At 43.9% G+C, this 127,916-nt stretch overlaps 1 protein-coding gene across 3 annotated transcripts; it reads left to right on the top strand.

Moving 5' to 3' along the window:
* The first annotated feature begins 17,443 nt into the window (after positions 1-17,443).
* LOC118775240 (fibroblast growth factor 13) lies at positions 17,444-119,342 on the top strand. 3 transcript variants are annotated; one of them, XM_036525057.1, is made up of 7 exons: positions 17,444-17,697; positions 18,088-18,265; positions 66,960-67,127; positions 96,633-96,743; positions 103,747-103,850; positions 114,043-114,241; positions 117,661-119,342. In XM_036525057.1, exons 2-7 carry the CDS (start codon positions 18,217-18,219, stop codon positions 117,795-117,797), a joined length of 768 nt encoding a protein of 255 aa, XP_036380950.1. In that variant the 5' UTR covers positions 17,444-17,697; positions 18,088-18,216; the 3' UTR covers positions 117,798-119,342. The 3 variants fall into 3 exon arrangements, with proteins under 3 accessions (XP_036380950.1, XP_036380949.1, XP_036380951.1); XM_036525056.1 differs by lacking the exon at positions 17,444-17,697 and adding an exon at positions 17,926-17,984; XM_036525058.1 differs by lacking the exons at positions 17,444-17,697; positions 18,088-18,265; positions 66,960-67,127 and adding an exon at positions 92,847-93,534.
* The last annotated feature ends 8,574 nt before the right edge of the window (positions 119,343-127,916 follow it).

Genomic DNA, 127,916 nt, shown 5'->3' with positions numbered 1-127,916 from the left:
AATTCTACTTATTCCTTGTATGCCTCCGGCAGTGAGCATTTCATAAGATAACTTTGCTCAAAGCAGACATACTTTTGCAGATCTGTAAAGTGTGGTAATCTGAAGCTGGCACCCACCTCAAGGGTTCAATAGGATAGGATACAGTATCAAATAGGATAACATGAATAAAGAGAGGAATATTATCAAAACCACACGTCAGAAGAATTATCCAGTGAGTACACAGAAACCTGTTTATGCTGTGTATGCAGTGAATGTAGAGAGGTCCACAGCTCTGTTAGTGACACTTGAACCCAACCTGTTGCACAAACTGACTCTTATGACCAAGGTTGTTACCAGTTAAGCTAAAAGCAATTTGCCCTTGTCATCAAATGCAACAATGCTAGCTGACCAGAGTCTCAGGGAGTGACATCACCACTGAAAACACTCTGCTACCTGCTAACACAATGTTTTACACATAATCTACTGACCCTATTACTCATAGTTCTGCTACATCTACACTACAGGAGATTATGGGAACCCATCCCCAGTGCTGTTCATAGTGCAGTGACCAGTACCTGCAGTGATTACAGAGCTCCATCACATCTAGTTAGCATTTAGTTAACATTTTTTAAAAAAAATAATAATAATTTAGCCATGTTTTTCTCTTTAGGCAAACAATGACCAAACAGGATAGCTTAGTTTGAAAAAGGAACAAAAATTTGGGTTCAAAAATTCAAATACAAATTCTTAATTCATTGCTTGCGTGCTTAGAGACTTGGATCCAAAGGGCCCTTTGTTCAAAGGGTTACCCTAAAAAATGTACCTCACTGAATGCTCCAGTTTTGATGAGGATGTTGTCTGTCCACTCTCTGTTTCTCCTCTGTAGCTGTACCTAACATGTGCGGTGTCTGTAACTCTGACCATGACAGTTCGCCTGGACTGGCAGTCCTACACAGCAGAGGCTGGATAGGACAGAAGCCAGACAGAAGCATGCTGATTCACATGGAGTTATTGATTTCCTTCATGCACATCCCGCCACCCCCCCCCCCCCCCCCCCCCCCCCCCACCCCTGAGCATGGCAGGGAGTTTGTGCCATCTCCAATTAGATTAGCAATTGCATCAGGAGATCTGTCTGGGCCTGAAAGATAATAAAAATGTGGTGCCTGTCAATGCCATTGATCACAGCCTTTTTTAGCTTGGAGGCCAAGAGCAGCTCTGGGTTTAAACTGTGTAATCCAGACACATCGCATGTAGATTTTATTGTGATTCCTGTGAAAAGGTTACAGTATCTGTAGTTTCCTTTGCTTACAGTGTCTTTTAAACTGGGACTTTTGTTTGTCTGAACATGAATGTGGTACAGTGTACCTTCTCACTAGAATGTTTTCATTCAGAGAAGGTCAGAAAGGGTTAGAACCTTGTAAGAACTGGAGTCTAGTCTGGGCGTGCCAATATCAAGATCAAAATCAAAACAAGACCTCTCTGGTCCACGGTTAAACAAAGGTTGTCATTATTACCATGAGTTCTGGGACCAGGATTTGTGGCTTCAAAACGGTCTATGCTTGTTGCAAATACTCACTGTAGGCAGGGCTGGGGGAAGACAATCCAGAGCTCTGGGCAAAATAGGAATATGCCACCCCCTACGTTCATATGTTTAAGAGAAAAAAAATGCCAATTTATCACATATTGACCCCTATTTTTGACTTAAGACAGATGTAATGAATTAATACCGTTGACTCACCATTTAAAAGAGGACCTTTCTTGCTTTGGCTGCTGCGAACTCTTCAATTATCTCGGAGTAATCCAATTTGGGACAAGTGGTTCTCAATCGAAATTTTGGCCAATCCATCCAAACCATCTTCTGACATTGTCGATTGCAGTTCTTTACAAGTTTGAGACACAAAAAACTCCTCTGTCCTGATGCCATGGTTACCGGCATAGTTAACAATAAGCGCAGGGCAATGCTAAGATTTGGGTACACATCCAAAACATTTTCCCGTTAAATGTTCCTAAACATGTCAATGTGTGAATCGCACACATCGCTGGGATAGCTCTTGCCAGCTGTTTTTATCTCAAAGCTCAGATCATCTGCATCAATGTCCCCAATTTCCTGTTGCAGATAAATACCCTCCTTGTCGTCAGCCTTTCGTCTTTCAGGAAAAGGTTTGCTAATTTTGGACAGCTTTCCAAGCTTTTCCACTTTGCCTGTGCATGCCTTCCATATTCAGCACCATTAGGCTTTGAATGTCTCATTGTGATGACCGTTACCACTGATCAGAGTATGAAAATGTTCATAAAATTCCCTGCTCTTGGCAAAGCCATTGATTATTCAAAGATCGTGCTCTTAATTTCTACAAAGCTCGTCATGGTGCGGTGCCCCCTAGTGGTCTGGCACCCTGAGCAATTGCCCAGTTTGCCCAGCGCTCCCGCCTGCCCTGACTGTAGGATATCTTTATTCATGTCTTTTTGTTTGTAGTGGTGCAGCTTCAACCTAGTATTCTTGTGAGGTTTGTTTAGCTACTTGTTCTGCAAGCACAGAAAGATCTTACATTTATCCACTCTATTTGATGAAAGAAACTGGACGCTTTAATAAGAATAAGAATAAGAAATACTTTATTAATCCAGAAGGAAATTTAGATACTATTTCACATTTTTTTCCTAGAGGTGATATATTAAGTGTGGCCAACAGGTGGCAGTGATGAACACAGAGTTTTTCCCATGAGGAGGTGCCCCAACTGCAGTCTCACTCATTACTCCGGCGCAATACAGGGGTCTAACCATCCATTTCACAAAAGCAAACTACTACCCCAATCCCTGATAACATTACCATACTGTTAAATCCCTGTCCATGACAGAAGAGCTGTCAAGACCTCCATCTGCGTCTGCAGTTTCTGATGAGCATTTCAGCTCTGTGGAGTCTCATCAACAAAGCGCCATGTAATCACCCACTCTCACTGTGTGAATGAAAGTCACAGTTCTGCAAGCCTGTGATGGTCCTCTGCGAGTGCTTCTTGTTATCATTTATTTGCTGTAAGCAATGCCTGCAAAGCTGTGGTTTATGTCTCCCCACACTCTCCGCGTTCATATAATTTATGTTTTCATTGGGTCGCAGCTGTGTGTGTGTGTGTGTGCGTGTGTGTGTGCATGTGTGTTAGAGCGTGTGTGTTTACGTGTGTGTGTGTGTGTGTGTGCGTGTGTGTGTGTGTTAGAATCCTCCTCAGCCTTATGATTTTGCTTAAGAAGGATGTGTGTTGTCCCCCCTCATGGTCCATTAATCCTTCTATCTGCACCCATAGTTAAAACTATCAATCACATTTGGTGCAGGGTACTGCATATTTAATGTCATAACAAAGATCATTTTGCCTCAATTCAAACAGCGTATAGCTTACAGCTTATGTCTCAGTCAGATCTGTAAACCTTACTGTAACAGTTTACTATGAGCAGAGGCATTTTGCGAGGTATATAAAATAAAAGGTTTTATGACTACTGACTTCAGAAAGCCCTGAGATCACGAGGTAGTTGTATATTGCCTTTACACTCTTCAGACCAACTCTGGCAGGAGAGAGGGCAAAGCCTGTGTACAAGTGCACAGCTCTGGTGCATTACCACTTCTACACTGCTGTAAAATATGCCTGCCCTGCTTTTTGCTGTTGGTGTGGATGGCTTATGCTTTGCCACACCACCCGGGACAGTAGAGTAGATTGTCTTCCTGAAAAGGTAAGGGTTAAAGGTCAAATCAGACCCCCTCTGCCTCTGTCAATATCTCCATGAATGAGTCTAGAGTCTAGCAGCCCTTAGAGAAAGAGTTCCTTCTTTTGACCACTCTGCTCAATATTCTATCTTTTGATGGTCATTAAGAAGCCTTAAAAATCATATCAGACATCTTGGATCAGAAGGGTAATTAAAGTTTTTCTCTCGTCCTCCAGCTTCAAAGCCAAAGTACGGTGCTAGTGACTGGATAAGAGCTCCCTGTAATGATTCAACAGACAGAGGGAGCGTATACAGGAGGAAAGGATCATTTCCTCTGAATGGGCTCTAATAAGCCTGCGTCAGCAGAGGGGATATCTGGACGTCAGCAGAGGCCAGGTGGGCGGAGCAGCCGGAAGGAGGGCAAGGGATTGTCATTTCTGATGCGTAAAGATAATGCCTTGGATGCCACTCAGCCCTCACCATCAGGAACAAAGTGAGGGGGTGGGGGAGGGGTCTGAATGCTCTCTTGTTTCGGAGTTATGTCAGCCTCCATAAGCTAACTGCTGCCCTCCAAGTGCAAGACGGTTCTCACACCTCTTCATTCTGTGATATCAATTACCAATTTAATCTGAACATTTTTTGTCGAGCAACAGCACCAAGCCAACCTTGCCTTGAATGCAGCTGAAGTGGTTCAGATGAAGTTAATAAAAAGTATAGGAGTGAGGAGCTGTGGTTTTTGAGGGCCAAATGGCTTTTTACCGTAATGGTACTGTCTATTTCTTTAATGACACTGTTAACCAGATAAGGGTTCTTGCTAATGGAAAAGGCAAATTAATGACTTTCCCACAGGATAGTGGTTCCTCCTTTTCCAAAGGCCCTGTCAGTGGCCCTGATTTCATCCATTTGTCCCCATGAGAACTTACTGCTGGAGGATTGGTGACAAAGCAGGTTCTCCTTTGGGCAGATGGTTCAGCCGGCTGGTCCATATCAGCCGAAGACCGCGATGTGACCCCGCTGGTGTTATGCTCTGCTGCTGGGCCTTCGTGGCCTTGCCTGACATTGGCAAGCCTATATTTTATTTATACAGGATTAAGACCACAATGACTACTGTAGTCCTAAACCATTAGCGCCTTACGTAATGACTGTGAACCCCAGAACGCTAAACGCAGCCGGATTTGTCTTTGCTGTGTTGGCTGACATCAGACACATTAATGAGCAGAGGGAAAGAAATTGCATAGGTCTGTGCTGTGAATGCGTTACGATGCCAAAGCGTTTTAAGCTACTGTTGATGCTTCTGAATCTGAGCCTCAGCTTGCAGGCTGATTCTCACACTCCTCAGGTAGAACACTAATTGCTCTCAGGAGATGCAGGAACACAATCCACAAGGTCAGACAATGAACAGACGGAACACACTCAAAGTTTTAGCCATTAAGAAGTACACATTTTAATGAAGCTTCTGGAAAACGCTATATTTATGGGCGCTTAAAAAAGAGGCATATTTTTAGAGAAAGGGAGCTGGGTGCAAAATGTGTGTGCTTAAAAGATAAGAATAGCACAAAATGAGAGAGCAACCTTGACACTCTGTAGATGTTTGTCTCATTTTTGGCTGCTTTGATGTCCTCCCTCCTTAGTCTGGCAAAGTGAAATGATGGTGCCGAAAAAGAGCTGATTTGTCTCACTGCAAAACCGAGGCAATTGTGTCAGTGAGGTGGCCCACGATTCGTGGATCACATGCTCTCATATGCTGCGCTGCCACTGTTCTGTGTGATCGTTGAGGTGGAGATGAGACAGGGCACAATGAGTGATCCCTTCTGTCACTGATAGAGAGATAGATGTGAGATGTCAGATGACCATCTGCATGGTTGTTAATGGAGAGTAGGAGGTGAGGTGGGGTAACAATACCATATCCACTGTCACTGACGGAGAAGTGGAGCTTCTTCAAGGCATAATGACTGTCTCCATAGTTACAAATGGAGAAGTGGAGGTGTGAAAGGGTACAATGACCATTTCCATGGTAACTAATGGAGAAATGGATGAGGGCCAGGACACGATGACCATCCGCAGCAGTTGCACCTTGCAGAGTGGAGGATGTGTTGGGGGTTATGGGATATGTACTCCGCCGATGGCAGGGCTATGACCAGACAGGCTGGAGCCGCTTCCCTTGAGATGGCAGCATGTGGCACTCTTTGTTTAACCTGGTAACACAGTACATCTGATCTCAGATCGGGATGTTCCACCTGAGCATTAAACACACTTCACCGCGTATGCTACAGTCAGATTCAGGCCACATAGTGAGACCACCTGCCGTCTGTAGCGACAGCTAAGCGGAGAGAGCGGTGTAGCACGTGAAGTTGCCATGACAGCATGTTTCTACTGGCACAGACAAAGTGAAAATGAGATGACACGCTTGTACCATGCCGTCGTCTGCATGGTCTTATGTAACAGGCGCCCTTTTCCCATTTGTTGCTAAATAGAGTAAAGGGATACCGAACCATTACAGGTTTCTCTACAAACAGTTCTTTGTGGCAAAGAATGCAGGTCTCTGTTGCCAGATGGTTCTGTGCAATGAAAATAACGGGTGGGTGAGAAATGAATGTCATTCAGAGGCGTCTGACCAGTTTCCATCAGCAGCTCCGGCCAGCTTTGTTGTCTTTGTGAGCACAGCCCAGTGTCGTTGCATCCTTTTGGCTGCTACACAAGGAACAAGGCATGCTCACAAATAGAAAAGCATATGTTTTCTCTCACATTTTAAACAAGCACTGCATATGTTTTCAGTTAATTGAAATAGACACATAGCCTTGTTCTTGCAGAGCTGTTACAGTTTTGGTCTTGCAAATGCTCAAGTTGGAGGAGGCGAATGATCCTCTTTGCGCAGAGACCCATTAATTGCTTGTTTTTATTTTTACGAGAAAGTCTTAGGCGGTTTGTTCAGTTTGCACCTCTCTCACCCTTGTTCAGGATTGGGAACGAGCTTCCTCTGCCTTGGCCAGCTTATGTGAGCTCACTCTCCCTACAGGCGCTAATGATCTGCAGCAGAGGGTTGGCACTCAGCTGCTGCTGTAAATGCTTTCATAAGCGTTCCTAATAGGAACTGGAATTATGTGTGTCCATTCCGGGCCATGTGTCCTTCTGTTGACACGTTTATGTCTGATCATTTCAACATGTGTCATGTTTCACATTTCTGAAAGTCCTTGACCTGTTATCACAGCCTTTTAATGATGTCAGCTGGGTGAAAAAAACAACAACAGCAGATAATCTACTCAACTAGTTGACTGTGAGGCAGAAGCAATGCCCAAAATTAACATTTGATGGAGGCTATGTGGATGCCGTTAAGTTAGAGCTTTAAAGGGCAGGTTAAGGCAGGAGAACAGGCACTACACACCAATGAACAACTGAGGTGTTATTGAAGCACCCAGTGTGTAAACAACTGACTTGTGAAGTTTGCTATTTTAAGAGGGTAAATGAGACAAAGCAAGTGTCTTTTCTCACTTTCTCTATCCCAGTCTCTCACTCTCCCTTCTCCTTTTTAGCCCAACTCCACTCATACTTTATTGCAGGGGTGCTGCACTGTATAGGGTTTTCTTCTGCCCCCTGCTGTGCATGAGTAAGACACTGACACATTCACCCCCACAGCTCCTCCGGGGGAGGCAGGTGAAGCTCCAGTCCTCCACAGTCCCAGCATCCACTTGGAGTCATTTTGTTCTGAGGACCACATTAAGCTTATGCACTTCAGCATGATGTTCGAGGTCTGGGGTTAAAGTACAATCCGCCATGCCGGACTCTGAGGGATTACTCTCCTAAATCCCTCATCTAGTACATTTTGTGACCCTCTTGCCTTGGACATCCCTCACAGCTGGAAATTAGCACAGGTGCCCCATGTTGTTGCCTCCTTGGTTCTATGAGTCCATTACAAAGAATTAAACTGCAGGCATCAAAGGCCCAGCCTCCCTGCTTCAGCCCCCTGGACACACTCATTGACATTAATGTGGTATTTGAAAACGAGACCTCCGTTAATTAGCGCAATCATTTTGATTATTTGAAAGGGTAATGTTTCACACCCCCACCCACTCTGCACCCACTTCCCAAACAAAACGGAGCTTTTGACATTTAAACAGACTGCTTGATATTTACTAAGCGGATAAAAACCCCAACTGTTATTTCTGTGCAGTAATGATCGCATTCAGTATGGCCCTGTTGGAACAAGCACAAACAATGTCCTGCGTGATACATTTTTGCAGATTGTGTGTCATCTTCACTTTAGGTTGAGTGTCCAAAGAGTGGACAGAATTTTTCCTCCTAAACACTGCACTCTAGCTGTTACTCCGCAGTCTGGCAGCAAGCCCTGAAGTGGTGTTCTACTCCTGGATTGTGTCTACGAGACAAAAACTGGAACTGGAGATTTCCTCTGGCGATGGAGAGAGCAGGAGGGGAGAAAGTCGATGGGAATGGATCCCGCTTTCTTTTTTTGCAGGAGTCTTGCTTCAGCGTTACCTGATAGTCTCCTGGGGTGGCTCAAGTGATCAGAGTTAATTCCATCGGGCACTTAGAGCTGTCACAACAGTGCCAGTGTGACTATAGGCTGAGGGGTGTAGGGGAAAGTGTGGGAAATCTTACACTGTGGAATGAACAGGGAATCACAGAAAGAAAAAGTGCATGTGACTATGTGACTGTGTGACTGTGTGTGTCTGACTTTGTGACTGTGTGTGTATGTGTGTGAGTGAGTGAGTTTGTGTGTATGTGTGTTACATATGGCTAGTATGTTGGTAATGTGGCATGGTAACATACGGTTTAAGATACGGGCAAAATAGCTTTAAACTAGCTTGTACCGGTGTGATTTTGAAAATTCAAATATGCTAGGTGATAACACGCACAAATCTAGGAAAAGTCATGAAAGGAGGGTCCTGGAATTTCATCGAGTGCAGAGAATTATTTTTTTTTTTGGTCGCTGCGGTCAGATGACCACTGCTCGGCGCCTCTAGGTATAAGTGGGTCAGACCAGCACGGCGCTTCTAGTGTTAAATAGCAGCCTTCCAGCACTGTCACACAGCTGTGGACATAGGGACACCCTTCCTGTTGTACCCCTTGCTCCGGCCCCCTCTCTCAGTGGCAGAAGGCCTGCTATCCACCCTCAGCCTCCACCCCTCTCATCAGTGTGTTCTGCCAGGCATGGACTCCATCGATATTCCATTCCCCGGCCATCACAACTAATGGACCCCGGCCTAAGTGTCTGTAGCTCTCCGTCTCCCACTCTTTCAGCCTGGTTACCTCCAGGTGGAGTAAATTATTGTGATTACTGTCCAATGATAATTTTCAATTATATGTCCATCTCCAAGACTGTGGAGGGCTGCTTTCCTCTCTGAGAGAATCCACTCCCCGTGATCCATTTTACTCTGAGTGACCCAGTTAGCAAAGAATCCACACTGCACTTTGTCCACCGAGCTCCAAGGGTGCCGACCCCCCGTGCTGCTCGAAAACAGCTCTCTCCCAAGTGCCAATGGCCTCGATGCAGCTGGACTCATAGGCGCTGTCAGGGCAGGAATGTGCAGCCACCATTAAGCAATATTGGAGCTTGTGTACCTCCTGGGTAGAGCAACCTGCAAAGCCTAATATTTGCCCACTGAATGTCAAATATAAGTCGGCTAAAAGCTAAAGTCGACAGAGGGGAGGAAGAGAGAGAGTGAGAGAGAGAGAGGGGCTAGGCTTCGGGATATTTCTCTCTCTGCGCTGAGCTTGGATGAACTCTTTGGCCAGAAATAGATCTGTGCCCCAGCCCAATCTCCTCCATGTGTCGTTATTGGCACCTGCCTCCTTGCTCCCACCTTCTGGTCACACAAGCGCAGTGCGCTGAGTTGTCCAAACCACTGAAGCTGCCCATACTGACAGACTGAATCATCTGACAGAGATAGATCCAGGGATCACTTCTTTCAGACACACCCTACCCATAACACCCTTTCTGGCTGTGTACTCACATTCTGGCAGAGGTGGTCCAAAGCGTTATGTTGAGGTTATGTGGCTACATAACCAAATATCTCTATAGGGCAGAGTGGTGTTCTCAGTGTGTTGTCCTTGGCTTATTCCATTCTGCTTAAGGTATTGTTTACATATAGGAAGTAATAATGACAGGACGATTATGTGTCCCTTATCAGTGCTTCCCAGAGCTCCCCCCTGTGCATTGGACATGCAGGAAAGTGTCCCTTTTCACCTCCATCCCTCTATCCTCTTAAACACCTGCGTGTGCCGGCATAACAAAAAGCCCACCCCCTCCGGCCAGGATGTCAGCCGGCCCTTTGCCTTCATTTGCTATTGTCTGCCTCAAACAATAGGACCCACGCTAAAGCCTCTGCGCTAAAACAAATAAATCACTCCTGACGTTTTTATTAAGAACGCTTTTCGCGCTGCCCCAGAAAATTATTTTGGGACTGATCTCTCACAATTTTAATATTGCCTCACGCATCACCACCCCGGTCACCATGGACAGCCACAGGAGATGCTGCGAGGCTTTCGCCATCTGTTCCGGTTTATATATTGATTTATCTATTCAGGTATGTTCATTGCAATTGATGAGTATGCTCTAGAGGCATGGCCAGAAGGACAAAACTGGCACTGTACTATAGCTGATTGGGACTGAAGACAAGAGTGAATGAATAGTTGGATATAAGATGGCCGGTGCTATGGCTGCTGGTCTGCCACGAACAAGAATGTGGGAAAAGAACTGCTGGGAAAACAGGGGGCAACCTTGAGCTTCCCAGCTCCTTTCATGTTTTAGTCTCTGATGTAACAATGGATGACATGGAGTGTCAGCTGACCTCAAAACCATGGGAAGCCAGCTGTCACCTGCTACTCCACATGAGCACTCGATAGTTGGTGTCACCCACGGGTCACTCTGCAGGAACCGCACCTCTCAAGCACTTCAATGAACAGCCACCAGCACACTTCAAAGCACCAAATTTTTTTTTCCTCTACTTGTCTGCAGTGTGGTGATATTATTCTAGCAGATTTTGAAGATGAGGTGGAGCTGGAAATGCAGAAGTGGAAAATTCTGCATCTTTTTGCAATGGCTGTACAAGGATAGGCTCACAAAGGAGTTGGATGTGAGTGGTGTAAAATGGACCCTGATCTCCTTGGCCTGAATGCTGTGAGTTTTCCTCTGGATATCACGTGTGGGGAGGCAAAAACACTGACTTTGGATCAGTGGTCAGTGATTGCTCACAACACTCTGCTCGCGAGTGCATTACTTCTCCAGTGCGAAGCATCATCACCGGTGTTTCCCCCTCTCCTTACGCAGCACCTCAGTCTGTCACATGCACTCAGTGGGTGCAGCCTCTTACACAGACAGGGCCTGACACCTCTGATTTGGGGAGGTGAAAGAGGGAATGAAGCAGCCTTGCTCTGCTCAGGGGAGAAGGACTAACAGGAAAAGAGGCTGCTCTGGCTCTGTTTGAGGAAGAGCATTGCAACCACCTGTGGAAAGCAACACTCCCACAACAAGGGTGGAGATTTAACTACAGCAAGGAATTTCATAGCAACAAAACCAAACTTACTCTACTCAAACTTAGGCTTTTATGTACATATGAGAAGGAGGGTGGGTTAAGTGCTGCCAAAAGCATTTCATGCATCCATTGTACTAACCTTTGCTAGTCCAAAAGGCAGAGTAATTATTCATTAATCTCTCACTTCTCATGGTTTCTTAACTGAGGGGACTTATTTAGAGTCACTGCCTGAATATGTTAGGTCTGCACCCACAAACATTGTCCAACTAGTAACCACCATACACACATACAGACACATAAGGTCTTTGCCCCTTATCAAAAGGGGTGTGAATGCCAACAATTAGTTACATTATTACATGCCTGGTGCTGGCTCGGTTTTTCACTGAGCAGCATAAACAATGTACAGCTCAACACAGAGTTCAGAGACACTCAGAGGCCTTCTGTAGGACAAAGACAGATTAAAAAAAACTTTACTGGCGCTTTTAAACATTCATTTAAAGATTTCATCCTACAAAGGCCCCCTGGGTACTAACAAACTCTATGGGGAGCTGCAGAGCGTAGATTTGTCAAATTAACATGTGATGCTTTGACATGTTTGCATAGGCAGATCGTGGCGTGCAGCTACGGCATCATGTGGCACGGCTCCCCGCAGACCTGTTGTTGTCACGTCCCCTTGTCCAGCTCTGTGGATGGCCCCAGGGGAGGGGCCTGAACGCAGCTGTAAACATGTCCTCGCTTGGGAGGTAAATGCCACATGGGCCCTGGCATGGTTCCTTTGCAGAATGGCATCATAGGCCACAAAGCTCTGACAACAGCTCCTCAACTAAAGACAGAGGCTAAACCACAAGTCGGGCTGCACTTTGTGCTTGTTTATTTGCACAAGCATTTCTATTCCTTTTTTGATAACTTTATTCATTTCCCCGACAGACTTTTATCACGCAGTCATGCACAGAGAATGCGTCATTGAATAGTGTAACAATTACATAAGTAAACAGTGTTAATTATTCACGGGCTGAACACAGCCTCCTATCAGAGAGGCTTTCTTTAAAATCGGAACTGCGCAGCTGCTGGTTCCCCCTCTGCCAGGTGCCTTGTGGATCAGAGGAAACAGGTCCGGCTCTTTCCTTCTCTGTCTGCTAAATGTTGTATGACTTCCTGTTAAGTGCACTGAAATGAGATATTCTCTGTCCTCCAGGCTGCTATAAATGATTCTTTATTGCTTTTTCCTTCTCTAGCCCCTCCTACCATTGAGGCCCCTGGAGGTTGATGCTGGAGTTCACTCCACCTTTTGAAGGCCAACTCTCTGTGACGGTGTGAGTTTGGAAGGAGAACAGAAAGAGCTCAGAGCTGAATGGAGCTCATAAACCTGAAACACTGTAAAGGGCCCTGGCAACTTGATGACACACCAAATGCAGGCACTGGCTTGACTACCTGCTGAGAGAATGGAACACGTGTTCCAACTTCTGGCTTTCTCATCGGTCTACCATCTAATGCTGCTATTGAGACAGGGTCTACAATAGGACATGGCATGGAGCACTGGACTCAGCCTGTGCTTGGACTGATCTCAGTGTAGAGATCTCAGGCAAGCTGATCAATCAGTGGGTTGCAATGGCACCAAACAGCCAGCAACACAAACACATAGGTGTTACACTTTAAAGGATGGGTCTCTTATAGAATGCAATTGGTCAATCAGTCGATTTTTGCAGGTAATTTTTTATGTGGAAATTGTCACAAAGCAACACATGATAATTTTTTTTTTCTGTGCATTTTGATCATTCATTAAAAATTATGTCACAGCTGTCCTACCAATACTGATGAAGCCATACAGAATCATAGGCCATTTGCAAACATCAGGAACTTGATTTGGAGTGTACTGGTATGTGGAATGCAGGTCAGGTGGAAAATTTTAATTAGTTTCAGGCTGTATGAATTGCTCAAAAAAGTAAAAATGTTCACTCTCCTATTCTGCGCTGAATCTGAAACTTCTTATGAGTTCCGTTTTTAGGTAAAAGAAGAAAGACGAGTCTTTTTGATTTAGTCTGAGCCTAAATGTACTTGTTCTCTCACAGTGGTTAAAAAAAATCTTATTTTGCCGTCTGTCAGCTTTAGAAGTTGAGTTAAACACATGAACAGAAAATCTGTCGATGGGGAGCAGAGAGAAGAAATATGGGTCATTTCCATCTAATTATATTCCAAGGCCAGGAAGGCAGTTAATGTCACATGCACTTGTGATGAATTTACTACCCTACCACATACACGCACACACAGCAACAGTAACAACAACAAAACACAGCACAAACACAATTTAAATTCTAAAACACCATGTCAGATAATAATGGTGATTTCATTTATTTTTGAAACTGTCATGTTGATTGAAATAAATGACACATGTGACTGACCCAGATTCGCAAAGCCATTTAAGGACAGTCAGTGTTGCTGGCAGTTTTTGAACCACTCAGAAAAGTCCCACTGTCTAAAAACTATCAATTTGTTGAATGTTAATCCAGTGAAATTTTACTCTTACTTTATTTTTACTATTTTGCTGTTTATCAACACACATTCACCCCTATGAATTGTATGACCTTTAGTTTCTTGTGAATACTTCTTAATAGCTGTTTATCAAGCCATTTTAAACATAAAATGTTGCAGAGCAGTTGGCCTACATAGAGAATGAATTTTATAGCAGTGGTCTTCAACCCTGCTCCTGGAGATCTACTTCTCAGTTTGTTTTTCATATCACCCTACATCACCTGTTTCTTGGAGGAATGGGGCTTGTCAGTCGCTGACTTATTTAAGAGAACTAGGGTGATTGACACCTCAGTGGTTCACAGGTTTTATGAGTAATATACTGTAGCTAGAGGGCGATGTAATGAAATAAAAAAATGCTGTGGCCTTCCATGTCAGTGACAATTCAAAGGCAATAAAATTCTTATCGTAAAGTAAAATAAAATTTTCATACATTTTAGTTGTTCCAAACAGGAATAATGTTGATAAGCATGTACTGCGTGCAAACAGATAACACACATTTTCACTCAGAGTGCATTTTAATTAATCACAAGACATGAATGCCATTGAGGCGTCAATCACCCTACAGTACTTCTCTTTAAAGAAGGGATTGGTTGGTTAGCAATGGGTAACAGGTGGTCCTATGCCTCCAGAAACAAGTGGTTTAGAAGGAAATGGAAAGAAAATTGTAAGGTAGGTCTCTGGGACCAGGATTGGAGGCCATTGATCTATTGAAATACAGCATCAGGTTTTTTCCATCATGGAATACATTCATTTTCAGTCAGGAACTCTTGATGCTGTTTTTAAAGCTGGGTGATTGTTAGTACATGTAATGAGCTGCCAACACTGTAGTGATAAGTGTACTAGCCGCAGTTAGGAATATTAGAAAATTTGCACAGCGCTGATTTGTCAGTTACGTAGAAGGACGAAAGAAGGTCAAAACGATGAAAACCCATTATGAATATTGTATGCCCTATGGTAAACGGTAAAACGAAGTGAATTTTGGTTTATTTATCACGTACCGGTTGTTGCGAGTCGAAGTAGGTAAGGCGATATACTTGCAGCTGTCTCTGGCACTTAAGAGAACGACTTGGAAAAGTATTGGACGAGCAAAGAAACTTTGAAAGGAGTCCAATATCACCTAAAATAGCAACCGTACATCCTGTGACTAACAACAGCAACACCCCACCCCCATCCCCGTAGGTCGGCTTTGCCGAAGCGAGCTTTTTAATTGTTTAATATTTCGTGAGGCTGTATTTTTATTGTTTTTGTTTACTAACGTATAGGCTAGTACTTTTTTTTACTGCTGTCCAATGTGCTGATTTAAACGTCATCGGTTGCTACAAAAGGAGCATTACAAACAGATCAATACGACTTCTATAAGACGTCGATAAGTCAGCTCATCGTCTGGTTTGAAGTTTGTTACCCACAGATTACCTTTTACCTTTAATTTTTTTTCCACAACTTCTGTTAGTCTTGCATTCACATAGTTTAAGGTAAGAAACATTGACATGGAATCTTGACACCAACTGTCACGAGCGTTTTGCTATTTTTTTTTTTTTACTCTGTGGTTGCTGTGGCAGTGTGCAATGTTTATCCAGCAGTTCTTTCACCCTTTCCCCCACCCTCATCTGCGTTTATTAACGGCATAAGATGCTGTTCTGGCGCAAACTCACCCGGCTATTTTGGTCAATAGCCTAATAAAATAACGCGCGGTTACCACAATGTATACTTAATCCAAACTACGTCCAGGCAAGTTTTACAGAAATGACTAACGTCATTACGTATTATTACGTTGGAATCTTCCTCGAGAGAAGGAGAAAACGGTGTGAAAATAATATTAACATAATAAACTAAAGCCAAAAATCTTAATTTCTTTGGAATAAATTCTTATTTATTTTTGGACACAACGCAGATGCACATCCCTACCGCTGCAAAGCTAACAAAAATACGAAGGAAAAATAACACATCTGGAAAAAAAACATTTCACATAGATTATGCTAACACGATGAGAAGAAACGGGCAATCTGTTACAAGTCCAACTGTTAATATATATGTGAACGATATTTCCTCTCGGCAGGTTGAAAATGTAATTTCATTTGCTTGGTATGAATGAACAGAAAGACAGACACCATTTCTCAGTTACATGAAAGCAGTGACGTGCACTGCCATGAAACACATCCGTACACATACAAATATTGATAAAGCTGTGCGTATCATTCCCTTTGCGTCTAAAACATGACGTATAGACTAACCTATTCCACGACCTGTTTATGTTAACATGTGCAAACAATGCTGCTAGCTTAGAAAATAAATCGGTCTCTTATGAAAGTTTAAAGAATGAAGAGAGCGTCGATTTTAACTGCCGAGGTGGTATCGACATGCTAACGATTATTGAATGGAATTAGTTGGGGCTATGGATATATCAAACTGCTGTCGCCCATCTGTGTGCAGAAAGGGGATTGTAAAAGCCAAGCGATAGCTTGACGGCTACTATGTCCAACTGGTTTATACAGTATCGAGGTTCTGTCGGGGACCTATAGAGTTAAATGTCGTTTGCATTTCACAGCACCTCCGCTATACAAGAATCTTGAGGGAATTCGGAGACAAGATGAAAAACGACAGCGCAGTGAAACTTTAGAAAGGTGCGTTCAGCCTTTTTTTAAACACTGCCGTGGTGTTGCAGTTTTGGTGAATCATAATGACGTATTAATACTTTGCATTCGGAGATCGGACACAGACTCGTCTGGTGAATTTCTTATGCGTCTACCAGATTTTTACAAAATTCATGCAGGACTTTGGTATTGTTGACGGGACGAACAGAAAGACTCCGCCTCAGTGAGACTGCATTTTGCTTTTCCTCCTATAGAGCATCCAGGTGAGAGAATGGTGCAATTGTCAAGTGTTCTCGTGAAAATGAGATATTAGGCTACTTATTTACTTATAGTTATCCGACTGTTAGTGTTTTCGAAATTTATGAGTAAAGTGTCTTTATGTAGCTATGCGAGTGTAATAATCAGTTTCGTTCATAGGCAGTTTACTTTCATGCAACTTCAAAACAGCTGTTATTTGCCAGTGAAGTTGAAAGTGTTGCAGGCCCGCGTATCACATAGTTTTATACAGAGAACAACAACAGCGTAAGTATTCAACAATTTTACAGATTAATTTGCTCGTTATTGGTTTATTTGTTTTTCTTTTGTGATCAAAAGAACTTTAAAGCTATATGGCAACATTTATTTGGCTAAACTGTATGCTAATTTCTTCATTAAGTCGTATATGTGGACAGTTATGTTGAGGCCAGTTTCATTTACTGTGAGTTAAAACAAAATCTTACCATGTACCCTACGTGTTACAAGAGCGGGAAATAAATGACCACAAACAAATCTTTTAGACACCTATTCTCGCGGGCAATCCTTTGCGTTTTTAAATCAATGTGTCACAGAACGCTACGGGTGCACTTTTTACAAGCCCTCTGAGAACTTGCTTGCTATTATGATTACAACCTCACGTGAGCTGTTTTATAACTGGTGGATGGAAATGAACTGGTTAATAATTGATTGCATGTTCTTAAATGTATTACAAGTCCTGCTACCTGCATCACCAAGTATGTAAATTAAGTCCCCCCTTGTTGATACTGGTCTTATTTCTTCATATGCAATGAGTGCGTGAAAGGCAAATGCGAATATTTTAAGATTTGGAATTGACGTTTCGCGTCTGGAGAGCCTAGTAGAGCATGCTCCGGTGTGTCAGGCACTTGCCAATAACCCTCCGTAGTTCGAGAAGGAGGTTCCCCTGGGCCAGGGTTATTTTAGTTTAATTTCCATACCGTCTGTCTCATCTGACGTCGACTGATAGACATTGAGAGTGTTTGTCTTTTTTTCTTTTTTGTTTTCTGTCCTTTTTTTTCTTTCTGAAAATTTACAAGCGCGAAAACCGAAATCGTAGTGGTTTTGTAACAGAACGCAACGGAATCTCCGTGGATGAGTGTATTTTTATCAATGTGCATTGATGTAGCAGAAAGCGTGGTGGAGATAAGGTAAGAATGGTAATATAACGCAGAAAGGGAAAATTGTATCAATATTAACAATGACGTTGCTAACAGCGATCTCTTTTAAGAGTTTTCTAGTGCAGACATTCCAAACGACATCAGTCTTCATAGTCCTGCAACGAATGTCTCTGAAAGAGTAGCTCAGTGGAAACAGCAGGTTTTGAAATGAAAGAACTGGTTTTAGTATGTATTTCGTTCAGCTCAGTGTGTTAATATAATGCATATGCACTAGCTGGGTACGCATTGATGTCTTGTTTGATTTAAAAGACTGAATGGTAAGGGTTAGCTAAGCTTGTATCATTGAGTGTCTTTCCTTTGTTGCATTTAAATTGAAACATGTATCGCTAATTTTGTTCTTTCCTTTATTTCGTCTCACAGTGCCCTTATCTCAAAATCCGATACATTAGGGGGGATTTTCCAAGGATTTCGCAGAAGACGCAGTTTGTAAACAATTTAAGGATTTTGTTTCTAGTCTTAATCGGGAATTACACATCCAAACTGGGATCTATGAGCGGAAAAGTGGCGAAGCCTAAAGAAGAAAAGGATGCTTCAAAGGGTAAGAGACGAATCTTGCAACAAAGATTGCTGCGCTTAAAGCGACCGTGCGCCCTATTCATCGCCAACACGTTTCATTTTTCTCCACTGGGATTAAAAAAGGCAACTGTAAACAATCATTGGTTATAATAGCGGGCATTTTTAAACATGGTGTATCAGCCTCTACAGGGTTCTGCAAGAGACCGGGTTGCAGAGGAGACTCGCGTTTCTTTGTTCATCATCCATTAACGACTAATGTATAATCCCCTCATCAGTCTAAACTGTGACGCTTTCTGTAGTCATGGTGGTTATCAGAGGTTAGCGGTAATTAAAGTTCATTAAAACAAAATAATCACCAAGACACTGATTAATGCACGAAGAGAATCGGAGCTTCGATTAATACTGTATACTTGTATAAAAGATGAAATGGGAGTACTGTCGCTTTAACGTAATGGCAATAACGCATGGATGTCACTTGCATACTGTTGAAATGGTCTTTTTCGTGCACTCGAGTATCCCGAAGGTAGGTCTGTACAGTGTCATTGATTTATATATTCCGGTTGCACAAAGGTGTTTTTAAACTAGACGGTGGCGTGGACGCACATGGTATAGCATTTATTTTTGGCAGCTACTGCGCAATTTGCATACAATTTGCTCCTGCGTGTCTCTGGCACCAGCGCGCTGCGTGTCGGGATGTAAACGGGGTAACCATTGCCATGGAGACAAAGGGGAGACGGGGTTGCCAAAGAAACATTGGCAAGTTGCGTTTAATTCACACACAGTTTGGGGTAGGGGCTAGTAGGGTAGCTTGCATACAAGAACTTATACAAAGCTGATTGTAGTTGATTTGTCAAATAAGTGCAATGATGTAACTACTGTTACTGTGATAAGTACATAGCGTCTCAGATTAGATCATACATTAGTGTAGTGTAGTGTGCTTTTCTCGGCGGTACTGAGTTGTATATTTTGCATTTCAGTTGGAGCATTTGTGCTAAAACTGCATCCATACACTTGTTGAAAAACCCTGTTATTAACAGACCACTGAATTCCACCAGATAACGCTACAAATCAGAGACAACTTGCCACATATGAAGCCAACAGAACTGTATGGTTTATGAGTGCACTTTTTAAGTCTGTGGCCAGAGAGGTGCATAAGACTGGTTATAGACCAGATCTTTATTTGAGTTTTTCTGTAGTAACTGTAAAGCTGCAGATCTCATGTCCAGAGCTATAGCGAGCGAGAGAGAGATGGATTTAGGTCTTACAAGTCGTTCTCAGTTTCCCACCTCAGGCACAGGCAGCTCACAGCAGTGTATTTGGGCCAAACAACCAGGTCTGTGTGTGCGGGAGGAGGAAGGGGAAGAGCAGGACAAAGTGTGCCAACAGAGGCATAAAACAGAGCAGAGACAAGCCCCTGTTGAACCCGACCTCACAAAACCGAAGAACACATGTGAAGCCAAACTGTGAATTCTTCTGCTTTTTGAAATATTGTGAACTCCAGGCTTTTATTTTGAACACTGTGGGGAATGTGGGTTTGAAACAGATTTTCCTTGTTGAGGGACTACACTGTTTGCTGGATGTTGTGTACAGTGTACATACAATATGAAATATGACCAGATTAAATGTGCTTTTCATTGGTTCACTATCAGGGCAAGGACTTAATCTTATTGCTGAATATCAATATGGAAATTAAAGGTCACTGAGAGCTGTGCATTGAAGGTGTTACGTAAGGACATCACCAAAGTCCCCGCCCCCTGATAAAAGAAGTAGTTATCACTGTATGGCCTTGTTGTTTACCATGCACTGTTATACAGACTGTGAGGTGTAAGGATTTGACTGCTATGGCAGATGCAAGTCTCTCTCCATTATCAGTCAGCCCGGTCATTTTTCCCCAGAGAGGATGTCCCTGGTGTTTGAAAATTAGGAAAGGGACCGCACTATCACCCTGTTATTGGGAAGACAGGGAGGAGATCTGAGATTAGACAGTCCTGGTACTGCTGATTCTCATGGAGAAGTTACAATATGTGGTCAGGCACAGAATACAGGGGAACACATGGCCATTAAGAGTATTAAGCAGTGAATAGCTGAGTATCCCAGCTATACATACTGGAGTAATTTGCTTGCTTATTGGTTGTTTGGAATAGAAATTACACAGAGAGTAATGTGAATGACCACATTGTTCTCTTTTGTTGTTTTACTTTTTGTTTTTAAGACGGGTACTATAGCGTTCACTGTCTCCATGTTGCTTAAGGAAGCTCAGGGGCAAGTACTGTTAGCTTTGTGTCTGATTGTTCTTTGTTGGGGGCAGTGGCATTCATGTTTCAGTTTGTTAGACTGAGTAGTCAAGTAACAGGGCTGGCAGGATAGCTTTGTTTTCTTTTCCCCAAAGACAAATCAACTGAGTATTCTGCTAGTTCATAAGCAGAAAGATATATTTTGAATTTTCCCCAGCTATTTGTTTTGAAGGCGTTACTGCAGATGGCAGTTTTTAAATTTTTTTTTACATTAAAATAATTTTTTCATGTTTTTTGGGTGACTGGCAATCCTGTTAGGCAGACAAACATATTGGATTCCAAAGGGCTGTAGTGGTTTGGGCTGGATGTGTTCTTTTTCCACTTCATTTTTGTGTCTTAGTTCTGAAGCACACTTCTCACGGAAGCTCGCGTCCCTCCACACTGTTCTCTGTGAGGACAGGTCTGTCTCTTAAACATACTAACTTATTTGTCACCATGTTAAGGTTTGTTTTCACTTAAAGTACCCTAGTTATCACTTGCCTTGGTTGTCATTCTTACCCAAGAGGGTTGCGTCTTAAGCAGTCATATTTCTCTGTGCTGTTGTGTTGGAGTCAGCAGAGCCAGTGCTCCGCTAAGTTATCACATCTCTGATCAATTTGATGTCATAGTTTAGCATGTGGTATAGATGTTTTGTAATATATTCTGGATTTTGAAATCTTCTGACAGTAGGCAATGTGCCCATTTCGTACAGTTGATTGGAACATAACTGAAAATGCCCTGAAGTGAATTATCCAGACAAAAGTGTGCTTTTGTACTGTAGCATTACAAGTTGCAAATGTCAGAGGCTGTTGTTGAGATTGAGGTTGAGTTAACATTTCTTTTCTATGTACTTTCTGCATGAAGAGTTTGTCCACGATCAGTCCTTGTATATCCGTGTCCTAAAGGTCACAGGGTACTTAAATGTGAATGTTGAGATGTCTGAATATGAATTTTATAACTTGCAATAAACCTAAGGGTATGTTTTACCATTGAGCAAAAGATGTAGAGTTTCACTGTCCATTTGTATTCCTTTTTACTTGCAGATAAACTCAGATGAAAAACAAACTTGTGCAGTCTTGGTGAATCTCTGATTCTGCTGAGCTGATGGTACTTAGGCTTTGGATTCATACATACTCTTAAATAGTGGAGCACACAGCATTCCTCTTGAATCTACTGTATGTTGGCAGACAAAGCCCGGCCCAAGGCCTACCTCACTACAGGAATCGATGGGAATCCAGAGTGCAGTTATGAGATGCTTCATTAATTAATCAGTCTACAGTGGTGGAATGCTGTGATGCCTACTCTGTTCCTGGTGCAACAGCATACATTGTTAGTACAGTTTTTATCATTCTGTTGATTGGGTGGATTGTTCACTTCTCCCTGTAGTGTGGCTTGTTGCTAATTTTGATTGATGGTTTTTAATCTGTAACTTTTTTTCCATCAAGCATATATTTCTTTTGTCAATTTCAGGGACCACTGAACTCCTACAAATGAAACATTGAATGTCCCTGTTTCAGTTAATTACTCATCTAACACTGGATTAGTTGGCTATTTGGTGTTTATTTTAATGGACAGAGTTTTGGGGAAGCACTGAATTTGGAAATCAGTTTGATTTTCTGAATAGTACTTTTCAGATCTGAAATATCATTCAACATAGCAGCAGGTAGTGATAATTAGTTACTGTGTTTTATAGCCTGGAATTCAGTCCTCCACCAGCAAGACACTGGTACAGTCTCCTCATAGAGCCACCTGTTGTAAATTCATTAACAATCTTCCCATTGTGCCACCTGAATCATGTCACTGAAAGATTACTAACTATGCACAAATGAATGCTAGTTCACAGAGACATGCTCCTGGCAGTCAACACATTTACATTTTTTCTGTAATATTCATGATTATATTTCAATACAACATTTTAAAATTATGAGAATATTATTTTTGAACTGATGATTTTGAGCTTCAAAAGGAAAGAAATACTTAATCAGAAATACCAAATGACACTATAATGAAGTATAAAAGATAATCTCTTATGGATTAAATGTAGAATAACAATATTTTTGAGTAAATATTGTAAATATTCTAAATTCATTATAAAAGCAACAGACCTACAGTATTGTAGCAGTTTGTCATTGTAACTCTCCCTTTGGTATAAAAAAGTAATGAGAAGTCGAGGGTCGTCTACGTGTTCTCTGATAATAAGTGCCTTTGTTTAATTTCCCCTTTCAGAGGGCTAAATGGCTTGTTCACCGCTTGACATGATCTAATAGAAAGCCTTTACCTCTGTTAGAAATGGGGGTGGGGGGAGAAAGAGAGGAAGGTGCATAAGCAATCCAGTTAAATAAAGGCTTCACACATTGAGCAGAGAGTGGAGAGAAAGTACTGACTCTCTGCGTAATTGAGCTGGAGCACCCAGCACAGAAGGAACACCCTTTAAGTAGATTCCATTTATAGCTAGACCATCAGTCTATTGGCAAGTAATTTATTTTGTTTCACGTGTGACTTGTGGCTGGGAACCAGACCTCCAGCTGTGATGATTTTGGTTGAAGATCAGGAGCATAAACCACCAGGCAGGCAACTTGCAGCTAGTCTGAACATTTGCATGCAAGAGAACACGTTAGCGAATGGTGTCTTTCCCCTCCATCTGTCTGGAGACCGCTTGTTCCTGAAGGTTGAGGGCACTTGTAGGGAAAGCTCTGTTTGATGTAAGGCCGCAGCCGTGGCTCTGTGGGGCTTGTTGTGGTGGAGTGATGACTCCAGCCTGCCGGGTCCTGCACCGCTCTGCAGATTGGCCGGCGCAGCCCGGAGGGGGGACTCGCCGCGCATCAGAGCGCTGCCACTCTGAATGGAGGGGGCCGTGTACTGAATGTACTGAAATGCTCAGGTTTGTTGTGGCCCCGTCTCTTCATCTCTGCTCCCGGTGCCATTGCAGTCACTGTGCTTTCCGGAAGATTCCCGCTTTTCTATAGGCTGAGCCTGTCTTTTTCCTCCACCCAGCCGGTGCGGTCGCATGAGCTGCTATGCATCAAGACTGTCACATTAATGATTTAAGGTACTCCATAGAACCTGTATAGCACCTTTAAACAATTTCCACTCTTTAAAATGACTATCACACATAAAAGCTGCTGTAACCATTGAAGTAAGCACTGCATGTTGAAGTACTCTCTGGTAAAATGTTGATGATTATTTTTTCAAATTTGACTTTAGGTTTGATCTTGGTGATCATGGAACAGTATGATATAAAGGCTAATGTCAAAGGAGTGCTTTGTCTCCTTTTGAGAAGCTGAGAAGCTGAATTAACAAGAACAAGTTGACACCTTACAGGTGTCTCATTTTGTTCAATTCCAACCTTCATAAGCCTTTACAAAAAATGATCACACAAAAAAGGTGACAGGTGTTCTAGTGGGACCACACTTACCTCATTTCATTTGACTGAAAGACTGACTCACTGTCCTTAAATACTAAAATTACTGGTTCTAAAGTAATCTCTGGAGGCCGTGTATGGTTGGGTGAGAGTGATGGGAGTGTATACTGGTGTATACTGTTCTCAGTACATTAGGGTCTGATGAGTGCTGCAACTCTCTGCAGGTTGCTTTGGATTATTCTGTCTGTCTGTCTTATTATTCTGTCTGATCCTTACTCTCCTGCTCCCCGCCCACTGTTATCATCCCAATTTCATTAAAAGGAATCAGCATCGATCGCTCCTTGTGAAAGGGCTTGGGAATGGGGTCGAGAGTGAAAAACGGCTGCTGACCCTGGAGCACTTCACAAAAAATGTTTCCTTTATTCGCTTAATCACTTAACCAATGTATGTCTGTGGTGCTGTTTGATATCACACGTTCCGTAAAGACACTCTTACTTTGCCCCCATTCAGTCACTCTGGGCTGTCTGTTGCCAGGTGATATATGAGGGACTGGAGAGAGGAGAGGTCGTGCCCCTTCAAAAGGAAAATTACCCTGGTCTTAAATGGGCCTGGTGCATCATTTAAGATCCAGAGGTCTATAAACCCACTTTGATACGACATACAAGATCAGGCATTTCATTTGTGGCATCAATATGGATGGGGGATCCTTCAGTTTTTTGTTTTTTTATTGTTTTTGGTTGTTTGGTCTCATCCCCTGACATGGTTACTTGTATCCCTGAATTGCTTCATTAAATGAGTAGCTTTGATCAGAGAAGCTCCTTTCAGTCTTATGTAGGTGTAGGATTATGTGCTCTTTTGGGTTTTTGGGATTACCGTTGGGATGAAATTGTTTTAGTATTAGAAATGCGTTCCATGGTATTTGTTCATAGAAAGATAATCTCTTTTTTATATTTGTGGTTGTGTATTTCTGTGGACTCCTCACTGTAGTGCCCTACGGTGGAACCACGCTGCAGAGATCCATAGTCTGGGGCCCTTCTAAGGCCCCTGTGTCCTGGTGTGTGTCATTGCTTCTTTACCACGTGCTGGGAGGGCAGTTAGGTAATTTTCCCCTGGTCTGTAGCTCCCTGTCCCCATGATGCTGAGAACAGAGCTGACATGAACTCTTTACCAGCCTGGAATCACTTCTGTCATGTTGAGCGAGTGTGACTAAAGTGACAGGAAACCTAGTGAATCCAGCAAGCGATGACTGTAACAGGAGTATGTCTGCTGCCAGCGTCACCAGCGTCGGTTGTCTCCACTTCACGAGAGATCTGATTAGTTCACTAAGATAAAGACCAAGGTTTCCAGCTATGGGAACTAATCATGCTGTTGTTGCGGCTCTGGGGGGGGGTGAAGCTGCCCTTCTGAAGAAGGTGCTCATATTCTCATTCACACCTCTCACCTCCACTACATCAGCACATGCATAATGCATCCATCTTTGTCAGGTTAGGCAATTTAAATGACTGCATCCTCTTAGAAAAAAAGCAGGTAATTAAAAACCCTGTTTAACCTGCTCTGCAGGTGTAAGACGGGATGCTCTGGAGGGACGTTGTCCTTTCTGATCTGGAGGTCGCATTAAAAGTGGCATCAAGTGGCACGCGAGCCCATCGTGAGCTGGCGAAGAACTTCGCTTTGATGATGACGTGCCCTGTGGGGTCGATCGTTATGGCGTGTGACGGGATTCATTTTGGACGCTGGAGGGACCAGGAAGGGGATGAGTTTTTTAGAGACAGGTTGCCAGGCAGCGACACTGACAGCTCTCCCGTGCTCGACATCCAAGGATGCCCAGGAGTCTAAACAAAGATTGTGCTGAGTTTCAGGGTCTCAGCCCCCTTAACCGGGCCACTGTTTTCCACTACATCAGGGAAATTGCTCCTTCTGCCCTGTGACACTCAGCCCTATTGGAGAAATAGGGGAGTGGGGGGGGATAGCAACATGCTGGAGTATATGGATTTGGCAAACTACCATGCAGTCATTGGACCATGGATATATTTTCAAGATGAGCTCACTATCTTCATAATCTCTGTAAAAGCCTGTGTTGAACAAGTCTAACACTGAACAATACACAAATGTAAGCTTTTGCCTAAAAACATAACCCCAATGCAACTAAACAGCCAGCATCTGTCAGAACTGCTGTCTTGCCGTAAAATAATTTTGAGCAGTATTTGATGAGCTACATTATTGCAGCTGTTCTCTTGTTACAGTTGCATCTCAGTCGACAGTACGTCTCCCCTGTTTACTGAGGCCCAGGCTTAAAAATGTGTAGCTTCTTATCCAGTGTGCCTCGAGATTGCATTTCAGCAAAGCTTTAGCTTCTTTTCATAGGCTCCCACAGCCCTTCAGAAGTCAAGAGCACAGCAGTCAAGTTGTGCCTTGCACTATAGAAACACAGATTCAGTTTGAGTGTTTTGTTCGGCTAGCTCCAAACTTCCTCATTTACCGCTGACATGTCACAGAATAAGTTTATGTAGAGAAATCTGAGATCCATTGTGTCCCTTCAGAAATAAAACAGTATGAATATAATATATTCTGTGTAATCTGAATATATGATAATACTGTATGTAAACCTTTGAATGGTCCTGGCTATTGCTACATGAATCAGAACCGTGTATGTGCAGGTCTGACTGTACAGGCCATAACCTGTCATAGCAAAGAGAACATCAGGGAGAAGGATAAAAAATGGTTTCTCTCTGTTAAGGGAACTGCTATCCTTGAAAACAAAGTACAAAGAGTTGAAGAGCTACACTTCATATGTAGTAAAGATGAAAATCTGTAATAAGAGATGGCCTGGGTCTCTAGCTGTCTTGGAAATTGCTTTTTTCACTGTATAAGCCTACCAAGTTTAACATGTGTTGCTTAAGTCTTATGGAGCCCTCATTGCATCTGCATCTATGCAAGTGCTGTTTGAGGGTTGCTGGTTGAAAATGTAGAAGTCATCTGTACTTTCCAGTAAGGTGTGCGAGTGCGTGTGCCTGTGCGTATTAATATATGAGTGCAAAAGGGTCAGAGGTCATGGGGCATGTTTCCCAAGCCCCCACCTATGCTCCCTCTTAAAGTATGAGGAGGATTAATAGTTATTCTGGACACAAACTAATTAAAGTTTGTAAAATTATAAAGGGGATTAGAGTGGGCTAAAAAGGACCAGATAAGGCCAGAGCGGTGGTAATAAACAAGAGGATTTATGAGTCATGATGTAAGAACTTTTAATTGCGCTGACTGCTGGGGGGGCCGGACTAGGTGAGCCGAGCCCATTGTAGGAGCAACGGGCCGCTTGCCACCTCTCATTGTCAAGCTTGCATTAAGCTCAGCTGACAGGAGGCCCCTCCGCTGCGCTCACCGGTGATGGTGACGTTAACAGGATTATCATCCTCTGGGCTCTCTCTCCCACAACTTATTTAACCAGCGCAAAACGGATCGGACTTCCATCGGCTCATGTCAGCGTGTTCGCCGACGCTCCCCAGCGAAAGAATGCACAACTTATATCTGTAGCGTTAGCGGCTGGCATGGATTCAGACAAGTTCTTTTTTTTAGACAAGGTTAATTAAGCAGAGGCATTTATTTGCTACAGCAGCGTGCATCTGCTGCCGTTTATGCATTAAGTCTGGCTTATTTCTCAATTTTAAACAGGTGTCTTTTTTGGAGATTCAAAGCGGTGTTGGCAGCAGTGGTGGCGGGTAGCTGCTCTGCTGCTGTGTTGCCCTTAGTTGGCAGTTTTATTTCTGCCATTAATTAAACCCCAAAATTCCCCGTGCACATTAAATACAGCACACAGCCAGTGCAGTGCACATGTGCACCCAGGAGCCTGCTTTTGACCGTCTTTTTCTGTTCTGCAGGTCCGTAGGGACATTATCTGATTTTCTTATGTGATGCCTGTATCCAGGGCAACTCATAACTTGTACAAGTTTCACAAGTGGACAGTTTTAGATCTAACTAAAGTAACTTGCTCAGTGGTTCAACAGCCAGCTTTGGACTCATTAACCTGATGTCCTGAGTGCATTTCCCTTGTGTGTCCACAGGAAAATCCTGCCCTCAAAATAGTAGGTTCATTAACATTTAGACCCACAGTCTGTTCAGAGTAAATTTACATTTAGGGGTAGATTCATCAAATGTTTGGGGGGGGGGGATTAAAAAGTCACTGTAGTTCACTGCATTTCAAATAGCAATGGTCTTTGTATATGCTAAGTGCATGAGGAGTGGGCATTTCAGCAAATAGTGGGTTAGCTTTCAGTCCTAGTCATTCTCATGTGATGCATGTGCAATCTGGACATTGTGTATTGCCTTTGCTGGCCCACCAGACTGCTGTAAATGACCCTGGCCTCAAGCAGCAAGACAGGGAGGATGGGGCTTTGTGTACATGACAGGGATGGCCTTGTCCAGTGCCGTCAATGTAGCATGATTGGATCCATGTCGCCTGTGGGCAATGACACTAACACTGTTGCTCAAGCCTGCCACAGCCCCCCCACCCATTGTCTTATGTCCCCTGTGAGTCTTTTTCAGTCACGTTTTATTTTGCTTGCTTAGGAAGACAAATGCCTGAGTTCTGTGACAGGAAATGGCAGCCTTCATTTTCTGCAGCAGTTTGTCACCTCCTCAAGCAGGAGCGACCTGACATTGTCTGCACATGCTCAGTGACAGCCTCGGTGGGAGAAACCATGGCTAACTGTTTCAGCCGCCCTCGCTCTGGCGTTATTCTCAAGCTCTCTGAGGATACATTTTAGCATATTGTTTTGCTTCAGTGGGAAGTCATTTCCACTGTAGCTTAACCTTGAGCAGTAGCAAGAGTTTCTCCCGTTTCAAAAATGGCAGTGTCAGTGGCTTCGGCCCCTGTCACCTGGCCCCCTAGGGACCGGTGAATCTGCCTCCTGTTTTGACTGAGGACAAGCTCCTCATCAGGAACCAGCTGGTTCTGATTACAGAAACTTTATCAAAAGTAATTTGTAGTAAAAAGTACTTTCATGCATACCCTTTTACATCTCAACTAGTTTTTTAAGTTTTTATGCAATTTTTATATTTCAGACCCTTGTTTGTCCCAGGGTGCATTTTTTTTTTGTTTGAATTGAATGCTGTCCACTTATTTGCAGTGCTCCATTACCCAGTGTCATTGACCTCATATCAAGGCATGGAATCAAGCATTTTACTGCTGGGAGGTGTTTGAGTTGAGAGGAATATCTAAATCGTCTGTTGCTGACATAACTAACGTAATACTTATTAATAAATGTGCCACAGTCATGAAAATGGCTGTAGGTGCAGTACCTCAGTTCTGTCATAACGACAAATATGCTTTCTGATAAATCTTTGCCTTAGGGCTTTAAAACCACTGATGTGCTGAAAAGATGTGCTCCTGCGTGCAAAACTCAAGTGTCCTCGTATTAACCTTTCCTGTTTCCCACATCTGTAGCCTGTTGAAGACATAGATAAGACCAATTTGAAGTATTTTTGATGAAAAAAGTGATTCTTCTGTTCATGATTTCAATAGCTTCAGCTAAGTTATACTAGGATGGGAGGTTTGGTTATATACAAATAAATGGAAGAGGTTATGGGTCACTATTGGAAACAGAACAAATGTCAAAGTGTTTCTAGATCTTGATTTGTATTTGCAATTTGTTAATTGTTATTTATTTATCCAGTAAATAACTTATGGTGTTTAGAAGCGTTAACTATGGGTACATTTAACAACAAAGATGTTTTTCACTTGTAGGCTTAAATATCACTTTCAATCATCCCTTGAAGTTGTATTTGATGCCCTTCTATTACTTTACCCTACTACTACCCTCTTACCCTACCTTACTATTACTTGAGCTACAATATTCAAATGAAAAACTAACATGAATTCATTAGTATAATATAAAGTGAAAGAACATGCAGGGAAAAGTGCTGTCACTTAAACTGGCATTTGAGTGTTAGTGGATAAAAGCAGTGTGTGTGTATATGTATGTGTGTGAGTGTGTGAATTTGTGTGTATCTGTGTGTTTGTAAGTGTGTGTGTGTGTGTGTGTGTGTGTGTGTACGATTTTGTGTCTCTGCGTGTATGCAAAAGCAAGTGTGTGCATGTCTGTGTTTGTGCGTATATGTGTGAGTTAGTGTGTGCGGGGTTGTGTGTCTGCATGTGTGTATGTGTGTATATGAAAGAGAGCATGTGCGTGTGTCTGTGTCTGTGTCTGTGTCTTTGCACCTGTGTCTGTGTCTTTGTTCATGCGTGTGCTCTGCAGTGTCTTCACAGTGGGAAGACGGCAGATTTAGGAAAGAGAAAAGGCGTAGTGAAGAAGAAATCTAAATATAGCAAGTATCCCTCTCAGGTCCCTGGAGCTAAATTCACACAGTCTGGAGCAATGAGCATCACTGGCATGTGTTGCTGTTCTGAGACTCAAGGAGGAATCATTTACATAATGAGACGAAGCCATGTCAAAGAACCAGAAATAAACACTCCAAAAGCTTGTGAGGTACATCTGAGCTCCTGTTTAGCTGCAGAGCCCCCTCTGTTTAGTTGCAGAAGCCCCCAGAAGTACCATGGTGGAACCCAGGCTTCATTCCCTAATGACTGCAGACAGGAAAAGCAGTTCAAGTTAACCCCACAACAGAATAAGGCATTTCCCAATGTTGTGTAACTGAAGAGATATGGGAATGCTCTGCTTGACTGCAAAAGAACAGAACTTGTCTTGCGAGTAGTTCTGGTCCTGCCCTGGTGCACTGCAGTGTGGTGAGCCAATGACTCCAACTCTTCCAGCACCTGGACTGCTGGCTTCAGTCTCTCCACTCTGAAAACCTGCCACCTTAATTGCTCACACTAGGAATAACTATATGGTAGCCATGGATTGAGAACATGTATAGTGTGACTTTTTTCTCAGATGTTGCATGTCATTTTGTCTGTCATATGCAGTGGAGCAATGCTAAAATGACTCCTCATATCCTCAATTCTGTGTTTACCGTGGGGAAAGGTAATAGAATCCAGGATGAAGACGTCTCCAAGTGTACAGTCATGTAGCTGTATTTGCTCAGGAAACTACATCTTACAAGTAAAACTAAAGACAGCAGCTGGTTCAATGGGGTCGATGTTAAGGATATGTATTTCTCTCAGTGACAAGACAAACACCTGTTTCCTGCATTTGTGCTTTAGAGGAAACGTTCTGAGTTACCTGGCCTTACCACCAGCTGACTCTGCTGCCGTGTCATGTGGCGAACACCAGTCTGTCACACTTTGTGGCAGAAGATGCGGCTGTAGCTGGTGCCTTTTTTTCTACATTACAATTTTTGGTTTAGCTCTGATACACCCCAGGTTCTCTGCAGATTTCACAGTTGGGGGTAACCTCTATTTATACTGGAGAGTTGAGACATCCAGCTCTTTTCTCAGCTGTGACGTTTCTCTGCCGAGTGTGTGTGTGTGTGTCACATGCAGCCAGCTGAAATAAGGAGGGCAGCTCACAGACCAGAGTGAGTCTGGTATGAGATGAAGAGAGAGAATCGGTGTCGGCAAACATGGTCGCCTTCCTCTCACTTTGGTTGCTTATATTTAATACATTCCAAGTTGTCAGAGCATAGCTACAACAAACAGTTTATTGTCCAATTGACTGTCATGGAACCTGGGAGGGAAATTAATTATCAGGAATACTGCATAATTCATGCTCTGTGAGTCTGTGTAAATGTTCGTCATCTGTTGAGTATATTTGCCTGGAATCAGGTAGACATTCTGCCATCATAGATCACTTCCATGACAATCCATGGAAGGAAAATCAAGATTCAGTGTTAAACCTGTTCTCTAGTACTGCAAGCAGGGTCGGAGCAGATTGAGCTTTGATCACATCAGATGACTATGACCAGATCCAGTGTCTCTGATCTCCTGAATGACATCATGCACGAGTGCAAGGTCTTCAGCCTTTTCTAAATGATGTGCAGCATTAATTGGTTGGTCTGTGACCTGACACGGCTTAAAGTAGCATACAGTTATTAATGTCCTCCCTTTTTATCCAATGTTCAAGCTCCATGTTTGCCAGCATGGAAGATTTTTATTGAGGAGGCTCACTGGTGTCTTAATTTACTTAACGCCTCTCTGAGATACCATAAAGAAGCCAGAAAAACTGAAAAAGATCATGGGTGCTAATTAAAAAGATTAGGGAGGGCGCAGAGACACGTAGAGGAAATGACAACAGGTTTGTGATGGGAAAAAATAAACTGCCTTGGGGGAAAACAGAATCTTCAGGCTGGAAGCTTCCTTTATGGAAAGACTTTGATTCCCTGACAAGCCAAAATAAAACAAAAACAGACATTAAAGACAGTGAAAGGTTTGCATTCAGTCACATTACCTCAGTGTCTAGAGCTGGCCTAACAGTGTCAGTTCCAGTCTTCATGGCAACTGTTTTGTGGATTGTTGTGGTTGGAGGAGGATTAAGGGGGGCTGCTCTATCATTTAGAGGGTTCCAGACAATGACACTTGAAGTATATACTAAGTCACTCATGCTGTCAAAATTTTCTTTGTCTCAAGGACATTCAGATGCTGGTACAGCAAAGGGTAAACATGAAAACATAATACATTTTAATGAGCTGGAACCCACATGTTACACTTGACTGTGTCTGGTGTGCTCATAGGATCCGATGTTGATATAGTGCAGGTAAAATCTCTCTCAAACCTGGCAGTAATCCTAAACAGACCTGAATGAAATCTAAGCAGACAGTATTAACTCACACACATTAATATTAATTACAATTATTAGATTATTTTATAGCCTTCATAGTCAGTCATAGTTATACCCTTTGGACAGTAAACAGAGAACACTATCACACTACCAAACAAGATCATTTATTTCCCAATTTCTGGAACATGTCAATATGTCTTAATAGAGGATTTGTATTCAGTGATATATTCAGTATACATGATTTCAAATTCTTATCGCTGTTAAAGACAAAGGATTCTCAATCAGGAGATGTCATAAGTAGAGGTTTCAGGTGAAACAGGCTTAGGATAGTCCTTGAATCAGTCACACATTATCCAATGTTTTGAGGTTTAAATTGATTTCTGCATGTAATCCTTTTTTATGTGTTACTTTATTATGCCTTACTTCCGTATATTAAGCTCTTGAAATAAGTGATATTTCAGGATAAATTATATAACGCCGCGGCACTGATGTATGTTCACAGGGAGCTACACCACTTCTAAAATCCTCATACACTGTAACCCCTGCCTGCAACCCACTGTGGTGGTTCTGTCTGGGACCCCCGTGTGTCTGTGGGGAGGAGCTGGATGTCTAAATCAAGGGCTGTAGTAACCACTGCTTCTATTGTAGAAAATAACTACAGATAAGACTTTCCTCCCTGAACCCCAGTTTTGGGCTGGACCCATTCCCTGATACCCCAGGCTGACTACCAGTGCGCCACTGTGACAGAGGCACGCAGCTTGTAACCCTTGCAGAAGTAACACCTTCGCATCAGAGCTTCTGTCCTGCTAGGTTCTTTTACAAAGATCATTCAAAAAGGAAGACATCTAACTGTACTATTTGTGTCATGTTAAGAATCCAGTTACAACACAAATTCTGTATGGAACTATTAGAAATAATGCGCATTGTAGATTTGGGTGTTGTTTTCCAACACTATATAAAATTAGTGTGGTAAGGTTTAGATATGCAAAAGACTGGCAGGCAGAACAGTTGGATTTTTGTGTACATACTGTATGTATTGTAATGCTGAATACCTGTACCATTCCAACATCATTTTGAAATAATGTATAGTTGTATTTTAATATTTAATTCCATCCAATTTTCACTTTAATGCATCTAATCTAATTCTGTTTTAGGTCTGTACTAACAAAATTTACAATCTGTAAAATAGCATACTATACTGCTGGTTAGCAAGCAATGGAAGATTGTATTACACGGTTTACATATTGTGTTTCTTTTTTTGTGTTATATTTACCTAAAATTGGGAAAAGCTGGTTTGCCAGTTAGGTGATGTTGTTTACCTGAGCGACTTATTGGATTTTTCCTTTGAAGCAGTAGTCCTGAAAGTTAAATGACAAAGACCTGGGCATAATCCAGCTCCTCCTTTGGTTGTTCCTAGGAACGCATCCAAATCCATGCTCACAGAAAGCAAGGGCTTGCGTTACACGTCCTGAAGTGGAAATACTCAGTTCTTTCCTCTGCTGCAGTTTAGGCACGTATAAAAGAGTGTTCTGACAGCCATCAGTATTGATTCAGAGCATTGCCTGGGTGGTTCTCTATTTTATGACGTTGTTTGGCCTTGTGCTTCACGTCAGGCCTGTTTTCACCAAAAGAGCTTAATATTTATACCATTTCATACCTGCGTCAGCCTGCCGCAGTGTCTGTGTTCTCATAGTATAGTTCTTACAGTATCATGCAGTGGCTGGCTGTTTGACCACCAGTTTAGCTTTTCTGTTCTCTGCTGATCTGGGCTCAGGGTGTGGGCTTGTGGGAGAAGAGTGGACACACCACAGGGAAAGAGGGAGAGAGAGGTATTTGGAAAAAGTGAATGGTAGAGAGGGTTAAGAGAGTAATGGGAAGAAAAGAATTAAGAGAGACAGAGAGAGATAGGAGTGGGAGACAGATCTGGAGAGAGATGGGGAGAGAGAGAGAGATATTGGGAGTCTTTCTGATACATGTTTTTTTCAGAGGAAAACTAGCCATGTTCAGACGAAAAGTAACAATGCTGCATAAACAGAATCAGATACATTTGTGCTTGACTGATATATGTATGGTACATGTAAGAAGTACATTTCTTCAAAGCTGTACAGTTTAGTGAAGAGGAGTAGTGTGAATATGATGGAGCCCCCCTCTCATTCTCTCTGTCCTAGCGAAGATGGGTACAGTATAAATAATTCAGGTCCAGTGGGCGTGAGTGAGAAAGCTTCTGTGAATGGAGGCCTTTAAGCGCACAAACGGGGAGAGGAGGGTGTGCGGCGCGGCTCCAGACTCGGTCCGAGGGCCAGCACAGCAGGGTCAAGTGGAACGGCGGAGTTTGTTTGACGAGGACACACAGCCACACCACATCGTGTTTGAACCTTGGTCTGCCTGAGTGCCTTGGGGGAGGGGGAGCTTCAGCTGCACCATGAACCCTGACTCATTTCCTTTCACAAGGCCTGGGACCCCTGCCTCTCCTCTCCTTTCCCCTCTTCTGATGTGGTCAGACAGATTTACAAAAATGGAGGGTGGCACAGAGAGGGGCAACCTGCCTTTCCTCATCTACATCCAAAAAGTTGGGTTTACACAGCTGAGAAGGGGAGAAGGGGAAAAACATCTGTATCTCTGGGTCCTGTGTTTTCTCACAAGTTGATTAGTGAGTTGGTTGAGCAGTCCCTCTTTGTGCCTTTAAAATGTCACCAGAATCACACACTACAACTACATTATTCCTGTATATATCTCATCGGTTACATGTGAACAGAAGTAGTACTCAAGGTCTAAGGACGATATCATTGTACGCTGTAGCATACTGCCACTGTAGACACTTGACGGTGCAACGCTAACCAGTTGTTCCATCTGTTGATTGTCTGATGGTGCTTGTTGGGAAACATGTACCTTCTCCAGACTGTAGGGCTTTAGCACCTGGTGACTGAGGAGCTGCTCTGTTAATTAGCACCTTCTGTAAACAAGGAAGGGTCTCTACTGCATCAGCAGTCAGGCAGATGACCCATTCACGTGTGCTGATACCAGCGGCTCGTGTAGGTCACAGGGGATTATTGCGTGTGAAAGAGGAAATGACAGAGTTACATCCATGCTGAGTATGACCAAAATGCAGTGTCTGCTTCTATCGCTTAGGCATCAGCATACATCAGCATATGCGTGGACGCATCAGGGTTCCTGACCACACGACCAGACACACTTTTATAAGAACAGACAGCTGGTGTAGCCAATTGTCTGTAAACACTGTAGTCACACCATCAATTTGACCCAACATTGAGGTTTTAAGACACCTGTGTTTGTGTGACACATTTTTATTTCACAATTTGTTGAATTTATGAAAACTTAAAACTTAAAAAATTAAAATGATTGTCTCTCATGTTTATAATTGTATGGATATGTGCAGAACTTATTTAAAAGTTACTTGTATTGTACAATATGTTCTACAACGTGTATGATTGCAATTGATATTTTGTAGTATATGCCAAATATTTTGACATATTAAAATATATCTATATCAGTTACCATGTGGTTTACCATGACAGAAATTCCTGTTTGATAAGGCCATACTCTCTGCCTAAGATCAGTCTTTTCCCCTTTTCTCCTCTGTTGCCTGTATTGTATGAGAGAAATCACAAATAGCAAAAAGGAGAGAAGATGAATGACCTCTCTGCGTGTAGTGAGGAAAAGGTCAGGTCGTTAGCATCTAGAATGTTCTATTTATGCTCTGATTTAATCTCCCCCTTTTGATGAGACTCCAGGCTGCAGCTGCTGTTAATGACCAGTGGCTCTGTGGCTGGGGGGCTCACTCGCTGGTCCAAGCGACATGCTCTCCCATGGTGCTGGCCTCACCTTTCCCGGCTGGTGCTCATCATTTGCGGTCAGCATCCTCGGTCAGCGTTTCCCGGCACCGACTGTGGCGAGTGACCAATTGGTCCTCAGTAAACCGCCATATATATGGAAAAGCAGGGCTTTTCATCATTGGCGATTCATTTGGGGCATGGTGTCTGGGTAATGCTGGAGAGCTGAGCTGCTCACTGGAAGGCTGCAGCAAGAATGCAGGACTGCAGCATTGTTGCTGTACCCTTGAGCACATTTTTGACTGGCTTTCATAAGTATCCATCTGCATAAATGGATAATAATATAGGCAATTTTATCTAATTTACCCTGGTTAAGGGTATTTGCTAAGCAAGAAAATGTCCACACCTGTTACCGGCTTCTGCTTTTTTTTGTTTGTTTTCAGGAGTAGCAGGGTAGAAACATTTTGCAGAAGAGGGATTTTCTGTAGAGGAATACTGCAAGCAGATTTCAGTTTTATGTGTAGGACGTGTGTTGTCACATGTCTGTCTATGTGATACAGGGCTTGGCTGGTGCGGTCTCATGGTCCTGTGAATAGAAGTGAAAGCTGGCTTCACTGTGGAATCTCTGGTCTCTGGGGCAGATGGGTTGTTCTGGCTTTGCTCTGTTTCCTGCTGTTCAAATGAGTGTCTTGGGTGAAGGTTTTCATCCCTTCCTGGCAGAAAGATTAAAAAATAATTTAACCCATGAGCAGCTATGTTACCCAGTCAGCAGCAGCACCATTCTGAATCACCTGGCCCGAATAGTTCAGTGTGGCTCTCCCAGTAGCTTCTATGTGAAGCCCGTTCCTCCCTGGACTTTACCTTTGGGTTGTGACTTGTTGGAATGCAAGGGAAATGAAAGGCGTGTGCAGAACAGCTCATGAGTTAGCCAGAAGGAGCCGGGGTAGCATCAGAGAGAGAGAGAGCGAGCGAGAGAGTTACATTCTTCTGCTTCTTGTGGAATTGATGATTGCTGCTCAGGCTCTGTGCACACAGCGGTGAATTAAACCAGAGGCCTTTGTGAGGGAAGGAGGGGGCGTAGGCACGCCGGCTTTTCTCCTCGTGTTTGCAGTCTTTTGTAGCAGACTTGGAAACAGATCAAACCACCGAGTCACGAAGGCGGGTGCCAGTGAGCCATCAGGGGTTCACGGGGAGCTGTTTGCTCTTTGCGTTGCTCTTTAGAGGGGCATCTCTAAACATCAAGGCGCAGGGCTGGGTCTCCGGTCTCAGGACCCGCGCGTGTAAACACGGAAAATCGATCCGTTGTCATTAGCACGCCGTGTGCGGCCGGCAAGGCTGAAGCTAACTAGCACCCTTTCAGCCTTCTAGCACCCTGTGAGCCAGACTGAGTGTCCCTCCCACCGCCCTGGGATCTCCCCTGTATTTGTGCTGATCCAGTGGCGATGAGCACACCTGAGTCAGCTCATCCCTCACCATGCTCAACTCACACGGCAGACTCAGGGCGGAATTGCCTCTACACAGCCGGTGTCTTCCTGCCACCTGCAATTTGTAGTAATTCTCAACATCTGCCTGGCTGTGGGTAATAGCAATCGGGGAACAGTGAGGACCACTTTCTTACCCATGCAGTATGCAGGAAATTGTAGGATATTTCGCTCTTCAGCCTCTTACAGGAAGGGCGGGGAGAGACTTTGCCTCTTTTGTTCAAGGTTACCTGATTTCACCATAATTAACTGGAACTCCGGTTCCATTCTAAGAGAAAGGGCTTGAAATAACTACCTAACATAACGTCACCCACTGTGAATGGTCAGGACCCCCCCCCCCCCCCCCCCCCCCCCAGCTGTGTAATGTGACCACGCTTCATGAAAGTGCGCCAGATCGCGTGGCTTGTTGGTTTTATAACTGTAATTGAACGCAGTCTGACTCCTAGGGGAGCTTCTAAGACGTCCTTTAATTATGCACCAAGAAAATGGAGAAAATCAAACCGGGGCGTAATTACATGATTCACACTGTTATGTTCAGAGCAGTATTTCTAAACTTTTTCAAGCTGTTCTTATTAAAGCTGTGCCAGAGCTAATTGCGTTGTTTATCTGTGGAAGTGTTATCTCCGCCCGGCTCTTTGTGTTAATGAGTTGTTACGGCCTCTCGGAGCCCCGAGAGTCAGGCTCGGGAGATGAAAGGAGACGGCTAATGGGCTTCTGCCATGGGTCACTTTCCAGGTAGGCAGCCAGTTGGCCACCTCTTGCGTGCCTCTTGGAAAGTGGAAGTTATTGCATATGACTTTCAATTTTAATTGGGCAGCAAAGAGACTTTTCACTTAAGTTTGACAGTGATTAGTTAAGCACTAACTGTGGCACACACACAGAAAAATATGTATTCTGTACTGTATAATGGAGGTTTGTAGGTGCAGCTTCAAAACTGAAAAAATACATTTGAAATCAGTTACAACAAAGATAATGTATATCGGTCCTGCATGTCCTGTTGGTATAACTGAAGTGCATACCAAAGATGATGTTATGTTTGATGTAGTTCACCTGATGTGGAACACTGAGGCTTTTGAGATATTTGAGATGGCCTTATGGCATTGTTTGAAATTGCATAAGTGTCCCCACTTTGCTAACTTTTCCCTCCGGGTGTATCTAGTATCAATTATGAGCAATGGGGATGCTTGATCTGCCTCATGGCCCTGGCTGCTGTATAATATTGTGCTGCTTGCTCAAAGCTGTTTTGTCATTCCACATGATGATATAATGAGCCCCTCTGGCTGGTTCTCTGGCTGTGTCTCTTGTGTGCGGGCCCTCTGTGTCAGACAGCCCCAGAGTGTGATGTCACACCGAATAAATGCTTACATCATCCCGCCTGCAGTTAGTCCCCTCCCCCGCTGTTCCCCTCCAGCCCCCCCCTGCTGCTTTGGGACCTTTCGTGAGAACAGTCAGTTTAATTAAAACAGATTACGCCGGTGTCAGGAAGGCCAGGATTACAGATTAACCCATCAATACTGCACACCCGTGGCATCAGAATCTCACAGATCTTTGTCCTTTGCATCCAAGGAGCTGTGGAAATCTCAGGCAGCCCTTCCTCCGTCCCTCTTCTGAGCCAAGAATGAGTCATTTGCTGGAGTTTGACAGGCAGTGGTGACAATAGGCATCAAGGGTGGTCTCTGTATCAGCTTGTTGTGATATATGACGTGTTATATGCCTGCAATGTCCAAATACATGAATGTGTGCATTTGCGTTCCAACAGTCATTTCAACAGGTAAAGAGTGTAAATGTGACACTATGTAGATGAAAGGGTTTTGTCTGACTGTTTGAGCAGACTGCAGCTGTACCCTGACCTTACCCTCTGTGTGCGGAGGCACTGGTAAGTGCCATTAAATGCTGCTCCTCTTCACACAATTTCACTGTTTGTGAGCTACTAATCTATTTTTGAACAAACACAGTCTGCAGTCTTGACCTGGGATTTTTACGATGAGGGCCAATCTTTGCATCGGTGAAGCTAAGCGTAACAGATAGAGATGAGTTGTGATAATGGTCCATTGCATAGGCAGGAGACATAAAACTTTATCAGAGGATGGACTGGAACCGTGTAATAGTTCCAAAATGCATTAGAAGGCCTTCATTGACTCCTAGATACCCCCCAATTGGACCTCTTAGCTGTGCATAGTCCGTGGAGCTGAAGTGGTGTCATTAGCCTGCTTACCACAGAGAGTCGTACCATGACACATGAGGCTAGAGTGTGCCATGTCCGTCCATATCAGGACTCTGATTTGTGGCCTTCAGGATGTTCAAATTATTGGAGCAAATCAAATCTGTGGCGTAATGACTGAAGAGGCTAAAAGCAATGGCCAAGTCCTCATCTAACAAAACTTTGCTTGTTAAAAGAGACCTGGTTGTCTCCCTCATTTCGGCTCAATCTGTGGATCTCTGGCGGTGCCCTGAGACCCTGCTTGTGACCTTATAGGCCCTCTGCCTAAGCACTTGGAGTGCAGCCATGTCACATTGCATTTATCTTTTTCATCTGTACCGCAGCTGTCTCTTACCTGTCCTGGCCCCACTTTCACTGCCTCTCACTGCAATTCTCCTCTTTCCCCTTGCTCCAGTTGTCCTGCATTCAGCGGTCCCTGCATTGTAAACTGACACTGCAACAGTACTCTCGATGGGGATGTAAATGACAGTTAAAAATACATTCAGTTACCCCATTTTAAATGTTACTTATTAGCCAGTTAAATTTTAATGTTAGCCATGGCATTAGACTCATAAACGTCAACATATTGAGGCCTGTGCACCTGTTTTGTTAAGGATAGTAATTTATATAATGTTCTTAATCACCTGCAGTTGACATATTGAGAAGTATGCAGTGCTCCTGTTTGCCTACCTCAGTCCTATTCTGAACAGCCACTGCAGCGGTGTTCTGATCAAAGGTAGATGAGGCTGTGTAGGGTCTCCTACACCTGCTAAAGCACACGCTGTTGTGCAGGGGCTCTGGAATGGAAGGGGCAGAGGTGGAGCGCTGTACACACTTGTGGAATAGATGCAGATGCAGCAGTGCTGTCTTGGCGCCGTTCAGCGAGGCTCCCAAAATATCGGCCCTCCCCTGGGCGGCCTCAGAACGGCAAATTTGATATTTTCAGCATTCTGCCGCGGCCTGGTCTCCTTATGGCTGGGAGACTGGGAAATACCAATTAGGTCGAGTGGTTTACCGAACGGCTGTCTCTAGCGCCTCGAAAACGAGCTTAATGAGCGTGATCACTGCGCTCTTGGTGGCTCGTGGGCAGGTCAGGGGACGAGGACAGGGACAGGGGGTGGGGGAGGTGTAAATATTAGTGCCATCAGAGTGAGGGTGCATAAACACGCTCTGTAAAGCATGTCACAGAGAAAGAGCCCAACCCCTCCCCAGAGACAGCAGGCTGTGAGGAAGGTCGACTCCAGATTTCAGGCATCAGTGGCACCCAGGTCACAACAGTTGAAGCAGTGGCACCACGCCTTTGTCACATAATATTAATCTCTCCATGTAGGATGCATGTGTTAAGATGGCTTTATTGGTTTTTAAAGAATCTGTTGCCTTGCAGCGGACCCTGGAGATTATGTATCTTACATGTTGTTCATTTTCAATCAGTTCATTCAAGTCTAATCTAAATCTAAATCTGAAAAAGTTATGAAGAACCTGTTTCAGGAAAATCTCAGTCGATGAATGTAGCTATGACATACATTTGATATGCAACAGCATGTATCAGCAATGTTCCTGAAAACTTGTGTAATTGCAGATTTCTCCTCTTTTGGTTTTAAGGCAATGAACATTTTCTGATTGGCAGAGGTGACCTATGAAAACACTAGTATGCTGTGTGCATGGGTAATCAAAACACCAGATGTTTGCATACATTACCAATTTGTTACTTGGTGCATTTAATGCAATCAAAATCCTTTCTGACAACCTTTATCAGCAAACTGTTGTCCTGAACGAATCTTGCTTTGGTGCAGTATGTTGTGGTCAAGAGTGCTTCTGTAGACCTTAAGAAATCTAAAAGTTTTACTTCTGCAGTGAAGTTGCTCATGGGTTGAGGGCATTTGTGCATAACTACTTGAGTGCACACTTGTAAATCCATGTTAAAGCCGGACTAAATCTGTCTGACAAATGTTATGACAGGGTGTCATCCTCCCTGATGTGCACTGAGTGAAGCTTCGTACTATTCAGCCAGAGACTGTCCAAACTACTTTGACATGTCTGTCAAAAGGCTGTGCTGGCCAGTACGACTGCATCACCCCACCTGACCTGCTCTTGCTTGCACGATCAATGGAAATTCACGCTGGGGTTACACGTTAATCATTCAGTGAATGATGGTGCTGTAAAATGTCTGTTTCTATCTGATGTCTTATTGCTGTTCTCTCCTGACAACCCCAGGACAGGAAGATTAGGGGACGATGTGATTTAGAATGGCCTGTCCTTTAAAGTTTTGGCAGCAAACTTTCCCTCAGCCTTCAGAGTCTGGATCTACTTGTGGTACGCTGCCTGCACCCTCATGCTCTCTCTGTTTGGGTGAGGTTAGGTTAGGGGCCAGTGTTTGTGCAGCTGAGTGTTGGAAGGGGAAGGACAGGAGGTGAAAGGTTGGTTGTGTTTAAAAAAGGCCGCTGACTGGTTTTTTTCTTTTTTTTTTTTTTTTGGCGGAGGTCTTGTCGCCTTCGCGCTTCCAGGCCCTTGATCCCTGACAGCTGAGAAACGATAAGACAAAGTGGGCTGCCGGGAGACTGGCACCCGAGTGACATGCTCACTGGAGCCGTTCCACCTCGACACTCTCGCACACAGCCTGCCGTTAAACCCACTCAGCCAGGCTGGTGCGGCAAAGAGTGGAGGACTCGGGGACAGAGACAGCTGCGCTGTGAGAGGCCCGCACCAGAGCCTGTTTCCTGGGCGTGATCAGCACATGTTTTGGCCATGAGGGGTGGAGACAGATTAGGGGCGCCATTTAGAATGTTTTCACCGCTTGCCTATTTAATGAACACCTTAACTTAGACTGCTAACAGGCCATCTCTCCTTGTGTTTCTCTTCAGATCACATGTCCATATCACGTATGATAAAACATGAAATCCAAAATTTAAGGAGCATGTTTTGAAAACTCAAAAATATATAACATTCATCAGTAAAATCTAGGAATTATTGGCTCCTCTGATATTCTCTATTCAGTTGTATGCATGTACTCTAAAATATATTGCACGTAATGTTATGTAATACATGTGAACATTTACGTATATAAAGTAGTGTTCAGTTTATATTACTGTGTATAAACAATATTGTCCTGTTTTATATTCCGTTTTTATCACATCACTTAAAGTGTAGGTTGTTTGTCATACTCTATTTTCATCAGACTGTCAGTGGCAGGTCATTTTTAACTGCTGTCTTAAATTACAGGGATTTAGTGGTTGTACCAGATTTAGATTTTTGAAGTTAGGTAGCAAGAAACATGGAACAGGGAGTGACAAAGCACTCCTTTAATGATTTAACTATTTTCCTCTGTTACAGGCAAATGCAATTTGTGGCACATCCTGTCTCTGCATCTTTAAAGCAGATGTTTTTGCTCTGTGCTCAAAATCCTGTTTAATTTGATGTGCTTTACCCACTGCTGCTGGCCTTTCTGTGCTCTTCCCAAATTCCCTCACAAGTCCATTATTGTATCCACTGCCTTGAGATTTGGGTGAATGAGTCTTAATTAGCAAAACTTGCTGCAGTCATTGTGAAATCAGTCTTGCTTACTGTGTTTTGAAGTAGGGCATTCTGAGGCAAGGCATTTTTGGTCGGCCTCAGTTTCCCCTGGCTTTTGTATGTATTTAGATTGCTGTTACTCTCGGCTGGAAACAGGATGTGAGTATTAGATGGGCTTGTGAGTTCCGCACTGTTTCATAATGACATCTGTCACATGCCGGTGAGGTGCTTTACTCTCCAGTTGACGGCTCCCTCAGTTTTGAGTCCCTGCTATTCAAGGTGGCATGGCTACATTTGCATGCAGATTATGCTGCTGCAGCCCCGCGCACAGGAGCGAGGATGGAAATCCCGTGGTCACTGTGAATTTGCTTACTTTCCAAATGTGTAAGTTACACCTCCAAGGGGACGCTGCAGTGGCATCTGACAGCAAGCTACGCTTCTCCTCAGCTCTCCTCACGCTCTGCCTGTCAGCAGCATGCATGGGAAAAAAACTGCATAGTGTTTTATTAAGATTAGTTTGGTGCATCACTCCATCAAAGGAGAGCTATTGTTGCTTCTTTGTCAGTAAGAGAGCATTCCAGGTTAACCGTGCCACTGCGATTTTTCAATATATTGAGTCTCGGTGACATTTGCATACTGCCTCAAGGGCTTATGTAATTTGTTTTGTCTTGTTTCCTCAAGACTCTCTTGCAACATTCACGATGCTGTACTAGGATAGCCCTTTTGATCTGGAGACATGTTGCAGGAAAATCACAGTTCCTTTATTGTTGCAGATGCCTCACCACATTAGCATGTTAGCTTTAATTCTGACAACAGCTTTGGTGAATGGGCATTTTGAGCCCGTGTGCAGAGCTTTAACATTGCTGGAAACTCAATAGTGGATCTGAGCAGCTGGTGAGAGGGTACAGGGGAATAGGGCTTTTAGTTTTTATATCTCGCTGTGACTCGTCTTCCCAAAATATACCCTTGGCCTTAAATTTGGCAATGTTTATCCACCCACCGTGTCAACACTAAACAAATGTAGAAGAAAAACACAATCTTCCCATTCCAGCTGTGTTTATCTCTGCTGTGCTTTCAGTAGAGACTTTGCCACTATATTTAGACTAATTACGGCACTGCCACATGTCATGAAGGGATTGTTTTTTTGCGTCTTTTTACTACTGCAGAAAATTGCTCAATATGGGAAATAATGTAGAATTCTATTTTTCAAGCTTGTCATTTTTTCCTAAACGTAAGCACTGATTTCTCAGTTCTAAATGAATGCAAATTCACCCTTGTTGAGCGTAACCACAACAAACACTGTTGCTGACTGTAAAGCTATCTGCAGTAAATTGTCATCTAAAAGTCTGTCAATATTGCGGCTATAGGTGCAGTGCCGATGCCCAGTTGTTTATACCAAGTACAGTACACTAATGAAGATAATGTAAAATCTTGACGCTTTCTGCGCAGAAAGAGTTTAGTCTCTCTTCCTCTTTGCTGCACAATGAAGAGCCTTGTAAGGACTGTGTTTGACTTTGATTTATTCTATGTCTCATGCTGTAGTTAAACTGTCCAAGGTTTCAGTTTCCTGTGTGTTCCAAAATTAAGCAACACCTGAACATAAATATTAATCTTGCTTGTGCAGAAACAGATTGTGGATTATTTTTTCTAGTTTAATTAGATTATTGTGAAAGATATAAAATTATTACTATTTAACTAGTGTATTCTGTTAAAGAATTCAGAAGATGCTTAATTTAACACTTACCATTGTAGAACCTATGTCTACTGGAAAATAAGGGGGTGAATAGTCATGAGCTCCAGCACATCCCAGGGCATTTGGGCCAAAAACCTGAGCCCCCTGCCAAGAAGCTCAAGCTTGGCTGGAAAAATGGACTTTCCAAGATGACAGCAATCCAAGATATTCATCCAAATCTGCTTGGTTATCTGAGAACAAAATCAATGTTTGCAACTGGCCATCTCAATTTTCAGACATCTGTCCAATCCAACATTTGTGCTTTGAGCTCAAAAAAGCTGTTCACAAAGGAAAACCAAAAGATCTGAAGACTGAAGGGTGATTCTGCCAGAAGGAATAGCTAGAAATCCTTGTCAGAAGTGCCAGAACCTCATAAAACTCTACAGGAACTTGTAAATGTCTAATCAATAACAATAATTGATTTCAGAGAAGGATTTACAAAATAGTAACTGTGTGTTGGGGGAATAAATGTGACCGTATGAATTTATTACACCAATTTATTAAAACAATGTATTAATTGGGAACAGTACTTTGGGACTTTGTACAACATTTAACTTTCAATACCGGATAATTATCAAATATGTAATCTTTTCTGTTATATTTTTTCTTACAGTTTGATCAGGGGTATGAATAAATATGTGGGGCACCATATTGACAGGTAAATGTGCCCTATCTAAAATCACTTTGGTGGCAACTTATCCCAAGGGGCACTGTTCTATGTCAGGAACTGGAACATTTACAGTACGTGTTTTCCATTTTCTTATTTTGATGTAGAAGAACAAATATGTGATGGAAACAGCTGAAAACAAATGCTGAACTTTGGGACTTTGGAATCATACCATCTCCTAGCAAGCTGTGAGTGGTAGTAGTTAGTCAGTGGATGTTAGACTCATGGGTAGTGGATTCAGTTAACAGGTGGACACTGCTGTTGCGGGTGATCCGGTAAAAATATCTGCTGTAGGTTATCCAACTGTTTAAACGTACTCTCTATGCTAAGCATATTGTGTGCATTTCTTAATGTCTGTCATAAATAATGAGCCCCCCATGCACTGCTGTTGGTGACTAGCAGAGCAGGTCAGGCCTCGAGGATGACTTAGCCAGTAGGTAAGTATGCACATGCTGAAACCATTTCCTAATAGTCAGTGCTAGGGTATTCAGTTTGTAGGTACAGTGAAGCAATTCATTCTCAGCTGATGTAATAGTTCCCAGTAGAACTGGTGTTGACCCTGCAGGGGATCTGTTGGGTATTTTGGATAGGGCCCCTCTGAATGAGGCGAGGACATCTTGCATGGTGATGATGACGACATCACACTCGTCGGCCTCACCCCCTGCAGCTGTTGTCATGGAGATTATCTGCATGAGCCCACAGCTGCGCGCCGTGCTCTCCCGCCGGCATGCTCACACGCGCTGGCGCTGCTGCGCAGCAACAGATCCGCCAGTACTGTACACAGCGAGAGAAACGGGCAAGGGCCAGAGCCATCTGCGAGACTTGAGACTGAGAAAAGAGCGGGCGGGGTTGGCTCTCTGTAGTAGCGTCTCTGCAAGTATGCCCCCTGGGCGGGTACATGTGCTGTCACGGTTACCACTTTCACACAGTGGATCAGAAACGCTGCGGCCAATCCAGTGATCCTGACAGGCAAGTTGGTCCTGGCCGCTCTCTCAGGTGTCCTGGACTTAAGAAAGAAACACGCATGCACCTTTTGGCAGGCCTTGGTTTTTTTTTTAGGTGAAACTGAGTAAGCCTGCTATTAAGTCAAGCTCGTGCCAGGTCCTGGCTCAACATCAAACACTGTACCAACAGCTAGTGTTCTATGTAACAAAGAAAGGGGAATAAGGAGCACTTCAGGGCTTTGGAAAAAAGTATAATGTATTTTAAAATATCTAAAAGGTGCTGTTTGGACTAAAGGGAGATGAATCATGGTAAAAATTTGGCTATGGCTTGTAATATAAAATAGTAAAAAAAAAACAGTACAAAATCAGAAGGTTGTTTAACTCATCTTGTGCTGCTTAGTTTGATAAAGAAAACTCTCTGCAGTGTCGCAAAAATAAGAGGAATTGAGTACCTAACCTGTTAATATTGCAATAGGATAATTAAAGACTTCTCTTTAATCAGAAACATCATCTTCATCCATCAGTCATCCCCTGTCCTCCACTTATATCCCTCTGTGAGTTTGATTTTGTGTGATAACCATGAACACCCATTTCTATACACATTCAAACAGATGGTGGCTTGAGGCCCTCATAGCTTCATAGCCTTCAAGCCGCTCTCGACATGGATTATGGTCACTGACAGCAACAGCTACATGCAAGAATCGCCCAGTGTCATGGAACTCCTGAGCAAGAACAGGCCTACACCTTACCACCCCAGACCTCCGCACCCGTGTTTCCGCTTTATTGTGTAAATACTTGTCAGAACTGCGCTCAGCCTGGATTTATCCGGGTTTTATATGTACAGCCTGTACCGACTGCCGAGATTCTTGCTCTCTGACATTTATAGACAGCGCTTTTCTGTAATAGCCCTTGCACTGCATTCATAAAAGATACACAGCTACACGTCTGGATGGTGGGAGTGAATAATTCATGTGCCGGAGGAGCGCTAAATCCAGCCCTGCTTTAGCGGGGCTTGGATTCTCCGCCCAAGTCCACTCTGCACTGCCCGCTCAGTTAACGGCCTCACCGCATTCCACCTAGGGCCCGGCGGGGTTAGCCGGAACTGGAGGAGAAGCATGCAGTGCTGCTCACAGGGAAACGAGAAACTCCAGACAGCCGAGCCCTGACTTACACAACCTTGTTATGCAAGGTTTGCAGCAACATGTGTGTGTTCGTTGTTAATTGTCGGAGGCACACATGCTCACAAGGATATGGATGAAAACTGTTATTAAATTATATCTATTTTAAGATGGGTACTGCATCGGCAGGTCTGTTTTCTTTTTGGCAAAATCTTAATTTATCCTAGCTGGATGTTCTCCAGATATACACCTTGATCCAGTACTGTTACCTCTCAGAGCACTTTCACACTGCTACTTGGCTTACAGTCCTTGCTTTACCCTTATGGAAAAGCTATCTATGTGCTACACTGTGGACCCACAGTGTAAGGTACAGTAATAACACATGCAAGGTTATTCTCCAGCACCCCTCAGGACCAAACAATTTAGAATTGGGCATCCACTTTTTATTTGTGCTGTCGCATCTTATACCCTAATTTATCAATGTGAGAAGTTTCCCCAAAGGGCCATTTCTGAAATGCGTAACTAGCGCTTTTCAATCCCTTATTTGCACACATAGTATATGGAGTATACTGTTCTTTTGTGCTGGAAGTCGCTCTGGATAAGAGCTTCTGCATGTGGCCCCTGTGCATTTCTTCATACGGAGCAGGTAGCACCGCAAGCATAATTCACAATACTTTTTTTTTTAACAATTATTTATACATTTTGACCTCCCTGTCCTCCTCACCGCGGGTTGTTAATTACGTTCTGTCAACACACAAGTAATCAGAGTGGCACTCAACGGTGTGCATAGCTCTGCCGGCTTCGTGCCTTACAGGGAGCATCTTTAAAATCTGTTTGTTTCCTCCCTGTCTCATAAGCAATCATTTCACCAATGACAGTCAAACAGATAGACCCACAGGAGGCGGTCATGTAACTTCCACTCCACCTACCTCACCGCGGCAGAGGTAATAAATAGACCAGAGCAGGACATTTTATGCTCATTTTCACCTGAGCGTAAGGTATGGATTTAAAGTTTGCTTTTCTTAAATAGTGGGGTCGGACAGCGCACAGATCTGCAGAGACGTCATTGTTGTTTGCTTTGCGGCGGGGACATTTTCTCCCATCTCCGCGAAAGCAAAGGATCATTTTTATGTGTCACTTAGATGAGAGCTCTCTCAGATTGCCCTTGTTTGTTTCCACACAGCCTGGGGCCATGCAGTAGAGTTCTGCAGTCAGGCCCAATGCGCACGCTTCAGTTGAGGACTGAAAACATCGCTCTGCTCCCTATTAAATTCATAAATTATGTGACAGATTGGGGTTATTTTGAAAAGTAGGTATATTAACTTTTTTTTTAGTTTTAACTTTTTTATTATTTAGACCCAGATTCAATCATCCTGGTTTGCACTTTGTCCTTAAGTTCAGTTGATGACTTAAGCGTTGCATAAAAGTCTTGATTAGATTCATTTCTCCGTTATCAAAGCACATTGTGTTGAAATTAGCACTATTGTCACCACAATTTAAAATAAATGGTACTGAAAAATAGTAATACCTGAAGATAATTAACAATAATCTCAACAGTTCATGATTTTTGATTGGTACTGCACTGGTGCCTTTATCTCTATCTTTTTAACTTCCTCAGCCTTTTGGCAGCATAGGGTAATGCCACTCATTCTTCCGTTCCCATTCAGATATTTCCAGAATGTACTCATGCAGTCTGAACAAATGTAAATACTACTTTTATTTGTTTCACAGTCATTAAAGAATATGCAATCAGTGACCTGTCATTGACCATCAAAGCTTTTATCCTCCCACTCAGAATCCCTCACAATCCCCCTTCATGCTCTTCTGCTGTTGTGTAATTGTGCATATTGTTTTGGAGCAGTTTGATGACACTATTCAAGTGTGCTGTGCTCCTTATTTATGAACTGTTGGGTAAAAGGTTCCAGTGACATTGCCAGAGGTTAAGGAAATTTAGTTGCCCGCCAGTGTAGAGATGGCCATGCTTTGCCCTGCAGAGCCCCTTGCCTGCTGGTGTGTTTAAAATAACTGCCTGCACACTGCCTCAAGGCAGCCAGAGAACATTCAACTGGCTACAACCGGCCAGGTGGAACAAATGCTCTAATGTAACCATCAAGTGTACATCATGTCCTGGTGGAATACAAAGTAATTTACCTCGGTATGCCTTTGTGTGCCTCTGGCTCTAGTCCTGCAGGTTGCTGTGGTCACTGGGCATTGTCAGTTGCACTTCCAATGTGCTTGCTTTTTCCTACAGAAGCAACACCCTATTGTGTGAGAGGTCTGGATGAAGATAGAACTTGTTCTCGCGACAGGAGGATAGTAGGTGAGCGCCTTTGAATCAATGCAGGTTTTTGTTAACACTGCTTTCATCGCGGTGGAGTCAAAGTAGGAGCTTTGCGCAACTGCGAGCAGTGGCACCCGGGACCTCAGTTCTAAGTGGTTTCAGGGAGGTGCAGTACGCATCTCTTACTACCACCTTCACTGAAATGAGTAGGCCTACTTTTTTCTTTCTTTGAAATTCACGATCAGAGCGCTGCCTAAAAGCATTACATAAACGGCGGGATGAGGTCTTGTCTGAGTGTTATCATAGCCTCTGAAAAGGAGCAGCCTTGAATAGATGTGGACACTGCTACCCCTCCCCGGGTGCCGCAACCCGACGGGCCCTTTCTCTGCGGAGCCCCGCTCTGGAGCCTCTGCACAAAAGGGACATTAGCGTCGGTCGGGGGGCCTGTTGACGGTTAGCCGAGCGGGCAGCGAGCGTTTGCGTTGCGCGCAGAACTCCAGATGCCGTGGTGGCCCGCGGGCAGATGACGGGCCCGGGCTGCCACAGCCCCTGCCTGCTACACTGTTATGTAAGCGCGTTAGGCATGGCGTGCGCGGGCACACGCGTGGCACCGCCTGCGCTTTGCCTGTGGAAGTGGGAGCGGGGGAGAGCAACGGTTGGAGGCGTGGAGCGAGCGCGGCTTGTGTCTCCTCCACCAGAGCGATCTGAGCATCCTCTTAGAGGTGCACCTTTGTGTCTTTTCTACTTCCCTCTGTCTGTGGTAAAACATAGGAAGATAGGATTTGGAACCCATTGTTTATAAATCTAGTTACGAACCCATTATGCCAATTATTTCACCTCTTGTTATCACAGAAATATGTGTCACAGCCAGAGTTGTTATCTGTGATGGAGATGCTTACAGGGATTGGAAGAACTAGCAAAATGTTATTCATAAATGAGCGATGCTTAATACATGTAAACAATTGGTCTCACTGAAATTAAAATGGCATTATAACTTCTTCCATGGTTTATATATGACAAGGGCAGCAATGCCTGCTCTAACTGCATGTGTCTGACCGTGACCTCAGTACAGCCAGACTCAGTTAGTAGGCTCGTCTATGAGGCACACACACCATCGCAGACAATGCTAAGGAGTCTTATCAGCTTCCATCATGCCTCACAGCAGTGAGCTCTGAAAGGCAGTACAGTGGAGGGCCCAGCCGAACCCACACCTGTGTGCCCCTCTGATGTACTTAACTGGGATTATTGTGGAAATCCTCCTCTGTCCTGGGGAGTGATCCCAAGAGAACGGAGCCGATGCGATGATTCCTCTCAACCATGCGAGCTGCCTCTCTGGTGCCCCCTACTGGGCCATTGCACTACTGTTTTCCAGAGGTGCCAGTACTGAGAGGGCCACAGCTGGCCCAGGCCAGGCCTCCGTCCTTCAGTGTGAACACACAGGAGAGACAGGCAGGCAGCTGGGGAGGGGGACTGACAGGCGGGCACAGCTGGGGAAGCCAGAAAGGAGGGGTCCGTCCACATGGGTCACAGAGCAACTGACCACTGCGTTTGTGCTTGTCTGTGTGCATGTGTGTGTTTGTGCGTGGATGTATGTGTGTGTGTGTGTTTGTGCTTGTGCGTGTAAGTGCGTGTGTGTGTGCGCGCAATTGGGCGCGCAATTGGATGCCAGTGTATTAGTTTTGCTTAAACGTGTCTTCTTTCCCTACAGATTCCACAGAGGAGAATTAGTTTGGGGGGGAGTGCACAAAGATGTCGGTACGTTCCAAATGAACTTGCCAGCACGGCGGTCCCATTTGCAAGCTTGTTTGTTTAGCTGCAGAAGCTTGGCCAAGGGTGAAATCACAGTTATTGTGGGCGCACTGAATCCGTGTGTGTTGGCAGGCCCGCCGAAAGGGGAGATGTGACAGATCGGTTTTCTTTGGGAAGTTTGGTCCCTGTGACTTTGGGAGCAGAGTGTCCGTGCCACAAGAAATCAATTTACCTTCAGAGCAGAGACTGCTGTATGTGTGCCAGCCCTCGAGTTTGACTTATTTATTTGTTTATTTATTTTAGATTTGTTACAGATAAATTGAAAAATGGGACATCAGTTGCTTCTCGTGGGTTCTCTTCCTTCTGTCAGGCAGGGGGAAGAGAGTAGTGATGTCATACAGGTTTCCTTGATATGACATTGCCACATGGTGGTTTTTGGTGTAGCAGGAGCTTAGTACAGTTTTAATTTATGATTATCACTATGGATGCTCAAATCTATGGGAGTTGTGTACTACTAGTAGAAGGTGTAGTACTGAGGATAATAACAAAATCAAAATGGAAAGTATCCATATTATTGGTGAACAATTCTTGCACAGACAGGATTCTAGTGAATCTATTGGTCAATCCATATAGTAATATGTAGTGGAAAAGTTTCTCTGAGTTGGGCATTCCAGTAGTTCCTCAGTGGAATGCCAATGTTCCAGTGCATTTAGCATTTGCCAGTATTTACTTGCTTAAGTTGCTTAATGGTCACGTTTGGTGGGTGTTGCATGGTAACTGAGGTATCCAGATGTCCATTGCCCCCTCCTGACCTCCTGCAAGCCCAGAGGTAAACACTCGCATTCCTTTGGGGGGTTTTGCAGGAGATGTGGTCCTGTAAATTGCCCTACAGTGCCTTATGCAGTCAGTGAGAGAAGAGTGGCAGCAATGGAACAGAGTAAGAAATGTGTGTTGTAGGACCTTATCATAAAATTCAACTATAGTTGTTGTATTGAAAGTAATGCTGTTAACAAAGTAAATAATGAAGTACAGATGAAGAACAAAAAACAAACCTGGGTGTTCTTTTTTGACCTTTAAGTTTCTGGTGCGTTTTTCCATATTCAGATGTAAGCTACAATTCATCTCTTAATCTTCCTGCTTGTTTTTGTGTTATTTTAAGCATTCCACTTTCCTCTCTTTCTTTATCTGTTTTCCTTCTCTGTTGTAGCTTGTTCTGGACTGTAAGGTGCTGAGTCTCGCCTCACAGTCATCCATTCTTTTTATCTGTATGATTGCTTAATGTATTGTATTCAAGTGTAAGCAGATTAGAGATCTCAGCAATACTGTAGAGGGTTTATGTTTATTATTTACCCACAGAAGCTTCTGAGGGGCCGCAGGCTAAATGATGATGGCCTTTCAAGGTCACTGGATGTGCCAGCTTCTGGTCGCTAACGCCTCCTTGTCTTCCAGAAATCGTCCTGTTCTATCACACCCATTCCCTGTCTTCGCAGACTCTGCCGGCCGAACCTAATGAGGTATTGAACTGGAAACTGTATTAAAAAGCCGGAGTTCAACACTTGGCTGTCCACCTGGGAATGAGTGCTTTGGCACTGGCCTTCCAACAAGAGCGATTTTTAGTCATTTTGAAAAGTGCATCAAAGGGCTGTTAACAGGAAAGTCCATTAAAATGAGCTGGTGATTACAGGGAAGGGGTGTCCAGTGTGCACTGAGGCAAACAGATGCCGGCGTCACTGGTAGACCCAGTTGTTTTTTGGACAGAATGTGGCACACAGTCACTCAACACGGCACACAACAGCAATGGTGATGATGAAAATTACAGATTTAGTGATGTTTACCAGAGCAAAAGTAATGTATGAATTACAATGTAAGCATGATTAACAGTGACAGCTGCCTTGACAAACCATTTTGACAGTGGCACTGACGTGTATTTGTGAATGCACGGTGACTCAGGGCAGTGCAAGTGCTTTCTGACTGACAGTCGCTGCCATAGCAGGAACCTCAGTGCCCGGCTGTCTCAACGTGTCACCCCATACAGAGCATGAGCTCATGGTGGCCACAGTTTCAGCTGACAAACCCAGTACATTTAGGGACAGAGTAGGGAACCAGCCCAGGACAGTATCACTGCTAATCCTACATGTGCATGGCGATGATGTGTGCTAATATGAATTACAGGTAGATGAAAATGATGACTGGGATTCTCCCGTACAATTGCACTCATTTGTCTGCATCTATATGAAAATTCTTTTAGTGCAACAGAAATAAAATATTATTCAGTCAGGAAGCTCTCGAGAAATGTGGAGAGGAGCAGCTACTTGCTGCTGTGTGGTTTAGTGTCTGAGAAAGAGCACAGCTGTTACAGCTGTGCATTATTCAATGAAAAATCTGTGGTTGAGCACATACCTTAATATCAACAAAGCATGCAGCTTGCCATTGTGCAGAGAAAATTATATCAGTGTATTTGTCAGTTAAACCATAAAAAATAAAGTGGCAGCTGTGTACTTTCCCTCGCTATAAGGGGAAATAATATTGAACACAGATACTGTAAGTCTACAGTAAATATACAATACCAGCTCTTGGAAATGTTTTCATAAGCGCATATCACTACTTCTGCCTTCACCTTGATATTTTGCAATATATTTGTAAAATTATAATATTTTCTTCAGAATCTCTTCCCCATTAGCCCTCATAGCTCTCATTGTTTAACTTACTTCCACAAAGGCAGACAGGTTTATTGTGGCCTCCTTAATCATTAGCGATTCTAAATCCCTCATTATCCACAGTTTTAAGTCATAAAACTCACAAAAACTTTGAAGTGACAAATCCTGTCAAAACATAAACTGTTTATAAATGAGAAATGGTAGAATAGATGAGATTTATCTCCTGCCCTTGTTTGTGTGACACACACACTCTCTTTCACACACACACACACACATATATTATAATATCAATATATTAAAATATTAGCCCTCTTAACTCTCATTGTTTAGCTTATATCCATAAAGAGAGACAGGTTTATTGGAGCTGCCTTGATCATAAGTGATTATGAAGCCCTCATTATCAACAGTTTTATTAACTTATAAAACTCAATAAAAACTTTGAAGTGACAAATCTTGTCTGAAATACAAATTGCTTATAATTGAGGAATGGTAGAAGGGTTTGTGCACACACACACACACACACTCACATGCACACACACACACACACACACACACACACACACACACTCTCACATGCACACGCTCCAAGCATAGAGCCCCACATACACACATCAGCATGAGTGCCATTGCTCTTTGCTTTCATTGCAACAGCAGGCACTTTAAGGCAAGCTTTGTGTCCAGAGCAGAGGGAACCGAGTAATATAGACTCATGGGACAGATATCCCAGTCAGGGATGCTCCCTGGAGGGGGTGTTTTGGACTGAATAGGGTGTATCCCTGGTAGGATATTTTTGTTGCACGCTTCTGCAACATTCTTTGCAGCAGTTTCTCCAGTCAAAATGCTCTACTGCTGGGTTCCTGCATCAAGATTTCAGGTCACAAGCACTTCACATCATCATAGATCAGGGCATCTTGTAAGCAAATAAATATTTGTGCTGTAAATGTAGGAATGTCACGTCCTTTGTAGAGACGACTGGTCCCCCCGTCCGTGGGGCAAAGTGGATTTACACCCTATCGCTTTCTACAGACAAGTGACTTCATTAGGAAATGTCATCCTCAGGGTCTCATCCAAGGAGGAAATTGAATGGCTTGATTAAAGACCCATTGCTAGCAGACGTAATGGTTTGCCCTTGTGCTGACTGCCAAAGGGACCGGTACATTTTCCGCCTAGCTGATGAGGGATAAAGTGATAAAGGGACTGGGGCTCAAACAGTTAATTGGTGCGTGTTAATGAAGCTGTGTGCTTCCCTGGTTTGTCTTCTGAGATGTGGGCAGAAATGGGATCAGGGTGGCGGGTACGGGGAGGGGGTGACTAAACAGGAGCACCTCTGGATTTGAACAGTACTGAGCTGACGTGTTGCTGACATGCTAACTGAATAGTGACAGATCTGATTAAGGGCCCTCTACATGCAACAGCACACAGGCGCAGAGGAGTTTGACATCTAAGAAGGCCATATCTCATAATCCCTAAATTGTTATGATCAATACAGCAGGAAGAAATCACCTGGAAAGAGCAAAACTGAATGGTCACTCACAGTTACCCACAGTATAAAAGATATTAGCCAGTTTTATTCAGATACCAAATTACAATCAATAGCTCTGCACTGTGCTTGCACTGTGGTACAGGAAACAAGTCAAACTCGAAGTAACAAGGCACACAAAGGTGGTAATGACCCATGCCATTTGTTCTGTTGTTTCAATAAAGACACTTTAAGGTGAGCATTTAGCACAGTAATTGTAGCCTCACTGACAAGGATATTTCAGATGCCATGCCTTCCTAAAACGTTGGTTTGTCACAGCTTGCTTTTCAAGTGCTGTACCCTATCCAGTAAGTTGATTAAAAAGGTGCCGAATAGGATGCTTTTGTGCTGATCCTTCTTGGTCCCATCAGTTGTCGATGGCAATAACTGCCGTCAATGCAATGTAATCCCACAGTACTTGACACGCTCATCTGTTTGCGCCCTGCCTCTTTTCAAGTAGCAGGTGCTTTTAATCTTCTGCTTTGGCAGGATATTGTGTGTAGATTTCCCTGTGCACCGTGCTCCTGTGTTTCTTGTAGATGAGTAATAAAGCACAACTTAATTAGTGTGGATGTTATCAGTCAATAATGTAAAAGAATGATTGGGTTTTGCGCTGGGAGTGATGCCAGTGTGTGGGTACTCTGGCATAATCATTATTCAACAGGCTCTTGTCTCTCTACTCTCAACAATCTCCCTGGGGCCTGATCAAATTCAGTGTGTATTCAGAAAGGAGTACCAATATCAGTGGTACATCCAGATGATTTTGAGTGACTTAATTGGTTGGAACTATTTGGGAAGTGTGTCAGTTGACTGAAAACTATGTTACCGAATTCAATTTCCAACAACATAAAAATGCAAAATAAACATTTCCTGTCATTACTGTACATATTATTTGGTCTTTGGTATTATCTTGTGTTTTGTCTACTGATAATATAGTGAAATATATTAAAATATATGAATTAAATAAATGTCTTCAATCATACTTAAAGCATTTTAATTGTTTGCAGCCACATAATGTCAATGCAGCATTTATGTATAAGTATAACATGAAGTGCCTGCTTCATGAAATGGCACGCCTACAACATGGTCCTCTGCTGACCTGTGATTGCGGGCCAGTGATGCATGTTGACACAAATGGTAACAGCTGCAGTTAATGTGATCAGTTAATGTGATATTTAAGTACTGTGTTGCTATCTATGTCCTCACATGAATGCTAAATACCGGGGGCTTTTAAGAAATCGAAGGCAAGATATGCTATGAAATGGGTGGACAGGGGCCTTCTGAGTGGCTCAGTAAATGAAATGGCTTGCTCTGAGCACAGGGTGAGCCTCACAGCCTGGGTCCAAGGCCAGTCATGTCATCTACCATCAGTGACTGGGATTCACATCAGCATAACAAAACTGGGGTCTTTGGGGCACGGGTGAGGATCAGCCAGGGTGCCTATAAGTTGCTGAGATGATGTCAGGGAGATCTTCTTATCCTCCATTCAGCATCTACCTCCTGGTGCACTGTGGGACTTGTAGTATGGAAAAACAGCCTCTGTTAGCAAATAGTAATACACTATGGTTTACTGTTAACTTGGTTATCATTTTACAAAGGGATGTTAAATTGGTTATCATGATCCAAAGGAATGTTAACAGTATGATGATTGTTTCGAACACCGTGGCATACTGTCAAAGCGGTGCACCATTAAACCCCTACTGAGGGTGGTCTCTGGCTGCCTACACTCAGTGGTCCACCTTGGGCTTTAATCTTGTGAGGATTGCTGATACAGAGCACGAGAGAACCCCTATTAGTGTGCGAGGTCTACTGTGTGCTGTTAAAGGGAAGACACCTCTTCCTCAAGACATGATATAACAAAAGTAGTTTGGCATTCTTTAGCCGTCTTTTTCTATCTCCTGTTTTTTTACTTCATCCCTCTACTTTTTTCACTTTTTATTCTTTTTGCAGATGCTCTTGCATTGCTCTGGGGCATGCAGGATATCTACTAACGCTTACAATTTTGCTCCACATACCAGAGCATTTATATAGTTGGATTTTTTTTTCCTTAGCAATTGAGGTAAACTACCTTGCCTAAAGACACTTATAATGCACTGTCTAGGATTAAAAAGACCCTCAGGCCCAGATTGCAGCCTCCTAATCACTTTGGCTCATGCTGCAAATGGTACGTCTTCTTCCTCAATCCCACCAAGATCTTGTCTTTTCTTTAACACTCCGTCTATGCGTCTGGGGGTGTCTTTTGAAAAGGGACACTGTCAACTTGATGAAAAACACCACAGACCTGTCTGGATCATACGATTGAGGTCTCTGTGCTTTTCTCACAAAGCCTCATCTCTTGGTCTTTTGTGTTGTTCTTTCTCAGACCAATTTTAATCTTTGTAGCACAGTAGTTATTGCAGGGTCTGTGCTTGTGACAGAGTAAGACTTTTCTGTCCTTGATACAGAACACATTTTCAGAATATCTGAAGGCACCTTCCACACAGCTTGTGTGTATGTAGACCAGTGTGTACGTGCATGCACCATCCGATGAATCATATTTTGGAGGGAGAATCTCTTGAGTTTCCCTCTGCACCACTGTCTGTCAAAGATTCATGGACTTGTAGCTGCAGTGCATTTCATATTAATTATGCTGTGTTTATGCTTTGAAGAGTGGATTACATTTTCCTTGATGATTTAAGTATCAAATGTTCTTGCCTCAAAACTAAAGGGCCCCTGGCTGCTGCTAGCAGTTTTTCCTCAGATCAGAGGTATTGCCATTTTTGCCAACTTCCCCTGTACAGATTCCATTTGGCTTTGTTTATTTTGTAGTGGGTGTGTTTGTGTTTATGTGCACGTAAGGCAGCAGGTGCAGACACTGCAAACAAGTTGTCTGTAAGTAAACAGGTTACCTGCAAGCAAGCTGCAGCTGTGCATGATTAGAGCACCTGTGTCACTGATGCATTAGGATCAATTACCTTGCACTGATTGCACTCAGCATCGACCATCTGCAGAAGAGGGAATGCGTATAGAGTAAACAATCGGTGTCTCCAGTTACACTGATTGGAATCTCACATTATGAAATATCCAGATGTCTTTGGAAGGCAGTAACTTGTAATACTTTTAATATGTAGAGTTCAAACATTGATTTTTATTGAGTGGCTAATGTATTTGGAGTCCAGTACACGCATGCAGGTGGAAGACATAATGAATCCGTGATGGACACTGCAGTAGTGATGTGACTTTGATTTTGAGTCCTGGTTCCCAGTGTGACCTTGCCCCTGGTCTTTGACACTCCTGAAACAGGTGACATCACCTGCGTGGCATGCTAGGTTACCCTGACAGCTTCATTGTGCTGCCTGTGCCATCTACGGCAAACATTGGAAGAGCTGGGACACAGATGAAAGCATGGCATCCTGGGACCCGGTGTGAGAGTTGACCTTCTCTTTACGGACATCCCTGCTGCCCACCCCCTCACTCGGGGAGTGATGGGAAAGTTGTAACACAAAATTCAACAGGGTGGCCTGCACCCGACACAAAACGGCCCAGAGATGTTTGTATCAAGATGGAATGGATTTCCTCCTGGGTCTCTGCAGTGGAGTGGTTTTGAAGTCAGCACAACCAAAAAGGAACAAATTTTGTGAGAGGTGAATAAGGCAAGCTCTCTGTGGTGGGTGGCGTGGGCACGGAGAAGCTATCACATAGGAAAGAGCCGGACAGTGCCTCCTCCCAAACACACACTCACATGCACACACACACACACACAGAGCACTAACCCCTCTGCATCCCTCCTGCTCATCCTACTGTATCAGAGGACATGTGTAGCGTGGTGACAAGCAAATCATTCTAAAAGCAAAATGGCTTCACATTTGAATCCTGAACTGGGACACTGGTGTTGCACTGTTGCTCTTTTCATACCAGCTATGTAAAATGGAGGCTGCTGTGTATCAGCATTTCTGCTGTTTCTTTCTTATCCATCTTGTGGATTAGGGCTAGACGCACACCTGGTTGAGATATCCTATTTCCTACACCACGGCTTACATTGTCTAGGGGAATCTCTACATGGTGGAGGTCAACATTGGTCTTCCATCAGGACCACAGTGCATGTAGGCCTAAAGAATAATTGCCTTTTCCACATGAGTGATCATCAATATACATCATCTGGGTTGGAGTGGAAATAGGGGATTAGCTTTTTTACTGCATCCCCAGCAACACATCCATAAATCCGCTGGAGAGCTGGAAAATAAATAGATGGACTCTGTACCTGGAGCTCATAAGCAGAAGGTCTCCTCGTTCGTTCGTCCTTGGGATTTCATTCAGTTTGTGCCTTTTTTCCCTTCTCATTCATCAGCCTTTATTGTGTAACCTCCCTCCCACATTTGCTCTACCATCTCTGTTCAGTTTCTTTCAAACCTGTAGAATTCATTTCATGCCTGTGCCTTGTGGAATTTCAGATCTGTGAGATGGAGCTGGATTGGTGTACTCTGTTCACATGGTACACCCAGTGCTCCGCATCATCATTCCCAGTCCTACTGGTGTCTTCACACGGCATTGCTTATGACTTGCAGTGAAGCCTGTGCTAACCGGTTTAGCATGGCCTTCGACCTTCTGTGCCTCTGGTGCTCTGTGTGTGTTTGACCTTGTCTGAAATGGTGAGAGGGAGGGGTGGGCTCCATTCCTGATACAACATTTGTGATGCAGAATCAATGGATTGAAAAAAAACCCCTTGAGGATTCCCTCTGAGCCCTTTGACTCATAACCAGGGGGTGCTCGTGAGTACACAGGAAAGAGTTGGCACCTAATCAGCTCTGCCTTTCGGCGTGGTCCACGCGACCTGGTGAGCCGTTGCAGAGCCCGCGCTGAAAGGGAGGGACAGATGTAGTGCTTGGCAACACAGAATGGCTCGTAAAATTTCTCATTTTGGTTTGTGAGACCTGTTGTCTCCGCTGCTCTGCTAATCGTACCCAGTAGAGTGCTGCTTTGGCGCAGTAGCGGAGGGCTGTTTGGATGAGAAAAGGCGTAGGCTGATGACTCTTTCATCTCAGATCTCAGTGTTGATTGCAAACAGCATTTGATCTTCAGCTTACAGTAAAGAGGTCTTTAATAGAGAGCTCTGAATTGCCACAGAAAAATTGAGAGGGTGTGCTTATGCTGCTTATTGCACCGTAAGTCAATTGTCCTTCTCCCTGAAGAGGGAATTGAGGGACTGACTACCGCAGCTAGAAGGAGTCTTTCCTTTTTGTCTGCAGTACAGCTGTCTTTGCTTTATTTCAAATGTAAAGGGTAAATTTGTGTTGAGATTGGCTTTGCTTTGCTTAGGAGACACCCTCAACAATAGTGATTTAAAAGATTATTTTTTACATGTAGTAGTACTAATTCACGCAGCTTGATATTTACTCAGGTTGAATACTTTTGTGTAAATCAAACCCTCATCAAACCTTGTGGTTGCAAGACCATTTCAAAAATACATTTGCATCCGAAGTGATGCACTAAAATAAGCCACAGCATGTATTTAAATTGCGCTGTGGTTCTGCAGTTATCTTATTCCCTGGAGGTTGGCTACATTCCACTGTTGGACTGAAAGTCACTGAGGAGGTGCTTGTAGCGCATGGATTGGCTGTGTGCAGTAAGTGTTCCAAAAATCTGCTTGCTCACTTTCTGCTGCACAAAGAAACCACAAGTTCACCCTGCATCACTGTCATGGGTATATACCTGCAAGGTGACACAGCCAAAATAAAACTTCTAAAACTCCTGAGAAACAGCTGTATGCAGTGTAGGATCGCAAGCAACTATGGTGCACTTTAAGTCATGTTACAGTATATTGTGGGAAACACATATATATATTAAGGTTAGTATACACTTTTATTTTATATATATTTATATTATATATTATATTATATTTATTTTAATTTATTTAATAATAGTAATTTTCTGAAGCCCTTCATCTTATCATAGAAAGTAAATCACTTGCATTTAGATAGATGTTAGAATATCAACCTTTGTTCACTTTTTTCTAGAATAAATTTGCCATTGTGTACAGGTTACTTATGGGCTCATGGGCTGTCAATCTGTACACAGTACACCTGCATGTATGAACTGCCCTACCAGGGAGTCCCCTTGTGCTGTCAGCAGACTTCTGCTTCAGTGCTCCACACAATGACAATTTCTGCCGTTTGGATCCCAGGTACCACCTATATAGTGTGTGAGCAGGTATATTTCAGCTGGTAGAAAAAGTGCTGCCATATGCAAATACATGTGTCTGTAAATGTAAGACGCTTTGCACCGAGTCAGGGCAGGGGTCTGCTTACCTCTGCTTTTAGGTATCAGAGAACTGGTGTCTTGTGACACTCTCACCCAGGCTTTGAGACACTTAATATTGATACCTGGAGGAGAGTGAGAGGGGACATCATGTATTAATTTTAACATGCATCCCCCCTCTGCGTCCTGCTCAGCTTTCAGGACCATGGACAAGGGTGTCCATCCCAGCATGTTCCAGCAAGTCCTGGGCTGATAAGTCTGGGCCCATCAGCAGGCTCTGTGACAGCTCACTCTCAGTTCTGATTGGTTGCTGAGACAGGGGACAGAGCTCAACAAGGTCCTCTCTTTCGCAGGCTGTATGCGGCCCGAATGAGGAGGAGGGGTGGCAGGTCGTAAAGCACAGTCACTCCAGATTCTAGCAGCCTCACATTCGTCTTCTTCAATGCCACTTGCGTAAGGGCTCTTAGCACCATCATTAATAACCAAGGAAGCCGTTAGCCATTGAACTTTCCCGTCTCCTCTCCAGGAACACAGGTGCTCTGCTGGGATGAACAGCTGAGGCTCTGAGTGGGCCGGGTTAAATGGAGTGAGGGGAAGAAGCCCTCCAAAGAGTCAAATGCAGACCCTCTCTGGTAGTGCAACCCCGGTTGTTGCAAGTGGGTCTGCGCTGACCTGTGAGGCCACATAAAGTGGTTGGAGCATGCTGAAAAGGCAGCTTCTCGCCCCCCCACCCCCGGCCTTCACAGATGCTACTGTATGAGGATTTGTGGTTCAGAACAGGGACTGATGCACCGTGCACTTGAAAGGCAGAAAGCAGCAGAGAGGCAGGGTCTTTGTCCACCTGAGCTGCACTGGTAGAGCAGTTACATAAGAGCCACTGATCAATGCCACAGTGAGCAGGGACACATACAGTGACATGTTCTTATTTGAGGTAGCTAATGAGTTGTGTCCTTGAGGGACAGTTGTGCCTGCCTCTCCATGTCTCAGTGTGCAGCTGACAGGGTACACGTAATCTTTTGGCAATGATAGCTTTGTTGTTTTTTTTTCCTCAGGAAGTAGGTTGAGTGCACTGTGAATCACTTCCTAAGTAATTCAATATCCAGTAAAGAGATAGGATGTGAGGGGTGAGAAAAGCAAACACTCCCATCAGGAATCCCAAAATGCTTACCTCGTCAAGCTGGTGTGTAATGGGCATACTGTGTAAGGAAAGGAAAGAAACTTGTGAGCTCTACCGCATGTGCCGAACCCCATTAAAATTTCAGCACTGCGGCTTCCTTCAGTGTGCTCTTTGTGCCGAGTCAGATCAAAAGGAAAGCGGTTCCAAGAATGTTAGCTTCCGTGTGGGCCGGCAGTGTCCCTCAGGGGAGGGGTTGGTGTCGTAAGTTTAGATGGGGAAGTGCGGTCGGCATGGCGGGAGAGGTGCAAGCTGAGTGATTGGCCCATCCTAGTTGGTTCTCATGGGGAGAGTGTGAAATATGGCTCCTCTCCTGGGGTCCCGGGAGTGGGTCAGAACCGCAGCGGTGCTGGCTCATCACATCTGTCCGTCCGCTGCCTGAGACCCGATCTGGCCCTACGAGATTACCTCTCATCAGCACACAGCGGTTCCTCCCCTTGCTATAGGTACATTCCCGGGCGCTCTTGAAGACATAGCTATCATCATTTATGCTTTCCAGCCACTCTCACAAAGGACTTTGTGGGTATGAGCTAGGTCACCATTTGGGGTCAGTGATCGGGGACATGTTTCAGACTCTACGGGTCATAATTACACTTTCCTTTTGTTTCGTTCTCCCGGATGTCTAACATTTGTATGGGAAAGCACAGCTGACCCTGAGGCACTGAAATATTCAGAGCTCAGTTAATGACATGGATTTAATCCTTTATCCAATTTACCTGCAATATGTTCCTGGAAAATGTTCTCGTCAGTCTTCTTTCTATTTAAATATTTTATCATATGACACATATAGCTGTCAATTTGACATTTTTATTCTTTTGCAATGAAATAAATTGGTCCAGGGTGAGCAGGCAGGTGCAGAGAGTAGAAGCAGGGGGATCATGTTAGTGCACTGTGCAGGAGGAGTCTGTTAATGTGCAGTATAGAAGGAGGAGGAGCATGGTAGTGAACAGTATTGACACAGAAGTGTGTTAGCAACTTAGCACACAGTATAGAAACAGGTATGTTGATGCACAGCATAGAGACAGGAGGAACATGTTAATGCACAATGTAGAGGCAGCTGGAGTTTATTAATGTACAGTGTAGAAGCAGGAGGAATAAGGTTGGGCATCGTTTGGGTTTTTTCCGATACCGGTGCTAAAGTGATACTTTTAAAACGGCCTAAACAGTGCCTGAACCAATATTTAAAAAAAAACACAAAATGATGGTCGACAACATTAAAGAACGGCTTTTTTATTGCTAAGGCAAATTTGAACTTGAAATTGAACGATATATCAACTGTTAACAGTTTAAAGTGTACTTAAATATATAAATATAAATAACTACAAAACACTTAACAAATGTTCGCATCGTTAGCATATGTTTTCGCTCTTTATCTTGTGTGTTTCTGTCTACCACATGGAAGCAGCATAGTGCTGTTGCTGTGATATCAGCATGGAATAGATACGAGTGGCGTTTTTTTCCCCCGGAAGCATTTCACATGACCTCGAAAAACTGGAGGTGTGCTCCCGCATCAGATATGACTAAAGGGAAAAAGTACGGGAAGAAACCTAGCGCCTTAACAGCCCTTTTGCACGTAACTTATTTTTTATGCTATGTTGCGCGTGTGTTATGTTACATGGTTCGTTGTGTTTTCATTAGCGTTTTTAAGCTTCTCACAGTTTTAAGTTAGCATTTACTATATTTTTTAGAGTTAAATTGCTGTTTCCTCAAAGATAAAATTAGCTAGAATTTCTCCAATCTAGTGTTCTAATCGCACCGGTTTTAGCATACACTCTAAATGGCTAATCACACCGCTGTGACTGTACGTGCGAAAGGGTTAAGTGGCACCGAAATGAGGGACCGAAATCTGCATTGCGATTTGGTCTGGTACATACCAGACGTATCGAGTTTCGGTACTCAACCCTAAGCAGGAATGTGTTAATGTGTAGCATAGAAGCAGGAGGAGTGTGTTAGTGCATAGTATTGAAACAGAAGCGTGTTAACACACACCGTAGAAACAGGTGTGTTAATGCACAGTGTAGAAGCATGAGGAACGTGTTAATGCACAATGCATAGGGAGCTGGAGTGTGTTAATACACAGTGTAGAAGGAGGAGTGTGTTGGTGCATTTCGCAGTCTGGAAGTGTGAGCGTGGTGTAGAAATGTGAGCACATGCACGTGCTGAAGCACAATGCTGTCATATGGGGAGGACAGGTGGGAGGGAGCTGCCTGTATTAATGGAGTAATGAACAGGGCACAGGTTGACAGATCTATTTTTTACCACTATTCTCTTTTTACTTAATCTTAGCCTTTAAAAAAAGCTGCCTGGGTTTGAGTAAATGCCTCAAAGCCTACAGTAAAAGGGCTATTATTAAAGAAGACTTGACAGCTCCATCTATAAATATCATCTGGGATAAGTCATTTGATTGCTTCTTGGAATGCGCTGGCTGCCTCTGTAGACAAGAGGGCCCCAGCTGCCATTTGAGAATGAATTTAGAGAGGAAAGGCACTGAACTGTGGGTGTGGTCACGACAATCAAATCAGAGAGGCATGTTGACCTCAAATGACACCCCCTGCTCCTCACTTGCTCCACACCTAATGTGTTTGTTGCCTGTAACTGTACACGTAGTAAAACATGTCTTGTAGATGTTTAACGATGTGATTAATTTGAGCATTTTCTGTTTAGCAGTAAGACAATACAACAACCGAGTGGTGTGGCTCAAACTAGGCTGAGACTTGCATCGTTAGAATTGTCATTTGTCTTCTAATTTAGATACTTACTGCTTTTTGCTTGTGCATGCTACTATTTGTTTAGTGTCTTTACCCTAGTTAAACAAAACATGAGTGCCAGTCCTTCACCATTGTTAATTCCTGGTGTTTGTCTCAGAGAAGGCACATTCCACCATATCCTACACACTCACAGATCCCCTCAGTGTCTCCCCCTCACCTGTGATAGAGATAGAGAGGAACATCTGGAATTACACGTCTCCGACTGCAAATAATCTGTTAAATATTATCTTAATTACAGCTGACAGAATTGCTGTTTTTATCACTCTCCTTCTCTCTGTCTCTTCTGTCTTTCTGTTCCTCTTTCTTGCTGTCACTTTTCAGCCATGTTTTACTTCAGAAAGCTGTTCTCTTTTTTTATACCGCTGATTTTATATTCAGTGAGTTTGATGAGGTTTTTGTTGTTTTTTTTCTACAGTAGGTAGCTGTGTTCTGTTTTTGCTATTGCTGCTATTAATGATAATGTTCTTTTCTGCTTGTTGTTCTGCTTTTCTTCTAATTTTTCTTGTTTTGTATTGTTTGTTTCTTATTGTGTTTTTTTGATTGTGGAGCACTTTTCTAACCTCAGTTCATTCTGTTATGATATGACCACAGTCCAGGATGATGATGCCCCAGGTACCCAGGAGTACATTATGTTGCGGCAGGATTCCATCCATTCTGCGGATATAAGGAAAAAAGAGTCCCCCTTTCGCGCAAAGTGTCACGAAATCTTCTGCTGCCCTCTGAAGCAAGTCGTCCTCAAAGAGAGCGCGGAACCCGAAGGTTTGTCCGCAACAGATCCATGCTTTTCCATTTGAGTTTTTTTTTGTTTCTTCCTGAATGAATTGAGCTATTTCAATTCAGTTTTTTGTTCATTCTTGTCCGGTTTGGAAAGCGTCTCAGCTTGTGCGTGCCCCTGTTTGACACTGAACTGAAGGTGTGTGCTTGTGTGTTTTGCCTGGGGAATGCCGGAGGCAGGGGCAGAAGCCCCTCACTGTCCTGTGGTTGCGTTATGCCACGCTTGCCTGTTCAGTGAGGTCTCAGTGGAGGCCTTAATGCTTTGTGCACTGGTGCTCTTAGACGCATGCAGCCTTTTCACCATGCAAAAACTAAGGGGTCGTAGGGTGATATGCTTCTGTCGTCAGTGTAAAACAGACCAATACTTTGAGTGTCTGAATTCTGTGGTATGTTTTTTTTAATGCTTTATTTGCAACTGAGATTATTATATTGACCCTTTGGCCAAAAGTAAGAAGCTTGCAACTCCCGCTGCAACCCCAGCCCTCTGCTTTCCATCTCACTCTGCCTGCTTTACTGCAGCCATGATGATGATGATGATGATTATGATGATGCACCCATCTGGCTGACAGGGAATTGGCTAAGTTGTCTCCCCTCACTGAACACTCCCCACGTGTGCTTTTTATTGACCCAGGTGCGTCGCATTCAGTGTTCATTGGGGAAGCAGTTGGCCCATTCTAGCATGCCCCCTTGGCAGCCCTGGATTCCGCTCATCCCCCCTGCTACCCTCTCTCCTCCCTTTCCCCCTTGACCCCCCCGACCCCTCCCTGGCTTTTTGCACACAGCGCTTGTCTGAGTCATCTCCGCAGCCTGACACATCCTCCCTCCCTCTGTTTCCCACCTTTGCTTATGCACGAGAGTCTGGCCGGGATGGTGTTCCCTTTGCAGCAGATGCGGCGAACGTGGTCTGTTTAAAGCCCTGCATGTCGAGCTGAGCGGCGATGTCTTGTTTAATGTATTTCCCCTGCTTGCTTTGGATACTCATAGAGTGCTAAGGTTTGAAATGTGAAGGTCTTTTCCCTTTCAGACTGCATGACAGGTTGGTAAAATAAATGATGGTGCGCCTCTCTCTGGATTTCTCATCTGCCTTCACCACCCAAGGTCATAAAACATTTAAGGAGGCCCGTTCCCCTTAGCGTTAGATTAGTGTCGCCGCTGGCGTGTCAAAGGGCAGCCCAAGCTATCTCGCCTGTAAAATTGCACATCCATTTTATTAAGTCAGGTCTTTTTGGTCTCCAAAGGTGCCACTGCTGCTCTAATTCGTTCAGACGCTCAAAGACACCAAGATCGTTTATCCCATCTTATGAGCTACACATTACGCGTGTCACATCTTGCCACGCTGGGAATTCTCATGGAGCTCTTGGTCTTAAGCCTCAGTCCCATCCCAGGCTAAGTCAGGCCAGTGGAGTGTACCTAATGCTGCTCCCTTGCCTCTGATTAGAGAAAGTAGAGTCACCCAGGGCGCACAAATTTCCACTGTGTTTATGAAAAAGCTGGGCATTATGTATCCTGGAGCAGAATAAAAATGTTAGAAGGTGCCTGGGGAAGTGTTCAGCTGAGGTGTGCATTTCTCTCTCAAGGATGGAAGAAAGTCAAAGATCCCTTTGAAAAGTAAGCCTGCCTCTCGGCCACCTCCACCTCGGCCTTTGCTGTCATCTCGAACACCCTTTTGTTAAAACAACTCAGTGAATAGTCACACTATTAAGGGGATGTTGGCAGCAATGGTTTGGCACAGGTAACATCTAATTTCACTTTCAGAAATAACGTGGCTGTTCTTAATGTGATGCTGATGCAGCTATCCAGACATGTCACGGTTGCCAGCACTTGGATGCAGAGAACCACACAATAGAGACAGTCCCTCAGAGTGCCTACAGGGGGTGCCCTTCTTCTATGGCACCATTGTTCCATGCAGTGAATAAGCATGTCCATTGTGCTGGCACATTAGAGGAGAGGGAGCCGTGTGCAAAGCTTAATTGTTGAGTAATTAGAGCACGACTTTCTACTACAGTTCTGGATTCAATCTTTTTGTGCTGTCAGTATGTGCAGACGGTATTTTTAGATTGCTGTTATATTGTGAGGTCACTATTTATAGTAACACTATTATGGCAGTAATAATGAAAACACAATGAAATTCTGGAATTGTCCAATAAGTGATTTGAAAAATATAATGCTTATAAATGAAAATGAGTCATTTTGAAAATTGAAAATCCTCTCTCAGCTGTAAACATGTTTGTCATTCCTGCCTCTCACATCTTACAAGGAATATAAATCTTCAAATTAATGATTCAAGGCAGTTTATCATTATGCGGTGTGCTGCATGGACCTTGGATGTTATAAGTGTGTGGTATTCATGTGTCTGTCTTCTTTTATTTCAGTCTTTAATGAATATGATTTTCTTCACACAATTTAAAGATAAAAATCAAAAAATTATTTACTGTGTCCTATGATTTCCACTTTTTACATACTGCTAGACCGTCCTTAATCAGTTGTTACAGTGTCACTGCAGCTGAAATGACATACATAATCTGTGTGCTTGGTCTTTACGGTAGTAAAATCAATGAATCTGAGTGAGGTCAGGTAGGTTATGCTGAAACATTAGAGGTAGGAGGGAGTGGTTCGTGAAACTAGAGACCATGGACACCTAGGAGTCTAGCCTTCACATTGTCTGCCTTGCCCTGTCCTCACTGGAGGATCACGTTTTAGGATTTTTGCCAGCAGGCAGCAACCACTCTGCTTAGTTCTTAACTCTCAGGGAGTGAGGAGAGTCGGAGACGAAAGGGTAGAGGCAAGGAGAGGGCAGTGGGGACTACAGATCTATTATTCTGTTTCACTGCCACTCTACTTCGACGTGACTGAGTTTACAAAGGAAGGCAAGAATTCATTATGTAGCGTGTTTATTAACATTTTAGAGGCTTGTGTCGTGGCGGCTGCCCCGCTGCAGCACAGATAGCCCTTCCAGGCACCTTCCTCCCACATCTGTGTCTGTCACATCTCTCTCAAGAACACTGTGTTCACTTCAGACGAGCACGGCTCAGGCGGCACGGGGACTTCTCCCGAATTAAATAACGCCCAAGAGCGGGATGATTCGGCACCCCCCAACCCCCCCCCACACACACACACACACACACACACACCCATCCAGTTCAGAAACTTTTATTCTTTTATTCAACGCTGTCACATTTTGAGAGATGGGTCAGCTGCTGAATGTATGCTAAACTCGTGCCCATGTTAGTCGGTCCCCACGGTGACCTCAGACTCAGATTCTGGTTCAGCTGAGCACTGAGAAGGTCGCAGACATTACTGAAGGCCTGAGGGCACACAGCTCAGGGATTGGCTACCCCAACCCCCCAAAATACAAATGCACACACCGTTTCTGTAGGTTCTGAGTCAAATCTTCCTTGCCAATGGGTGGTGCTGATTTCAAACATTACTTCCACAGACACAGTTAATGACATATTGCACCTACAGTAAGTCACCTCATCTGCACACATTTTATCTTTAATTCACTTGTCAGAGAGCTTTGTCTTTTGCCCTGATCTGCAAAGGCTCCAAAAGTCAAAGAAATGTATAAGCCACAAACCAAAGGTCTCCATGGAATTATGTATCATTAGTGTAATATTTAAAGCTGTCAGTAAATGCTCCCACCTCTCCATAGGAAAATGTCTCCCCTGTTTCCCAGCTACCCCCAGCTCCCTCCTCATCCCGTACTTCTCAAGGAATATTTCCGCTAAGAGCCTCTGATGTTGCCATACATTCCTCTACACAATTTTTAATTACCGCCCTCTGCACTGGGAATACAGGCCTATACCGTGGTGTCCCAGAGGCCACAATCCACAGTGGTTGCTTGTCTGCTGTCACTCTTATAGAACACACAGATGTGCTTTTGTTTATATCTAACATCTGTTCATTGTGTATAAAGGCACTTAATGTGGTTCTCAGGAAAAATGTTTGATTGGACATACCAAGCATTATAAATGTAATTAGCTCAATGTGAGCTTAGTGTCCTTTACTTGGGGAGTTAATGTTCGAACACCAGCAGACATTCATTTCAGTCTCTAACTACTGTAGATATAAGTGCTAAGTGGTAATTATAAAATAATCAATCCATTTCATGAGAACATACATGGGTGCTCTTGAAGCACGGGCTGTACTAGGCTGCACAGCACTATTTTCCATATTGCCTGACTATGGAATGAATCTGATACTCGGCTCTCAGTCCTCATTTTAACACTGACCTCTTAAATTCCCTGCCCCCACCTGCCTAGCAGACACAGTCACATGTTCAGACAGAAAGGATGAAATATCTCCTGCTGTCACATCGTAAATCTGCGCTCAATAATGTGATAAGCAAAGATGCGCTCAGGTCGACCTTGATGTAAAGGATGCACTCTAAGTGTGTGACATCTCTGCTGCTTAGTTTTATAGGGTCAGGGGTCAGGCCTATACATCAGAATTGTTTTCTCTCAATAAGAAAATGCTGGATGCACCACAGTAATGAAATGTAATTCTCAACAAGGTGTACATTCAGTGAGCTAAACCCAACAGAGGTCAGCATTTCAGGGTTTCAAGGTTATAACCCTGTTTGGTCTCAGCCATTTTTATGACTCGATGTATAATTTTCAAACATAAATGACATCAATGAAGTCATTAAGTGTGGATTGCTGAAAATTTTGAGTCTCCAGCTAAACAACAGACGTAAGAATATGCTGAGGTGCATCCCTGTGCTCTGTGTCCAGCTTGTGCTTGAGTGAAATAGCGTTGACTGCTTGAGACTTACCAAGCTAAGCTAAGTTAGCTGGCCTAACACGGGAGCGCTGTGGTGGCGAGAGCTCGCTCACTGCACCTGCTTCTGCTCCAGCCACAAACACAAAATGAATTACCCATCACTGGTCTGAGGACACTGTGTAATTACATTTCAGAGAGATTCTTCGCTTTCCGTGGCTGCACATTGCCCAGCGCGCTGGCTTCACAGAGCCGAATATGCAAGCTCATTTCAAGGCTGGCAGAAGTCAAATAATTCACTTCCAGATGCAGGGCAGGGTTTGATTATAGTCTGTGTTATTTATTCTTCTCAGTGCGGTTGAATTTACATTCGCGGCTACAGCCTTTCCCCGTCCACAGATGTGTGACTGGGAACAGTTGTATGGCGAATGAGTAAATATAGAAATGGCAATACATAAATATCATTATGATGGACTGTTTCAGCCCAGGAGAGTGCAGTGCCAGGGGAGGATGGTTCTAAGACAAGCTCAATGCAATTTAGCGAGGAGACCGATGCAGTACAAATGTGCTGGTCTGGCTTTAGTGACAGGAAAAAGGGCCTGTGGCACAATGAGCAGAAAAATAGCATGGGACTTGGAATTAACTCTCACAACTTTCTGTGGAATTGTAGAAACGTAAACCCATAAAAACAAAATATGTATTGAACACTACTTAGCTATAGGCATTACTACTTGCTTAGTCAGAAATATTGAGTAACTCCTATTGAAATCTCTATATCCGGGCATAAAAGGTTGATGGGTGCAGCTTTAACAGGAGAAATATGACATTAGCCAACCCCCTTCGATATAAGCGGTAATTCCAGTGCCCAGATGTAAAGAAAAGTGAAAAGTGGTACACTGGTAAGAATGTTGTGCAAGCAGACAAGATACTTCTAGATCTCACTCCATACGAAAAAGACACACACACACAGCATGTGGCCTGCTTATTCCCATCATTGCAGATGGACCCTGTTCTCAGAAGATGAATAAAATGGGAAAATGTTCTGAGAATTATCGCAGCACCCTAGGAAGCAAATGAATTCTGATGTCTGGCCCATTAGCTTCCATCGTTTGGGATTTAATTACCACTTCACCACCTCCTCCCCCACCAACTATCGTCGTTACCATTACAGTCAGATGTATATCGACAGCCCAGTTTTTCTTGCTGACAGAGGAAGTATATATATGAATATAGTTCACGCACAGCTCCAACTCCCATTCACATTTCCTGTAAAGTAAGTATTGTCTGAGATCACCAGAAGTGTCTGCTCCGCAGCCCAACACCAACAGCAGGGGAAGTTCGATCTCGTCACGTTTTTAACTTTACGCCATGCCCTATAGGCAGTGGTCTGAGAGTGTATTAGATCTGTCAGATAGCATGGCCCCATAATCACATGGCTCACACCTAGTTCCCAAAATTCCCTCAGGTAGGTGCTCCTTTTTCACTGATGCAGAGCTGCTCCTTTCTGCCCCATTTCTTTTGCGGCCTACATTACACTTCCGATTTAAACATCTTAAATGTTCCATGAACATTTACCGCTTAAGTTTTACCAGCTTAGGTAACTTATCCTTCTCATAGTTTTCTCTGTACCACTTGGATCTCACTGATGTCTCAAACTCTGAATCCATTGGACTAAATAACTGACACTCTTCACAGCTGTTCACAACCACTAGCTAGCTAGAATTACCAGGAACCAAGCTGCTTTCAAAATCTTGAAATTATTGTTGCAAAAGTGCCCTATAAAAACATTTATAATTGGGTGACCAGTGTGGGAGCAGCAGTTTCTTCAACTCTGTGTGCCGTGTATTGCTGTTGCTAGATGCATGGTGCAAGAATCTGTTCATATGTAAACTGATGGTAGCATAATGCCTCTTGGAACATTAAAAAAAGGAAAATATTGAAGAAGTTCTGTTTTAAGGACTGGAAGAAGCAAGGAGCCGGGCTGGTGCCAGAAAGTTGGAACTGTTAAGTACACTCTACAGAAATTGCTCTCCATGGAAGACACACCAGAGAAAAAAGTTTGTATAATGGCTAAAAAGTTTTCTTAAATGTGCTCACCAACAGTATTTTAAGATTTTGTCACTACTAACAAGGAAGAGATTGCAATAATGTCGCTGGTGGTTAGTTGTGCCATTGGTAGGAAAAAAAGGGAAACTAAGACACAAAGGGCCAAAATGTCCTCTTCCCATATCTTAGGCAGGAAGGCCAAGTTCACTATAATGTAGGCCTTACATTCCCCAAACCTCAACATGCTCACAGTTGCTTCTCCTTGACATCACAGGTAGTGGCAATGTGCTGAAATGACCTCCAGTTAACTCCCCAAACTGTCGTTTAAACAAAGATAATGTTTCAGGGGGAGAAACCACAGGCTGTAATACCAAACGGCAGCATTTAGGAGTGTGTGGCAGACAGCATTTGGCACCCTTCCAGGCTGCCCACCTCTCTGAGCATGCAGCATTATTAATGAGTGTAAGCTACACTGGGGTGCACTGAGAGCTCCATTTGTTTGCCAATCTATTGTTTTGTTAAATACAGTGCGGTGTTGGCCACCACACTAAACCAAGACATTTTTTCTTTTACTTTTTTGTGAGTAGGAAAAATGTGATCAAAATCAATGTCGCATAGATCACTCATTTAGTTCTATCAGCCAGTATACTGATTGTGAATATATACATTTTGTTTAATATTAATATGCGTGATAATAGGTACCCTAGAAGAGAAAGTGGTCATGAGTGGTTCCTAATGAAACAAGAGAGAAGAGCTATCTCTCTCTCTCTCTCTCCCTGTGTCTGAGCGCCTCTGTGAAAAAGCAAGAGAGAGGGTAACATCACACCATTTTGTTGAAGCGATATAGAAAAACAACAAGCACAAACTGTTGTGGCAGAGTGTGAGAGTAATTTTAGAAGCTTGGCAAAGACTGAGGCAACATACTGTTGAATGGGAAAAAAAAGATCAGTCGCCAAGCTTTCTGTAGATCACTTTCAGAGCGATTCACTTTTTCCTTCCCTTTTGTCAAACTTACCGCTTACATTAATATGCATGAGGAAGTAAGTGGGTTGGAAGTTCGGACAGATTTAACCGATTTAACAATTGCGTTTTGGATTCCTTGCTTTAAACACTCGGAACTAAAATGCAGCACAGCCTAGTTGCTGCATCTAACTCATGTCTTCCAGCCTAAAAAAAAACAGAGAACCTGTTCTTTTGATGTTGTTAGGAGTGTTGCTTCTGGTGGCTCAGAGAACGCGGGCTGTGGAGTGACAGCGACGGTTTAACGAGCAGTGACAGTTGTGGGACAGGCTGGATTTACGTAAGGTTCCCGCGCTATGTCCTCGGGGATTGGCCCGCCCGCCCAGCCTGTCGACGGCTGTGATTCACGCCGACGCCCAATTTCTTCCATCATGCCGTTTGCCAGTTTGTGTGATGGCAGCGATGAGATGGGGGGGGGGGGGGGGGGGGGGTGAAGGAGATAGAATTATTAAAGCTTCCCACCTCCTGATGTGAATGCAGGATTTCTCGTTGCCAATCAATGCTACGCTGCTGGTTCGCACGCATCTCACTCCTTTGATTAGCGCATACTCAGTGAACTCTCCATCCCCTGTCAGAAATCAATGGTAGTCCTTTTCATCATGCACATTCATCAATCATTAGTGGACACACGGGAGCTGCTCTTTCAGTGGATATACCTGGATGTAGGTACCTGAGACTCATATGCTGGAGGTCATGCTTTTGTCTGCAGTCTGTGGTAGTCATTTGTTTTTCCAGCCCCAGGGTAGAAATTCTGTGTGATCCTCCATGTAAGTCATGCGATTGTTGTTTCTTTTTTTACAGTAGCTGACCCTGACGGGCCAGCTCAGCTCCCCGGATGATGAGCCCTGAGGCAGGAGCTGTGATGTGCCATTGAGCAGTTGGGGAGGGGGGCGGAGGGGGGTAGGGCATTTTCAGGCCCTGGCCCAGGGTTCACACCCAACAACAGGGTGGACAGATTGTGACATGATGCACCACCCGGGCACCATCAGTTGCCTTCCACACCACTGTCTGCGGTCCGCTTGTGGGATGCAGGGGCTTTGGATGCCAGAAACAGTAATTCTCTGGCACGAAAACTTCCTGCAATATCCTCTCCTCATCACTCACCCTTCCAATCTGGCAATCAAAGCCCCCCACCCCATCTCACCTCCTGGACCGTTTCAGCAGGGACTGTGCACCTATTTCCACACACGTAGCTTATCAGTATTCCACGGAAGGTTTGAGAAAAGCACACGTCAGTGTGTTTTTAATGTGCATGATGTACAGGAAGAGCGCACTCTAGCAGTCAGTCTGCCCCCCCCTCCCCAATCCATTTGTGATGCAGATTCATACAATTGTACCAGTAATCTACAATACAGGCACTCGCCAGCCACGCAGTAGCAGAACATTGCAGGTGAAGACAGCAGCTACACATGTTGGTTGCGATCATGTAACTCCTTACCCCCTTACTCTATCCTGTTTGTCTTAGAATCTTAGAAGTGTGCTCTGTATCCTCCCTGAAAGCACCCTCCCCCTGCCCAATGCCAAGTACATGCAGTCATAGTTATTTACTGTCTTCCTGCTTGGGCAGTGTCTAATCATCTCCTCGCCCTGGCCGTGTCGATTAGATCATAGCCAGGGCCGTTCCTGCTCTTTTCCTATGGCAGAACACTTTCAAACTTCATCGATTCCCCAAAGTTTCGCCTCTCCTGCAGACAAGGTCGTTCTCGGCTCATCAGCGCGGTCGCTACCCTCCAGACGGTTCAGTTTGTCGGTCTCAAGCAGCTGTCAGGGAGCTAACCCCCCCCCCCCCAAAAAAAAATCTGCCCTCGTTAATAACCCACAAGCAGGCCCTGCTCTTGGAGATGGCATCATGTGATTTTGTATTTGCGTAGAAAACGAGGTGGGGAATCGATACCCATCACACCTTGCTTCTCCTCGGAAACTCCTGCATTTTTAATTTTCTCGCCAGCCAGTTTCGATCAGCGCTGTCTGGAGCTGCCAGCTTTAAGATTAAAGGCTCTTGAACCCTGCTTCACATTTTAGCATGCACAAGTGCTGGATGCCAAATAAGGAGCACTGCCTGCTCCCCCCCCCTCTGCTGCACACAGGAGTCCGTAAATGCTTAACAATGTTGTTTGCAGTATTTTCCAATTGATGTGATTTGGTGTTGTGATGATGGATGAAGTAACAAGCCATGCACAGGGGTCGTCAAGTTGACAAGTGTGAGTGGTGCGGCAGCCAGTTTCTGTGGCTCGCCTTTACATGTGCCGGCTGACTCTCTGTAACGCAGGTGAACTAAAAATGACCCAGTCGGGCCAAGCGTGGCCCCTCCCCATCACAGACTCGCCCCTCAAGGCCAAAATGCAACACGGTGATTCGCCGGCCTCCTCCCCCACCACACACACGCACACACACACACCCCCACGTCAGAATACCAGTGCTCAGGAGGGTCGTAGAGTCATTACTGCCTACCCAAAGGTGATTTGCTGGGAGCGTGTTTAGATGAAGGAGCGTTGCGGGGGCGGGAGGATCAGGATGGAGCAGCGGAGCACCTGACAGGTTTAAGTGAGGGATTGCAGCGCTCGCGGGCTGGAAGGCAAAGAGTTTTCCCCGGGCAGCGAGTGAGCGCATCGAACAGGATGACATACGGTAATGCGCTTCCTTCCACCGGCCGCCTGGAAACGGAACGAAAGGAGACGGAGTCTTTGCGCTCTCCCGTCGCCTCTCCATATCCGGATTTTCACATCACTGAAATGGAAATGTTGCTTTGGGGGGGGTGGCTTTAGTCCAGGATGGGCTGCTAGTTTATGCTTTATGCAGCCTCTTGCCAGGTCTCAGTCATTGCCTATCTACATGTCAGTTAGCTAGAAAAAAGGTCAGCCCTCTATTATAAGTGAGGCCCTCACTTTCACATTATCTGGCTTTTAAAGAAGACAGGAGGCTAATAGCAATATGTAAATATCCAACAGATTTTCAACTTAGTGCTCCTACAGCAGGGAACCCAGTGAATCTGCTGTGTGCCCTTTACCAAGACCAGGTGTAAAAGCCATTGTGAGCTTTTCCTCTTGTGTGGGTTCTGTTGTGCCAGGCTAACTGCAGTTAACATTTGCTTAACAAATGCATGGAGCTGTAACGCCATGTCACAGCAAATCATTACCAGATCCGTTTGTTGTGTACTTGCGTACACTCTTTCTTCCCTGCTTTTCTCCCTGCTGTTGTTTGTTGTGGCTGACATTGTTGAAAGGGATCATATATCCCCTGACAGTATAGACGAATAGTCAGTACTAACATGATCAAGAAACTCAGTCATTCTTAGTCATTCAAAATGGATCTGAAAATGATCTATATCTAATTGATAGACTGCAGACATCACCCCCTAGTGTTATTGTCACGGAATGATGTGAAGTGAGCCTGTTCGGATCAGTGCTTTCACAGTTAGGAGGAAACTGAGAGAGTTTGTGGTCCCAGTTAATTTCCGAGCATGTTGTAAAACTTCACCATGGCTGGACCCGGGCAGATTCACAGATGATCGGCCATCTGTGTTAAAGGAAGTGTCCCTTTATCCTCTTCTGCCCGACTTCACTGTCAAACCCTCCGCCTCTGAGAAGAGAGAATGTTCTCGCCATGCCCTTCGATCACGCTGCCTGCAATAAATAGACTGCTGAATTATTGAATGAGGCAAAATAAAATGAGGAGAATGAAAGCAATTTCAATCTGGCTGCTCTACCTGTGACCCTGCAGCGCAGCCAGCCTGACCTGGAGTGTCTTTCACCGCGTGATGGACCACCAGCATCGCTGCCATCGCTGGCAGCTCTCTGAAGACAGGCGGGAGTGTGAGGACATGCCAGAGAGGACCAAAATAAGGAGGGAAAAAAATGCACTAAGGGATAGGGCCTGCCCAGGCATTATGCAATGAAAGGCCTGCTGGGTAATTAAAGGAAATCCTTACCTCACGCAAGCTCTGGATTAAAAGACCCACATTGGAGGGACTACCGACTGCCAAGGTGTTAGCAGACGACCGTGGTCTCCTCTTCCATCTGTGTTCATGCTTAGGAGTGGGGAAGGGGGGGGGGGGGGGGGCAATTTATTCAGGCTCTGCACCAAATCCTCCCTCCCCACCACTCTCTCGCTTATGTCGCTCAGCGCCAGAACTCCCGAAAGCACAGTAAACAGGTGGGCTGCTGCTTTGAGGATCGCTGCTGCATCATTCCGGAGATGAGTCCACATAAAATAAATAAGAGCATAAAACTACAAAGGGGCACCATCACTTGGAGGGGGAGATGTCTGGGGCTGACAGCGACACCTCAGCAAGTGTAACGGCAGATGGTTAGGGCTCTGATTCTGGGTGCAGAGTGACGGGGGGGGGGGGTGAAAAAAAAAACACCATCAATATTTCAAAAGGCTCGTTCCACTGATCCCCAGTCAGCTCTCCTTGCTTTGTGACTCAACATGTAGGAAAGACCGTGATGCAAGGCCTAAACGGGGGGGGGGTGGGGGGGGGGAATCTCCACAAAGACCTCTGCAATCCTCCCTGCTGATATCTGTGTATCTGAGTTCAGCCAGTCTGCCTCTGTTCGTGTGCTCACAGTGAGCATTCGTGTTTCTCTTTTTTTTCCCCTGTCTCTCAGAAATACAATTAAGCTGTCTGCAAATCATGTTGACTTCCTGCTGAGGTTTTATTGGCCTTGTTAAGACCAATTTACCACTCTGTCATGGAGGCTTGGTTTGCATTTGGGATAATCTTCGAGGCATGAATATTAATATAACTTTGTGGGACCTCAAATTAAAACATTACAATTTTTTTGCCTTCTAACTACTGTACTATTGACTTCCAAGGTTATTGACAAGGAGGCATTATGACAGTTTTTTTTTCTGTGTAGATTTTTTGGTCATTTTTTAAAATTATATTGCAGTTATTTATATCAGGTATTATTTACAGTTTCATGCCACACAGTACAAATAAAGATAGTCAAAGCATAGAAATATGAAACATAATACTTGATTTATCAGATATTTCAAATGAACACCAGCATGTAGCAAGTCCATTTTCCTTTATGGAGATCTTGAAGCACATTCTGCAGGCTTTTGTTCTAAGCAGCCACTTAACCAGCTGATTGAACCAACAACTGTCTTCATTTAACACATTTACTGTAGGCCTCCTCCCTTGCTCTTTAAAGCTTAAAGATGTCTTGGATTTTGCCTTAAACGGGGCCATAGCATAACAGCCTGACCTTCATGGTTCTCTCACAAACAACTCTGCTGGGCCTCACCCATACACCCAGTAGAGTCTCAGACTGTGCTGACTTGTTGGACAGCTTTTATTTTTCCTCAGGCTTCACCTCGGGGCGCAAGTAGAAGGCGTTGATTAACCCTGTGTAACCCTTTGAGTGAGTGGGGACCGGCGCGGTCATTAGCAGCTGCGCTGAACACAGCTGACTGAAAGAGACCACTTGCTTTCCAGCCCGTGACTCCCCCGGTGCCTCAGAAAGTGAGGACCCTCCGTGCCATTCTGATGCTGTCTCCCTTCTGGTGGCATGTTAGGATGACTAAAAGTGTAGTGACCTTCAAATTCGTTGTGCTCATTTGTATTCAGGCTGTGCTACCAATGGAAGATGTGCATGGCGTTGGTTACTTTGGTTAAATTGGAATGAGCAGGAAATTTATCACGCAAAGGGTAACATTATAAAGGGTTATGTATCCCACATGCCTGTAAAATATCTGTGTAATTCCTTCTGATGTTTCATAACATACTGTACATCTTGCTCTTGTTGTGGTAACTGTAAATGTTTAACAAATGATTACATCAAGCCTTTTTAGTATTCTGTAGCTACTCTTCAGGCATTAGTTAGGTATAGTTAGGTGTAGGCTAAAGAATGGTATTTAATGATAGCCTACATTACTAATAAGAGGGACCTGTGTAAAGACTCAGTTGACCCAGCCCTACCTCTATTCAGCAAACATACTGGGAAACAAAACATTGTGATCGCCCAGGAGAGTCATTAGACCACCAAGGGACTGTGAAACCAACTCCGTATACATTGGCTATTGATTGAGCCACTTCAAATAGAGACAAATTGCCTGAAGTTCATGCCAATATGGCAGCCCTCCCGTTTCTCAACACAATGTCTGTACTGGGAACAAGGGACATTGATGGATCAATTCCCATGGCTAGAAATGCGGAGCAGGTTGGGGGAGTAGACCCAGACTTGCTTTACACGCTATGTAAAATGCCATTGCTCTTGTTACATTACATTACATTACGTCATTTAGCAGACACTCTTACCCAGAGCGACTTCCAAATAAGTGCATCACTGTGCTAAGAGTAGTTATCGAGAAGTATTACAAGAGGTCAGTAAGATACTGAGTTAAGTACTATGTGTAATTACATAATAAACCACTTTGGTGAAGTACATGTGAGGAGGCTAGTCCAGGAAATAGTATGCAAACTCACTGGAACAAGAGCTTTAAAGCCTTCAGTTGTATCAGACTTGCTTGTGGTTATATTTGCACTGTTGAGATATAATAGTTGTGATCATAAGCAAGAAAAAACAGGACGCCAGGAGTTGTGAGAGCCATTTCTGCAGTGTGTTCTACACTCATGCCCTTCCTCGTATCTTCAGTGCTACATCTAAACACATCGTGGAATCTGAACATCCTCCGACGGAAGAGTCCTGGGATTTATGTAAGTGAACTTTGAGTCCGAGGATGAAAGGCACGCTTGTTGAAACATTTGATTTTGACATGCTTAATCTTACAAGGCCCTAATTATTAGCCTTCAGAGTCAATCAGCATTTTTTTGTGCTGTGGAGAATGCGTCGGGGGGGAAATTCTGTGGGCAGTGGAAGTTGCGTCGGAGACGAGCGGCTGACAGACTCAGAGCTGATCCCCGTGTCTTAGGCTTGAGGCAGCTCAACATGCAGCTAAGCCTGTCTGCCTCAAGGTTATTACCCCAGTCCATCTTTGTAATTCTGAGTATCGAGCCGCCAGGCGATCGGCGCAGTTTTTAAAGTCTCTGATATGGCTCGGCTGGGGATTGAATCCAGTGAACCAGTGATGTGTCAGAGTCCCTCCATTTTGGTTCTTGATTTTACATTGGTTTCTGGGCCTACTGCCACACTTTGGTAGAGTTAGTCTGCAGCTGTCCCAGGACCCTGGGCAATAGAGCCCGACATGGGATGTGGTCACCTGATACTTCCTGTCAGAAATATGTTATTAGCATGCTAAATAAAAGATGTATGCCGCAACATATTCGTACCCGGCTATCTAGACAGTTGCTTGCAGTGGGATTAATGAGGCCAGTTGCACAAGCCCAGGCTATTTGTGGCACCACAAGTGGATCAGCTATTTGTTATTTTTAACCCTCTCTTCACGGTGGTGTCTCAGCTCATGAGGGGGCCTTGCCATCCTGAGTCATCCGATTTGGGAGAATCAGAGACACTGCAAGGTAGTCTCCCTCCTGTCTTTTCAGATGGCAGGAGTGGCTGGTGATTCCTCCTCCAGCCCCTCTGGCAGATGAGACAACGATGTCATCATCTCTGCTGTTTCCTCCCCGTGTTGAAGTGGCCAACTGCATGACATTAGTGTCATCACAAACAAATTAACATCACCAGACCACTGTGCTGTCAGGTGTGTGAAGAGTAAAAGAAGTCTGTTGCGTCATACTGATGTCTTTCAGCTGGTGCATGCTGCGGCTCACAAAATTCAGTGATTTATGTTTACAGTACCCTTTTCTCCGCTATTTCCTTCATACACTGGTTGTCCTTTTTTAGTGTCACAAATGTGAAATAGTCTTCAAAGCGCAGTAGGAACACGGTGCATTCCCAGATCCACCCCCCCGTGCACGTTCTACTGTTCCCCCATGGAGCCTACTGTTAAATTAATGCTCACTTTGGTGGCTCTAATTCTGCGCTGACTCATGAACTTCGCAAGGAGTGATCGTCCTGAAAAGTAATGCGTTAATCATTGTCACCCGTGCCCATTAAATATGCATTTTAGTCATGCATTGAAACACTTGTGACACGTCTGTTTCAATATTTATAAACGTTTTCACTTGTTTCTGAATATCTTCAATCTTCAGCCTGCTCACAGTCGTGGCAGCCGGCTCACCCCGTAGCATGCGTGAGGTTGGATGTTGACTTTGGGAATGCGCATGCACATGATGAGATACAGACCCCTACTGCAGTCACATGGTGTAAAATTGGTATAAGCTCCCTCCACCCCTCAGGGTCCCAGAGAAACGCTGGACCCGAATGGCCACCTGTGTCTTGCGTGCCCTTAATGCTAGAAGGAGAAACTCTGTTTAATTAAATTCCTTCAGGCTGAGTTAGTACCCGGTTGTTGTTGCTATTTTTCGTTCTCCCTCCAATATTTCATGTTGTAACCAGTCATGTGAAAGCTTGGCCCTTCAGGAGGGGAGGGCAGGTCTTTCATCTAAATTCACCTCACAACCAGTCTTCTTATACTGGTCCATCAGGGCGTGTTTTCACAGGCCTCCCCTCATGTCGCCTTGACCTCCGTGTGATTATGGTTCACACCCCTGGGAAATGCTCGGACAAAGATTAATACAGGTCTCACAGTCGCATATATATTTTATGATTGATTTGCACCAGTATTACTGTAAATTATAAGCACAAATTCCACTTGTATTCATTTCCTTGACATCCTTGTAAACCAGACAGGAATGTGCTTTTATGCCCAATTGCACAGTTACGCCGTCCCAGAGACTCAGTATCAAGTCTGCGTTCTCTCTGTGGCCTCACATAGACAGGGTTTGTTTGTACTCAAGCACGAGGAAGAAAAACAAGCAAGACTGATGTTATTTATGGGGCTTGTTAATGGCATCTGTCTATTGGGAACGAGTTGTGGGACTTTGCTGGCCCCAACCCATAGCTTTTAAGACAACCATTCCCTGTCAGACACAGCAGAGAAATGCTGAAATGCTGTTTAAAGGCAGGACAATAATTGGAACTGCCATGGCCAGCTGATGCCAGACAGACAGAAGATTCTCGTTTAGCTCAGGCTTTCTCTGAGTTGAACCATGCACTGTGCTTGAGATTACACTGAAGCATCACTGGGCCCTTATCGAAGAGTGTATGCATGCTGTTCACTTGTAATGATGTCTATGGCATCAGCTAGAATCTAGATGTGGTTGAAATCCAAATATTCCTGATAATCAGCATGGTCCGTAAGGTATAAAATGGATCAGTCCTGTAAAATGTATGAAGAACTCCTTCATTAGCGAGTATTGCTGTAGACAGTTCAGCAAACTGAAGACTTGACTTTTTTCGGTCTGTGATATGACTCATCGTTTTATAATGAGCAGCCGAGAAGAAACTGGACCTCTGTCAACTGCTCTCCTGGATGTGACAGCAGTCTTTGTCATGAGCTGTGCTCTTTCAAAGTTAGAACTGAGACTGACAAGCCTATCATAGAATAAATAGCTTTGTGGTAAAAAATAAACACACAAAGAGATCAGACTGGATGTTTAAACACCTGGTGATAAAAATAGCCTATTCCTCTGGTGAGTTGCAGAGCTTTAATTTCTTCAGCTTCAGTTACCCTGTTCGCCTGAGGATGCTGCGGGGAACGGATGAAAAAAAAAATGCCAGAGTCATACTGAAGGCCTCTGGCTCAGGCTTCTCTCAGCACTTTGGAATTATGGGAGATGGCCTTAACTTCCCTATTCCAAAGTAGCAGGTGTTGTAATGTTCGACCGCCCAAGTTCCTCCCGATCTAGTGCATTTCTTGTATTCATTGTCATGAACGGAATAGTGGGATTGTAGAGTCACTACAGTGGTAGTGTCACGTGATGGGGAAATGCTCTTGAACCTGCATGTAAGTTACATCACCTTAACCGCTAAAATATTTGTATAAATGGCTTATACTTGACAACACATTACACTTCATATCGGTGTCTGCCAAGCTAATACAGACTGTAAAAGAATGTGCAAATTCTTAGGTGTTCATGAAAGCCTGAGGATTATAAAATCAGCAGAAACACTACAATGAGTATCATTCAAGCAGTGACCTTTGGATTACATAACTCTATTATGGATCAAAGTCATCTGCAGCATTGTGCTTATCGTTCTATGTTCAACCGCACCTCCACCTAGTGGTCATAGTTGGAAGTATCACAGAAGTGCACATCATTAGTCTTGGTGGTGATGTCATTCTTCCCTAGACCAAAGACGGTGGTAAGGCTGTGTGTTTTTTGATACAGTGTTGTTCAGTGTCCAGACAGTGTCTTGTGTCTGAGTCATCTAAGTTCCCCCCTCTGTCATAGTGACGATATATTCTCATGCAGTCAATCTCTAGGACGACTGCAGTGAAACGATTCACTAGTGCCCCCACTAGTGCCACTGCAGTGCATGTAATCACCTTTACATAAGAAACTAGAATGTTTACAGTGCTACACAGCCTTCTACAGACATGTTCTGTACAGTAACCTAATAAAGGGTTTGGGAAAATAAGAGTTCTCAAGGGAAATGGGGACAATGCACCTCCTCTTACCCTGTTTGTGGCTCATCTCAATATCACCCCCCCTCTTCCACAGCCACACATACCTGTCATTGCCAGGTGTCAGTCAGTCACACCTGCAGCCTGGCCGCTCTGCTGGAACACCCTCTGGGAGTCTACCTGATTCGAGCTGACCACCATAAAAAGCTACTTCGCCTGCCAGAAACAGAACCCAACTGTGTTTGATGGTCTGCTCGCCTCATTGCAATGAATAACAAGCAGAGCAAGTACCCTGGCAGAGCTGGGAAGGAGCCAGTTATGAAGACAGGAGTGTCCCGGAGCGCTGTTTCCGTGCCTGTCTCTTTTCCTGTCCTTCGACCCACCCTTCGACCGCAGAAGAGATCACGCATCAGGGTGGTAGTGGAGAGTGAAAAAGCCTGTGGCTGTACCAAGGGCCCGTATAGCCATTTTGGGCATCCGAAAAGTATTTACAGATTTTGCACCAGTCATGAGGTGTTACATTTTCCAGCTGGCTACTCACTGAAAACAAATGTTGATGGTTTATTTCAACCCTCAAGTGGAAGAAGCCAGTGATTTGGTGTGTCTGAAAAGGATGCCTCTTCTGGTATGGCTTGGTTGTACTTCCCCTAATTTGTGAATTTCCTTACAGTAAATCCATAAGGAAATTCACAGATAAGGGGAGATGAATTTCCTTACAATAAATCCTTACAGTAAACCTCTGAGCATTGAACAGTGAATTCTGCTCATGTGTACACTGCCTTCAACCACAGCAATATTGGTTTGACACTCCTGCTTCTCTCAGTGTTACCTTTGTGATATGAAGATCTCCCATGATTTTCTTTCACTGTAATCTGCAAGCTTTTTTTGGGTCACGGTTGAGCGGACAGGACTGAAAGAAGTTTGATGTTTTCTCCAAAATGGCTTCGATGTCCTTCAGCCTTTTCTCCATCCCTGTGAATCCAGACCACAGACGGAGCTCCAGAGACTGCAACGCTCTGTCCTGCTCCAGCTTTAATGTGTGGCCTAGCTTCTGGGCCGCTGCAGTAATTATACTCCAAGGTCTCAAGCTGAAGTCAGCGCCCGGAACCTGACTACTCTGGAGACATGACCTGACTGGATCTCAGGTCTCGTGAAGTGCCCAAGTGATTCCGTTCGCTTAATTGGTGTTAGCTGCTGGGAGAGCAAGTTAAGAGGGGCACACTGTATGCTGTTAGGAAGTGTTGTGGATTTTTGAGTGGGGGGAGATTGAGGCACAGTATCTGAAACCACATTCAAGTAAAAAAGGGTAAAGAAATAACCCTATACAGCAGAAGGCAACCTTACAAAATTGTGACATGTCTAGATGTATTTTCTCCTTCATAGAGGATTACCAACTTGTCATTTTTCTTTTTTTAGAGTACAGCTCTGGTAAAACATACAGGCACGTCTGAAGAAACAGTCCGTCTCATTTCTGCATAGCCTCAAATTATCTGAAACACACATATGGTAAAAAAGGAAACCTACATACAGGAGCTGCCAATACAGGTCTAGGAGCAGAAAGCCTCATGGCAGAATTAGAATTCTAGGTTGAGTGATGGAATGAGACAGAAGGCCAGGATTCTGAAAACAGGCCACTGGAGATCCACCCCACCCTGTGAGAAGCTGTTCTGGGGAGGCATGTGTTCTGTCTAGCTTTAAAATGTTAGGAAGCTAGGATCCTGCCCTTAGCTATTGCTTGCAGGCTAAGGACAGGATCCAAAAAGAGACAAAGAGGCTCAAGTCCCAGCACTGTGCACCTCAGAGCCCTATGTCTACATTGTGTAGTGAGAGGGGGATACAGATTACGTATGGAGGAAAAGCAGGGAAAAAGACATTGTGGTTTAACAGAGAGTCAGCAAATAAATCCCCCTATCTGCTACATTGCCAGAAGATTAGTATTGCGCATGTTTATTTAGTGTGCAGATTGAGTTGTATTCTGATTTATAAGTGCGTTTTCTGTAATGGCAACAGAACGGTGCAGCTGAACACAGGGAACAACAGCAAGTGTACACATTCATCTTACATGATTCAGCCATCAACATAAATCAGCACCTTATCATCCTTCATTTAAGCAAATTAGTCTCATTAGTAAGTAAAACTACTCCTTATGATATTCTACTACTTTCTTGTCAGTTGCCAAATTAAAATGTTGAGTCTTGTACAAATGTTGTGGGTAGTGTGAGACGTACAAAGTAGAGGATTTTTAAAGCCAGGAGAACTGTAATGAAATCGATTTTAGATCAAGGCAGCCAACTTGACATTTCAGGGACAGTTCTTAACCTTCGGCTGAACGGAACTATTTAGAACCAAAGTAACAAAGACGGCAACACCAGGCTTTCATGGGGAAAGCGCGGGTTGCAGTTGCAGATGTGAATAACTTGCTCCATCTAGCGTTCAGTGCGAGACATTTTTACTTTATTCAATTGTTTTAGCTTTTTTAGTCTGTCGAAGATGTTTAGTAGTCAAATTGTAGCATATATTAGCTAGTTTAATCTTCTGTGCTGATTATATTCATTTTCTCCGAATAGATTTCAAGGTAGCCCTTCAATGCCAAGCAGGTTCCTGGGCAAGATGGTCTGTCGTACTTAAAAAGGAAAATGTAAGGGAAAACGTAGCATCCAATTAGCTTGTTCCCCACGCCCCTTCACGTAAATGCTGTCAGGTTTCAGTGTCATGTAATCATACAGAAAGTTGATGGAGAGAGTGCATATTCGCGCTGTTGTAACTGAAAGCTCATTCAAGTATGCCATTTAAGTAAACCTGTCATAATACCCCATACTTAAATTAGTTACCACTGCCTTTTCAGCAAGGGGGTACTGCACATTCCTCATGCTGTGTCGCTATAATGATGCAGGCGTTCGAAAACATTAATAATTAAGCTTGCATAAGTGTTCAAGGCAGCAGAGTGCATTGTTTAAACGTCGCTCTAATGTCCGTTGTCATATCCGTTGATGCACGTAGATGCTTTCTACTCGAAAGTGAGGAGCCCGGCATAACTGGTTTACTCGGTGCATTAGAGGATCGTCTTACAATCATTTTTTGTAATCCGAGAGTAAAGTCATCCTGACCCTCGGCTTGGGCAACATGTACATTTTCATTGCGTGTGCCTGACTTTTTGCCTAGCGCATAGCACCGTTTAGAAAATGCTCTATCAGTGTTTGCCGGATCAACAATGCCTCCCAATGAATCATTAATGAACATTTTAAAAGTCATAATGGCCTGTCACTAATGCCCATTAATGATCTCGGATCACCACTCCAGCGGATTTGATGGATTTTCGTCGGTACCTTTGAGAATTCTTTAAATATGGCTTAAACTTTGTATTATCTTCTCCCTTTCACTGCACGCGTCTTAGGGCTGCGAACACGTTCTCCAGACTTTTTGGTTCTACATTACATCTACATCTACATACAGGAACATGGCTTTTCCTTTGAGGAGATCAACGTCAGGTATGCTGTCTTTTTTTCATTTTAAGGGGATAATTTACAATATAACAGAAAAAGCCTTTTGTCTTGCGGGCCTCTGACGCAGACTACAACGATTTCATCTGAAATTATGAAAATGCTTGGATTTAAGATTTATAAAATCGGTCATTAAGTTTCTGTCAACCGATTGTTTTTAATCGAGTCCTTCTAACTCCACATCGATAGAACGACGCCCCAATGATCTGTCCGTGGTCCTGAAGTTTGAAATGATTTAAGGTCCCGTTTAAGCTTTGAATGAAATTATGTAATTTGCTTTCTTTGAACAGATTTTTGTTTTCGTGTGAGACTCAGATTTGCCATTTACTGTGTAATGTTTGTATCTTACTGGCGGCTTTAGGTACATATTTCTGAAGAAGTGTTATAGTGCTGAACATTTTGACTTTTAATTGTGGTCTAAAGGCCGCAGTCAGAAGAATGTTGTAAATGAGCTTCTAGAGTTATCCTAGCGATGTTCTCGTGAGTTACGGCATATTGCTCAAGAACTTTAGTCGCATTTTTCCTAGAAAAACAAGTAATTAGGTAGGAATTAGGCTTCACTAAAAAAAAGGACGCACCGGCGTGCAACGTTCTGTTTCCCGAATGTCATGTTCCTTTGTCAGTTTTGTAACATTGTCGATTTTATTCCTATCATATTTTTAAAAGAAAATAGTAATTACTGAAGCTTTACTTTATAGCCGTAATTTAGTTTGGGTTTGTCTCTTAAACAGAGCAATGTTCAATGTCATTAAGACCATGATACATTTACATTTACATTTACATACAGCGTGTCATTTATGAATCTCGGGTTTAGCGAAATGTAATGCACGATGTAAAACCTTATTCTCTCCGTTTAAAAGGCATTTAATTGTATTGATTTACTTGAGGTTGAATGAAAATTTACTGCGGTATATCACCGTGGTAGAGGTGTGTCACAGAGGTAAGAATTTTCTCATTCTGCGTCATTCGCTTGTAGCTGTAGGTGGCACTATTGGGGAGAATTTGCTCATATCACCTGTGATGCATGGATATAAAGAACGTGCAAGCAGAGTCGATCACCTGGAAATCGCTTTATATTACCCCTATACCTAGTAAATAACTGTACATAGTTGTATACTACAGATAGAAAAAACATGGAGTGTATTGTATGGGGCAGACGTCTTGATAGAACACTTTGCGTTGCCACCCTGAGTTTTGTCAATCTTCGTAGTGCATAACCGTATTGTCCAGTTTACGATACCGATCATAATTTCAGAGTTGCGGTCGGCTTCCTGCGTACAGTTTGAAGACTGCGCGATTCTATCAGAGGTCGATTATATCGTCGGTCATCTCCGACAGGCCATTAATTGGATGTGTCGTCTGTTGTGCATCTGAGACAGCAGTCTTCGTCTTTTGTGCGAGGAGCTGGATGGGCGTTAGCTGCGAGTTTGCAAAACAAACGCTCGACATTCGAGCAGCGCTGTTGCCGTCTGCTTGTGGTGCTACACATGTGGTACCTCATTACAATGTACGATCACAATCACGTAGCGTTCCTGCATCCCTGCGGCAACAATAACGGATTTCTTACGATGGCCTCTCATGTATGATAACTGCAACCCAGTAATTAATTACGGATCAAATTCAAATGTGTTGTTTCTATGTTTCCAACTGTTTTTTAGAGACACATTGTAAACCATAAAAGAACCACACATATTTTAATCATATTAGATAAGAGCTGGTGAGAAATATGTAAATTGGGTGTGCTTTTAGCACAGTGCTTTTGACATGAGGTTGCGTGCATATCAGCAGCTACAAAACAGTGATATATTTCAAACTCACCGGTGCTAGTGAATGGCATTTGCTCCCGCCAAAAAATGTCTTCTAAAACCTACCTTATAAAACCTAAACAGAACAGGATCGTCCTTCCGCACCTGTACTAAATGTGTAATCTTATTACACCCGAAGGTAAGGCCGCCATTGACCAAACATCGATGTCTCAAAAGGGACGTCAGTCTTAGGTAAGTATTTAGCTACAGCAGAAGAACGGAAAGAACAGGTGAACAAGTGAGTTTAATCAGAAAAGTTAGTCCATTCCTAGGAAATTACCTGGTACACTATAACCCCCCCCCCCCCCCCCCCCAATATAGACAATATTGTTTGATGCATTGTAAATGACATTCTCATTGGTGTTTCGTGGTTAACTGACGTTCCATGGCTTTTTACTTGGATAAGCGGTTACATTCACATCAGTTGCACTCCTGTGCAACATGCTTCAGATTTGCTCAGTTTGAGAAAAGTTGTTGGAAATCAGTACTTTAGAATCCATGTGCAATGTGTTCATAATGGTGTGCGTCCTCTTCCGCCTAGTATTTCATCATCATCATCAGTATGTTATTGTTATTGTTACTATCAGTAGTAGTAAGAGTAGTAGTGGCGGTAGTACTATTTTAGAATACTGTTTTAGCTGCATCTACAGGTTTTTCTCAGGTATGGTAAAACCATTTTTGTATGTTGACAATTGTTACATTCCTCATCAGTATTACACTTAGTGGAGAATGTGTAGAAGTAATGAATATATTGTACATATACTGTATTTTCATGCCCCAACTTAAAAAAAAATGTGTGGACTTGTTTGCAACAAAATTAGGATCTCATGTTCTTCACCCCATAGGAGGAAGTGAACTTTTCTATGAATAAATTATCTATCTATCTATCTATCTATTTATTTATCTATCTATCTGTTTATCCGTCCGCATGTGTCTGTCTCGCCTGCATGCTTAAGCAAATTGCGCCCACTGGGCAAAGAGCGCGTCTTAAAAATGAAGGAAAGGGTAAGCGTCTCCAGCTGTCTCATGTTAATCAGTATCTGGCGCAGGGTGTTAGAGTGTGAAATATTGAACACACGTAATTTCGCCTACGTGTTTAACAGAGAATGATTTTCAACTGTTGCTTTCCAGGTTTTGGTACGCGGCGTTCGGGTTAAACTTCGTAGTTCGAGTCCAGTCCGCAGCCGAGCCGTACAGTTGGAACGAACGAGATTGTGGCACAGACGTGACAGTGCTTCAGGTAGCCTACTTGATAACCACGGTCACGTTTGTTTGGGTGTCTGTCACCATCCACCCGAGCACAGAGAGAACGACCGTGAGCAGCTGCTGAATGAGGAGCCACATCTGACCGTCTTTACAGTGCCGCAGCGGGGTCTCCAAGATACGTCTCAAGTGATTTCACAATTTAACTCCGTTTGCGGATGTTCTTCTTCCTTCACGGCATTGCGAACGATTTGGCTTGCTGAAGAAGCGGCGAATCCATTCCCTAGGTTCTCCTCGCGGGAGGATCCGCAGTCGGAGACGTGAATTCTGCATAACGAGATGGGCTGTTTTTTCTAATTGTTTTTCTTATCATCGCTGCGTTTGACATTACGACGGCCTCTTTATTTCTTGGTCTACTAACTGCATCTGAGAAGTTGTCGAATCGGGGTCTGCCGGAGGCTAATGATGCCGTTTTCATAGCGCTCGTACAGCCTCGCCACTCCTACGGTGAGGGGTGTTCATACCGAAGGGTTGTCGAGACCGTGCCTCTCTCCACTGGACCTCGTTCCCGTACCTGAGTGTATCACTAAATTGAATGACTTCTAACTAAAAAACAAAAATGGGAGAAAAGGAAGATCTGCTGCGGCAACTATTTTCAATTTACCTATTAAATTCCTCACATTGATCTTTTTTTCTTCCAGCTTTTTGCTTACCTCTCTCTCCCCCCCTTTTCCCTCCCGTCTCTCCCTCCCCCTCTCCCCCCTCGTACCCTCTCTCATTCTCAGTCTCAAATATTTCCTAAATATTTTTGAACTGCTCTGTTGCGAACGAGGAAAAACATTTACCTATCCACCTGTTAACCGGTGTTTTCCAGTCTGCGAATCAGAAGCCCTTCTCAAACATCTGCGTCTGGTTTCATGTGTGCTGTTGGAGCTTCTGTGGAATGATTCAAAGCCTCTCTCGCTTCTTTTGGGGAAACATGACGGGTTTTAATAGTTGCGTAGCTCAGACAATTTTAGGTGTCCATACATTTGTGAAGTCGACGTTTTTCCTTCGTACAGCATTGCCATAGTTTGCACTGTGTGAATGGGGAAGATGCGTCTAACCGTATTTTGTTGAGGACTGTTTTCCCCACGGAGAGAAAATGCACCGTTGTCGAGATACGCCCAGGAGAGACTCCAATATGACAGTCAACAACCGGAACATGTAAACCGTCGATTCTGTGCTAAATCGTATTGGAAATTACATGACACGTCGGTATTGAGCACACAGAACCCATTTGACTATTATACACAATCGAGACTCTTCCAACAACAATGACTTCGCTACGCATTTGAATACGATCGTGGATTATTGGATTTGATTTTAAAAGTTAAAGTACAGTGTCGGGGTGAACCCCCCACGATCGGTGGGTGGGTGGAGGAGACAGAATTTTCTTCTGGAACTTGTACCATTAGCCAGCCGCCAAACTGGCAATGGCCGCAGCGATCGCCAGCTCCCTCATTCGGCAGAAAAGGCAGGCGAGGGAGCGGGAGAAGTCGAATGCCTGCCGCTGCGTAAGCAGTCCGAATAAAGGAAAAGGAACCTGCGAGAAACCCAGCAGGTTAAGCGTGTTCTCGAGGGTGAAACTCTTCGGTTCCAAGAAGCGGAGAAGAAGGCGACCAGGTCTGGTGCTGTCTGTGCCTCTGACTCGCATCATAAAACAATTATCATTAGTGTTATTTCTTTTTTTTTATCATTCGCCATTGTCGTAATCATTAGCATCATTTGTTGAAATTTCGACTGTGAATTTAAGGAAGGCAAATGAAAATATAATAATAACAACAACACAAAAATAATCATTATAATATTAGGGAACATACCTTTCCCCCTACTGCATTCTTAAGACACAATATAATAGCTGTACAATTTCATTATAACATGTAAATTATATTTTCACTTAAACATTTTCAAATATTGTGTTGAAAAAATAAATATTTATGACTGTGTACGAATACCTTGGAGTATTGCAGAGCTCCAGGTGGTATTTGTTAAATCTGATACAGTAATGTCACAACCAACTTTAATAACAAGCCATACATGTTTGGTGAACACTGAAAACCTATTCACTGTTTGCTACATGTCACACCAACACTTGGCTGGAAGGTGGTCACATCCTGAGTTTCCTAACCAGGCTGCACCCCACCACCAGGATGTGATATTTAGTTCAATTACCCAGCTGCCTTTGGGTTTAAACCCTGAAAGGGCTCATTGAGGCTGTTGACTCTCACAGTTGGAACATGGTGTCACACAGAATCAGACAGGATCCTCTTCAGGTTCATGGATTTGCCTTCATTCTGTCTGAGCTGCTACTGAGTAGCACAGTCTTCTGTTCTTTGGGCAATTAGCTGTGTTTCCAAATGAGGCAGAATTTAGAACTATATGAAGCAAAAAAAAAGGAATTCTATGTGCCCCGTCAAACAATTGAAAACAATGACAGATGTTAAAATGTGATTACATTGTCCGAGATTGTCCGAGTAATGACGCAATTAATACTGCTACTACTAATATTAATCATCATCACCATCAACAACAACAATATCATTCCAATAAGAACTTATTAAAATTGGCATTTTTCATAATGAACACAGTAGTTTACCCTGAGCAGCATTTCAGAGATTTGGCCCTGGACGATAGTGTTGTGTCTTGTACATGAGGATGATGGAGGATTGAGAGGGTGCTTTTCAAAGGAGGAGAATGCAGGACAGATGAACAGTCTCACTGCATCTTAAAACAGAGCTGAGGCCTCCACATTCACTCAGTCCGGTTTCTGTCTCGTTAGCTTACATTTGGTTCATGCAACGATAAACCTCACTGTCATCCCTACATTGCGCATGAGGAAGCTGAAAGGTGCTGCACAGTGGCTGAGTGTGAATCCTCCACCAAGTTTGGAAGGTCATTGTTTTGCAGTGTTTAGGGAGCTGGGTTTTAGGGACTGCAACCGAAAGCATTACAGACTTGCAACCTGAGTAGAGAATTGCTGGAGAGCCCTGCTCACTTGTACTTTGAGACAAATCATTGTGTTGAACCTAACTGCCACCTAAATTAAGACTCAGGAAGAGTGGTGGACACACATCTTCAGTAAATTGTTCAGATGCAATATGTCAAACGTGATCTAGGTAAGTCACCCCTGATCAGTCTCTGCAAAGAGAACAAATAGTGTAGTTAAAATGAAATTTCAGTCATTCCTGTGGATCTCCTAGGCTTTCTGATTCATAAGGACAATCCAGCTGTGAATTCTACTACTTTTTTGTCCGCACTCTGCCCTCATGCAGCCTGGCTCCTCACCCCCAAGACAGGAGGGGGGGAAAATGGAGGTAGAACGTTACGTAACACGCATGTGGCGCTACGGCCCCATGGCGCGGCCACGCCAGTGAGGTGCCTGCGCCTGATTCCTGAGGGGGTGGGGGGTCCCACAACTGCCGTTGTCCGCACAACCTCAGCGTGGCCTTCGCTGGGGAAAAAATGGGTCTGCAATAAATCGCATCAACCACGCCCTCCCCCTTTTTCCCCAGGAGAGGAGAGGCATTGTTGCCACGGTCCTTTGCGTCAGCCCTCGCTCCTTTCGGACACGCGTGTCTGCGTTCTGGTCTTATTGACGGCTCTCGTGGGCCGTGCCCATAATGCCGAACGTAAGGCAGGTGAACAGGGGGCCCCAGGCACAGCTGGCCCCCCAGCAATGAGAGGAGGGGATTGCCAGGGGAGGAGGCATCTTACAATTATGCCCCTGAACAAACACTTATTTAAGCCCATCTCAAATCCATAGGGATTAATACTATTCTTTACACACACACACACACACACACACACACACACACACACGCACACTACGTGCACACACACCCAGACATACTGACTCACTTGCAGAATTTCACACTGCCTCTCAGGTCTCAGGAAAGGATCATTTATATGAATGGCACAGGACATCTAGCAGTTGTTGAGGAGCGCAAACATGGTGTAGGCTGTAGCAGAAAAGAGGTACCTGCAGAAATTGTTCGGCTGCTCTTTCATAATTATGCACATACATCCTTGTTGTTTACAGCAATGGCGAGAGAGCAGCCCTGTGATCTGCCGACGCGCGATTTCAGTTTGCTGTGCTGAGCCGCAGTCCAGCCAGGCTGATTATGGAGAGTAGGCTGGCATTTTGGGGAAGAGGACACATTATCATGCATAACTGTTCATCTGAGCTGTTATAATTGAAATCAAAACCCAAAACTTGAAAAGGGCGAGTCTGCATCCCTCCAGCTTGAAAGGCTTACAATGGAAAGCTTGTGGTGCAGAAAATATTCAAAGCATGTTTATCACCCAGACAACCTTTTCTGAAGGGAAAAACTTGCAAGTGGGGAATATGAAAATAGTGAACCACTATACGGGATGCTGTAGCAGGAGTCTTTAACATCACCCACGTCGTACTGAAAATTGTTTTTCGCAAGAGGTGAAGAAATTGCACAGCAGTGTCTCAAAAAATAACTTGTTCTGTTTCATGCAAGAGAAAGATGTGATTCCAGTGAAAAGTGGTCTGAGCTCATCTCGATATGCATGCATGCCTTAGATTCCCAGTTATGCTGGCGTCACATATTCCTTTCAAACATAAAATCCATCCTTCCGCACTGGCAGGGAGAAAGGAGTGGATTTGTTGTCAGTACTGTGTCTCCGTTGCTGTTCTGCTTTGACACCCTCGCCCACCCTCCTGATCTCACCCTGAACCCCTCCTGTCTCCACAGAGCCCCAGTTAAAGGGAATAGTGACAAAGCTGTACAGTCGGCAGGGGTTCCATCTGCAGCTCCAGGCGGATGGAACCATCGATGGAACGAAGGAGGAGGACAATGGCTACAGTAAGTCTGCTCTACCGCTCTTAGGACAATGGCTACAGTAAGTCTGCTCTACCGCTGTTAGGACAATGGCTGCAGTAAGTCTGCTCTACCGCTCTTAGGACAATGGCTACAGTAAGTCTGCTCTACCGCTCTTAGGACAATGGCTGCAGTAAGTCTGCTCTACCGCTGTTAGGACAATGGCTGCAGTAAGTCTCCTCCATCTGTGTTGGGGCAATTGTCAGGTTAACCTCTCTAAACGGTCAGTCTCTTGACTCCTAAATCAAAAGGGATTAGTATAAAGCCACCTATGATGATTGGTCATTCATTGCATCTCCTCTTCTTTCCCTCGCTTTCTTTCTTTTGCTTTCTCTGTTTCTCTCGTGCTCACGGTCTTCCGTCAGTGCAGTCGCAATTTCTATGTGCTATAGCTGGCAGACAGCCTCTCTCTCTCTCTCTCTCTCACCGTCTCTCTCTCCTTTCTCTATCTCTCTTTCATTTGTGCTGATTGCTCAGCATAGCAGCTCAGCTCCAAATCACTGTCCTGCCTCTTTCCCCCATACCCCTGTGCCAATGAATCCCCACCCACAAGGCTAGTCTCCACACTCTTTCTTTCAAATAACATGAAAACGAGCGGAAAATGAGCAGGTTGCTGCAGACTCCAAGGCATTACAGAAACCAGCAGGGAAAGCTCCTGCATGCTCTGAAAAATATAGGGACACATATAGATTTATCCATTGGGGATTTCATTTGAAACTAATTCACTTAAGAAGAGTTCAGGCAGCATAAAGTGCATTATCCTCTGGAATCATTATTAGCTCTCACCCGAACAGTTTTGACCGTTACCTCCTGTTCCTTCATGTCTGCCAAACAGATAATCATACCATGTGGCCACTCTCTATCTTGTCCATATGCACTGTGTGATGCAGAGCAGTCACTTATATCATAACAAGGATGCTCTAACACCACTTTTCCACTCTAAAGTTGCAACCATGCTGGTATAGGCTGGAGCCAAAGCTGGCCGATTGAGTACAGCAAGATTGCTTTTCCATTGCATTACCGGTGGCAAGAGTTGTAGTGCATTTCATCACACTGAATGCTGGGGTTTGCCTAGATTGAGATGACTGCTAGGACTTTGCCGGCAGGCTGCCTGCAGGCTGAAGTTTGTGAAAAGGACGTCCGTATTATATTCCGTATTATATTATATCTCTGGTTGTTTGCTCTCACCAGAGATGGTGGCATGCTCTGTCCTCTCTTCAGTGTCTCCTCAGCTTTTAGCACAGACACTGATAGAAGCAACATCATTGGCCAACAGCGGTAATGCAGGCAGTCTGGGTGGACATGGGTCAACCCAATGAAAAGAGATATCTGAAAATCCATTTAAACCCGAACAAAGTGAGCCAGCCTGCTACAGAGTGGAAAAGGGTTATTAAGACTCAGAATCCAGTATTCAGTGCCCTGCTAGGCAAGGTACAACTTTAGATCATGATGGCAAAGAATGGGTTCACTTATGTTCCTCTCCCTTGGTGCTAAAATAGGAAGTCGACTCAGTTAAGTGTTAGTGACTAACTGTAATCTAAACAGTCTAACCAGTCATTTTTAATGTTTTAATGTTTTAATTTTTAAATCTGAATCAATTTCAAGTTTCCTTTTCAGAAAAAGAAATGCAGAGGAGACGGGGAAATAAGGTAATAGTTGTTCCAATGATTTGGACAGAAGTCTTTTCAGTATCAACAGAAGACTTCTGTCACTAGGTAACATTAACAAATCTCAGTGAACTCTTTATCTAAGGGCAACACTTTGAGGAACGCATGAGTGAGTCTGACCCTCACTCCTTTGTGACACTGTTGTTACAGATCAAATGACCTTCTCTAATGTAATTTGTAAGGCTAGTCTATGCCAGTAGTGTGCAGGGGCACCAGAACTTGTATGAGGAGTATGCATTTTGTAGAAGCTGGGGGAGAGAGTCAAACTGGAATTGAAGCATGCTCAAAAAAGTTACCCCTGAACTAATAGTATTGTTATAGATAGATTTTATGTATGAAATTAAAGTCGGCTTGGCTGGTGCTGTTCGATTGTAGTGTATTTGACTGCCCTTTAGGGAAATCTGCTGATGAATTGCATTCTCTGTGTTGCCATGGCAGGGCTTGTCTGAACTTGTATTAGCCACGAAGAGGACATGCTCTGTTTTTGATCATTGTTTTGTATTGCTGCAATGTGACACCCCAGGTGACCAAGTGGCGGTGGCTGTGCGTCACCTGGTAGTGTGGTGCGTGTTATGATGGCGCACAGATGAGGCTAATTTAATCAACCCACCAAGGCGAAGCAGACGCAGCGCTCTGGCTCCTGCCAATTAGATGCAATTCAATCAGCCCTGGCAACTGGTTTTGAGTAGCCCAAGTTTCCGGCTGGGGAATCAACTGGCTTCATAATTCCCAGAGCAACTCAGGAGAAAGAAATAGAGAGAGAGAGCGTGTTCCTAGGGCCCTGTCTCTGAGTAAATGGATCCCAGAGGGCCTGCCAAGGTGATTGGTGGAGATAACGCTGTGTGTCTGCAACTCGATGATCTAGCTGGAAAATCAGACAACTCTCTCCGGGTGTGCCTGTGCTCCTGCCATTGGGCTGCAGTTGCAAAGTTTCCACGGCAATGTGGGAGGAGTTGCGTTATGTAACAGCTGGCTTGCCATGTTCGTCTTTTTTTTTTTTTTTTTTCTTTTACATTAAAAAAAAGAAATTAAAAAGAAAATTAAAAAGGCTTGTGAAGATGGGGGGGGGGAAGAAAGTGAGGTTGTTCACACCATTACAAAAATAGCATTGTTAGAAACTGGGCACTCTTGTCTCCATGGCAACGGTAGCACAATCCTGTTCAAGCTCTTAGCGTTCAGTAATGGTGGGTGAGGACCTACTCACACGTGCATACGGTCAGACACACGCACGTATGCACGGGCACTCTCACGGGCAGACATGTGCACACACACACCCATTCATGTTATTCCTGTCAACACTGTGAGATGCATCTGTTGATGCCCATGTAACCTTTTCCTTTGCCTGCCCATCTTTATAAAAATAATGTTATTTAAAGAAGAACAGAAGAAAATATGTGCCACTCGGTATTTTGTAGTGAATGTGTGGGGATGTTATGCAACACCTGAATTTGTGAGAACTGTTTTCAAAAGGTAATGTTTGTTTGGAAAGGAATCTTATCATTACAAGTATGGTTAGAAATATTACTCCATTTCTTTAACTATTGTATGTTTAAAGCCCCTATTATTACTACCTTTTTCAGCCTCATATATGACTGAACAATTAAAATCTCATTTCTAGAATAACTACTTTCCGGTGAAGTGTCTGTATCAGTGTAATTGCAGTTCAATGTCACTTTACTTGTTTAATTCTGCAATTAAAATTTACAGTATATGAGAAATAAGATGATTTTGGAGCTGAGTACTCAAGGATGCAGTTGTGGAGGGGGTGCAGCAGCCGTGCAAGCATGAAAAGCCTATTAGAGAGAGGAAAGGCAGATATGACTGAAATGACTATTATAAAACATTGAATTTTTGCCATTTACATTTGATGGTACTATTAACATGTGTCCATAAAAATCCACTTCCAGTTTCCATCACTAGACTTGACTTAGTCATGTGATTCTCATTAGTGGACCTCTACAACAGCATGGCTCTCACCATTTCCTCTGTTTGGTACTCTATGTGTAAGTCGTGATTGACTGATTTTACTGTTTTTCAAATAAAAGTGGAAGTGGCTGAATTAACAATGGGACTGGCTGTCTCTGTGGAAAAAGGGCACAGATTAGGGCAATTAAATTACAATTTCAGCAAAGTATCTTCATATTTAAATCACCATGGAAGGAACAGATCACCTTCTCTTTTTGAAGAATTTTTTGATAATAGGGGACAATATTCATTTTGGCCTGACATTTATTTTCAAAGTATATTTTCTAAATATAAAATGTAAACAGCCATTTATATATTTTAATCAGCACGAGTGAAAGCCATTGAAGAAAAACACATTTCTTGTTCTGTCCAGTTCGAGCCCTCTCGCCCAGAATGGCCACAGTGGCTCTCCAGCCTCTTCCCCACCCCCTCTTCACTCTTCCAGGACTAATCAGGCAAACAAACACACAGTGATGGGCTCTAATGAATGTCAGTTCGGTGACCATCACTTGAGTTAGGTTCTATCTATTGGTGAAGGGTCTGCAAGGGCTGGCTGCAAACATTCAATCAATGCCTATTGGCTGGGCCTCTCGCTCTGACTCATTTTTAGATTTTAATCTCTGTTAATTTGCTGCGCAGTGGTGCACGCACACGCTATCAGTTGTCATCTTGGTCTTCCAAACAACGAAATCCGTGCTTGGGCGCCTTCAGAAATCGTTAAGGTCTAGTGAACATGCTTCTGTGTCACGTCTTGCAATTAGGATGATGTGATTGACTTTTGGAAGAGAAGGGCTCTCGAGGTTCAGGCATGACTGGAAAGTATTAAAGAGTTTTTTTTTTCCCAGGCATAGGAAAGATTGGCTTTACCACAGGGTTTGCTTTTAGATTTGGTTTGAACATGGAAAGAATGATACCCGTCTCATTACCTGTCCTGTCTGATCTATTCTGTGGAATGCTGAGAGTGGATTATGGGCCCTGACGGAGAACACTCGAGTCCCTGCTCGGGAAGGAGGCCGTCACCGGGAGGAGGTGGCAGCATCTTCAGTCTTAATGAAAGCACCGCTCAGACTCAGGTGCGGCGTGAGGTGGAGGTAATTGAGTTCTCCCCGGAAATCCCTGATGGGCGACGACCGCTAATCCCTCTGAAATGAGGTTTACCGCTGCCACGCATGGCCTTTGCGGGCGTTGATTGGCCAGGGAGGTCTCTGCGCACGGCGAGGCACGCTCCCGTAATTGCTGACCCGATCGTCCCCACGAATGGCTTCAGCCTCACAGGTGGGGGCGGGACAGAGAATGAAAGCAGTTGATGAGGCAGAGGAAAGGTGGTGATGGGGAGACATGGCTGCTGTTGTGACAGTCCTCGTAGGGGCTGTGCAGCTTCTCTGCCCCCTGTGTTGCTTCACTGCTGAGCTGCATCCTGCCTTAGGTCCTCGCCCCCAGCAGGTGTGGATCAGTAGTAAGGCATTGGAAAGGGGGGGGGGGGGGGGGGGGGGGGCGTCAGGGGGGACTGCTACTACCAACCCTTCTCAGCAGTGACAGCCTCTCCGGTTTGACCACACCCCAGCTCCTTTGGGGAGAGGTTCCTCAGGCAGCGGGTGTGTCTGTGTGCCACTTTCTAACAACAGGCATTAGCAACGCTTCAGCAGGTACAGCTGTTTACTCTCTCTCCGTGCAATGGTGTGAAATATTAATGCTGGGTATCGTGCGCCTAATTATGATGAAACTCATGGGTGTTAATAAAAGGACGATGTCTTTTTGAGAAGGGAACACGAGGGGAATTTGTTACGTGGAGGCTTCTGTTTGTAGCCCTGTCATGAAGAAGGGTCTGGTGGCGGGGCACTTGGGTGGGCAGACCTTTGGTCCTGCTGGCAGCAGCCGATGGCCCCGGGTCACATACTTTCCTGAGACGCCGACCCAGGCTGCGAGCCCAAGCAGCTGGCAGACAGTCGCAGGTGGGGGCGGCTAGCTTTTTGGAGACGCAGTTTGTTCGCGGTGACACTGATCGCTGGCACAGGCTTGGAGAGCAGGTGGCGTGTGCTGCTGCCCGTGCTCTCTCTCTCCTCTCTCCCTCTCCACGTACTCCCTCATTGTGGCTGTCAGTGTCGCCGTAGCAAACCAGCCCCTTCCCTGGGACCCAGGTGTATTCTGCTGGAGACAAGAGGGTGACGCCCCACATGCAGCCAGCACGGAGTATGGAGAGGGAGAGAGGTGCACCAGAAAATCAAGGGAAGGGAAAGACCAGAGTTGCTTCTGAGAGTGTCATTATTCCATCATTCATGTGTTTTTCCATTATTAAGCTTTGCAAATGCCTTTCTAAAAAGTGTGAAAGTTTTGTTAAAGCATAGAAATATATAATTTTTATATGTAATTTATGAGATATTTATCATCACCAGAGGTCATACTTTCCAGACATCTGTTCACAAAGCACCAGCACTCCAGCCGATCTTTTTTTTCCTTCCTCTTGGCCATGGACGTGGTTTGGAGATGAGTGGCTGTCACGTGTTTGGCTGATTAGATAACTGTGTGACAGAGCTCTGAGGTGTCTTGGCGCTGTACGCTATCTTGCGTACAGTGCTGGGCTGAGAGAGGTCTCTCCCGGGAGTCGGAGAATAGAGAGCTGGCTGGAGGGACTCACCTCGTCTCTGTTTTTGTCCTGTTATCAGCAGCACTCACGACTGCCTCTGTTTTAATCAGATTGATAGATGGCGTGTTCCTGGTTATCAGTGTGCAAATGGCGTGTGTGCTCCTGCAAATGCTGGCCAGTGTCCCTGTCTGTAGTATTCTGTGTAATGTTTCCTGTTTGTTATCTCCCATATTCCTTGTATGTAGTTTACTACGTGTTGTTCCCTATATATTCTTCCTTATGTATAATTTCTAATTATGTTACTTCTTATATATTTTTCCATATGTGATATCCCCTATATTCTTGAAGTTCCAAATGAAGATTCAGGAGAATTTTCAGGAAATCCTTATGCAATCAACCAAACCCAGATGAACCGGACTGTTTTTACAGTCAGACTCCCGTCCAGGACTATGAAAATCCCATTCACCACTGCCTTTCCATGTCAGCTGTTCATGGCATCCCTCCTCCTCCACCCCATCTCCCCCTTTCTTTTCCCTGTTAATGATGTCCACATTCGGGGTCAGAAACCTTGGCCCACGGCCAGGTGCAATCCCTTCGTCGGACTCCAAGCCAAATAAAAGCTATGCTGTAACCACGTCGAATGCAACCTTCAAGCTTTGATTGTATGGAAATTTGTATATAATGAACTAAGTGTTATTTCTTGTGTATTTTTTCCATATGGATTGTTGGCCACGTGCTGGACATTAATGTGCTCTCTCTGTCGCTCCCACAGCAATGTTTAACCTCATTCCCGTGGGGCTCCGGGTGGTGGCTATCCAGGGTGTGCAGACCAAACTGTACCTGGCCATGAACAACGAGGGCTACCTGTACACATCGGTGAGTGATCATTTTGAGGGCGGGGAGGGTGTGAGGGTCTGAAATCCGAAATCATAGCCTTTCCAGTCCGTTTTATTTTGAGCTCCGGGAGACGGTTGTCCCATTTTGATGAGATACTAAGGTATCTCAAGTAATTTGGTGCTTATTTGTGTGGCAGACGTTAGAGAGGCAAGTCTGCTGTTCAGTTCACGCTGTGATGTGACAAGGAGGAGGGGAGTCTCCCTGCTGGCCAGCTGTGTTTAATGGTGGAAGTGGTACAGTGAAAGTCACCTCACGGCAAGCCAGACAGACACCTGAGGCCCTGCCAGCCACACTCTATCAAACTCAAGGACCATCACCATGTGTCTGCTTTTAAGGGCTGACATAATCTCCAAACATATGGGCCAGCCTCACTTTGGAATGAAATTGCCTGGCAGGAGGGCGGGTGCACGAGTGTTGGGAAAACCGGACCCTTTCTCTGCATTATTATCCAAAATGAGCCCCGCGAAAGCTTGGGATATAATGAAATTGAACAAAGCAAATTGTTCTCAGGCAGGATAATTGACGATCGAGCCGTCCTTTCATTCAGATTACATGTTCCTGCATATTTAGAGCATATATTGTGATCCACAGTCTGTGCATGGTTTCTAGCCAGTTCAGAATGAGGAGCAGCAGCTGGGTGTGGCTGTGTTATGAAACAGGGGTTTGGCCCGTCCTGCACTCTGTCAGACCTGCAGTTGTAGCGGTGACTTATGAGCAGCACAGCTCCTGCTAGCCGGCCTCGCTGTACTCTCAGCCAGGATGCTGTTTTAAATCAGGACTCCAGGTTTTAGAATTATTTATCGTCTGCATTAAAATTTCATTCAGCTCAGGCAGTTCAAGCAGAGGGTCTGGACAATGCTGTGCTCCACTCCTCCCTGGTCTCCTGTACATGAGGACAGTCAGTCACAGTGCCCAGTCACACCCTCTCTCTGGGGATAGACAGTCAGAGTGTTCTGGTCCAGACCTGTCTCGGAGGACAGTCATTCGTGGTGGTTTGGTCCCATCCTGTTTCTGAGAATAGTCAGTCATAGTAGTTTGGTCCTACCCTCTCTCTGAGGAAGGTCAGGCACAGCCGGTTTGGCCATCGCTCTGAGCTTCTGACCTTGGGGCCGCCTCTGTGAACTGGGTTGTCTGTGTTCTGGCGGAAGTGTGTGTTACCATGGTAACAGTGTGCAAAGAAGCGAATGTGTGGGTTGCATTTATCAGTCCTGCACTCAAAACAAGTGAATGTTGGAACCCTTTCATGTTGTTTTTCATTTCCCATTTTCCAGTGATTGCACAATTGAGGCCATTTTGCTGCAACACCAAATCACTGTTGCTTTTCTTTTACTCACGTTGTGCTCACATTGCTACTTGACTACCATCCACTATTGACAGAAATCTCTCCTATTGTGATTCTGAAAATGGTATGACATCATGCTATCACATAGCAATTGTTTTATTTTCATACCATGGGAGAACAGGTGTATGCAATTCTGACATAATTTAGCAATATTAAAAATAAAAGATTTTATTAACTGAATTCTGTGAAAAGATTAAGCTCTGGCAGTCTGTATCTCCTCTTTGATTAAAAGTGTTATGAAGTCATGCATAATTCAGTGCTGGGCCAATGAATGTGCTTATTCCATGCAAACAGCAGAATTTCATAATGTTCTTGGCATTACTGGAGTAAATAATCCACAGCTCCTCAGACGAGTGCTTCTCACTCTAATAGATGTTTTTCTTATTAACAATAAGCAGCTCTTATAAGCAAAAGTTAGGAGGAGCAGTCAGACCTGAGAGAGTAGGCCTTCACTCAGTGAAGTCCCAATGAAAAGAGAGCTATCACATTACCAGAGGTGGAGACGGAACAAATCATGTCTTCTAACCAACACTAACCACTGCAACATTGTAACAAACATTCATAGCTGACTGCCAATTTTATTTTTGTTAGCTGGGTGTATTTAGGACAGAAATCAGCTTGCGTTTCTGCAGGAAAAATACTTAACTGTATGTTTTTTTTCCTCTTTAACACTAGCCCCAGGATTCAGTTAAGAGTGTCTATAATTTGAAGTCAGATAAGGATGCAGTTACGGAGTAACAGAATGGGGTCTTTGAAGAATGCATATCATTAGATTATAATGAATAAGATTACTGCATAGATGTCCACTGGGAGTTAAAAAGATGTACATTCTAAAAAAAGAAAGCTCTTTCTTTAGCCAAGGAACAAGGTTCACCATAAAATCTCCGATCTATTTAATGATGAAGTATTTAATGGTCTATTCAGAAAAGGTTTACAATTTTATCACCCACACTGAAGATCTCATTTCGTAAAGTTGGCTCCACATGCTCTAGTAGAATGTTATTTATTCCACAGCTTCCCTGCATGGTAGTAAAACCAGGAGTTCACGTTACACTGCTCAGTGTTTCAGAGGGTAGATATTTATATTGTTCCTCAAGGCATTCTGTATTTACTACAAAAATGTCCGCCGTGAATGGTAAACAATATAAAGCACTCCCAAAGGCGTGTTCTGTTGTCCAGCAATGTTGTTAGAGCCATGCGCCGCACGCATCGTGTTGCATAGACTTTATTTTGATACACACACAGCAGGGTAACGTGTGGCAGCAGGCCTATCCTGAGAGTCGTAAGTTTAAATCTCTTTATTTAATTTTAATAATGTGCTTTACCTCAGATGTGTGCACACCTTACGGAATATGTAGATGTGGTCGAAGCGAATCGATCGTAAACACAAAGGTTTAATTATTAATTCCAGTAGGAACCTCTTCACCACATTCTAGAAATGAAATCAATTAAATCAAGTTGAAGGGCATATTTAACTTACTTTCTAAAGAGGATTCGCGTTTTTATTAATGTGTGTCCTACTCAGCTGGAGAGGTTTATATTGTCATGTTTTTCATTTCCATAGTAGACTGATATTTTCATGTATGCTGTGACGAACACGTACATACAACATTAATTTAAATGAATGCTGAATGTGGTAAAACTGTTGCCAAAAAGTAACAAGTGTACAACGTGCCTGCAGCCTGCAGCCTGCAGTTTTGAATAGAGCTAGTCAGAATATCAACCGTTTTGAAATTTTAGCTGTCAATTGTCCGGGCTGCTAAATTTACCAGTGAAGTCGCGGAAATTTTAATAAGCACCATTACGCATCTCTCGTTCAGAAAAATAACAGGAAAAAAGCAAACCGCAAACTATATGACTCTGAAGCAATAATTGCAGCAAGTTCTCTGAAAATAATTGGCAACAGGCCACAGGCAAAGAATAACACGAAATTATACCTAAATTATTATAGTATTGTTTATGGAAGCTTATAATCATCCATTTTTCGCTGGAAATGATGCGCTTCCGCTTAATATCTTTTCAATAACATGTTTTTCACCGAATGCGCCTCTCGAACATGCATGCCCATTCATATCACTGCCATACACCATTTTATGTGTTAGCTTTATAAAAGACGTAATTAGAGTTCAGATTACGTGTCTTGTATCCGTGTTCGCAGCTACTGTATGACAAGGGGTTGCTGCATCAAATGCTGCATTTGATGCATACTCCCAGTGCTTGTTCAAACAAAACATTTCTGAAATACCAGAGTAGGCAGATAGGGTTTGGTGAACATTAGCCAGTGGTGTTGACCCTGTTAATCGTTATCAGTATACTCTATACTGTTGATTAAAAATGCTGTGTAGTATTTAATATTAATGTTACAAAATGGCAAGCATGTGCTCCATTTACTGCTCTGCTCTCCAATTAATGGTGTGTTACATTTTACAGTCTTAATTGTAGTAATCAGCATTCTTAGTATTCATAAATCACTGCCTGCATTAGCAAATTAACTTCAGTTTGTATGAAGTCTGAAAGGGAATTACTTGATAACAGCTTTTGTGTTTTGTGCAGTTCGAACATTCTTTTATGGTTTTAACAAAAGGACAGTCCGCATTGGTTCAGTGGTAGGGTGGTAATAATTGTAAATTTCCAGTCAAAATGGGGGAAAGAAACCCAGTCATAGAATACTGGCTAATGAGAGGGTTTCATATGTCTCTAGAAAGCCCTTCAAATTATATGGAATTTCTCATCTACTGTGTGTAGTTATAGCAGCTACTGTTGTGAGAGCCCTGTCTTCATCTTCCTCTCTCTGTGTATGTGTATTTTAGAAGAACAGAGAGAGAGTGAGGGAACGTCCATACTTTATGTGGGTGAAGAAGAAGGCACCAGTGAAAATGAATTCACCCAGAGATCTCACAGTATGTAGGAGAGCAGGAATCAATTAAAATGTTTGCATTTTCTTCCATCCTCTGTACTTCGCCATTCAGCCCCAGCTTTGAATAGACCTGCAGTCGGAAAAACTGAGATTGAATCTTTTACAGTTTTGTTTTCATAGATGGTGATTAAGTGCAGTAATGAATTTTACAATGAGTGTTTGGGATTAGGGGAAAACAGTGAATGTTGTCAGGGTCCCAGGTGAGCCGAGACGTGTCAGATCCTCTTAACGCACAAAGGGCTGTTATATTGTTCTTCAGTTGAGGAAAGCAGGCCGGGACAGAGTACGTTATCAAAAGACAATGAGAGGAAAGGAGCATTGGAAAAGGGTTGTTGAAATCTATTATTTATTGTCTGTACAGTCATTATTTATAAGACTGTACTGATCTGTGTACTGTTTGTGTACTGAAATACTAAGCAGACAGGAATGCCATAAACTGGTTTGTATCATATAGGGTGACTAGTTTGCTACACAGTTTACTTCAGAGATAAAAGGCCAGAGTATTCCTTTGTTTACCATATTATGTATTTTCCATTTTGGGGAATTATCATTGAACATGACTGTCAACTGACACTCATTTATTTTGTCGTCCCTCCATTACTGTTTATCCTAAAATGAATAAAAGTCAGTCACTGAATTAATGAGTCAATCATAGAATTAATGGAAGTTGTTAATTTCCTCTGTTGACAGGATAATAAGCGACCAGCCTGTCGCTGGCATATGATATGCAAAGCAGAGTAAGCACTCCATTTGGAGGAAGGCGTGAAAGCCCATTCAGCTCTCAAGCATACAGGGAAAAGTGGAGCAATCCAGTCACCCTTGCGTCAAAGCATGAGATTGAAGGACATTGTGTGAAGGAGTGAGGTAGTCCTGTAGGAGTGAAAGACGCAGTGTGCGAAGGGGTGAGCTTGTGAGCGCTGCTCGTGAGTGTGCGTGCCTAGCGGCTGGAAAGCAGCGTCGGTGGCTTCGCTCTGAGTAAAAGCTCTGTGCTGCGTTCACTGCACTCACGAGCACAGCAGAGGCTGCGTTTGAAAGGGAGGTGGGATGGGGAGAGAGAGCTGGTGAGGCACTCGAACAGAGACTCATTGAGATGGAGACATGGCAAGAGTGGGTGCTGAAGCGGCACCTGACTGGGGTCAGGTGGGCTGTTGAGCGGGGCCTCTGACCCGCGAACTGGGTCCTCTGGTCCTTCCGGTTCTTTTTAGTGGGAGACGGATCGAGAGCGGGGAAAAAAAAGAGACACCGACTCGGGTGGGGAGGGGAATGAGAGGCACTTGGGGGGGAAGAGGTTGATGAGCGGTGGTGTCACAGTTCATAGGGCCATAGCCTGTGCATGTGCACAAGCAGAAACACACACAGACACACACGGAGAGGTACACTCAAACACATGCACATGTGAACACACACACATATACACACACTCATGCGCGCGCACACACACACACACACACACACATAAACGTGCAAACCATATGGAGAAAAGGCAGATGAGTTTTGGGAATGATTTGTAATTTCTGTCCGTTCATTATTAATTGGCTCAAAATGTAGTGATGTCCTAAAACAGACAGGACAAATGATTTTCAGGTCACACATAAGCACATGTGAGGCCAGAAAGCTGTACCATGCTCGACCATACACATATACACACACACACACATACACGCATACACACACACACATACACACACACAAATACTCCTCTGCAACCCAAGCAGGGGATACCCTGTGGGGGAGGGGAGGAGGGAGGGAGGGAAGGCGGAGGTGGAAGGGGGGCAGGGGAGGGTTGCAGGATTTCCAGTGTCGCAATACGATGTGATGTGGAGCCAGCCTCCAGGCCACGTGACTGCAGCTGGCAGGCTCCAGTGCTTCTGGTGATGCAGGAAGGGGGGGATGCGGGGGGGGTGGATACGAGAGGGGGACCCACTGCATAAGAAGAGTGAATGAACGGAGAAACACAAACAGCAGGGGAACATCGGGATGCAGACCGAGGACCGGGTGGCTGCTGCAGAGCAGGGCTATACCCTTCCCCTCGCTGTGCAGCTGCTGAATGCAGTGGGCTCCTTCTGTGCACGTCCCCATATCTTCCCAGTGTAAAAAAAAAAGACTCTGGGTACTGTTACTGATGTAGTAATGATGTGCTTTTGTTGTTCTCTCCCATCTTATTCTTTCTGTGGAAAGGCGTCCGCTGCAGCCGAGCCTGAGTATGTCTGCTCACTGGCTATTAGTTTTGTAAGGTCAAACTTATTTACTCAGTGTAATGCTGCTGAAATGGATTGCAGCCGTATAGCATTCGAGCTCAGCTTTGTTCCTCTCAGCAATCCCGTCAAATGAAAACGAATGTATCTTAATGGGGTAATTAAAAAAGTACATTTCCTAAAAGCGCCTCTCGCTCAGGAAATGGTTCGTGACCATGACAGCTAGAGGGAGTCATGTGACCAAGACCATCACTGTGCAGGCAGTGTTATTTATTTATTTTATGTAATGTCCTCCTTTAATTTGCGTAGCTGTCTCTTCTATACGAGTGAGCACGGGAGTGACATTACAATAGCAGGAGCAGTTAATTGGATGTTGTGTTATTTCGTGGGACTGTTCTCTCTCAGAACCACTCCAAGATTGCATTTAAAGCAGTTCAGTAACCTGGGCTTACATTAGATTTCTATAGTTTGAATATTACTGTTTGGGGAGTATTACTGTCCGCTGTGTCATAGATACAGACACAGGCAGATGCCACCCATATAAAATATAATTTATAGAAGAAGGGAAATGACAGTCCAGCTCTGCTTTTCTCCTCTGTTTGCTTTTTTTTTCAAATAATTAACGTCATTTCCAAAGCTACAAGAGAAACCAGAAACCCTCTGAGCTCATTACTGAAGTAAAGCTGGACTCCTGCAGAACAGTTCATAATTTTCTCACAGAGTTGTTAAGTACAACGCAGTGATTAGTGCAACTCAGCCACTCTAATCCCGCTGCTCAACCTAGCCACCAGAGAACGGAGGCTTCGGCAGAGCTGTAATAAATTGTTCTGCGCTCGTTCTGTTGACTAACTGCTTTTTTCCAGACGCGCCTGCAAGGTAGCAAGTGGCATCTTGAAGTAATGAGGAAGCAGGAGTGCAGCGCAGAGCATTCGAGAAAAGGCACCGTCATTAGCGGTGAATTTGGGTGACGGAGAATTTGTTGCGGCGAACTGTCCCTGGTGTAATTGCGTGTCGTGTGACTAGGTAACAGAGGGAGAGGGTTCTCCGAGCGACGGGCGATGCGCGTCACTCTCTGCAGCTGTGGAGTTCCCCCCCGCCAGGCTCCTCCTCCTTGTTTCCACCGCATGATTGCGTTGTTGTTTTTGTTGACGTGGTTATCGTAACTCGTAAATTAAATATCTCTTACAAGATAGAATTCAGAGTTTAATCCAATCCTCCCTGAAAGCAGATTAATGTTTGATTTGCTGCTAATTAATCTGACCTTCAGCTGCGGCGGCACCGATAGCAAGCAGAACAGTTATGTAAGCCTCGCCAAACCGCTTGATAATCCTTTTAAACTGTGAAGAGATTCCAATTGTCTGTGAAGATGTGTATTTATTAGAGGAGGAATATTGCCTCTGTGCAGATGTTCTGGCTCACTGCTTCACAGCAACAAGAGAAGCCATTTCGCCTCAGTCACGACACAGCTGCCCCTGGGCTTTGTCTTAGCCCTGAGATGCATTTCTGATCGCGGCGAGCCCCGCTATGTGAATAGGTGTCCGTGCTCTGCATTTCAAGCAGGCAATTTGATGACGGAGCTGCTAGGGGTTCCGGTCAGAAGTTTCAAAGCTGCACATTTTCTGTTCAATACAGAAACATTTTCTGTGCAACACAGAAGCAGCATAAATTTAATGTTAGTATACAGAGTTAACGCAACCCTGCCCGGGAGCGGAGTCTTTCCTTCCAACATCCCATCGATCACGGGAATCATTCATCAGAGTCCGCGGAAGGCGCTACAGGCATTCAGATACATAAGATTTGCTATCGTCCTTTTCTCGAAACTCCGCGAGCTACATTTTGAAGAGTGTCTGAGCAGACAGCATGTCTTGACAAAGTGCCATAGACAGCGCGCTGTAAGGCAGTGGGTACGGTGCATCTCTCCTGGACAGTACGTGTCTAGGTGAGTAAGACAGCTGTTGCAGGAGTCTGATTTGAATATGCAGCGATCCTTTGGCTCAGGCCCAGGAAGCAGAGACAGAACTCTGCCACGGTGGCTGTGAAGTCCCTGATCTCTGTGTATCTGTATGTGTGCCTTTTTATATATGTTTGTGTGTATGTGTGTTTTCCCAGAGACTGAATATATTGATCTTTCCCAGGCAAAAGGATGAGTCATGCAGCTTTCAAAAAGCAGGCAGTTTGAAATAATTAGCGCTTCTTGACATATGGAGGAGAGCTTGAAGAAGAATGCACTGCTGCGGTTGTTGGTCTGAAACACCTATTATAAGCCTTTTCACACACCGCTCCTAATAAGTCAATATGCAACACGCCCAAACAGTGGAGGAGGTTTGCTAACTGAACAGTGCCGGGCCGCGCATGAAGATGGAACGAAGGAAGGCATCACACCTCCCTGCGGTGGAGCAGGGGTGTGAGGAGTGAGCCGATCCCGCTTATGTGTGAAAGCGCCAGAGAGAAGCAGTTAATTGGGGCGTCCATGAAAAGGTCTGAGCTGTTCATGTCAGGCCAGAGACAGAAGCGAACAGAAATGTAAATATTCCGCCATGCTTAAATGCGCGTCAGCAGCGGGTCGTGCCAAAATCATCCGGCAGCACGTACAGGGAGTGGAGTCACGTTTCCCATTCAGCAACGCTCTGTTTTTCACGAGCTCCCATTTTCTTGTTCAGGAACGGAGAATTATTTCATCGTGGAGGGGAGGGAGAAGGGGAAGGTGGGTAATCAGTAAAGAGATAGATAGAGGGGAAAAGATAACTGAGATGAGGGAGGGAGAGAGGAGGGAGGGAGAAAAAGAATGGGATGGAGAGGGAGAGGGAATGAGGAAAGGGGATAGAGAAAGAGAATTAAGATGAAGAAAGGGAGGGAAAGAGACAGATAAAAGGGGGAAGGGGGGGGGGGGGGCTGATTTGTCAGTGTTGCAGGCAGTGAGCCAGAGCTCTTGACAGCAGCTCTTGTGCCAGTCTTGTTGCATTGGCATGTGCTCTATAGCAGTCAGTTCATTAGTCAGTGGAAGTCAGGGTAAGGTTTGTCAGGTTTTGTAAATGAGAGAACACAGAGACAATTTCAGCGGCACTCTGGTTCAACTGGTTTTTTATTCCCAGCTTTCTGTCAGTTGTTAAAAAAAGAAACATTGCAAGAAACTGCTCTTTGTAGTCTACAGACCCTGATAGACAAGGAAGTCACAAAGACAGGATGACAGTGAGCAAATTAAGAATCAAATTCTTTGCTACTAATGTGGTTTAGTGTGTTATCTAGAGCTTTTCTATAGGCATTGCTCATGAAAAGTGCTAATATTCAGAAGAAAAGAAAATCAATGTTTAATAGATATGTTGTGCTGGTTTCTTACCTACAGCCTCAAAAACTGTAGATTGTTGGATATAAAGTCTTTTGTTAATAGGCAGGATTTCTAAAGTGAATTTGGAATCAAATGCAGTGGTGGAAATTTCTGTTTGTTCATGTGTCCGCATATATGCATGAGTGTGTTTATCCTTTATTCTTGTATGAAGGGGCTGTATCTTTGTGCTCCTGTCAGACTACAAGCTGCTAATATATAAAGGATGAGTAGATTCATTCAGAATTTGTGGGGTCCTTATCCCTTGGGATCCACAGGCTCTTCCCTCACAGTGTCCTTCTACCTTTTCTCTTTCTCTCTCTCTCTCTGTCTCTCTCTCTCTCTCTCTCTCTCTGTCCTCCCTTCCATACGTTCTTCCCTTTTCTCTTTACCAGGAGCACTTCACGCCAGAGTGCAAGTTCAAGGAGTCGGTGTTTGAGAATTACTACGTGACATACTCCTCCATGATCTACCGCCAGCAGCAGTCGGGCAGGGGCTGGTACCTCGGTCTGAACAAAGAGGGAGAGATCATGAAGGGGAACCATGTGAAGAAGAACAAACCAGCAGCCCACTTCCTCCCCAAGCCACTGAAAGGTGGGGCTCTGTCCTCAGGGTGGGCTGGTGGGCTATCTCCTGTTTTGGGTTTTATAGTGTTTTGCAGATTAAGGACTTAGTTACAGAGGACACAACTACAGAATATGGTTTTTAACAAAACTTCATTGCTTTCAATCTTGTGGTGTGCACACATCACTATGGAGCATCTTCTGTTTTTACAGTCATTAATTAGTCCCTCCTGGGTCATTCAAGGACCAAAAGAAAAATAACCATCTGCAGCAGTGACTGATTGCTCAATCATAAAATAACAAGGCCCCATCAGTCCAAAGAGAAATCAGATACTACAGGTCTCACATGCTTTCTATCACAGTTCCTTCTCAGTATGGTCAAGCTGGTACCCTACAACCTAAATTTGCTTTGAGTTGGGATCTTCTTCTCTTTAAAGCTTGAGTACGTTCATATTCAGCCAATGCCCCTCTGTGCTGCTGTTGAGGCATCCAGGCCTTTACATTTACATTTACATTTACATTTAATCATTTGACAGACATTTTTATCCAAAGTGACTTACAAGGCAGAGTAAAACACAAGCAAAAAACCATAAGGAATCAACAATATTAGCAGTGCTGCATGAGCAGGTTTCAAAGGTTGGCCAGACAAGGTACAAGATAGCTTGTAGAGATAACGAGTGCATGAAACCATTAGATTACATTTTCATTTTTTAATAGGGAAACAGTTTTGAGACATGAGAAATTCCTTTAGGTGGTAGTGTTTCAGGTGCTCAGGTGAGAGCAGAAGAGCTGTGTCTTCAGATGTTTTCTGAAGACAGAGAGGGACTCAGATGAAGTGTTGAAGTTCATTCCATCATCGGGGAACAACAGCGGAGAAAGATCTGGATAGTGATATTGCACCGCTGCGATGGAACCACCAGACGCTATTCGGTAGCAGAGTGTAGCGGTCGGGAGGGAACATAGGCCTTATGACAGATGTCAGGGAGTAAGGTGGCCACTCAGTGCGGGTTGGGGTGGGGTGTGACTGAGAGAGACAGGCACTGAGCTTGTGTTCTCTCAGTGGGAACAAGGGAGTACGTAAGGGGAGGAGGAGGGGGCCGCCGCTTTCAACCTTGAAAAGGCCACGTCTCTTTCATCTACAGTAAAGTAGAGGCTTATCTGTCAACAAAAGAAGGGCTCTGTGCATTAAAATTCAGCACTGGTAAATGAAGGAGGCAGAGAACAGCTACTGCTGAAATGGCAGCAGAAGAAAAGAAAGAGCTGCAATTGCAAAAATATCAATAATAACAACGGCAAAAAAAGTTGTGATTACCACGTTGCGGGGAGGAGGTGGGACTCAGGGATATGTAAATGTATTCTCTCCATCTAAAATCACAGAAGTACCTCAGAGAGCTCACATAGCTACAAGGAGTTGACAGAACAGTAGCTTGTTGATGAGGATGGAGGAAAAAAAAGGCACACACACAAACCAGCAACACACACGGGGACAAGGAAATACCCTACCCTCCATCCCCCTCCTCCCCTCCCACCCCTCACCTCATTGTTTTGTGGAGGAACATTGATATATGTGACTCTCAGAGTTGAGAGCACCATTAATCTATCTACAGTACAATATAGGGTGGGGACAGTGGCTGTCAGTTCACTTGGGATACATTATGAATGGATTACAGTATCAAGGGGGTTGCGAAAAAAGTGCTGAGGTAGAAAGCTTTGATATGAAGAAGCATGGATCCTCTATTTTCACCTCAAGGAAGGGACTGTGCAGCACTAGGATGAATTACTGAAGATGCAGTGTTTTTGCAGTTGCTTGTGGTGCACTTTGTGTGTGTAGAGGGGTAGACGTCCAACACAATTATCATAACAGCATCTCAGTGCTGTTTAAGAACCAGCAGGCCTGTCTAAACCTAAAGGATGGAGGGGGAAAGGGGGGATGCCCACTGGCACCAGCAGCTCATTAGAAGAAGGTGGTGCTGCTTGCAGGACAAATCTCTGAGTTATGTCTGTGTTACATCCCTCTCTGCTTGAGATACGCACTCTGCTTGGGTGTCACATGCAGTGTGAAGGTGGGAATCAGAGGGACACGTAGCGCTTATCCAACCAGTTATGTTAGGTCTGTCTGAATACCCAATACCCAAATGCACCAGCCTCCTCAGTGGTAACCATTTCAGTGAGGTGAGAGCAGAAGGAGAGACAGATCACCTCTGAGACAGACACCGTTATCTCTCCAAGTGAATATTATTTTGCAATACTGAATAACACAACGGATGCCTTGCTCAGGGGGCAGCAGGTTCATTAATATTCTGTACCGGGCTGAACCGTAGACAGAGGAAAGATAGCACAAATCAATGGTTATGTAGCATGACTGTGAAATCACCAATGAGGAAGCCTTGCACAGTTCCACCCAGTGAGGAGAAAACAGACAGCAGTTCTCTTTTGTGCAGAGGTTAATGGCATATCTGAGAGGTGTGCAACACCATTTTCCAGGGTTTCTTTCTGGGAGAAAGCATGAGAAATAATCCAGTGCACCACGCCTTAGTCATTTCCGATTTCCACCTAACCCTGCAGAGGATTTAAACTCCAAAGCCTGCAAAATAGCCGACTCTCACATACCCACATTTTCCGCCAGTGAAGCTCTTGTCTGTTCAGTAAAACACAAGTGTGACATACCAACACTCCTACGGGCCATGCTTTAGGGAGAAAAGCACTGATACCGGAGATATCAAACCCTGGATATTGGAGCAGGAATCCTGAGCAGGGCTTTAAAAAGCTTGGTGTCTGACAGAGGTCAGCACACACACTTTAACCTGTTACAGTGACAGCCTCTCAGAGTGGAGATCGCTGGGGCACCCTGTCACTGGAAGTCTTTAAGACAAAAAATGAAAACAAGTTTCTCTGAAGGGCATTGCTTTGGAGCCTTGGGGTTGAACCCCTGACCTTTAAGCTAGACATCCTGCAGCCCATTGCATGAAGCTGCCACTAATAAGGCGACTATTGATCCTCACAGAGTCTCCTTAGAGTGGCGTATTGATTGGCTTAGGTGTGTGAGGATGCTTTGTGCAAAGGCATTAAACAGGAGTGGAACCGAAGGGAAGGTGCTGCTGAGGTAGTTTAGTAGGAATAGAAGCACACTGCAAGCTGGATAGTTTTAATAGAGGGTTAAGTATCGCCTTCCACAGCCTTAAAACTACCCCTCACACTTCAAAAGTCAGGACTTCCTCCTCTTATGTCACAGGACCAGATAAGCTATAAAACCATAGTTTTTAAAAAGATGTCTGGCTGATTTTTAAGTGGGTTTCTGCTGTTTATATTAAATAATAGGATGTATTAATATTCCGTGAGGTCTTTATTCAGTGTGCCATGCCCTGAGATGGCTGTAGAAGGTGACCCTGGCTGATCTGTGCAGGTGAGTTTTTGGTTTTTGACCGCCCTGTTCACCTGTCTGTCCCACAGTGGCCATGTACAGAGAGCCCTCGCTCCACGACCTGACGGAGTTCTCCCGGTCCGGCAGCGGCACGCCCACAAAGAGTCGGAGCGCGTCGGCCATGTTGAACGGCGGCAAGGTGGTGAGCCAAAACGAGTCGACGTAGCCGGGCCACCGTGGGCTCGGCCCGGGCAGATTCCTACACTTACCTCCGGATGCTCGCGACTTCAAGCAGACGACTCCCCCTCCCCTTCTCGATACCATCAGCGGTTCAGGACAAAGACCAGAGCAACACAGTTAGGCCAACGATGTTCTCTTAAGCCACAGTGATGGCTGTCGATATTAAAGAAAAAAACGAACGCAGGAATAGCAAAGCCACCTACCTTCCATAGCCGTCTCTCTTAAAAGCCAAGCTGTTTTGCTGCTCCACCCCGCCTCGTTCTCCCGCGAATAACCATACCGTAGAATTTACCCACACGTCTTTGCAGACGTCAGGGCTGGCAGTGAAAGGTCAAAGTGCCACTGCTTGGGTAAGCTGTTGAGAAGTGACCTGTTCCATGTGTCATTAACGCTTCTTAAGAACTGATCGAAAACTTCCCATGTCGCAGCCTCCAGTAGCTGAGGCCAGGGGGTGGCTGTCCTGCACTGTCGTGCTTAAGCACAGAGACAGAGCGCTATTGCATCGGGGATAAAGAAAAACAGCCGTCACTCAGCTTATCTGAATAAAGGGGATTTGGGGGGGGGTTTCACACATAAAAGCTGTGCCTCCATTTTGCTTGCTAATTTACGGAATTAGCCGAGAGCTTTTCTTTCTACCCTCTCCTCACTGTCTGCGTATTGCTGTCCCACAGTGCGAAAGGGGCTCCAGCACACCAAAGATGGGAGTGGAACTGCGCCCCTTTATGCAGTTTAACAGCCAATGTAGAGGTGCAGCCGGAAGCGATGTGTTGTGTTCATTACGTTTCAGGTTTAAAAGGAAAGGAAGGAACAAATGAAAAGGTAGCATTGCTCTGTCGGACTTAATGGATCAGTATTACAGGAAGTGTTTTTTTTTATTATTTATTGGCACGATTTCTGCAGTATGAGTTGACTGTTAAATGTTTTCCCCATTGTCTGGATCTTGTCAGGTTGTCTCTGTCTCTGTCCTGTAGTCTATTACCAATAATCGAGTGCTTGTGTCAAGCCCCACACCCTCTCTTTGTTGAAAATGCATTGCCTGACTCTGTTCGCCATGACGATATGGCGAGGCTCCCAACCAGACCACTGTTTTGTGTATGAATAGTGGTGACCATTTTCTATGAAAAAAAGTTGATACTGTGGAATTTTAGGTGGCTTAACTTTTTTATAGGTTGTGTTTTATTTGTAAAGTGAGCAAAATTGCAAAGTGGGGGAAAATCCTTCCCTTTGTTGTACAGGGCATGTACAAATAAAGTTCTTGTGTAGAGCAAGGACCCCTTCTTGTGGGCGAAGTACTCTTTCCCTTGAGCAGCATATCTTCTTCTTCTTCATACATGCTACAGGGAGGCCCCTGTTTATGGTTTAGTTCCATTTAATTTTAGGTGAACATATCTGTTGCATGGGAGACAGCTGGGACTTCTGGAATAGAGCTGCATGATGTAGGCTATGTGTATTAACCCATGTTGGATCATGTGTTCCAATGCATACCAGGATAAACCTGTATGGTGTACAAGCGGGCTTTCAGCCTGGTACCTTCCAGTTGTTTATTCTTTGTTGTATACACAAAAATTGCACTGAATAAAATGTTTATATAAAGATATACTTTTAAAACGTGTCCTGACATTTCCTTTTTCAGGTCTGTTCTTCCTTCAATCCTTTCTTGTCGTACAGATTTTTCGGTTATTTTATGTTGCATTCGATAGAACTTATTTCTTTTCTCCATTTAAATTGAAATAATCACCTCCATTGAATTGTGAATTTATTAAGCCAGGAACTGTCCTGCTTATACTCCTCTCAGACTGTGTACAACATGACGCTTGGCATTTTCCAAAATTCCATGTATTGGCACACGGGTTGATGACTGCACCCGTGTGTTTCAGCTGCACTGCGGCAACACTTAATGAACAGGACTATCTGGGTGATGCTCTGCATTCAAAGTGTTGAAGTGATTGTCAAGTACAGCAGTACTTGCAGCAGTGCTTTGTGAATCTGAGGACAGTGCCAATAGGTATTCTTTAATGCTGCCACAGAGCAGTTGGAACTGAGATTGTAACTGTCAGATCATGTACCAGCACACCAAATGCCGTACGTCACCCTGTATCACAAGTGAGACTGGGTTGAACTGACTGCCACAATTGTTAAAGGGCCCATCTGAGAAATTCAATGCTACATCTATGGCTCAGGTCTAACTCATTCCAACTCAATCTAACTCAATGCACTTAACTCTTAACTAAACTAAATTTTTAGTCTAAATTTAAGAAAGAATTTTTACAGAACATCTTCACTTCTGAAGGTCAAAAATAAGTAAATTTGTTATTGAAACTGAAGAGCAAATACATTGCTGTGAGGTGGTCTTTATCAACAGACTGTACACTGCCATATTGACAGTTGATTACATGTTTTACTTAACAGTTTCATACAAGCCATATTTAAAATACCCAGTTCTGACTGTGGGAAGTAGAGGTAGATATTGGAATTTTACACATAAATAACAGTACCAACACTAACACAATACACAATTATGAGTTTCAGATTTATTTACACTTACGTCACCAAAACAATGAAAACATGGGGAAACTGGAGTAAAACATAAGTGCCATTTAAGGTGAGTTACTGTATCAGTTAATTACCATGCTAATCAGTGTAATATCTTCATGTCAATTAAAAACATTACATTGTTTTGGGCTTTCAATATCTAGCTAACTAACTAGGCAACAATCTATACAATAGCAAGTTGGACAGAACAATAGTTACCTGGTTTTATTTATCAACCCAGTAAAAGGCATATCAACTTTCCATTAAATTTTCTATAAATATTTTCCACCTGGAAGAAGCAGATCAAAGTTGCCCCACTGGCTCTTGTAATCCTCTCTTTTCTTCTTACAGATGCCCTTGAGAACAGACAGGTCTCTCTAATACCATTTGAATCTGCCGTTATTAGTGTCTATTGACCTGTAACAAGATGTTTTTTTGGAAGGATAAGCACAAAATGATAAAACACTCGAACTTACTAGATAATGCAGTTTGCTGTGGTTGATTGCCAACAGGTAATATAAGTGGTGAGTGAAAGTGCTTTGATTGAGATATTTGAGTATTCAAGCCTCAAATCACAGTTCATACCTTCACAATTCACCAGTTCATAAGCAGTGAGCAGTAACATGTGACTTTTGATTTCTAGTTCTGAAACTGGAAAAAATGCATAGCAGGCCTTTAAATACCAGACACAAAATTGCATATTAAAATTAAATACCAACCACTCAATGTAAAAATGTTTACAACTTGGCTGCTATTATGACAAATTAAGGACTAGTCCCCTCAACATATTATACAAAGTGGGCAATTATTCAGTCAACTGAAACTATTGTTACTTGCAATTAGTAGACAGCAAATCCCTAATGGCAAATTCTCACCAAGCCAGCTGTTTCACATGAGAAAGGACATGAATTATTATATGTACAATATTTCTACTTTTACCAAAATACTGAATGATTGTTTTGTGTTTTGCTGTGCCTGCTTTGTGTTAGGGGAAGTACCACCTGTTCCATACATACATAATGTTGCGTTATACATTGTAGCCTGATAAATAATAAATGTGAAGGTCCAAGACATCACAACTTGGAGTTTAGATTGTGTCATTAGCTGACAATTAAGAGGAGTTCACAGCAGTGGAACATAAATGGCTCTGTTCCACCTGGTTAGGGTGTGCTACATTGGTCAGGGTCCCCCTGTTGCAGCACTCAGTAGCACCCTCCAGTGATTGGCCCGGCTAGGCACCTGTGAGCTGCTCAGATGATGCCAGTTGGGACAACACCCATCATCCATTCACTGTTCGCACTGCAGTGTTACACTGTGGTACTTATATTGAGAAAACTCTCCATTCACTGCATGCAAATGTATCACAGGATTGTAAGTGTCAGCATTTTTTTTTTTTTTTTTTGAGTGTGGAGGAAGTTGCGGTGAGGTGAGCTAAATGAGTTCATTTGCCAGTTCCAATTTTGGGAAGGTGGAGAAAGCACTAAAAAAATTAACTGAACAAAAACAAAAGAAAAATTGTGCATTATTACAACTAGCAGTGTATCAGTCTGACAGCCAGTATTCTCCATACTCCATCTTACTACTTTAATGACCCAATAGTGCAGATGCATGGTAGCCATAACACTGGGATGATGTGCACTAGAGGCTGAAGTTGGTTTTTAAGGTATGTTACTGCTCTGAGTGGAAAGAGCAAAATGGAACCTCCTTCTCATAAAACAAAAACAGACATTTCACGACCTCACTATATTCGTCATGATAACATGGACCCACATTCCTTTGTATGGAAAATGAGGGGATGCAAGTGGAGTAAATTACAAACTGCATTTTACATTATAGCACATTGCCCTGCATCACAATAAAAACGACAGGGATTCTTGTTCCCATATACTATTCAGTTTGAAGCCAAGAGACAATTCATTTACTTCAAAGCAAGCATGCATATATCGTGTGCAGACCTGAACGTGCTGTCATTCTCATTGCCATGCATTTGATAGTACTCTATGGAAAGTGGCCACAGAAATGCCAGACACTGTTGTAGGATTTCCACTACAACCAGAGGGGAATGAGGACTTTGGGGGAAAAGTTCAAAGTCTTCTTTATTTTCCCGAAGCTCAATCACTGTCTGTCATTCAGCTGAAATAGTGAATAATTGCTGTGTGTCGAGTCTCTATTTGCCAGAGCCATTTATGTAGGCTTTGAATGTACTGCCATATCTTCAATGCATTACCTCCAGTGTTTCAGAGTGTGCCTACTTAATATGTGGCTGATAATCAGTGTACTGTAGGTTTTCATAAATTAGACAGAATATTAAATGAACCTCATTTGCAAAATCGCCGCCTCGATTTAGTGTGTACATCCCAAGAATGTAAATACATTGTACAATTTGCATATGCATCAAAGGCCTATGCTGTTGATGCACTCATAAAATGGTTCTTAATTACAAATCTGGCAAATTACAACTGATGAGTAATTTCCACTTTTTATGCCTTTTGTGACACTTTATTGTCACTTGTACATAATCCTGAAGTGAATTTGCCTCTATGTCTTGATCTACACAGTGATCTCATAACCTTGAAATCAATGCATTGTACTGTACTGACTACACTGTTCAGAATACATTGTACTAAGTACATTGCACTGTACTGATATCAATAGATCCTCCCTGAGAACACAAGATTTGGGAATGTATTTCAGGGTTATTTTAACTGCTGATTATGAAAGGCAAGCCCAGCCTTGGAAACAAACTGTTCTCTCCTTTTTAACACCTTCAAAACCAGAAGCCGCATTGACACTTATTGTATTTTATTCAAGCTGATGTTAATAGTTTCTCTGACAACATTAAAAGGGTGCTAAACCAGTAAGGCAAATAATTGCTTATGAATCTTTATCGTTGTATTCTTTGTAGTATTAATGTGTTATTCTGAATCACCACAACCAAGTGTACCCATTTTATTATGAATCAACACAGAGTTGGCCTGGTTATACAGTTCTATTGTAACACCGCAGATTGATGATTGGTGCTGTCTGATGTATTGTAATTTTTGACGCATTAAGTGTGACTGAAGAAATGTGGGGTGCTCAGTGAAATAAATCTTCCTGCATTGCACGTTTCACCTCATTTGTCCCAAGGGTTTCTGTTCCATTAGCTAGTTGAAGTCCATCCTAAGCAAACCCCCTTAATTTGGCCGCTAAATTGGTGGCAGCAGTGGCTAGAGGAGCTTATTTGCATTTGGATAATTATCAACTCTGAAATTACCGGATTTCACGGTGAGCGTGCTTGCTAGCCTTTTGCTAACTTCAGCAACATCGTGTTAGCAGGCTAGCACATGTGACACAGCTTTGATTTGTTTCCTGATAAATGTACATTTGTGAGTATTTCAGAGTTTAATTGTCGAACAGTGACGTTTCCTACAACATTTCTATGGCAATGTCAAGTAAGGAGAAGTACAGTCTCTTTCATGACAATGTCAAGGAGGGCTTGAGAGAGTTTGGTGCTGCTTTCAACCCCGGGAGAGTGAGTAGCAATTGCAGAAGCAACATGAGGATAGAGGTCCCCTTGCCATTCAGTGGTGATGGGTCCAAGTCTTTCTCTACCTGGATAAGGCAGTTTGCATGCCCACAGAAGAGGTGCCAGTGGCAATTATTAAGCAGCTTTTGCCAACATCTACCCCCCTCGAATGGAAAGAGCAGAGTTTCTACTTTGGGACACTTTACCAATGGACATGTCATGTGAGTACAATGCTGTAAAAGAGAGACTCATGTTTTTCAGAAACACATTTCATTCTGTATTTTCAAACAAGCTTCAGTGCCAGACCTCACCAGACTAAAAGTTACGAATGCCTCCACCCTCTGCTGACTTGGCACTGCTTTATACCCTGTCCAGTGATGGCTCTAACATCAGGCAGCTTCAGCAAAGGGACTGTGACATTTGTACTGTCCAGTCATGGTTAGGGGGGTGTCACAGAAACTTGCTAGATGGAGACTGAAAGGAGCCTCTCAGACATTAAGACTATTGTGGTCTGAATATTACCACTTTAGCCTCATTGATAGACTGCTTTGCAGAGTGGTGTAAAAGCAAACAGTCAGCCCCCCACAGATTATTGTCCCTGAATTGTTAAAACGCCTTCACAGTGGCCCCGTGTCCACGCACCTTTCTTATGACAAGGTTCTGGATCGGGCACGCTGCATGTGCTACTGGCCAATGTACAAGGAAATGTGAGCACTGCTATCCATGCCAAAGAATGTCACCTGTCCGCTAATAACATGTTCCCATGGGAGGGGCTCGCTGTCTGTGCACCCCTTCCAGCATGTAGCAGCCGATATTTTACATTATTATATTACATTACTGTAATTGCTATAATTATTATAGCAAATGACTCACATAGGTTACAATTTTCCCATTTATACAGCTGGATATTTACTGAGGCAATTATGAGTTAAGCTCCTTGTGCACTAGCAGGAAGTGAACCAGCAAACTCAGTTACAAGCCCTGCTCCTTACCACTGTACTCCAATGCCCTCCCACAACAACAGGTATATTCTGGTAGTAGAAGACTGTTTTTCAAAGTATGTTCATCTGTATGCCCTTCAAGATCAGAAAGCCACTGCAGTGGCTACCTGTCTGAGTATGTACTGGACCATGGAGTAATCGAGACATTGCATACTGATATGGGCCAAAAATCTGATAAAGCTCATGTGTGAACTATTAGGTATGAAGAAGAGTAAAATTACCATCTGTAATCTGAAATTGTATGGGATGGTTGAAAGATTTAAGAGGATATTAATGGACCAACTGGCCAAGACATTGGTTCCTTGTCAGGGAGAGTGAGACTGTTATCTACAATAGGTAGCCTTTTGCGTATGATACCAGTGACCATGCCAGTAGGGGCTTTGCCCCATATTTTCTCATGCACAGTCATGAAGCCAGAATCCCAACTGATATTCTTTTGGGCCCTCTGACACAGGGAAACCCACCCCGGGGCCCTTCTGGGGACTTTGCAGCCTTTCTCCTCTTAGGTCTGGAGACAGCTTTCAAACACACACAAGAGAATAACGCCACTGCACATCTGGGACAAAAGATTTAATATGACAGCAGGGTTTGGCACAAACCCTACAAGGTAGGTTACCTTGTTCGGCTGAATGACTCAACAGAGATAAGGCTTAAATTGGCCCCACGTTGTAAGGGCCCTTTTCGGGGTACAACGGTGGATGGACCGGTCAGGAGAGGTGGGTGATAACCAGCTGAGCGTCCTTACCTGGCATCACTGTGTCAGTCCAGAACTAAAAGGAATGTATTCCTCTATATGAAAAGGGGCATTATCTCTAGGATTGTGAGGGGTGAATCATATCCGATGAAATAAGATCATAGCACTGGGGCTGAGGAGAGGACCGTGTACCTGTACCGACAGAGATAAATCACCAGAGAGCAGGCCTCTCCATTTTAATTTCCTGCTCGGCCAAGGCTCAGGCCAGCTCACACTACAGCACGCGCAACCATTTTATGGAATGGATCGATATCACTGTTGGTGTCTCCAAGCAGAAGATACGTTTCCTGTTTTGACAGACAGAAGAGAACGTCAGCCCAGATAGATAAACTCCTGAGGCCCTCTGTGAATTCAGCATTCTCCTCTCTTTGATGGCACAATATGCGCAATTCATTCAGTAGAACCCTAAGGGGTATGTAAGACTTCCCATGGAATTCCAAAGTCCTTAAAGTTTCTATGCCTCTTCAAATAGTGAAATGTTAAGTAGTTTAAACACATTTCCTTCCACACCACTTTTGCACAATATCAGAGTAACTACGTAACTAAGGATCTTTGCTGGAGTCAAAGCAGAACCATCCCAGTGGCTCCAGGATAAAGATTCCCCTCCCCTAGCAGTGTGAAAAATGTCTGAGCATACTGTAGCTGTGTGGATGCAGCTGCACATAACAATATGGAAAATCAACGTGTGCACAAAATGTTAAGTCCGATGCTTCCTACTACCATCCAAGCACTTACCTTACTGTCTAATGCAGTATTTGACTTGGTGTATGATGGTACATCCAACCATATACTTTCCCTGGTATTCACTTCTGCAAATACATATTGACCATCACCTGTATGCTTAAACATTTGCACTTAAATTGTTTCTACACTTTAAATGATACTCATAAGGGTATACCCCACTGGTTCTCTCCTGGACAGCAGGCACTCTTTAAGAGAAAGACAGAGCATCAGGAGACGGAGGTTTCAGAAAGGTGGCCGGGCTGTGAGCGAGTGTGCCTGTGCAGTGAACCCCCGGGTAGCAAGAGCACTTAGGTAACCCATTTAATCTGACAGCCTAAGTTTGGTTTCTGCAGAGACAGAGTACTGGGACAGAGCTGAGATGAAGGATACTGGCAGTGCTCTGACATACTGCCGCTGTGTCATGCGCTACCCCTGTTACCTGTCAATGCACACATGCATTCCAAACCGATGGACATTTCTTCAGTCATTTTAACAGTTGCTTGAAAAGAACAAAAAAAAATCCAGCATTTTAGAAATGGTTCATACCCAGTGTCACTTAATCTGGGTTGACTTTAAACAGAGGGGATTACTTGCAAATGGTTAGGATACCGAATAATTAATTCCATGAAATCTCTCAGAGAAATGTAGAAATTGGCTTATCCTCATAATTCAGAAATACTTTGCCTGTGCCAAGGCAGCGATGCCAGTCTGCTAGGTTCCTTCTCAAGGCTTTGTCTCCTTGCATTTAGCAGGCAATTAAATGCAATTTATTGACACGGACTTGCAACAGAAAAGAAAGGATTTCTGCTATTGTCCGGGTAAGAAACAATGTAACTCATTATAGAGTTCTGTTAGGGCAAAGGTGTAGCCACCTTAACCAGACATGCAATGCATGCAAACAATTTATTCATTTAAATGTATTCATTTAAACTTAAGGACTGTGGGGCTGTGAACCACTCCGCCCTGTACTCCATACCTAATGTGACGGACTGAGGTCTGCAGCAATGAATCCATCCTGTGGCACCGCAGTTGACACGAGCAGTTTAATCTCTCGTGTTACTGTGCACGCTCTATATTGCAAGCCTGCTCACCAGTCCGAGCAGCCCACTCATTAGGCAGCAGTTACTCTCCCAGTCTTTGCTAGGAAACTGCTCTTGCGTCGTGCTCTCAAGATCAGAAACAAGCAACATTCTCACATCCGCCAACGAGCAGCCAAGGTTACCAGCAGGCTAATGAGGCTAAATCTTCAGGGTTCTGTAAAGAGCAGATGTCCTTCTTGAAGGCACAGTGATGCGCATATACATCCTGTTCCGTATGCTTCTGCACACACCACACACCCACATGCACAGCTGTTATAAAATACAACCTATTGCAAATTTCTGTCTATATGTAAAATGAGAAAAGCAACTGTCTTGCATAACATAACAGAGATGCAACAGAGATCTTCATTTCGTAATTAATTGTGTGCATGTGGGAGAGTGGTTTTTCAACAGGACAAACCTTCATTAACCACGCTGAAACAATTCAGACATAACAGTTGCATACATTGCACAAACTGCTTGTGGGCGTGCACAGTCTAATTCCATT

The sequence above is a fragment of the Megalops cyprinoides genome, chromosome 3 (genome assembly GCF_013368585.1).
Source record: "Megalops cyprinoides isolate fMegCyp1 chromosome 3, fMegCyp1.pri, whole genome shotgun sequence".
Taxonomy (NCBI): domain Eukaryota; kingdom Metazoa; phylum Chordata; class Actinopteri; order Elopiformes; family Megalopidae; genus Megalops; species Megalops cyprinoides.
Note: the sequence above shows the minus strand (reverse complement) of the source record. Positions and strands in the feature narration are given on the sequence as shown.

Coding starts and splice junctions, on each gene's coding strand:
- LOC118775240 (XM_036525056.1), top strand. Junction 18,266..66,959: donor AGAAAAGGATGCTTCAAAGG/GTAAGAGACGAA, acceptor ATATGACCACAG/TCCAGGATGATGATGCCCCA. Junction 114,242..117,660: donor CCTCCCCAAGCCACTGAAAG/GTGGGGCTCTGT, acceptor TCTGTCCCACAG/TGGCCATGTACAGAGAGCCC.